This window comes from Ixodes scapularis, unplaced genomic scaffold, assembly GCF_016920785.2.
Source record: "Ixodes scapularis isolate PalLabHiFi unplaced genomic scaffold, ASM1692078v2 PGA_scaffold5__190_contigs__length_132052651, whole genome shotgun sequence".
Classification (NCBI taxonomy): domain Eukaryota; kingdom Metazoa; phylum Arthropoda; class Arachnida; order Ixodida; family Ixodidae; genus Ixodes; species Ixodes scapularis.
The window spans coordinates 114,342,733-114,469,474 of record NW_024609880.1 but is presented as its reverse complement, the minus strand read 5'-3'; the positions used below and the strand labels follow the sequence as shown (position 1 = coordinate 114,469,474).

At 45.5% G+C, this 126,742-nt stretch overlaps 4 protein-coding genes across 5 annotated transcripts; 2 read left to right on the top strand and 2 right to left on the bottom strand.

Moving 5' to 3' along the window:
• The first annotated feature begins 5,694 nt into the window (after positions 1-5,694).
• LOC121838216 lies at positions 5,695-17,944 on the top strand. Its single transcript, XM_042294313.1, has 5 exons — positions 5,695-5,852; positions 7,198-7,277; positions 9,451-9,549; positions 9,643-9,777; positions 17,643-17,944. Exons 1-5 carry the CDS (start codon positions 5,728-5,730, stop codon positions 17,942-17,944), a joined length of 741 nt encoding a protein of 246 aa, XP_042150247.1. The 5' UTR covers positions 5,695-5,727.
• Positions 17,945-29,626: 11,682 nt separating this feature from the next.
• Positions 29,627-63,908, top strand: LOC121838215. Its single transcript, XM_042294312.1, has 6 exons — positions 29,627-29,764; positions 45,626-45,780; positions 52,936-53,015; positions 55,548-55,649; positions 55,743-55,877; positions 63,589-63,908. Exons 1-6 carry the CDS (start codon positions 29,627-29,629, stop codon positions 63,906-63,908), a joined length of 930 nt encoding a protein of 309 aa, XP_042150246.1.
• An 11,068-nt stretch (positions 63,909-74,976) lies between these two features.
• LOC121048705 (putative nuclease HARBI1) lies at positions 74,977-80,635 on the bottom strand. 2 transcript variants are annotated; one of them, XM_042293874.1, is made up of 4 exons: positions 80,081-80,635; positions 78,960-79,379; positions 77,830-78,069; positions 74,977-75,830 (listed from the first exon to the last, which is right to left on the bottom strand). In XM_042293874.1, exons 1-3 carry the CDS (start codon positions 80,464-80,466, stop codon positions 77,832-77,834), a joined length of 1,044 nt encoding a protein of 347 aa, XP_042149808.1. In that variant the 5' UTR covers positions 80,467-80,635; the 3' UTR covers positions 74,977-75,830; positions 77,830-77,831. The 2 variants fall into 2 exon arrangements, with proteins under 2 accessions (XP_042149808.1, XP_042149807.1); XM_042293873.1 differs by having other exon boundaries at positions 74,977-75,889; positions 80,081-80,612.
• A 12,513-nt stretch (positions 80,636-93,148) lies between these two features.
• LOC121838214 lies at positions 93,149-94,106 on the bottom strand. Its single transcript, XM_042294311.1, has 2 exons — positions 93,413-94,106; positions 93,149-93,315 (listed from the first exon to the last, which is right to left on the bottom strand). The coding sequence occupies exons 1-2, from the start codon at positions 94,104-94,106 to the stop codon at positions 93,149-93,151; spliced, it is 861 nt and encodes a 286-aa protein (XP_042150245.1).
• Between the last annotated feature and the right edge of the window lie 32,636 nt (positions 94,107-126,742).

Sequence of the window (126,742 nt, the reverse complement as noted above, 5' to 3'; positions counted from 1 at the left end):
AAGGGATACCACCAGGTTGTGAAGCTCCGGACGAGCTTGCAAGGTGTTGTTGACTAAACGGCGACAACGTCGAAGCGTCTCTTCGGAGCCGTACCTCTCCAACTCGCTCGTTCCGACGTGGAAGATGAGGGTCGTTACGGATCGTGGAATATTGGCCAGCTCCTTCTCGACATCGAAGGTCCCCACCCAGGAAGTTCCTGCGATACGGTTCAGAGCCACGAAGCACAACACTCCACAACCGATGGCAGAGTCTTCGACCTTGACTGCAATGATTTCCCGACGCTCGCTGACAGTACGACGCAAAGAGCCGACGTCTCGACTCCTCGGGGCTCAAGACCTCCCACAACACAACGCTACAACCTTCGGAGGACCGGCTCGCAAACCCCTCACCCAAAAGAAGACTGACTTGTTCCCGGTGAGTCCAATTCCTTTCCAACGAACTACAGTACCACCTTCCTTAAAGTACGAAAATTAACTGACAAGCGAATTAGACATGAACTCCACAAATCAACTCTGCAAGTGTACCTGAACGCGGGGGTCACCCCGAAGGGCATCTCACTGTCTCTCCCTCCGGCTATCACAAACCTCGATCGATGCGACCGATCGGAATGGGATTCCGTCCTTTTAGAGGCGTCACTTAAACTGGTGAAAATCGCAATCAGTCATAGCGAAAAACAAGTAAAAAAATGTAACACCTCAATAACCACTATTATCCGATCGAATAACCCGTTTTCGGCGCATGAAACAACCTCCTTACAAGAATTTGAAAGAAAGAAACGCCGCGAGCTTGAAACAATCAAGTCACGGAAACTGGAGCGGGACAAAGTACCAAACCCCATACTACCTCCATCCGCACCAAACCAAAATGATGCCGGTATTCAGCCAAACACTAGAATTAGAGATAACATACACCGAGACCAAGATAACCCTTCAAATATTAACGAGGCGAGTGGTACATGCACTATCGTTAATTTGTCTGGAATGACTCTATCAGCCGAAGAAGAAAAAGTTATCTCTAAGGGACTAAACTTTTGCCCTGCCACTGGTTACATTGATGAGTTCCAAGTTCTCCGAGACCTAGATAGCTTTGCCAGAAATTTAAGGTTGCGGGAATACTTTGTAGATAAACCGTCCAACTCCAAAAACACACAGCCACGTCCAACTAGTGATTGGACTCCAAAGACCCGTCGCGACAACGGCCTCGACTTGTACATATCCGCTGTACAAAGGGATATCATGCGAGAATACCACAGGTACAAAGGGAGACGGAACAACCTAACTAAATCTGAGAGAACCTCTTTGAAATCACTAAGCACGAGAAAAGACATCACAATAAAACCTGCAGACAAGGGAGGGGCAATTGTGATTCTCAGTACTGACGATTATGTTCGGGAAGGGTATCGCCAACTAAACGATCCGAAATTTTATGAGCGTCTTCCAGGCGACCCTACGAAACGCTACACTCAGATCGTAACGTCAGAGCTGAAACAACTTGTACAACGAGGTAAGATAACCGTTAATGAATATAATATATTGAAGCCAAAACAACCATCCCCAGGTAGATTTTACATGCTTCCGAAAATTCACAAAAGTGGTAATCCAGGCCGTCCAATCATATCCGGAATAGGAACAATAACGGAACCTCTATCGGGCTATGTGGACGATCTAATTGGGCACATACCTACAACTCTCGATTCGCATGTCAAGGACACTACGCACTTTCTCAGGGACATATTAAATTTACATATACCGAAAGGATCATATCTTGTAACCCTGGACGTGTCTTCATTGTATACGAACATTCCACACGACGACGGAATAGCTTCGTTAAGAGAGATGTACGAGACCCAAAGAAAACCAGAGAGCCCAGATGGTCACGTCATTGCGACCCTAACAAGGCTTGTTTTAGAACTAAATGTATTTGAATTTAATAATGAATATTTCAGACAGGTTAGTGGTACCGCAATGGGCACCAAGATGGCACCCAGTTACGCTAACATTTTGATGGGGAAGTTGGAGTCAAAATTTTTGTGCGATTACCCATTAAAACCACTACTCTACAAGAGATTCATAGATGATATATTTTTCATCTGGACACACGGCGAGGCGGACCTGCAAGATTTCATAGTTAATTACAACGCTGTCCACCCACAGATCCGTTTCACTCACACTTACTCCCAAACCGACATTAACTTCTTAGACGTAACCCTTACAGTAGAGGATGGGAAAATAACAACAAAGCTTTATCGCAAGCCAACAGATCGGCAACACTACCTTCATTACAAAAGCGACCACCCACGTCACTGCAAGAACAGCATACCCTATAGCCAGGCCCACCGTTTCAAACGCATCTGTTCAAACGAAAATGATTTTGACGCGAGCGCTCAGAACCTTAAGAACGTGTTGACACATCAAAATTATCCCCCACGTGTAATTGATAATGCGATCGATAAAGCCAGAATGTTGAACCGCAGCGACCTCCTGGAGGACCGTCCCCCGCAGAGCAACACGCAACGTACAAATCTGTGTCTCACCTATAGCACTAACTATCCTAACGTAAATAATATTTTAAGACGGCACTACAATATGCTCGAGCAGAGTGACCGCCTAAAACGCGCATTTCCTTCCCCACCGGGGGTGATCTATAGACGATCACGCAACATTAGAGACGTGCTGGTAAATTCTCGGTTACACTCTGCACCGCGACACAATGAGTGCAGGCCTTGTAATACACCACAGTGTTTAATCTGCCTACAAATTCAACAAACAGACACAGCCAAAAGCACGCATTCGCAATACTCTATGAAAATTAAAGGGGAACTGACATGCAACTCTTCAAATGTAGTGTACTTGCTAGAGTGTAGAGTATGCAAAATGCAATACGTAGGACAGACCGAGACAGCGTTTAGACTACGCTTTAACAATCACAAATTTCACTCTAAAACTAATCCAGGCCTTCCTCTTTCAAAACATCTCCGTCTCCCAAAGCATTCTTTCGACGAACTATCCGTGACATTACTGGAAACAGGATTTAGATCAAACCGGGAGCGCGAACAGCGAGAGTCATACCTCATATACAAATTTAATACTATAGAAAAAGGAATAAACGAGAGTCCAGGAACACTTGCATCAATAAGAGCATTAACCTAGACTACCCTTTCATGGTGGTACTGTATTTTCGACTGGAATTGGACCACGTGATTATTCTATTGAGACCCCTATATTGTGAATGTTATTTTCTACGGTACCGTGCTGTTCCCGTGCTTTTCTCTTACATGCGCGCTTCATGTCTCACTAATCACAGCTGAGAAACGTACCCTCATTCATCGCCCCCCCCCCCCCCCCCCCCAAATACCACACCCTCTCTTTTTTTTTTTTTTAAGTTGGAAGACAGGGCAAACATGTTTTTTCGATTCTTTGAATTTTCGGTTTTCTTGACACGCGCGGCGCCCCAGGGGTGACCGTCGCGGGGATGCATTGGCGCGTTGGGGGCCATCAGCCAAGAAGACGTCGCCGTCCACGACCTATTGTGGCCACTGCTGTGAGCGTTCAAGCGCACTTTGTATTTCGCCGCCCTGAAGGAGGAGCGGGCTCAGCTCAAGTTATTTACTATTTAGAAACGCGTACTTAGCCTACACCCTTTTCCTTTTTTTTTTTTTTTTTTTCGCCCCTTAGCTCTGACTTTTTTTTGCCGCAGCGATATGCCCGCACTTGAATGTCATCTCCTGACGAAGCCGAGTCTCTCGGCGAAACTGTCGATTAAACTTCCTCTGTTTGTTGTTTTTCACCGTGAGTTCTCCATTTCGTTATATATACGCCTTCGGCCCCTTGGCTCCTATGCCACCATGCCCACTATATATATATACATATATATATTTTTTTTTTTTATTTATTAATTTGAAAGACATCTAAATTCCGCACACACCCTAAAAAAGTTTGTGCGACAACTTTCACGCACAACACTCGGAGAGCCAATCACCGCAACTTACGGAGGCAGCTCAGCGAATGACATTGATGAAACATAAGTTTAGACCAAAAAACGCATTCTGAGTTGTGACATTAGCAATGCAAAACGTCACGCTTCCATTGCTTAATGTTACATCTCAGACTGCGTTTTTTCGTCTAAGCATATGTTTCGGCATTGTCATTCGCTGAGCTGCATCCGTGAGTTGTGGTGATTGGCTCTCCGAGCGTTGTGCGGGAAAGCAGACGCACGGCCTTTTTTTTAGAGTACCACTGAGAAGCTCATTTTCACAAAAAATGCGTAATAAAATTGTATACACTATACAGCCTAGATGTGTGTATAACAGTTAAACATGTAGCAAGGAGTTTAATTCATTCATTAATTTATTATTCCTTGAGGGCCCGTTAGGGCATTATACAAGGGGGTCGATAACACACTAATAATCATAGTTTCAAATAAATTAACACTCATAGAGAGGAAGTCAGCAATACAGACGAATCAAAGAACAACAAAATACAAGTAGTTATCAACATTACACAATATTATTATTATTTTAACGGTATGCACTGTGAACAGTAGAAAGGAAGAAACAAATTAGCAGATAGACATGTTTGTAAGTACAAGGTAATTGATCAGTTCTTCGGCAAATCTATCAGAGACACAGGCAAAGTGTTAGAAATAATATTTGGTGGAATGTATTTAAAATACGGTTTGATAAAAAAAAAACAAGCTCCTACGTTCCTTGCTAGAAATATTAAGGAATGATCTAAATTAATAAAATATAATTTAATTTCGCAAATATGGATTAAGTGTATATAGAGTTTCCACTTCTTCAAAGAAGTAGCCTATAATGCAGTCACACCTTTGAAGTGGTCGAGCCAAAACAATATCAGACATCCTCTCATACCAATTGTACACATTTGGTCTCGGCCTCAGCAACTTCTTCTTCATGAGCAGGCACGTCGCCATAAATGGCGTTATTACTGGACACTAAACACTCAAGCTCAAAAGAGTAGACGGCGCAGTTATAGCAGCAGCCAATGTCTCCTTTTTATTTATTTTTATCAGTTATTACAGAAAGAAAGAAAGGAGCAGGCAAACGAAGAACGCAACGATAGATGAACTAGATTGCAATATCAAAGATTGGATTTCAGGGGTATTTCTGAGAGCTCTACACCCCCTTGAGCATGCAGGTTACTATCAAATAAAATGTTTATATGTATTTAAAAAAATAAGGTGTTCTGGGAGTCATTTATTTTTTAAGCGAACTTGAAGTTAATAAAATAATTCTTTTAGTTTGTGGTTCCAAACGTGGTTGTGCAGTGCGTTATTACATAAGACGGTGTTAAAAGAAGCGTTAGAAACATAAATTTATGTCTGTTGTATTGCTTACTTTGGGCATACATCGTTTGCGCAAACGATTGGTCTTTTTCTCATCAAATTATAGCCCACGGCACGCATCAGTTGAAAGTAAAGACAAGCTCCAACGCCGCTGTTCTTGCCACAAAAACATTTAAATATAACATTTGAGTTGATTTAGCTAGCCTTACATGGTGCAGCGAAATACAAAATGCTGTAGGGCAGGTTTAGGGAGCACTTGAATATATTGATGTGTAATTGCGTAATAATGTTTCCGCATGCATTTATAGACAATGAAAGCTGAAACACCATTCTCAGGCGATATGTAGTACTCTGATAACAAGAAATGTATTTTTTTATATCTTCAGGCTATTAATAAATCAGAAGATGATCCATTTGTCCTAATGTTTCGTTCAAAAAATCACGAACCAGATATCACTTGTGTCGTAGTAACAGCAAGTCTTCACAATGAGACATTAAAAATTGTCAATTTTACGAGGACATATTTTAACAAGACTGATGAACAAAAGTGAGTATTGGCAATCAGCATATGTTTGATAAGGATACAAATGTTAAAAAAAAAGTTTCACTGAAACATCTGATCTTCAGTCGAACAAGATTCTGGCGCAAAAATGTTTGTTTTTGGAAGACGATGAATGATGACAGAGTAAATAAACAGTCCAATTCATGACAGCTGTTTGGTTGAGAAAAACCGATTAAATTCTTAACTGTAACTTGACATTAACTGTATTATAGGGACAACAATTATACTGAATAAAATAATTAGCCAATTCTCACGTGTCGTGGTCATGATATATTCTTCCATACTAGAAAAAAAACGCGAGATTTGCCATCTATTAGTCGCTCACGCGTCTTTAACTGGTGAGTTTTTGATGTTAAAATGAAATGCATGTTTCTTAGAAAACGCTATTCATTAATTTTGACCCGAGGACACTATCGCGGAAGATATAATTTTGAGGACGGATTGGCTAGGAAAGCGGCTGTATTTCAGTGTGTTTCGAGAGTTTTGCCACTACATTTAAGATATAAAACAACCTAATTTTCATACAAAAATACTATAAAAGCATAATCCTAATATTTTCCGATAGGATTGTGCACATACTCCAGGGGAAGCAAAAATAAAATTGCGCTATTTCTTGGCACAATGTGTTACAGTTGTCAAAAGGTAGTTGCATCAAAACGTACTTGACGGAACGGACGATGACTATGGTGTTGAACGGATTCTTCCATTGATGATGAATGCCTTGTAGATTTGATACATTGAAATGTTCTTAACAATACCTTAATTTTGTCCATAAGGACAAAAATATTAAATCGTGACAATATCAATTAGGGATTCCTATCGCCATTATTTTTGTTGTAGGTGAAAGAATAGCGGAAAAGAGAGAGTGAATTGATGTGTACCGTTAAAATAAAGAAAAACAAAAATATGATAAGAGCGGGGGTAGGGGAGGGATTCCTCGGCAGAAATATAATTATTGTTTAAAGAAACTGTATTTGCAATTCGTCTGCGGTTTGTTCCGTTCCAAGTTTCGTTCGAAATTCAGCTCGTTTTCTTGAAAATGTATTTAGCCTGCTTAGAAGCATGACGTACCAACGTCGTTACGTTAAAGCCTGTGATACGTGCCTGAGTTTCTCTCGATTGGTCGACTGCTGGGCAAGCTACAGCTGCACAGGCGGCCTCCCGGTGTAGCGTGTCTATCAATCGAAATATAGAGGCATTCAGTGACGTTGCAGGAAGAAATTAAGCAAATATATATATATTTTTTTTAATTTGTGACTAAACAACATTTTGTTTTTTCAACAATTATTTATGTCGAGAATCAAAATATAATATGTTTTTCACGTTTCAGCCACACTTTAAGGTACCAAGTGAGAGCCTTAAGTCAATTCAACTACAAGATAGAAAATGTTATACGTGCAGGCTTGGACGGTATGTACCCCTGGAATTTAGGATTCAACATTATTTTACCAGCAGTAATGTTTTCATTCTAATATTTCTACGCAATTATAAAACAACGCCCCCAACAGATTTCTAATGAATGAACAGGAATGTACTCAGGGGGTTGTCCATCTGTGTGGGGATTGGAAACAGTGCATTCTGAATCAGATACCTTGGCAAAGGTCTATAAAACACTTTTCCTGGTTTTCGCCTAATTTGACCGAAATATCAACAATGACCCATTCAGAGTTATCAAGGAGCGCACTAAAACGAACTATTTACTCTGAAAGTATTTAAGAGTTTCGCATTCAGATAATTGTTTCCTGCGCTTATTGTACGGAATTTTAAACCTGGAAATGATAAAAGCCCTGAAACACTCGAAACAAAATAAAATAGGCAGAATTAAAAGAGTGATAACAAAATGATTTTTACAAGCCAGTGGCGTGGAACAAGGACACGATCAGTCAAAGTTAATTTTGTCATCTCAAAAGAAAATATCCCAGAAAGGTAGGAAACACCCTAAAAGTACCTGAAGCAGAGGGCGGGCTTCGAATTAAAACCGATGAATGACATCGGTGCCCAGGGAGCATACGAAGTTAGTTTAATGGTTTCTTGGAGTGCTTCCGTTACCCGTACTCTTTATGGTAGCACCTACTTTTTGGTAGGAGAGCTGCATACAGTGGTGTAGCTCTAGCTATGGTTATTTTGATATATTAGAGGCTAGACATCATATTAAATATTGGCGAAAAGAAAGCAAAAGAGCATCTTACCTATACTCGCAGGCAATGATTGAAATTAAATAAAAATCAAGGCTTCCAGTTTAATACAACGCATATTTCAAGCCAAAGGACCCTGTATGCTGATGGATTTTACAAGCGTATTCAATAAGACAAATTATTTTGGAGACATATATATGAGCAAAGTGCAAGGTTGGAGCAAACCACTCGGGCCTATGTACTCGCGCAAAAAAAAAATGTTGCAAATTTACCATATTAGATTAATTGTGTTGAAGGAGCGTTGTATTATACAGTGATATAAATCCGAGACTACAGGTGTGTCAGTGGCTAGACAGCATAAGCCAGATTGCATCAATTCGTTCATGGCAGTTCCATAATGCTAACCACACGACATTATCGTCTACGCAGTTCCTCCTCCATTTCAACAGGGAAGAGCTTGGGGATAACTTGTAAACGTAATAAAAAAAAGAAACGTTTTGCAAAAGATATTGTATCGGCATTCCACAGCCAAGTTCTTCCGGCTATTGCAAAGGAAGGAAGAAAACAGCATTCTGCGAGCTTCAGATCTTATTTTTGATGTTTGACATATTTCTCATATTCTCTAGAGAAAACACTTCGTTTATTCAGAGAAACAACATATTGATTGTTAATTTAGAAAAATCGCCATTTACTGTACCAGGATTTGTTGCGAAAGTTAAATTCGTTTTCTTTTTCTGACGGGCATAAACCAACTTTGCATTGCAGAGAGCTTAAACTGTCAGAATATGGCTCTAGTGGTTGGGATAGGATGCGAAAGTTTTGAATCATGACTTTATATAGAACCAACAATAAAAAAAAAATATTCTCAGTAAGCAGACGTCCGACTAAGCCCAATTCCGTCAAAACAAGAAATAAAATTGTGGGCGGCTGTGGTATTTTATTTCTGTAAAAAAAAAATTGTAAAAAAATGCAATATTGTTTTTTTTTTCTTGCTGAGAAGATTGTTTTACTAAAATAAATACCACAAGCACCCAAAATACTATTTTTTTTTTGCTTTGACAAAATTAGGTTCAGATGGACGTGGGCTTATAGTTCAATCTTGACCTTCCCTTTTATCTCTTGATTCAGCTAATGTCATATTTAGAACATTCCCACCCTAACCCCGCTGCTTGCTTGATATTCTGACGGAGTTTCAGATTTCTTTAAGGCGCAGTTTTTGTATAAGGCCAAAAAAAAAAAAACGGGTTTCATTTCTTGATGGATCCTGGCATGTCGTTCTTTACGTTTGTTTGGAAGCCACATTTATCTGAACATACACGTTAGTATTTTTCTTAAGCTTCGAATATAACCGTTATTTTTTCCTAACCAAACTAGATTATTCAACATGTCAAAACTACTCTTGCATACAAAAGCGATACAGATATACACTGTGTGTGCCCTGTAACTAGGCACTCCAAGTGATAAACCAGAGCCTATGGGAAGCAACATGTATATAGAATATGGTGATTATTCATTCAACTCCTCAAGCAAACCGTTGTCGGATATGTGTAAGTTCTGTTTTCATTCGCTACCCCTACTGTGAATAATTCTGCATTCTGAAAGTGTATAGCGGTCCGCTGTAATGTTGTCTTAGCACGCAGTGAAGGCCGTAAACGATGCTAAAGGCGGTGAAGCTGTATCCGCTGAACCAGTCGAAGGAGTAAATTACCTTGACTTCTACGTGGTGTTCAACCAGCCACAGTGCAATATCCTAAGGTCTCCTGTTCTGAGAGGAGGTAAGCCGGTTAATTCAATAGTTAATGCGAAAGTATTTACACATTTAGTAAAATAAAAATAAAATAAACACAGGCGACATCCAGTAATCGGAAACCAATACAAGCCATGATGTATAAAAGTGTGACCGGTATCTGAGAACACACACCTATGTGACGCAAAAACTAATTTACTTCCTATAAAAGCCAATATATCTGGGAAAACTATGACACACATTCCTCTAAACCCATGCTCTTAAAGCTGAAGTGAAAGAACCAGCATTAACAGTAAAGATAGTATCAATAGGCTTAGGAAGCGTCTGCAAGACTTGACAAAGTGTTCTTGATTGATGTGGGCCATAACATCAAGAATGATAGCCTTCATTGACTCTTTCGTATCACGAGTCTGCTTGTTGACCTCCTTTTCAACAGCTCCGAAGGTATAATAGTTCAGCAGGTTCGTGTCCGGGGAGTCTGGGGGCCTCATGGTAGCTGCGATGTGGTCCTACGATGTTTAAGCCAGCCACTCTTGTGACACAAAAGCGTTGTCTGCAGGAGCAGTCTTGCTGGAAGAAGTACGGCAGTTAATGCTCGACATCATCAATTCAAGGCTTTACGAGTGTGTCTAAATAAGCGGGTTGTATGTGCTGAATGAGATTGGCGTGAAATGCACGAGAACAGTTAGAAGCGCTCTCAATTTAACACTAAAGCAGGCAAAACAATTTTATTTGTTGCATGACAGCCGACAGAGATACCCCAAAGCAGCGCCTCCTGCGATGTCTTCTGTTTAACAAGGACATCAAATCTCCACTCCTATACGATACGTTACATGATATAATGCTGCCATGTACTACTTCCTGAAAAATCGCATTTGATTTCAACGCCGACGTACATTACGCATGTGCAAGACATAGGTGGCAAATGAACCCCTGTCCGGAAATTTGACGCCGGATTATGCCACCATAATCGTGTGTTCAATCGAACCTCTACTTTAGAAGCAGACAGATATAGGGTAGTAGGTACCTCCGATTGCGTCGAAAGTGCCGCTTGGAGTACGATGGTGACTAACAAAGATTAAGGCTCATGGTCTCTATATACATTCTTATGAAGGACGGTGCAATCTATAAAATAATAAGCAAATGTGTACTGCAATATAATATAAATTTAACTTCTTAAAAACTCAAATATTGTAAGTCCTCTTTGAGGTATAGGCTCTTAATCACGCTTCATTCACAATCAACATTAAACACAAGTGCCCTGTCACCTTTATGCTCAGTTTCTTGTTTAATATGACTGCAAGACGAAGCTAGGTGCTGTTTATTGATTTATAATTTTTGGTGTTGTGGCATTGCATCGATCTGCTTCTATAAATGTGTACCGGATCAGCCAAATAACGCATTAGAGGCCCGGGAATATTTCGGACGGCCTATGAGCTGAGGCCTCCAGTGATAGGGAAGGCTGAACTGAATATTAATATAGAGGAAATAAACATACTTGTTTCGCCTCATTCGCAATGGTCGCCTCAAAAGTGACAGACGTTCCCAGGCAGCACACCAATGTCGGTCCGACATTGGCCTAACATTGGCAAAGACCGGCCTCAATATTGGACAATATTGGAAGCGCTACCCTTTCCAATGTTGGCCCAGTGATCGGTGCCAATGTTGGGCCAATGTTCAGTCATCGTTCCAGCCGATGTCGGCCCCATCATTGGTGCCAATGTTGGGCCATCGTTAAACCATGGTTCCAGCCAAGGTGCTCCCACATTGGCGAAGACCGGCGTAATATTGGACAACACTGGAAGCGCGACCCGATCCAATGTTGGCCGTCATGCTGATTTTTGGCCATCGTCGCACTCGCCCAGCTCTTTGCAAGTGCCCTCGCCAAGTTGTTTGCAAAAAGGAAGGTAAACAGACACAAGGGATTGTTTTGAAATCTCCTAACAGTTTATTACGCACAGCTTATTCTGTAGACAAGCACAATCTCAGCAATTCGTAATATGTGAAGAGGTTCTACTCAGCTGTGATACAATTAAAAAGACTGCAAAGCAAGCAACAACCGGGGTAATTCTTGGGTAGTGTCCAGTCTCCCGGCAGCTGACAGAATTGTTTCGCCAAACTTCTACCACTAGTCGCCCCTCATTGGCGGTGCAATCAGTTCATCGAACTACATTTCATAGACAGATCGTTTCATCAACACGCGATGTTTCATAAAAAAACTCAAAATATGGTTTCGTTTCTTCTTTTTTTGTTGCAATAAACCGCTTCAGATTAGCATGAAGCGGCGTGAAAGGGTGGGCTGGTTCGGTGAGCACGCGCCTCAGGAATACACGCGCGACGAAATGCCCCTACAGCGCGCAATTCGCGTAACGAATGCCGATGAAACGTAAATGTCGACCAGAAATGCAACGAAACGTGTTTTTGCGAAACGCAGGTAGAATAGGGCCGGTCAAGCTGCAAATAGCAGCTTTTTTCCTTTGGTTTTCCCCCATCGTTGATGGAAATAAAGAAATGTTTCAATGTTTCAATGTTCAATAAAAAAGTCAGTATTCTACCTGCGGTTGTGACATTATTTCAGACAGATAATGGCAGGCGACTGTCGGTAAGATTGCGGGAAAATTATTCTCCCAGCTGCCAGGAGATAGGCAATGCCCAATTCTAGAGGTTATCCGGAAGGTTGCCCATACAAGAACGGACAATGATCATCAAGTAGGTTGCAGCACACTTACGTTGAAAATACTGAACTTGAAAGATGTAATCCGACTTATATGTCAACACGGGCACTGCAGAACAACCACTCAAACACAAAAACTACAAGGAAGTGATCCGTGAAGATTCAACACAATGTAGCACACGCTGCCATTTGCCGAACCGGACACTAAACTGTTCACAAGAATGTCTTGGGCCTCTTTGAAGAAATCGACACGGGTAGGACTTTTCGAACGAGATACCATTTACCACAGAAGCGAAATCCGCAGCGGGCCTGCACCCCGCAGGCCGCATCACGCGCGAAACTAGGTCCGGTCCTTGCGACCCAGTCATTCCGAGTTTGTCAACGGGTAATGTGTCATCCGTCAAACCACATGATCACACTTCTGCCGTTACCCGCGCACAGAGAGCGGATTCAAGTCCGGCGAGTACGCACAGCAACCGCGCCTTCAGCTTAGGGAGAGAGAGAAAAAAGAGAGAAGGAGTACAAAGCAAGCAGGCCAGAACGGAGGTGGGGTGCGCTTACAAAGGCTTATCTTCAGGGGCATCTCAACAATGAACGGAGCGAGAGAATTTGTCACTTCTACCCAAGGTTGATAGTGCAGTAGAAGTTATGCGTGACCTTGTGCTTTAGGCAGGTTCCGTGCTCTGCCTTATCGCCAGCTTTGAGACAGTAGTCACGTGACCCTAACCGGAGACAGGATTGGCCTTAAACACGCATAGCGTCTACCTTGCTGTCATTACCGATTTAACAGGACAGCTCTTTGAAGGTCAGCTTTCGAACTTCTAAAGAAACGGTCCAGTCCAAAAGTGGTTCTAAACGGGGCAAGTGTGACGACAGTATGTTTTGCGTCGTATAACTTACATTATAAATTAGAATGAAGAACTAAGCGCGACTATTTTTTGCGCACGATGTACACAAATATATCTATAAATATATAAATACATTTTTTATCAATAAATTTAAAACTGTTTGTACACTGTTAGGTTCGCGTTTTTAAACTTCAAATTTTTTTACGAAAGAGTTGCACATAAAAGACACCTCGAACAGCACATCGTCCGACTTTCAACACACGATGAATCACCGACGCTCGCAGTAAGAAGGTTGCGATGCTGCGCGAACGGTTTCTGAAATATGCTGCGTAGGGTACGCCGGGCGCAACGGCTTCGCGACCGTTCGAAGGGCAAATGATTCGCGACAACAAAGTAGCGTCTTGCAGCATCAGTAAGCTAACGGGGCTCGAGAGTCCCACGCTCACATTTCCGCAGAGCGAGCGCGGCCGGCCAGATCGAGGCGCAGTATGCTCTCGCGTCGCGATTGCTACGTCGTTGCTCTGCCTACACTGATGACATGTGCACTGGCAGTCGAAGCAACCCTCTTGAGACTTCACTCGAGTTTAATATCTGACTTTATAGCGCGATAGACTCTCGTAAAACTAAAAGTAGCTCATGAAAAGAGTTTTTTTCTGCTCCCAAAATTTCTCCAAAGCTGCTTTGCCCAGTTTCATCCCTGTATTTCCAATACTGGAAATTGTGGCTTTAACACTCCAATATTGAACAGCATATGACAGCATACATTCAATATTAGAAAGCCCTTGGCCTTGGCAGTGCAATATGACCTGCACAAGTCAGCATACTTCCAAAATTGGAAATCCAAATTGGCTTTTACAGTCCACTATTGGACCAGCTTATGCCAGCATGAGTTGATCTTGGAAAGCTGTTGGCTTTGACAGTTGAATATTGACCAGCTTACGCCAGCATGCATCCGATATTGGAAAGCCATTGGCTCTAACAGTCCAATATTGGACAGCTAATGCTGGCATGTATCCAATATTGGAAAGCCATTGGCTCTGACAGTCCAATATTGTACAGTTTATGCCAGCATATATCCAATATCGGAAACCTATCGGCTTTGACAGTCCAATATTGGATAACTTATGCCGGCATATATCCAATATTGGAAAACCATTGACTTTGACAGTCCAATATTGGACAGGTTATGCCAGTATATATCCAATATTGGAAAGCCATTGGCTTTGGCAGTCCAATATTGGACAGCTTATTCCAGTGCATCACCAATATTGGAAAAACATTGGCTATGATAGTCCATTATTGGCCCAGGTAATTCCAATATTGGTAAACACATGGCTCAGTTGGGCCATTGTTGGGCCATTCTTTGTCCCATCAATTCCAATGTTGGCCCAATATCGTGTGCTGCCTGGGTTAATACTGAAGTTCTGAACATGCAGGGTCTTCTTTTCGCTTTACGTGCAGAATAACTATAACTATATGTATATGCATGAAACAAAAGTAGTGTTTAGAACGGGTCAATCTGGAAAAATGGCAGGGTCAAACATCTGGCAGCCAAGAATATCCGCATATCTGCTTTAGTGAAAATAATAGTTATCAAGCTCGAACAATATTAACAATATTAAAACAACAATGAGCTTAAATCATGATATGTGCTTTCTATGATAATTTGTTTCCACCTATTTCTCATTTGTATCTTTTTTTAAGTAATATACAAACCGCTAAACTATGACGTTACAAAATGAACACAAGTTCAGAAAAGTGTGGCGTGTAGCCCCATTGCTGCCGTGTTTGTGCAGGCTTAACAACAAATTAATGTGCGTCATTGTTTTTTGTTACGGCGCGAGGGGTAATCTGGATATATTTCCTTGGTTTTTCTCTTCAACGTGTTTACTGCTTATGGGTTTTCATGTTTGATATGTCATGATCAAGTAGCTTGTCTTCTGTCAAAAATTCATTTCGTCTGGGCATGCTGGATGGTCTGGCCGTGAAGGGAAAGGGGGGAGGGGCTGTCTCCTTGTCAAGCATGTTGATGCCTTGTATAACGGCCCCCCCAGACAACTGTATCCCTCGAAGGTTCTCTTAATAAACTTTGACTTTGATTTATATAGGTGAATCAGGAAAGACCGATTGCACCTACAATATTACATTGCCACGGATGAGGGCGACGAGACGATGAATGAGGAATGGAAATAAACGTTTAATCGGGAGAACTTGTGCCCAAAATAAACGAAAAACCAAACGGAAATAAGTACAAAGCGTCGCGGGCGTCCGAGTCGGCCGAAATGCAGAGTTAAGCGCTGGCGAAAGGCTGCATAGTCGTCGGGAGTGTCTGAGTAATTCGGCAAGACCGCGCTCGGCTACTTATCTACTAAACTTTGTATCTCGAATTTTCGACCTAGAATGTTCGGGAGTGAGCTAGGGTGAGATTAATTCCGTAAAGCAATTCTCGCCTGCTTACTTTTTACACCTAAAGTAAGAGTAAATTAAGATCCTGTAGATGTACGAAGCAGCGTTCTGCACGCGGCAATATGTGGCTATATACTTTATGATACAGTGATGTCTCATTAATATGGACACCTCCGTTCCCCTAAAACATCGTCCGTAAAGCGAGTTGTCCGTAATAACGAGACAAAAATGACTGAATTTCCCCCGCTTTTTGCCGAAAGTGGTGTCTATATAATGGTGTATTCATAATAAAGGGGTCTGTATTGACGAGACATGACTGGACAAGTATGGCAGAGGTAGTTTCAACTCTGTGCAATAGCGCAGCGTATTAAAATCTTATCAAACAAAATAAAAATCATCGTAAGATCACCCTACTACCCATTTAAAGAGAATTTGTTTTCACACGTTTGCGAACTGGAATAATGTCGCGGATAGAAATTAATCTACAATTCTAAAACTGAAAATAAAAGTTTAATCGGCAAACTTGTACCAGAAAAAAAAAAAAAAGAAAGAACGAGTGTCGAGAAAAAAGTAGAGCAAGTAGAGGTGTCAGCGTGACACCTGGCTAGCGCGAGAGTGCGTCGGCGAGAAAATGGCTGGTCTCCTTATCCCCCGTCATCTTGAACATCCAGAATGTTCGAGTGTCAAACATTTGGGGCAAGAGTAAACGCGAATCTTCAAGATGTATGGAATAGCCTTCCCTCTTGGCCATGCACGCGGCGATATAACAGGTGTTAAACGAAACGCTTGGGAAATCGATTCGCGAACAACACACGTGTCAGATAGAACTTGTTAATGTCACTTATTTCTACCATACGAACAATTAAAAAAAATAACACGCAGTTTAATTAAATCAATAAGTAATTTTGATTACTTATATATACATTTAAAAAAAATACGAATGTATAGTTTTAATTAGAAACGTTCTGGGCATCGTCGAATTCAGCCATTAGCCACTTCACAAAAATATAAGGCAGGCGCAGCATTTTAAGGTAGTAGAAAAACACACTCAATTTCTACGCCCTTTTAAGTTTTGATGTGCTACCAAAGCGAATCTCTGCGCCAGTTGACCCGCTGCCCGTGGCCATTGAGCTCAATTACCGTGCCTCACTACGTAGCCTTCATATGATGGAGGTGAACTTAAGAATCAAGATGTGTTCTTGCGATGTTATTTGAACAGCACAGCGTTTCATTTGCCAGCCTGCACCATACTTCCTGCCGTGCGCCTTGGGGGTGCAGAATCGCTGCCGCAGAGAATCATTTTGGTTCGAAACCTCAACTGTAAAAAGTCAAATTTGGGGGTTTTACGTGCCAAACCTACGACGGGCATCTGGCACACCTCAACTGTAAACTCATTCATACCGAACCCCGTTCTAACCCCCTAGAAGGCTGCTCACGCCTTACAGTTATGTGAAGTGCGTTGATTTACTTATTTTCGGTGATGTGTAAAAACTGTAATTGAAATTATGGTTTGAAATTTACTCATTATACTCGGCGACAACTTTTCTTGGCAATGCCGAGGAAGTTGACGATAGCCCACGCACAGCCTTATCCAGCGTTCAAAATTGGATAGAAAACACGAGCCTGTACACTCCACTGCATTGCCAAGAAAAGTTGTCGCCGAGTATAGTAAGATAATTTTTAAATAATTCAAAGGCTATCCGTACTGAGCAATATTGGTTCTAGATATTCCTTCTGGCAGAGACTAATATAACATTATATTTTTTTTTGTAATGTCAGGTGCGTACCTTTCGCAGGAGCGATTACACCAGCATTCCTTGACGCACGGTGTACATTCTCCTTAATAAAGCCGTTATGTTACTTTTGCTCATTATTTTATTGCCCATTAAGGGTCCTGTTAGGACCATTACATTAATGTCAGTAAAATGTTTGAAATGATTGGTATTTTTATTGCTTCTTTTCCAGGATGCGACTTTTGGCTGAGGAAATCCGAGTTTCCAGGGGTGCTGGAACGCGCAGAGAATTTCACAAAAAGCATTCCATCAAATGTAGAAGACAGGCAGGCTGAGGAAAAATCAGAAACTGCAGCAGGAAGTGAAGATATACAGAAAGAAAAAACGCATAAATTTCAAGAAGCTCTATTTAGAAGCCTCCCCACCGCTTGCCGCTATGCCTTCATATCCGCCTGTGGATATCCAAACGATATGATGTACGAAAAGAAGATATGCGAAAATACCCAAGCAGATAAGGCTCCTTTGAGTCTTTAATAGGGATGCATTTGCGTGTCCCAATTGGTGCCGGACATTTTCGTATGCGTACAAAAATTAAGAGAAAAAATAGGCCATTGTCTCCACTGTGCGTTCCGTGTGCGTAGATTGAAATAAAATATTAGTCGAAGAAACTACCCATCGCGCCAAGTCTTTATAAAGTGAGAGTGATGCAAAAACTATGAATATTCTACCTTGCCATTATTATGCTACAAATACAATCACTCGTGCTTGTACGGCTTTGGAAGGTTCATTCGTATTTATGCCAGCACTCAAATGAACAGTGTTGGTGCTCAACCTGATAACAGCTGGTGTGCTTAGCACGAACTAAAGCGATACTGAAGCGACTACATCTTTAATTTGGTTTTTTTATTTTAACAAGAAGTTGTTCAGTGTGTTCCTAAGTTCATAACTGGAAGTGAAACCATCGTAAGAAATCTTGAAATTAATCGAATATATAATAGAATGTTTTTAATGTTTTATCGTTTCTACTGTACTCGTTTTCACCTCAAGAAAAAGGAAGTTTTGGGCATTCTTCATGCGCAGTGGGAAGTTGTTCTTACAAGATTTGGTCGTAGGAGGAAGTGGTGCTTTTGGCGTTTGGAAGGTATACATCGTGATTAGATAACACATATCTAATTTAAAATGAACCTACATATATCTTAAATATATATCTTAAAATATGTACCTACATAAAGGGTTAAATTAGTTATTCTTCGCGAGGAGCGGTTCTTTTTAACTGTGGATCTTGAGGTTAAAACGAGTATAGGTGTGAAATAAAGATGTATCAAAGCCATCGCGTGCTCGGTGCTCAGGCAGTAACAAGTTACTTTAGAAATCTGATTGTGTTGGAGCAACTAATCTTAAAAATTCAACCGGATAGATATTCTCATGGTGTTAGTGATATTGGCTTATAGTTGCTCACATTATTTTTTTGTGCCATTCTTGTGTATTGGAACTACATTTTCGCTTTTCCAGTCATCAAGAAGAGAGCCACTTTGCAACGATTTTGTTGTATACTATCATTAGATATGACGCGACGATAACAGCACATGATTTTAAAACAATGTTGAGGATTCCGTCCGGTCCGGTGGCCTTTCCCAGTCTGATATTGCTTAATAATTTACGTATGCCGTTATGACCAAAGGTAAAATCGTCCATAGCATCAATAATTAAGTCAATAGTTGGCGGTAGAGACGCAGGTGTTGAAGTTGAAAAGACAGACCTGAAATACCCATTGAATGCAGTTGCTTTTAGGCTGTCGTCTGTTACAAGAGCGTCGTGAATCACGAGTGGAGGGATACCCACCACATCTTTATTCTTTTGACCAAACGCAAAGAAATAATCAAACTTTGCATTTTTTACTTTAGTTGTAAGTCTTCGTTGAAGTTCTTTAAGATGATTGCGTGTACATGAATCGAGTGTTTTCTTATACCACGTTAAAATACGCTTATTTCTATATATTGAACGTCTAATTTCCGGTTTCATCCAAGACTTATGTTGCTTGCGCTTTGCACTCACTATCTTAGCTGTTACGCATACGTCAAGCAGTTCTTTTACCTTTTCCTTAAATAATTTCCACAAAGCCCTTACATCGGTAGATACACCCCGAACTTCAAACCTAGGCCAAAAATCCACGAGATCTTAGATCATCATAGTCAGCTACGCCGAACATGTAAACATTTTTTGGTTGCGCTTCGTATCGTGGTACATTTGAGCATTTTATTGTCGCTACAGCTGCTTTGTGGTCGCTTATGCCTGGTATTACAGAAAGAGGGGTGACAGTTGACGGCCTATCACACAAGAATAAGTCCAAGACAGTTAATCAGCTGACACCGGTTGTAGTGGGTTCGGTGACAAACTGATACAAATAAGTCATTTACAATATCCAGAAACGCTGAATAGACGCACGATAAATGAGTAGTCACGGGACGATAATCTACCCATGATACATCTGGAAGGTTGAAATCCCTACCCAAAACTAGATTACCTGGTGCAACAACGGACATGGACTTGGACAGCGACGTAAGATACGGCGCCGTGCTCGACGAAGGCCTATAGAACGCGCCTACTCACTAAAACCGATCTCTCGTAAAGAACACTGTCCCTTTGATTTTAGAGGGGACAACGATGTTTTCAGGGGGACAGTTCTTTTTAAGAGGGAAATGAAAGAATAAAATAGCAACATCTAACGCGAAAGCAACATGTTAAGAGAAACCAAGGAAACCGTTTCCTTGGTCCCTCTCAGTAGGAAAGTCCGACAGAAAAATTGAGGCGTGTTCTTCTATATTAAAAGGGGACTGGTCCCTCTTAACCGGGCCAATGTAGTTCGGTCAAGAGGAGACGTAAAAGCGTACTAATACACGGCAAAAAGTTCAGACGAAGCTAAGTCTTCGCGCCAATTCACGGAGAGCTGGAAACTGTCGTGGCCGGAGAGTCGCAAGCGTCACGGTGCTCGTTTCTCTTCCTTCGGCTGAGTAATTTTGTTTTTCTTGCTATAGACGGCTGGACTCTGTGTCACCCCTTTATAAAAGGGCAAATCTAACCCCTTCTTCAAGTGCGGAGGAAGCAGAAGTGGCTTCACCTTTTTTATAACATAATGAATAACCTGGTTCTAGTAAATAAGCAAGAAACTTCTTAGAATGGATGCTTGGGCGAGTTGTATATACATGTTGCAGGAGAAGCGCTAAAGTAGACTCACTCACCCTCACATTCATACTCACACTCACGCGAGAAAAATTTAACACGGGTAAAAGAAAATCGAAAGAAGACGAAAATACAATTTGAGTTGAAAGCGCGACGTGCGTGACCGTTTTTCTGGTGTGAGTGTGAGTGTGAATGTGAGGGTGAGTGAGTCTACTTTAGCGCTTCTCCTGCAACAAATAAGCAAGAGTATATTAATGAGAACATGTCGCGTATTACCCGCAACAAGCGGGCTCGGTATGTAAAAGGGCGGAGGTTTTCCAAGGACTGCTTTAGGTATTCGTTCTTGTTGCAAACAGCGCGAAAATGGAACAAGCTAACGGGGCATATCGTGACCTCTGGAACTCGAGATGAGTTCAGTTCCCTCGTTTCAGAGATTTCTGACAGCAGTACCTAGAGTTATCAATTCATCGTTGCGTTGAATACGTCTTATTAAACTGTGCATTTTGAGCGCGAGTATTTTTTTTTTTTTTGTGTTGTGCAAATTCATTCCTATCTTGGTCCTGTGTAGGACCAATAGTACTCGAATAAATAAATAAATAAATAAATAATCCTGCTGTACTGACGCTTTTGTTTTTGGTAGATTGGTGGTGGGAATAACGAGCCATCAATATTTTCATGCTGGCTGTGCGATGCACGAGCTTTGCATCTAGAATGACAGTTTTCAACTGACAACAGCTCCCCGCGGTCGTTTCCTGGATCTGCTGGTTCAGCTAGGACAGAGCGTCGCTAATCGTTTGCCCTGCCGTGAGCCGCCATGGCTGTCTTTCGTACAAAACACTTGTAGCGGTAATGTTCAGGCTTGTGTGTCCCAATCTGTACGCGTCTGTCTTAAACTGATAATATCAAATCATTAAAAAAAGAAAAAAATGTCTTTTTTTTTTGGACGTTTTCGTTGCGTCTCAATTAAGCGTCTAGTCCAATACGACCCAGCCGTCTGCGGTGAGAGGGGAAGGGGAAAGTGGTGGCCTGGGAGTGTATGTTTCTCTTATTTTGTTTTCTCTGACGTACATTATTGTTCTTTATATTTTGACGGTCGCGCTGGCAAAGTTATCGGCCATTTTCTTTTTCGGCGACGATTATCTGTGTCTTTTTTTGGAGATTTTATGCATGTATTTATTTTAATCTGTTTTCTGTGGCTCGTTGATTTCTTTTTCATGTGTCGCATATGCGCGAAAGTCGATGGACGGACGTTAGCTTTTTTTTTTAATTTTGTAATCCCAGACGCTGTAGGGTTGAATACGAGAGTTAGACGACCGTAAAAAATCTTGTGTTGAGAGTGAGGCAATGGGTACGAATGTTGACATGAGGGCAACCAGTTGGTGTTTCTGCGCGGATTGCTCCTGTGAAGGGTTATGTTGTGTTGTGCCCATCTAACAAATGGCGCCACCGTTCCACACGGCGGTATTATTGTTTTCTTCCCGGGGGCGGTGGGGAAATAACTTTTTATTGAGCGGTCACTGCACACTAAACAACAAAAAACATAAAAAAATACCTAGATGGGAATAAATCGCTTGTCCTATAGCGCATTCCCATATTTGAGTTTTTTATACTCCTCCGGAATAAAGTTCATAGTTTACTCCCATGCAGGCCAGAGCTTTTTTTTTTTTTGGGGGGGGGGGGGGGGGGGGAGGGGGGGGGAGGGGGGGGGGGAGGGGGGGGAGGGGGCGGGTGCAAGGGATAAGTCCAGAACAAGAGTGTGTACATGGATCATCGAGAGTATTTATTTACTTCTATCAAAGTATTCTTAGGTAGACCCAGGGCAGTATTCTTTCACATCCATATGGGAAGTTCTTACTTGAACCCACAGGAGTATTATTCCACATACAACTGAAAGCTTTTACGTGAACCTATGGGACTATTCTATCGCGTCCATCTGGGAATTGCTACCTGGGCCTAAGGAAGTGTTTTTTCACATCCATTTGGGAGCTATTACGTGGACCCACGGGAGTATTCTTTCGTATCCATCTGGGAGTTCTTACCTGGACCCAAAGGAGCATTATTTCACATCTACCTAGGAGTTTCAATGGATATTTCTGAGAGTATTTTCTTGCTACCTTTAAGGGGCTTCAAAATCAGGAAGTGTGAAAGGAAAAACATAAGCAGGTAGCATCATGCAGAAAATAAATTTATTGCAAGCATCCTGTACACTTCTTGTACAAGTCTTGGGTGGGAAGAGCCCATGTTGCTTTGGTCGGAAACTGGCTTCATCAGACGACCGTTTAAACGGCCTTCGGAGAAAACACCTTAAAAAAAATCTGCAAACAAGCACACGCAAAAGGGCAGGTGCAGAGCCGAGGTCGTGGGTTGATACGCCAATTCCTTGAAGGAGTCCATTCTGAAGGCCATCTAAATGCCCGTCTGACAGGGGTATTACACTGTAGGGCACACAGGCTAACTGTGCTGCCAAAAACCATGATCGCTTCGTAGAAAATGATCAATTTCAGTGCCTTCACCTGCGGTTTCATGTGGCACAGTCCCCAAAGCACATGCTCAGTGAAAGCCAACATCTTGTGTGCTTTCTTCACCTTATTCAACTTCATCAACTTATTTACGCTAAACAGTCCGCCTGCTCTTTCTTGACGTCGCAGCTCGCTCGTTATCTCTGAGGTAGCAGCAAATCCAATTACACTTCCAGCCCTGAATAGATCTGGAAGGGGCCTGTAACCCAAAACAAAAAACACAAGCGTAAGTTAATAAGTGCTGACCTTCAACAGAACAGATGTTGCCGATGTCATCATATATGCCTTACAAACCACGTGGGAAGTGGACTTTCCTCGAAAAGTGAATTGCAGACAGTTTCTTCAAAGCAATGCCAACACTTGATATTGCAAATATGGTAAAAGGGCAGAATGTTTTTAAAAGAACCCTGAAACGAAATTGTAGTGCCTATTTCATTGTCTTAGTGTCAACCACGTTCTGGCCAAACCACGAGGACACCAATTTTGACCCCAAAAAGATTTCAAAACATTATTTAAAACGAATTTGTCTTTGAAGATCCCCCAAGACGCATCGCCTTTACAGTGAAGGCTGCATGGGGGCTGGCGTAGTTGTGAGCTTCGCCACTTACATCAATGCATTACATCTTGACCGTTCGAGCTGTGCCTCCCCGCTCTCAACAGGAGTTGTATAGGCGTGGGAAAGAAGAAATCCGGTTCAGCTAAGTTAGGCAGGGCTCGTGCACAGACAGCTGGCCGCCATCTTTCCGTGGAGCGGTGCTGCTTTTATGTGGAGTTTGATCTAACGGTATTCATGAGTCTTTGTAGTTTCAAAAAACAACATGTCCTCTATCCTCCGTTTCACTAGTTGCATGCGGTACAGACGAAGGGAGAAAGCGCAAGTAGTAGAAACGCAGGAAAGGAAAAGAGAAGCCCCCTCTATTCTATAACGTTTCTAGTGCTCTCCCTTTCTCCCCTCGCCCTCCATTGCCCTCTTCTCCTGTGCCGCCTTCCTAACGCCAGTGTGCTTCAAGACGACTTAAAATCGCTCAAGACTGGTGTGACTGTTGCGAAATGAGTTTAAATATTGCCAAGTGTAAATACATGTGTTTTTCTCGCTGTACATCTTCCCCGACCGAATATAAACTGAAAAAAAATGTGTTACCTGACCATGCAGAAACTTATAACTACCCGGGAGCTCCTTTGTCGTTCAGTTTGAAGTGCAATGATCATGTGGATAACACTGTTGCTAAGGCGGGTAAAATGTTATACTTTATTTTCAGGAATTTCAAAAATACATCTCGCAGTGTAAAACAAACATTTTTTTCTTTAATTTGACCTATTTTAGAAAACGCTTCTGTCATTCGGGACGCACCAGAAAGTTACTTTGAATAATAGTTGGAACGGGTTCAAAACCAGGCATTGCGGTTCGTTAAAGGTGACTACCGCGGACCGATCTGTCGCCACTACCCGCGGAGACCGCCTCGAATTTCAAGGAGCGCCTCGAGGAAGCGCAGGAGATACCTTGAGATTCTCGACGAAAGAGTCGATTGTGATTGCCTGGAGCTGTGGAACGCTTGTGAGAGATCTCACAAGCATGTCACATGAAAGAGTCGAGTATTTGCTCGATCCGAGGAGCGTTGGGGTGGAGGTCGGTTTATGAAGCGAATAACCGACAAGAGCAGAGTTTCGAGTTGAGTTTGATTCGAGTTTGATTCGAGGCCCGTTTATGAAAGATTTCATGGCAAGGGGAAAACAAATACTAGGTGCATTGCATTGTGAGAGTATAGTACGCCATGCAGTTAATACGGAATGCATGCCATCCTAGCATCTACCAGGTAAGGATAATAATTTCTGCAGTCTCTACGTCCATCGATGTAAGCGCATGTAGCCGTTTGCAGGCAGCCGCATTCATTCTAAGGTCAATCTGGCCTTCGTCAGGCGCCAGCTTTCGTTCCTCAGTACAAAGCCACTGTCGCTGGGCTTCGAGGCTTCTCGCATCTTCTCCTCCACAGGCAGCAGGCGGGGCGACCCTGGTTTGAAATCATGAAACATTAATATGGCAGGTATTACTTGAAAACACTTTTAATGTGTTGGCTATGTCAAAAAAAATCTGCCTTCCATTTTCCAAGACATCAATTGTGAAACAACAAAGTCAGTTAGAAGTTAGAACGGCCTGAGTATTTACTGATTGAAAGACAGAGGGCTTAGCCTGAACTAATATTCCAGCAGCCTTAATACAAGTGAAGGTTGATGGCGTAAGGGGAGGGAAGGCTTAATTTTTATATATGTCTTCAAATGATCCTTTAATCACTCAACTACAATGTCTGCGGCTCTTGCAATTAGACGCTCTTAACTTCTTCCAGCCTGTATCTGCGCTGTTGATAACCATGTTCCGTCTGGATATTTTTCACATGCCCCTTGTCCAATCCAAACAGCATGAGGGGTTCATATTACATGAGCGAATGACGGCTTAGCAAATAACGAGAACACGTGTCAACCCCCCCCCCCCCCCCCGTCTCCTTCGCTGCGTTCACGCTGCTTCGCTGTGGCAGTCTGCGGCGGCTCATTACAAAAATATTGACGCACTTGGCCCACCCGTAAAGGCCGGTTCGAGGCGGCCGACCATTCGCTAAAGTGTCATTCCATGAAAAGTCGGCGTTCGCTAAAACGTCGTTCGACCAACTGAGTGCCACCCCATCCCAACATGTACTAAAGCAAAGGCTAGAGCACGAGCTCATAACTTCGCTAGACGGCCCCACTGCACGAACCCTGGTGCAGCTTGAATATCTAGCAAAGCTGTGAGCTCGTACCGTCACGCACGCCAAGCCTTCGATCTAGTACATCTCAGAATGCGACGGAACGTATCATAATAGAACCTACGCGGTCTCATCATTTTGATGCGAAATGGTTTGATAACCTGTATGCTCTTTTCGTGGTCGCTTGCACGTAAACAACCGAGAAACCTGTTCACAACGCTCGCATTCATCTGGCTTAAAAACAACTTAAGCATTGGCTTGGATTGGATGTCAGCTGCCCATTTTGTTTACTTGAACTTCACGAAATCTGCCAAATTGAGCGGACAACCTCCTGACTTCTGGTGTCGGAGCGTATGTCCGAAATTTGGTGGTTTCCGATTTTGACGACTTCAAAATCATGAGTTTACCACCGCAACACCTTTTAGACACGATTTCGGTAACCGCAGGGTGTAAAAGGGATGTACGAAGAGGTGTGGATCTTTCCGTACACACTTGAATGTTAAAGCAATTGTGTAATAAGCTCGGAAAAACACATTTTTGCCACGAGCATGGGTGTTGAAAGTTTTGGTGTGCATCAGCTTTGATCCATATGCCTGGTGAATTTTGAGGACCCCAAGTATTGTGTAATATCAAAATGGCCTAGGTATTGTACTTCAATATAAAGTACAAGGTGTTCCCCAAAATATTCAGTTTCGTTTTTTTTTGTTGTTTTTTTTTACAGCAAAATTAAACTATGAGTCACCTAAAGCTTATTTTCCGCCCAAATGTAGCTTTAGCGATTCGAACCAGATGCCAATGTTTCAGAACTAACGCTGTCTCAATAAAAAGTTGTAGGTAATTTTATGAACATTTCAATGCGAAAAAGGGGGCCGTTTTCGCCCGTTTTCAGCAACTGCCGCCATTCAGCGGCCCATCGGCCATCATCTTCCCATTGAAAATCACAGGAAACTGGTTATAACTTTTGAATAAGATAACGGTTCGTTCTTTCTTAGTTCTTACTATGCCTTTCTAGTTTGTTTCTAAATTCTTATCTAGGATTTCTTTTTCCTCATTTATATTAACTTATACACTTTCCAGCTCTCGAGGCAGCAAACGATCCCTTTTCTGCCCATCATCCAGACAGTTTGGAAACCCCTGGCGTAGAGTGAGATCCAAAAAACGAAATACAAAAACTCTGTAATAAAAATTACAAAACAATCGCTACAGCAACTTTAAGTTACAGATAGAGCTAAGCTCATCTGTGTGTGGAAAGAAGGAAACATATTCATTATCTCCACGCTATGTTTGTTAAACTGTTTCTTGTGTATTGAGCGCCTTCAATATGAATAATATATGGGGAAGGAACTTTTTACAAGCGTGAACCTTTTTTAGCAGGGACAATAGACAGATTTTTGCTACCTCTGGCAGCAAAACAAAGTGTGGAGAAATATTTGGGAGCCACAAAAAGTGGAATTCGCTCTCACAAATTCTAAATTCCAAAAAGAGAATACTCCTGTCACTGCGTGCTGTTCCGCAATATTAAAAAAAAATAATAAGGTTGGTATGCCACACTTAACGTTAACGTTTCGACTGCCCAATAAAAAAAGAAAGAAAAAGCACGAGAACAGAGCTTATTATGGCACTGAAGACCTTCGTTTTGTCTCAGCGTTGCCCCGACATTCGGCATAAAAGTTTCATTTTGAACGAGGAAACGTAGGATAACAATCCTGATCTGAACAGGCAAGACGGTAGGCAGGTATGATTCTAATTTGTCCACGTTTGCAAGAAGCAGTCGAGAAAGATCGAGCGAAGCGCATGCATTTATATACGTAACACATGTTCTGAGCCATCGGCCGGTTCTACTAGTGTGGAATGTTAGCATTGAAATGTGTTTGTGAACATATTCAACGACAGAATGACGACCAATGCGATCGCAGAAACTTTGACATTTAAAGCGGCTGCTGCCGGAAAAAGAAAAGTTCGATGAGTAGCTTTGTAATTTTAATTCAGACGTTACGATCTAAAAACATATTTTAGTGCATCGCGTGGGCTATATTTTAGAGGCCTCTGAGCAGTCGGCGTTGCGTAGTTAATATTTCCGGTGGCGAAAACAAACAGAAATCATTGTGCTTGGATGGCAGCCCGAAAAAACGTTCGGTTTTTAGTGCCGAAAATGTTTCAAAAGATAATAAATAAAACAAAATGGTATTTATCATGAAAGAGAAACGCGTCCGAGGAACGGTCAGTATGAATCCGAGCTAGGAAGAGTGCAACTTTTGCACATATAGTTATTACAAATTTTGGCCGTTTAGTACTTTACATTTTTCCTTTTCTGGTCACGCTTTTGGGCCATTGTCCATTACCATTATTTCAGAGGCCTTATCCTGTAGCCCTATGTGCTCCTTATATCAGTCAATCAATTAATCCATCAATATTGTATTAATGAGTTATTTAATCAATCAACCAATCAATCATTCAACTAACCAATCCCACAGTCAATGGTTTTTGTTACCATGAATGGAAGTTACAAGTTATAGAACGTGTTCGTAACTACAGTTTATTACGCTACTGCTGATGTGCTGACTCTAAACTCATTAGATCCGATGCAAACACACGTATTTTTACAAGGTTAATGCGCTAAATGCAAGCTTGGTATACGTTCGCTTCGTAAATAGCTTACTCTAGGCTCACATTTTAGTAGGATTGGTTTCAAAAGAAAATTAAAGATCAATTGGTTGCACTAAAAAAGTAGAAACATTGGGAGGCAAAATATGAGATACCCAGGGCATAATAATGCCTCTATTTTTTCTTCAGGTCATTAAGGCTACTAAGATTGATGCATAATATATGATGTATCTTAATGAGGAAGATTATATCTACAACGATAAGAGATGCGCACACTTAAAGACAAGTGACGTGAATGAAACATCGAAGACGCTGTCCATGCCATGCGCCTTGCTTTGGCCGAGCGCGAGCGCTCGAGGTGCACTGGACGACGAAGCGTTGTCGTATGTAGGGAGCTCGCTCTGGAGGCGGTTCAACTGAGGCTTCTCCCGGCCGTGTTTGCCCTATCAGTAACTATAGTTAACTGCTAAACTATTCACTCTGTAATAATTTTATGATTATGGGAGACGCATATCAATATGAATTCCACAAAAGCCTGTTCAGTTTCGCACTTATTTAAGTTTGTTGTTTTTTAAATGTTTTTTCAAATGCAAATATTTCTACAGAATAGCGCATAGTCAGAATGGTGCATAGCAGGCCTTTATGCTACGTTTTACCTCACGGCAAACCGCAGCGGACACCACAAGTCATTCCAACCAATCGAGCACGGCGAAAGTACCGCGTGGCTATTCGCACCCACTGCTCTTCACTGATACCTTCCCCGAAAGTCACTGGACAACCAAGCGGCATTTGGTTAGATTAAATGGCTCGTTGTCGTCGTTCGTGGTCCAGTCGACGTTCCGAATAAGCACAAGCATTAATGTACACGCGTTGAAGGCGTGGCTATAATCCCAACAGCATTCGATTTATTGCAAGCGGCATTATAGTCACTATAAAAAAAAACGAGAAAACACACACATGTGCGTGCAAGGTTTCGCAGAAATGAACGGCGAAATCGGGCAACAAAAAATAAGCAGCAAAATATAGAATGTTTCTTAGAAAATACGTGCCGCACCCACGGCTTTGGAATTCTTGGAAGTGGATTATGAAATGATAAGCACGCCTACGCATCTTTTAAGTATAAAAGTGCTTCGAAAGGGATCACGGCACGGTGGAAAATGGGAGTCGCATCAGTTCCAATGGGTCTGAAGTACGCAGCTTTGTTAGCTTGTATCGCTACCACTAGTGCCTGGAAGGCACAAATGACCGTAAGATATCTGGAAAACAACGTCTGGCTTAACGAAGATAGATGTGGAAATCTCCAAAACGCCTGGAAGGTATGTTATCTTTAAATATAAAAAGAAAAAAAGAAATAGGGGTGGGTGGAAAAATGTATTTATCAACTTCATAGTGTGCCTAATCATATCGTAATCTGCAAAAGTTTTAGGGAAATCTTATTTTAACTTGGAAGATGTTGAATTCGCGTTGTATGTAGCTTCCGGTGACCGCTGTTGTTTGATACGATAGAAGTTAAAAAAGGTATTCGGGAAGCCTGCATAATTAGATATTTTCCCCTGAAGCCCCTTCAAGTGAAAGGGTCCCTCGCCAGAACACCAGGAGCAAGAAAAGACTGTGGTGGCAATAATACATTCCGGAACATTTGCACCAACGTCACTGAGTGTACCGATTAGGTTCTTACTTTTAAGATTATTTCTGCTCGAAAACCGTTACCGGAGAGTGCGCTTTCCAGTGTGATGAGACGCGTAACTGTCTTCCTTCAACACTGCAGAAAATGTGAATGAGAAGGACATAAATAGCGCCGCCTTCTTAGATTCGAACCACTCTTTGCGCGCCCCTATAATATCTATCATTTCAAGGCAGGTTTTATGCGTTCAATGACCGGGTATGTACGGCAACGTACTTGCTATCGGCGAGGAATAAAGCGCGAACAGGTGGTTGCGAAGGTGTGCACAGATAATTCACTAGTACATTTCACTGAGGTCAGTCGCATTAGGCAGCGCGCCTACTACACAAAATCTTCCCTTAGCGGTGTGGGCATTTCACGTTGGAGATAATTTATGTACACCGCGCTCTTCAAGTTGTCGCGTACTCATGCGGTGCAGAAAGAGAGGGCTGCCGCCGGCGCACCATAATTCCCAAACCCCAAGCATGCGCCATCTATGGTCGAGACACTGTCTCAACCATAGATGGCGCATGCTAAGGTTCTATATACTGAGAGAGTTTGACCGATGGGCGGAGCCTGTCGCCCGCTAAAACGAGTGGACTTTACGATAACAAAAAATTGAAGTTTTTGCTTTTGGCCACTCTACTTACGTGCGCTAGTCGAAATTTTCGGTTAGTAGTTGTTTCATAAACACACTTTCTTGTACTTTGACATTTTGTTATGCCTCCAACTGGTCACTATATTCAAGCACTGGCCACCATTTATTGATCTCCAAAAACATAACTTACAAGTAAGCTTTATTTATTTAGTTTTAAAACCAAATTAGGCGTTATCAATCAAAAATTAATCTGGCGATTGATCGCGGGGGTCTGCAGTGCCTCTCATATATAACGCTCGTCACTGCACTGAATTTTTTCAAAATTCATATTTAAAAAAAAGAGGAATACGTTTAAGCTCATATACATTTAAGAGATCGTAGCAGATAAGTAAATTTGAGCTTCTGACTACGAGTGCAGCGCCAAACACATTTACATTAGCGATAACACTTTTATTACAATGGTGGGTCACAGCATACCTTGCGTGCCTAATCCAGAGTGGGTTCAAAATTCGATTAAACGAACAGGCGGAGGCAAGTTGCCACCTCCTGGTTGCCTAACGTCCAGCTGTGGTTGCTGGATTGTCGGCATCTTCAAAAAACTGCCAAATGTTCCCAGTATAAAGGGCTTTAGCGCGTGACACCCCTCCCAATTCAGAGGAAAAGCCATGAGAGCGCACGGATGCGACCGTTCCAACTGTACGAACTTTGTTGTTTTTAATGCCATTGGATTTTGTTGGAGCGAAATGTATTCTCCTAGTAAATTATTTAGTGTTTGCATCGGAGTAAGCCCATAGAGTAATATAGTAAACGTAAAGAGAGGATACAGGAGCCGATTCGCGGCCCAGATAGTGCGTTGTATACCCTCCGCTACGTGGCGCTTTTCTGCAATTTGGTTAAAATTAATTTAAACTATTTCTGTGAAAAGTATTTATTTTTTAAATGGCAATGCTTTAAAATTCTTTAAAGTACTTAAAAGGACTAAATAGATTAAATCAAATACGTCACAAAAACCACGTGATGAATGGCGCCTGCCATGGCCTGCCTGCCTGCACGCCGTCGCCTCTGCATCATTCTGCATGGCCTCTGGTCGCCCCTGCGTCGTTCGTCTGTGCCGTGCGTGCCGTCCATCTGTGCTTTCTGCTGCATCATGTTCGGTCGACTTTGCATCAATCAAGTTGACGCATGACCGCCCGCGTTCTCGCATGCTCGGCGTGAATTCGTGGAGCCGATCGGTTCGAGCTTTTCGCGCTGTTGTTTCTGCCGGGCTGGCTGGCTGCACTTGAACGTGTGTGCATGTTGATTTTCGATGAGATTGTTTTAAAAAAAGAACTTAACTTACGACCTTGCACATGACATTGTCCATGGGTTTACAGATGACGGTGTTGAACGAACCTCTAACACTGCAGATAGAGCCTTGGTTGATATGCTGTCTGAAATTTCCAGGAGGTGCGTTTGCACACACTGTTGTGCACACTCCAACAACGTCTTTTGTTTAAAGCAGTCTCCTCTTTCTCTCATTCGGGAGCTTAAAGGGGCGGTGCAATGATATTCAATTGGAATGTTTTTCACTTTACACGAGCTTACTGGCACTAGTGGGACTCAAGGATAATCGCACGCAACGCCACTGACCAAGAAACTCCTCTGTTGCGCTGTAATTTTGAGGACAAAACCCAGTGTTTTTATTCAATCTCTCCTTCGAAAAACCTGATGACATAGCTGGACGGTAGCAGTACCGCCCAGTGACGATATTTGAATACGGCTCATAGATTGGACCCGAGCATGGCGTGGACACTCGATTTCGGCTCGTGATAATCGATAGCTCGAGAAACATTCGGGTAGTGTCCTGTGTCAAATCGCTGCAATGACGACAACAGCCGAACCATAACAATGTCTGGAACTCAGCGCGTGTCCTGTGCCTTGCCAACCCCAGCATGGCTATGATCAACATTGGCGGCATATAATCGGCTCCAGATCACGGGGCCGCTTGTTCTGGCTGCGAGTTGAGGGGGTGAACTCTGCTCGTTTTTCTTTATTTTTTTCTGTGACTTCGACTGCGTGTGGTGAAGACAAACGGGTATATTTTACGGATCACTAATGTCAGGGATTCGTTCTAAGCGGTATTTGCGCAAAAAACAAATATCAGTGCATCGCCCCTTTAAAACTGTTGGCTTCACAGTAAATGCTGTGGTCTGTGGTTAGGGGGCTTCAAACCTAAGCTTGGTGTGTGTGGTGATAAGCCATTTTTTGAAGCTGACAACGAACACGTTTACTTTGTCTTTGATATTCCGCACCTTCCCAAAACAACCAAGAGCAATCTCCAAGCCCACAAACTTTGCATTGGAAATGAGGTCATTGAGCGGTCTTCTATTGTTGAACTTCATTGTTCCATCCATGAGATTAGCTTGCAATTGACTCCGAAACTTACTGAGAGACAGATTTATTCAAAAACCTTTCTGTAACATGGAAGAAAATTGTGCCCCACAGGTACCGAGTGCCTCAATCTTTCTTGTAATCATATCTCTTGTTTATGCAAAGGAACTTCCTGAGGCAGCCATGGCTCCAGCCTATTTCTGTGATAGGATGTGCATACTTTTTGATTGTCTAAATAGCTAAAAAATTCAAGAAGACAGGGCAGAAGTTGCGTCATGCCATTCTGAAGGGAGAATCTCAAATACTTGATTTTCTCCACCAGTAACTCGGATGGATTTCAGCATGGCAGTTCCAAAGTAGAAGGCAGCCATAAGCCATCATGGGGTGGCAAGTTACTATAAAAAGTGTCCTCATGCTCTGGGATGAGGTTTCAAGCAGCCATGACTTTAAGTTCTTACTTACACGACGCCTGCAGCAAGACGCACTTGAGAACGTTTTTGGAGCTATATACGACAAATGCTGGGCCGCAACACAAACCCAAATGTGCATCAGTTCACCTCAGGACTAAAACACCTCTGGATAAAGAAACTTCAAACTGTCGGACAATGAAAACGTAGAAGATGACAAGGCTGACCTCCTAAAAGAGTTGCAAATATCTTCGCACCATGAAAGTTTAATTTCAGACATGGTGGAATGTCTTCCAATTGATAACTTCCCGCCACTAGAGGATATTTCTGAGCTGGCATCAGACATCAGGTCTAACATAATTGATGACTCGTCCACGTTTTTATTACGTTTGGGGATATTTGATCAAGCTTTTGCTTGAACAGACAACTTACAGCTGTGGCTGTTCTCAGCTGCTATCGGAGGAGTCTAATAACCTGACCAGGCCTCACCAGTACTGTCTTGTTCCCGAAGCATACCACGTGCCTGGAAAATTCTTCGGGAACTTAGTAGTACCATCACAGGCTGCCTTTCATTTCATTCAGCAACTAGAAAATCACTCTTTTCCCATAATAGAGAGTGGGACACATGTTCGAGGAGTGTGTGCCGCCTTGTATAGCACACTTTGAGGTCTGGGAGGTTTTCGCCTTTGCCCATAGGAGTACCACAAAGGGTTTTTAAAATTGTTTTGCAGAATACGCTTGTGTTGACATGTTTGATTTTTTAACCGGAATTCGGACAAAGTTCGGTTGCACTCTTCACTGGCTAGTAAGAACGAGACAGGTTTAACTGTTAATAGCGTATTAACAGAGGCGGTTGCCAAACCAAAAAAAAAAAGTGGTTAAGTGGGCGGTGCAGCTTGCTCTCCAAATATTTGTTTCCCCTTTTTCCATCGAATGTGTATCACGGCTCCCTAACAAAAATATTTGTCCACTTTCTAAAAAAAATCGATAGAAAATAGTGTATAGAGGCTAACAATATCTGAAAGAAAACGTATCCACTTTTGTATCCATTATCCATAGTTTTTTAGCCGCTTTTTTCTGAAGCCATATTTCTTTTCTGAACAATTTCGGGGAATATTTAGGGACGCTAAATCTTGTCAGATTTCGATTGGAGTTCTCATTGTTTGGTAATGGCTCACCCGCAGTGAGTTTGAGGCTATGCAAATTGGTGTTTTTTTATATTTGCCGGAAATCGGGAATTTGTACTATCCGGCGTGTGCTTCGCACTGTTATTATACCCTTATGACTGGTAATGATAGCGATGTCTTATTTATTTTTGCACTTACTTCCCGTACCCGAGTCGGCGTGAAAGTGAATGTATCATATTGCATGTTCTCCGTTTAAGGGTTTTGTTAACTTGGTTCCGCTAAGAATCTATTACGAAGTGTACGAATGCCGAAGTCCTTCATATTCATTTATTTTGTGAGTATCGATCTCTTTCGTATAAAACATACAGAGCTTCTGAAGTAAATCATGTGTACATGAATGTGGTCCAATAAAATGTGTTCGAACCACTTACTGTTGCTGACCCCAAAATGCTCCACCAGCCAGGAGTCAATGCGGTGATTGTGTAACTTCAATGCTTTACAATATAAAAAGAACAAAAAATATATATACTTCTGCATTGTGAAGTAAGTTGAAATATTGTTTGACACATTTTGCACGGACTCTATCGTAAAAAATAAAGCAAAAATGTGTCAGTATTAACAAAAAAAAAAAAAAATCAGCGGCTTCGAGAGCCAAGGAGCTCCCGGGAGTTGAGCGAAGCGAGGATGAAAGAAAGAGAGAAGGGTACCGGAGAACCGGAGCAAAAACGCCCAAACCGAAACCGAAACTAACTTGACCGGAAACGGAATCAGATTATACTTAATACCGCCCGCTAGGAGCGCTACCTGTGACTGGTCTATCTGGGCCGCTGGGGCCTGTGGCAGTGTACGCTCTTTACCTTGTGTATATTACTCTATGGTAAGCCAGGATAAGCGGATACCATTGCACCGCCCTTTCGAGTTGTCGGATTCATCAGCCTTCACGTATCACAGCATGCATCAGCGGCCACGCGTTCCCCCGTTTGTAGTCCATTCATAGTCGACAGTACAGCAGAATCGCAAGTGATTCTGCACTTATATAGTGATAACACCCCCCCCCCCCCTTCCCAGTAGTCTCGGTCTAAACACATAATGCAGTCGCTGGTAGCTACCTATTCCCGCGGAAAATAGGAACTGAAGCACCCGATCCGGCCTTTTCAAGTGTCTGCTTTTCCCACAAGCTTTATTATTTCTCAATTTGTGATATAGTCCGAAGTATGGAACTTATGTTCGCATTTTATGATTAGTTAGAACCACAACGTCCTAGTATAGTGGCAGGTACGGCAAAGAAGTATAAACGACTGTTTCAGCTCATATTGGCCGCAATAGTACATCCCTCAATAATAATTAAAAAAAAACTTGAATGCAAAAAAAAAATAATAATAATTCGTTTAGCGGTCGTTATGCTTGTCCGTATTTTTCACCCTAAAAGGTTTGGTTAAGCTCCACCTAAAAGTGTTTTTCGTTAAAAACCTTGCGAATCAGTCCTTCGCTGCCTAGTTGCCTTTCTAATGCGCCAGGGGGCGATTGTGCTTGAAGCGAAGCCGTTCTTCACGAACTGAAAGAGCTTTTGGGGCATCGAAGAAGCTCTCAAGAGCGTGTTTTTTTTTTTAAGCGCAGTCTTGTGAGCAAGGCTCTGGGTACGGCCTTTATGGAGCGGCGCTTTAAACATTTGCGTTAGATTTGCGCAATTTTACCAAAGCCTCGCCACATAATAAAACAGGGCAGTGGCAAGAACAACCTCTCATCTTAGAGAGCCTTTAAATCGCACAAGAGGGTCGGCAAAGGCAGGTAAAAGATTGTATACGAAGAACGTAGAAGGGTACCTGCGACTGCTCATCCACAGCTCTTTCCATGTTTCATCCTTCCTCGCAAAAAAAAAAGAAAAAAAAGAACCACTGCTGTATTTTCACACCCTCCGAACACACCCGACTTTGCCTCGTGCGGATTCTCATTGTTTCCTTAGCTGGCATGCCGGCTTCAGCGTTGTCAGTTTGTGAGCGCACACGGGAAGAGCACGATATTGCTTGAACTGAGGAATCGCGAAGAATGGGTTCTAGAGAAGTGAATCGACAAGCTCTAAACCAAACATGTGCACGTTACTGAAAAAAAGTCACCAAATGCAGTTACTAATTACTCGCTCTAAAATAACTAAGCACGTTACTCGTTACCGGGATTCAAAAATAAAGCATTAGTTCGACACGAAAATAACGCATTACTATCGCGTTAATATCAATGCGTCCTTTTTTCTGAAGCAATGGCCGCCTTTTAATACTTCGTGTCGTCAGTAATGCCTATAGCTTTTTAACGCATTCAATTTTTTTAATTTATTGTTGAATGTTTTCTTACCGTGAAAGTCACAGGCGCGAACTGGAGTGAAAACCAAATACGGTAACTTGCGTTTTAGACGTTCCTTTCCAGAAATAACTAAATACCGTCACTTGTTACTCAGTCAGCAGGTAGCGAAAATACGCAACTCGGTTCTTTTCTAAAGAAGTAACGAAGTCGTTACTTTGTTACGAGAATTAACTATATATGAGTAACGCGTTACTTGCAAAGCGTTGGTACGAGTTTGCTCTGAGCGACATGGCCCAAGCGGAGCTTCTTTTGAGAAGGATACATGCTCAAGTCTTAGAACTTCCGCAATCTCTGGACATTTAAAATCTGCCACGGAGTTTCTAGATTCTACCGCGTATTTCTTTATTATTTGAACTAGGCCCTGTTTTGCTTGTTATGTAAACAGTGTTTGAGGAATCACTAACTTGTTTACATAATTTTAAGTCTAGTGAATACCATCTTTTGTTTGCATTCCTAAAACAAATTTGCTGTGAACTGCGTCGTTGCACCGGACGACGTTCTCATAGTACAGTTTACACGATTTTTTACCTAGATTTTCACCGCCCTTGGCATTGCTCACTTCATGTATACGTGATTTTCAGAAATTATTGTCCAGAATCTAAATCATGCATTAGCTTGGAGAACGGACGACCCACCGCTGATGTAATTTTGGGAGGAAGATCACGTATGGGTTATTTCGTTTCAAATCGTGCAAAAAAACATGATGGAATCTCAGAAAATTCGGAAAAAAATATATTTTGGTGGAACGTATGTGACTAGAACAAAGTTTCAAATTAGAGCTACAGAAAATGTTTTGTTCTTGAGTTTTTGGCTTCGTAAGAACAGAGGTAGGTTTTGCGATTCTTGCAGTTTTCACGAGTGACACATTTTGGAGTCTCGCAACGCTTAGATTCTTTTTTTTTTTTCGCCACCATGCTAACTTTTGTTACTTTGAGTCTTTGTATAGAAGGGTTAAATTTCATTTTATTTTATTAAATACAAATGATTGAATCGTGCACCTTTGAAAATATTGAGCGAACTTTCAACCGAGTTATCTTTTTATGTATAATTATTAAAGGCATAAGAAACATGTCAAATAAACGCTTGTATTTACGCCTATTTAAAAATCATAATATTGTTAATTTAAATGTGGTTTATATAAAATAAACAACAATATAAACTTGAAAAGAAAATCTGAAAACCCAAATCATATCGTCATTTAACAATAGGTATTCTTTATTAATTTAATGTTTTACATCAAAAAAATTTTATGCATTTTTAAATTTACAAAAAGTAATTTATTTTTACTTAATGGTTCGTCATAATGAGAAGTGCGTTTGGAAAGAAGACATATTTGTTCCCCATTTAAAATGAAAAGGTATGGGGCGTTGCCGAACATTTTACATCATTGTTATATGCCTAGGAAGTGAGCATTTTTATAATATTTGAGATCATGTACCATTTAGTAAAAAGGACGTGTGACTGGTATGCTATGATAATTAAGAAGCTCATACACACGTCCAGTTTTATTACAAAATTTATGAATTCACAAAACTGTTTTTAAACAAACATTTTCAAAAGTGTTGTTTTATTTAGCAAGTATAAAAACTAACTTTCACAAACTTTTTACGTCAGACGATGACACACAGGGGTCCTAGATCAATTGTTTTAAAAACACAGCGGGCCAAGTGCGGAGCTTTTTTCCTTCATGCGGCCGTATTTTCACGTATACTGGAAAGAAACTAGGATGGTTCAAAGCATCTTGACTTCTTTATATTGCGCGCAGGGCTGAGAAAGCAACGCTCGATCCGGAACCTCCAGAAAGTTCTCGTTTATTCATGTGCCGCACGTAACTTCTATCATTTATTCCTGCTTTTGCTATCTAGAAAGTGCGTGTTCATTCTCGCCCCGATCACGCGACGCTCGAGCCGCTTTCGCCGAATCTTCGAGATAGCGACGCACTCTATATAAGAGGCCGCCCGCGAGCTTGCCCAGTCAGTTTCGCCTCAGTGTTCGAACTTGCTTCTTCGCCGCCTTCGACGCCCGCCACGCTCTGTTGTTATCTTTCTTTCTCCTTTTACTCTTTGGGCACAAGTTCGCCCGATTAAACGTTCAGTTTACTCCGTTATTCGCCGCCTCATCACTTGTCCTTCGTGACATTTTGGTGGAGGTGCGGGGTACCGCATGTCCGTGCAGCGCAGCCCTCCAAGTTCCCGCGGTACAAGTCCGAACCCAAGCTCCGGAGGACCCGACGAAGACCAGATCGAGACCCGGTCAAGTCGCCGCATCCGAGGTCTACCCCGGAACACGGACCTCTGCCACCCACGACCAAGCCGAAGACGACGATGGCCAACCAGCCCCAGACCCCGGCCGCTTCTGCCGTTGTGTACCTGCCAATCGCACCCAGGACTCCAACACCTTTCCACGGAGACGTCCACGAGGACGTTGAAGACTGGCTGCAACACTATGAACGTGTAGCCCGCCACAACAGATGGACGACTGAACAATGCCTCCACAATCTCTACTTCGCGCTTGAAGGAACTGCGAGGCATTGGTTTGAAAACCACGAAGCGTCCTTCACTACGTGGGAGTCCTGCGCCGCGGAAATGAAGCGAACGTTCCTCAACCACCACCGTCGGCAGCGAGCGGAGGACCTCCTTCAAACAAGGGTGCAGGGCCCCAACGAAAGCGTGACCAGCTTCGTAAAGGATGTCATGCGCCTATGTGCCCGAGCCGATCCGGAGGCAGCCGATGAGAAGAAGCTTCGCGTCCTCATGCGTGGCGTGAAGGCTGAAATTTTTGGGGGCCTTGTCCGCCATCCCCCGACAACCGTCGACGGTTTTGTGGCTGAAGCCACTAACATCGAGCGAGCGCTGTCGGCCCGAGCAAGCCATTACCATCGACTCGCCGGCGTGCCTGCTCCTCGAACCGCGGCATCTTGCCGACTAGACCTGAACGCCACCGGTGTCGACGGCCTTCGGGAAATCGTCCGCGACATCGTACGGGAGGAGCTCCAGAAGCTGCTGCCTGCTGCCAACCAGCCGGCTGAGCTGTCGATAGCCGAAGTGGTGCGCGAAGAAGTCCAGCGGGCAATTCAACCGGAGGCTCCTGCCTGCGTAGCACCACCCGAAGAGCCCGCCCTGACCTACGCCGCAGTGGCCCGACGGCCACCGCCTCCTCCTCCAGCCTATGTTGCGCCGCCCCGACGTCGTCCTCCTGCGCCGCAGCACGACCACCGCCGCGACGACCAGGTGCGGTACGCCGCCCAAGAGCCCCGCGCACCTCGGAAGACCGACGTGTGGCGAACGCCCGACCGACGCTCACTGTGTTTCCACTGCGGAGAGGCAAACCACACCTACCGCCAATGCCCATACCGACGACTCGGGCTGCGGGGCTTCCACCCAAACGACCCGCGCCCCCGGTATGGTGAACGCCCTCTGGAGATCGACGAGTACCTGCGACGACCCCAGTCCCCCGAGCCTGCGTCCCGCCGAGTGTTCCGGTCGCCGTCGCCGCGACGTACAGCTTCGCCGATGCACCGACCCCGACGTGAAAGCCTGTCGCCCCTCGCTCCTCGCCGGGGAAACTAGGCGCGGCAACCCCTGGAGGTGGAGTTGCCGAAGACGACCGACGTAAAGAACCTCCAAGAACGACAGAGCACTCCCACTCTCCGGACGCTACGCATCACAACGACGCTCCTGCTTCGGTGTCCAACAACCTAAACGTTGTTATTGACGGCCTCGACTCATCGGCACTCGTGGACACCGGAGCAGACTACTCAGTCTTGAGTGGGAGGCTGTCCCACCGCCTTCGAAAAGTCATGACGCCGTGGGATGAAGCACAAATAAGAACCGCCGGAGGACACCTGATTACACCAGTCGGGAGATGCACCGCTGGCGTCGAGATTCACAGCGAAACATGCCCTGTGCAGTTCGTCGTTCTGCAAGACTGTTCGAGGGACGTCATTCTCGGAATGGACTTCCTGTGTGAATACGGCGCCATCATCGACCTTGCGGAGAACAAGCTGACGCTTCGGAAGCCTGTCCCATCGGTAGAAAACACCAAACCGACGTTAGCTGCAGTGCGAGTCCTCGCCAGCCACGTAAACCTGCCGCCGCTGTCGAGTGTCTTCGTGCCCGTCGGGACCGAAGGAGCCACCTGCGGTGTAGCGCTGCTGGAAGGAAGCGTCCAACTTCTCCGCGGACGAGGGATTGGCATTGCAAGAGGCGTAACCGAGCTCCAGGACGGGCGTACCGTAGCCCTTGTCACCAACTTCCGGCAAGAGTCGCAGCACCTTAAAAAGGGTACAGCTGTGGGCTACGTCGAGGAAATTCAAGACTCAGCCGCGATCGCCGTGATCTCAGAAGACGCCTCTCCGACGCAGAACAAGACAATCACGTCCTCAGAGCTTGACATCGACCCATCCCTCTCAGCCCCACAACGGCGACAACTGCGTGACCTTCTCACCAAGTCCAGTGAGTGCTTCTCCGCGTCGTCGAAGGTGCGCCAAACGACGGTTGCGAAACATCGGATAATTACTGATGACGACGCACTCCCTGTGCATCGGCCGCCGTACAGGGTCTCCGTGAAAGAAAGGGAAGCCATCCAGCAGCAGGTACAAGAAATGCTTGACGACGACATTGTCCAGCCCTCAAGCAGTCCGTGGGCTTCACCAGTAGTCCTGGTAAAAGAGAAAGACGGGACTCCGGTTCTGCGTGGACTATCGCCGACTGAACGCCGTAACAAAAAAGTGAAAGCTGCTTACAACTCCCTGTAACGCCGAATTAGAGCGCAACTCTTGAGGAGGAGGAGGGAAGGGCACTGGGGGGGGGGGATTAAACTAACCAAGTTGGGGTCACGTGACCTTGGGGGGTCACGTGACCTTGGGGGTCACGTGACCCCCAATGCCGATGATGTCGTCGCTGACGTCACTGATGACATCATCAGTGACGATGACGATGCGGGTACCGATGACGTCATTAGTGACGTCACTGATGACTTCACCAGTGATGATGACGATGACGATGCGAATGTCGGTGACGTCATCAGTGATGATGATGCGGATGTCGGTAACGTCATCAGTGATGATGACGATGACGATGCGGATGCCGGTGACGTCATCAGTGATGATGACGATGACGATGCGGATGCCGGTGACGTCATCAGTGACGATGACGATGACGATGTGGATGCCGGTGACGACATCCGTGACGTCACTGATGACGTCATCAGTGATTATGACGATGACGATGCGGATGTCGGTAACGTCATCAGTGATGATGACGATGACGATGCGGATGCCGGTGACGTCATCAGTGATGATGACGATGACGATGTGAATGCCGGTGACGTCATCAGTGATGATGACGATGACGATGTGGATGTCGGTGACGTCATCAGTGATGTTGACGTCATCAGTGATGATGACGATGACGATGTGGATGCCGGTGACGTCATCAGTGACGATGACGTCATTGGGGGGTCACGCGACATCGGCGGGGGTCACGTGACCTCAGGGGAGTCACGTGACTTCGGGGGGTCACGTGACCTCGGGGGGGTCACGTGCCCCCCACGAGGTCACGTGACCCCGGTGGGGGGCTCGCGCGGTGCATTATGGGACATTTCCCATGATGCACCGGGGTCACGTGACCTCGGGGGGTCACGTGCCCCCCACGAGGTCACGTGACCCCGGGGGGGGGGGGGCTCGCGCGGTGCATTATGGGACATTTCCCATGATGCACCGCGCGGTTACGCCGACGCCGCTCAAGCCGGAAACGGGCCCCTAAGAGCTGGGCTCTAAAACGGACGTCTACCCGCTGCCACGCATCGACGACACCCTGGAGCGGCTACGCCACGCCCGATACTTTTCGTCGATGGACTTGAAGAGCGGGTACTGGCAGATTGAGGTCGACGAACGAGATCGTGAGAAGACGGCCTTCGTCACGCCGGACGGACTGTATGAGTTTAAAGTAATGCCGTTCGGGCTGTGCACAGCGCCGGCAACCTTCCAGCGCGTTATGGACACCGTCCTTGCCGGCTTGAAATGGCAAAGCTGTCTCGTCTACCTCGACGATGTTGTGGTATTCGCAAGCGAATTCGATGAACACCTGAGAAGACTGCGAGCCGTGCTACAGGCCTTCAAAGCTGCTGGGCTGACCCTCAAGCCTTCTAAGTGTCGGTTTGCCTATGGTGAGCTGAAATTCTTGGGCCACGTCGTGAGTGCTCAGGGTGTAAGCCCTGATCCCGCCAAGACGTCCGCTGTCGTCGGGTTCCCGAAGCCATCAGACAAGAAGACCGTTCGAAGATTCCTTGGGCTATGCGCCTATTACAGACGTTTCGTTCGTGACTTTGCGCAAATTGCTGCACCGCTGACGCATCTGACGAAAGACGATGTGCAGTTCCATTGGGGAGAGGAGCAAGAGCAAGCGTTCGACGAACTCAAGCGAAGGCTCCAGTCGCCCCCTATCCTCGGACATTTTGACCAGTCGGCGGAAACTGAAATCCACACGGACGCCAGCAATACCGGTCTCGGTGCGGTACTCGTTCAGCGACGAGAACGGGCAGAGAGGGTAATCGCTTACGCAAGCCGGGCGCTGTCCAAGGCAGAACAAAATTATTCAACGATCGACAAAGAATGTCTTGCTGTCGTCTGGGCGATAACCAAATTCCGTCCGTACTTGTACGGGATCCCGTTTCGCGGGGTCTCTTTTTTGTTTTCCGTTTTTTGGGCTGCATCGGGACGATGCACTTTTAAAGAGGGGGATAATGCCGCGCGCAGGGCTGAGAAAGCAACGCTCGATCCGGAACCTCCAGAAAGTTCTCGTTTATTCATGTACCGCACGTAACTTATATCATTTATTCCTGCTTTTGTTTTGTAGAAAGTGCGTGTTCATTCTCGCCCCGATCACGCAACACTCGAGCCGCTTTCGCCGAATCTTCGAGATAGCGACGCACTCTAGATAAGAGGCCGCCCGCGACCTTGTCGAGTCAGTTTCGCCTCAGCGTTCGAACTTGCTGCTTCGCCGCCTTCGACGCCCGCCACGCTCTGTTGTTATCTTTCTTTCCCCTTTTACTTTTTGGGCACAAGTTCGCCCGATTAAACGTTCAGTTTACTCCGTTAAGCCGGGAACACATTTGCGAAAAAACGAACCGAAAATCGGAGAGAAATCGGAGGCTGCGAAAATCGTAGCTTGCGATTTTCGGAAGACGAGCCAGATGAGGTGAAACGCGCGGCGCGGAAATCGCAATGCACTGCGGTGTTTGTGCTCCGACTTCAGGAGGCTGTTCCTGTTCGGTAGTCTGGCGAACTGGATTCCCATATTTCGCGCCTCTTAAGAACTTCAGCTGTTAAAACCTCGTTGAATGCCACGCGAGCATTTGTACCACCACCCTTTGAGACAGAGACTGAACTGGTTTCCTCATAATAATAATAATAATAATAATCTTTATTTGCAAGAGTAATGTTGAGATAAGAACGCAGGGATGGCATACGATGTTGCCTGCGCTGCTTCTGAAGCTGCGTGAGCCACCATGTTGCGAGCCGATCGTATCTTTTCGTTCCGTCCTGTTCCGGGCTTTCGCTCACCGAGCTCCTCCGCCCCGAATTCGGAGGCGCCGTGCGAAAATATCTGGCACTGCAGATCTTTCGAACCGCTCCCGATTTTCGGAAAAGGGGAGGAGCCTAGCTGGCCGTGCGATTTTCTTGTGCGGTTTTCGCACAAAATTCGACTCTTTTTCGCAAATGTGTTCCCGGCTTTATTCGCCGCCTCATCACTTGTCCTTCGTGACAATATTAACGCGAAAGCATTGACTGTCCCATGGAGCGAGCAGACGTCATCAGCCGCGCCAAACGGCAGATAAATTCCCAAAGCCACGATCTGAGGCATCCGAGCTTTGAAACCACGCAAAAATCCGCGCAAAACAGTTGTGATATGAAGCCGCCGCGCGTCAGTTTCAATTAGCACCACCCCATGGCGCTGCGTGCCCGCGGCAGAGCACAAACAGCCGAGGACCCCACTGATCCTCTCGGCGCCTCGGACGTTTCTGCTTCGGCGTTGGCACGCAGCGCTCAGAGGATCCTCTCGGAAGACCTACCTTCTGCCTTTTCGAAGCCCAAAACTCAAGAACACAAATTTCCCGTAGTTCAATATTGTTGTTTTCTTCTATTCACACAATTTCCACCAACATATTTTTTTTTTTCAGAAATTTTTGAGGACCCATGGTCTTTTTCTTGCACGATTTGAAATGAAATTACCTATATATTGTTTAGCTTAATTTATATATAAATATCATTGCTTTTAGGCAGTGCAGAGAAATACCTAACGGTTTAGTGTAGGGGTAACAAATATGTGAAAAATTTTGTAGCATCAGTGGGTGCTGAGATTTCTGCCTGCATCCCTGGATATTTATATATTTCGCTTCAAAATTCTTAAAAAAAGCGAGCGGTAAGGTTGTTTTTTTATGTAATCAGAGAAACACAGCGAAGGGCGTCACAGACGTCACAGCAGATGTGCTCTCCGACAATACGTTCTCACGTGCTTTATTCCAAAGCACTGATTGGCTCATTGGTTCCATGGCCTTCACCGTTTTTCAAGTTTCGGTCAAATAAAGGGTAACTGAAACCTAATAAAAATTGTGTGTGTTCTTTAATATTGAGCGCTACAAATTTTGTTTTTCAGGCTCTTGAACGAAATGATACATATGTACTGCTGTTTCGTTCAAAGGATTACGAACCAAATATCACTTGTGTGAAAGTAAAATCAACTGTATATAACGAAACGCTAAAAATTGCCAATTACACGAGAACATATATCAACATGACTTCAGGCAATCAGTAAGTAGTCGAAATATACATGTTATTAAACGAACATTTTAAAGGCTTCATTAAATTATTTTACTTTAAGGACATTCATATTACTTTGGAAAATGGTTGTTTCTATAGATTATAATAGTCGGTGGCAGGGATGGGCAGTATTTCAAGTACAAGTATTTGAAATACGTATTTCAAATACTTTGTGTATTTTGTATTTGTATTTGATTACAAATTGGGTAAAGTATTTGACGTGTGTATTTAAATACTAAAACGTGGGTATTTCAAATACAATTGTAATTAAATACAATTTTGTGGGCGAAAATACATCTTGTATTTTTACATGTGGTTATAAGATATAGTCTCCATCCTTTATTCGGCCATGGGGCTTCTTTTCTCTTTCTCCTCCGGCTTTACTTTAAAGGCACTGTCCAGAGCAGGAAGAAAGCTACGTCCTGCACCGAATGCAGTGTCTCTCGATTAAGCACAAGCGTTTAGTGACTTTGTGATTACGGTGCTAGTCCAGGGCAAGAATAGTGACGAAATCGACGTTCACAGGCAGACTGGCTAAATAAGTGCCTGTGACAACTTGTGATGCTTTCCAGCTTGATTTCCATCCATATTTTTGCCTGGAACATTCTAAATGCGCGGGTCGTCCAGATTTTCGTAACTGGTGCGAGTTGCAACAATAAAAAATTCTCTACTTAGTGCTGCGCGTCTTGGTCGTCTCGGTTCTTTGTTGGTCTATACCAAAATGTAATCGACAAAAAAAGCTGCTTGAAGCTCTGTACTTTTTTCACCTATTACGTCTAAGCTGATTACATTTTTTTTAATTCTATTTTTATTACGTCACTAGAGCCTCGCACACTAACTCCCGAGTGTGCGATGCAAAATTAAAATGAGATACCCAGAAACCCGTTGCAGGTGCCCTGAAGTCGCTGACGCAAATTTTGAGGAAGTATTTGGAAAAGTATTTGGAGGAGACCAAATACATATGGTTGTATTTGTATCTTGTACTTAAATGTTTTTTTGGAAAAGTAATTAGATTTGTAATTAAATACATTTTTGACGAAGTATTTTGTATTTGCATTTCGATACATATTTGCATGTATTTTGCCCATTGCTGGTCGGTGGCAAGATGAAAAAACTATTTCATGACGGTTGTGTGAAGGGGCAGAATCTACTGAATTCTAAACTGTGGCCGTTCAAGGTACTAAACTTCTAAATAGTGTACTTAAAAAAAAAAAGAAACTCAGCACAATTTAATAAAAAATGTGGGGCAATTTTTAATATTTTATCGCGAACTAGTAATGAACGGCATAGCGCAATTTATTTGGTGCTTTGCATTCTCCCCCCCCCCCCCCCCCCCATGTTGTGATTTTCATTTAAAATAATCTTCAACGGACACCGAAACGTTACCTGCTTTACAAGGTATAATTTTTTTTTTTTTTTTTGATATTGCGTGTAGTTTTATATTATGACTCAAACTTTGGTTTCGGGTGTCTATGGCGAAACCGAAACTATCTGCCACAGGGATGGCAACACTGATCATCAGCGGTACGGCCGTGACGTTACGTCACCATGGTGCTAGGTACACGGTACACCGTGTGGAATCAACCACAGCTCCGACTCCACGTGACATTACGGTGGAGCTGCATCAGTGTTCCTTGACTAAAAGCTAACCCGCTCGTGCCTACTAAAGAGCAGCTGGTCGTATCTTTAAAATCAGTTTTAGTGGAGTGCGCGGCTTTACTTTGAAGTAATATTTCGGCTGTGACCAGTCATTTATTTTGGTTTCAATTTGGACCCAGGTTTTCCTTTAACAAGTTCCGTCTACTTCGCTCTTCAGTCCCTGCTAGATCGGATGACACCTGTTGGACAGTGTCTTGGTAACCACTGTCTGAGCAATGTTTTCCAACCGCTTGCAAATACCGCAAGATTGTTCATTGACCGAAACTTGGTGTTTACTTGATGTTTGGCTTTGCAAGCGATGAATAGCATTGCGAAGCTTTCAGACAGGTATTGTCCGGTCGAAACCGGAAGTACTTAAGCTTTTGCGCTCATTACGCCGATTTAGCCTTCATGTAGACAAACATCAGTTTTATTTTGGTACATGATCTCCCGTTATTAATTAAACCTTTCATGAGCGTATGTACGAGACTGCACCCTGAATTTCGCCAGTGCCAAAGGCTGACATCAGTACCTGCTGCGTGACATCACAAAACGCAAAGATTTGTCAGATGGTCGGAAAAAACAAGCGTTTGTCGATGGATGTCTTGTATTTTGTTTCGAATTATATAGTCTGCTAGGCTGTGCCCTACTGAAATACTGTTCCTTTATTGTCATTTCCAAGCATGTGCAAAAAAAAATCACGTCTTTTAGCAGGATATTACTCGAAAACAGTAATAAGCTTTAACCAAACGTATGCCGTTTCGTGCAACTGAGACGACCACCGAACGAACTAGGAGCGCTTGCAAAGCAAAGGATGCAGATTTCGCCTCTGAAGCGGCACCGAGGTACACAAAGTGACATCTGAATACACGTATCGGCGGACCCACTGGATCGGTGATGAGGCTACGGGTCGCTCCTCAGAGGCGATGTTCGCGGGTCGAAGGCAAACGGCGAACCGTTCAAATGCATATCGTCACTTGACTTGGACGAGCTTGGTGAATCGTAGCCACGCTCTATTTTCACATGCGGGTCAAACAAAATTTGGCTGCACGCGTGCTAAATATAACTTCTGGTATCGTTTCCAGACGGCCTAGCTGTTGGTTTCGGTTTCGCTGCATAATCAAATTGATTGATCCGGTTTGGGCGAGGAGTGGACGGACGTAGTTTAGTATCGTTGGCACAGAATCACATCTCAGCTGACGAGCCTTCTGTCCGCTTAGAGCTCAGCTCGTAGCTCTTTTCTGTGAGATGATTGCTGCATAAGCGGGATCTCGATCTTGACGGGAACCTAGACCGTATACGCACGGCGACGATCCATTTTGCTCGTCACTTCACGTCTCGCTGAAAAGTGTGGAACGTCATGTCTTGGGTCGCATGTGCTGCCCGGTGGTTGTGGCACCCAACCGCGCTACAAAAATCTCACTCAACCACGAAACAAGTCGAGCACAACGACCAAAAACGAAGCACGCTGAGGCGTTCACTCGCAGGCAAACGACGAGACAGAAATGCTCGCTTTGTGTTGTGTGACGTCAGAGCCTCAATGTTGCCAACGAAAGCATCGTTTACGCTAGAACGCGATTGGAGCAGTATAAATTCAATTACTCACGCAGAAGGGCACATAAAATTCAGATAGTGCACGTACGATGCGTCTCGAGGCAATAACAATGATATTCAGTTGTTTTCTCGAATACAAAATTTGACCGGACAATCCCTTTAAGCTTGACCCTCGTTGATGTTTCTACCACCGTCCGACCGCAATGAAAGAGCAGATTCAAACAATAAATTCTGCACACCGCATAATGGGGAGGCGATACATACGGCGGTAGTTTTAGCTCTACATCAAGCGAAACAGTAGATCGAATCTACTAGAATGTCACCGAAGATGTGATTTTGCGAGGAGGACGTTCACCATTACCGCCCTGCACTTTAAAAACAACCAGTGGACATAAAACAAATACTGACCTTTTAAGCCGCTGTTCGACATCAGGTTTCAGGTTATTGATACGAAACGGATAGTCCACTTCAAACAAAATAGAACAAAACAAAAATCATGAACCATTCCACTATGTCAAGGTGGATTACCAGCGAAGCTGTTTAGCACACGACACAGACGTGACAAAAATATTGCACGAAGGTACGAACATATTTATTGTTTTGATCGATGGTCATCGTGACGAAAGGTGCGCACACACTAGCAGGGGCGGATGCAGAAATTTCCTGAGGGGGGGTCAGGTGATGGTCAGCGTGCCATATGTTTAGGAAGCCCCTCCCCCTCTCCCTTGTTTTACGCCCTTAATTTTACACATGTAAAAATCAAGAAGGGAGCCAGGACATCCGGACCCCCCCTCTAAATCCGCCCCTGCACACTAGTCAGGGTTTATCGCCACCCCGAGGAGCCAGAGGAAACTAGACACGAGGGACGGGACGACCACTCGGCGGAAGGAAACTAGGCACGCAAGCGCTTGAAACGACGACAAACAGAGGGCGGTGCAAGCCCTCTTTAGTTTTTATTGACGCACATTAAAAATTACGGAACCCTAGTAATAAACAGCTTCGCTGTAAAAACGGAGCTGTTTCTGTGGTTTCCTTCGTTCCTTCTTAAGTTGGGGATGCAGCCGAAGCCAGAAGCATGAGGGCTCGAGGTCGCTGCTTTGGAGCGCTCTTCCGCAGAACGAGCGCTAACGCTAGAAATGTCTGTCTTAAAGCCAGGAGCGTGGGCTAGCTCGCTCTTGTAGCTTTGGCTGCAGTCTCAGTTTAAAGGCGAACGGAGTATAGTATACTCAGTCAACACTTAAGCTGAGACTACAGCCAAAGTTAGGAGCGCGAGCTATACTCCGTTTACCCTTGAGCTGAGACTATACTCCGTTCCCCTTTGAGCTGAGACTAGAAGCTCCGCGTTCAGCGCGAGCTTTCTGCCCTGGTTAACACAAGTGTGAACGCGCAGGCACACGCAACCAAACCCCTGCGGAAGCCGATGAGGTCGCGCTGAAGCGGGAGCTTCTAGTCTCAATTCAAGTGTGAACGGATTATAAAAGCTCAGCCTTCAGCGCGAGCTCGCTGGCTTCCGCAGTGCTTCGGTTGCGCGTGCCCGCCCGTTCACACTTCTGCTAGTAAGGGAAGAAAGCTTGTGCTAAAGGAGAAGCTTCGAGTCTCAGGTTAAAGGTGAAGGGCGTACACCCCGTATACTCCTGACTTTGAGAAGCGCCCTACTGGCGCGGGCACTCGTTCTGCGAAAGAACGTTTTAAAGTCACAACCTTGTGCTTTCGTGTTTTCTTCATTGGCTGCAATGTCAGCTTGAAGGGGTACGGAAACAAAATGACGTGAGCGCGAGCTCTCTACCCCTCGCTTCAAAGTCGGCCAGCGAGAAGCGCAATGCCTATCGCGCTCCTGACGTCAATGATTGATGCACGGTCAAAGACGCTGTTGTTGCGCGCCTTGCTGCTTGGTAGCGTCAACGCGTGACAAACTCGCCTAATTGTAGCATCTGAGGGCGATAGCACAAGGTCACTGGTTTGAAGCGTTCCTCCGCAGAACGAGCGCTCGCGCTAAAAATGCCTGTCTCAAAGCCAGGAGGGCGGGCTAGCTCGTGCTTGCAGCTTTGGCTGCTGTCTCATCTTATGAGTGAACGGAGTGTAGTAAACGCCGTTAGTGTTCTCCGCCAACTCACATTCAGACTAACTAACTCCACGTGCGAACTGACGCTGCTTCTTAGGAACTCATGTCGTCGCGGCATTCCAACGGAGCTTCACAAACCGCAACCAGACGCAATTTCCAAATCTGTTCATTCGTTTTAATATAAGTTCTCCTGACTTATGCGCCTGCAGCCCTGGAACACTCGTCTAGGCTAGTGTTTCTGGGCTGCCGACACAACATAGACCACATCCAGACAAAAAAGTAAGTGAAAAACATTTCCTTTCGGCACCACTTAAAGGTTCGACGAATTAGAGTAGGCTGAATCCCACATCGGGCAGCCGTCGGTGACCACACCTGAGGTAATTCCTAGACATCAGGCGATACACAAAAGCTTTCGAAATAACTCACACGAATGTAAAGATATCAAAGCTTGTACTCGGTGCTTGACGTTCAATATTTTATGACGTTCTGCTGCTAAATTGATATTGATGTTTTATGATGTTAGAAGCTTTCAACGGTGTCTGTTCCGCTGCTAAACTGCTTTGAAATATGGCTGCATTTTGGTATGCTTAGAAGTTTTGGTCGCGGTATTTAAAAAATTAAGTGACAAATTGTTTGTAGAATAATAATGTGTTCAACAATAAGGTGATTGGTAATTAAGGTGATTATAATGTGTGAAACAATAAGGTGAACACGCCAAGCCCGCTTTCGGCCAATGGCGCCTCTTCATTTGTCTCCTACAGTTCCCGATAAATGGCCAAACTATACATATACGGCTCTGAGGTCGAGCATCTACAGACCTATTGCTAACTTTACCCAAGTGTCAAGGATAATGCCGTGAATGGTGTTCCACGCGCCGCACGCGCACACCTTCCACGTATAAAAGATTCGAAGTAAATAGCCACAATAAAGCATTGGTAAACGCGCGTTCTAGATGCCTTTTGTTTTAGGCTTTTGCTTTAGAACAGTTACTGCTGCAGACCCCGGCACGTGCGGCGCGTGGAACACCATGCCCTGCATTCTTCTTGATGCTAGGGTAATTTAGCAGTAGGTCTGGTCTGTTCTATAACTACGTTGTGCCTCCAAACTGCAAAAATGGAAAAAAAACGTTATTCACTACTTTCTAGGGAATTAGATATCTATTATTACCAAATTTTTCTTAAAACACACAGATCTTGCATGTTTTCAAAGATAACCAGACAATGCTACTAACAGTAAAAAAAACAAAAAAAAACAACCAGATATAAAACATTTGGTTTCTATCGATCGAGTATTAAATGTTTGAATAAATTAATTTCAATTTATTTAAAGTGTGGTCTCATATACATTTTGATTGCAACATGAGCATATGCGGCGTGCGCATAAAGTCGTCACTGTATAAAAAAAAGGTTCAATTTCTTTTGTGCTTTTTTCCCCATTTTGCTTGTCAATTTTCTCTACGTCACATTACTATTGTTCAACATATTTTTCACGTGCTTAATTTCGTGGTTCGTATTATTTGTGGTGAAAGTTCAGAGTATTATTTAGGTACATAGAGTAATCTGAGGACTTTTACCTACTCGGGTGCCGTAGCAGTAACGAGTGTCGGAATATGGTTACCCAACGACAAATATATATTAATTTGAACAGGTTACAAATGTTTTTTTTTCAAAGGCATTCAGTGCAGTCGCAGAACTATATTATTATTAATTTCTATGGAGAGCGTGTATTACGCATTTAGAAATTGTAAGATGAAAAGTAAGCAACGAACGCTGAAAGGTTCTCAGACAATGAGAATATGTAATTATGAAAGCTATCGCATTTTAGAAAAGGTATAATGTGCTGTGAGACTCGGTAATAATTGCGAACTCTGACCAATTTACATTCTTTTTCAGGACGACTTTAGAATACCAAGTCAGAGCATTAAAGCAATTCGACTACGGCAAAGAAAATGTAATACGTGCAGGCTTGAAGGGTATGTAACCCATGATTGAGTTCTGCAAAATATTAGTTAAAGATGTAATGTACTTATATTTGTACCAAATCTAGGCAAAAAAATGAAAGATGTTTGCAATCCCCTGTAAAGCCGAATTAGAGCGCAGCTCTTTAGGAGGAGGAGGAGAAGGTACAGAGAGGAGGCTATGACCCTCCTCCTTTCCTGCTTGCTTGCCATTTAGGAGAAATATTTCCGCTAAATTTAGCGGGGAATTTTGTTCAGCTAAATTTAGCGGGACAAAGTTTCCGCTAAATTTAGCGGGGAAAATTTTCCGCTAAATTTAGCGTGGAAATTTAGCCATTATGCACCGCGCGGGTACGCCGACGGCGCTCAAGCCGGAAGCGGGCGCTATAAAAGAGCTGCGCTCTAAAACAAAACAAAAAACCGGAGCCCCTAAAATGTTTATAATGAAGAAATACCAATGCGCTCAGAAAGAATATAATTTTCCTCGGTGATAGGAACGAATATATCTGGGAGCATGCATCTTGGCAGAGGTCTCTAAAACATGTGTTCTGGATTGTTTATAATTTGGCCAAAATATCAGGAATGATCCCCATTTATTAAATAGCGCAGGGCAAAGCGCAATAATATTTACTGCAGATATTGTTGTTGCACATGAGGTAGGCGTTTATATCGTTGAGTTTCGCATAAAACATAATGTTGGCCTGGTATATCATTAAAATAATTTTATTTTTATCAGGTAATGGAACTGCTTCAGTAATAAAATTAAAAGTTGAATCCAGTAACTTATCACAAAGCGTTTAATATAAGCCGTTCTTTAGGGAACCGATATTTCATATGCACGTAACAAACACATAGTGCGACAGATGATTGTTTATGGCCGTATAAAATCTTGCGTGAAATGGTTTGACGGTGGCCAATTTCTAGCACAGATAAAAATCCCGCGGTGAAGGCTGAATTTTGGCGAAAAATGTAGATCAAAATAATGATAGTTATGATCGCTAGCTCAGATGAGATTACTTCACAAAAGTTGAAGTTAAAATATTTAGAAGATATTTCGTAGTTTCTTATATCGAGAAATAAAAACAATAGTTCCTCTCAATAAAGTAAGAGGTGGAACAGTGAAGAGAATATTTTTAATTTTGGTAGTTATCTGTTTATTGATTGTTACAGTAATAAAGTAAAAAAAAAAATATTATTCCAAGCATTTTCAGGTGGTACATAAAATGTACTCAAAGGCGGCGTTACTACGTGTTCATAGAGTTCTTAATGGGTCTGAAATACATCAGCGCATGTACGGTAAATGCGAGGGACTCGTACAGTACCTGGTAGAGTCGGCTGCCCAGAATAAAAACAAGCGAATGACACCGATTCCAACCAAGATTTATTTGTTAGTTTAATGGTTACTTGAAGGGCTTCAATCAACAGTTCTCTCAGCGGCAGTGTGAACGTTTTGCTACAGAAGGTTCACACTGAAATTTATTTTTAGTAAAAAAATATTCCCACTTTTAAAAGGGGAGGAAGCATAACAGTGGTATGACGCACATCACACGGTATTTCACTAACCCATGAGCCCAGTGATTACAGTTTAGAAAGGCCTTTAGGATAGTCACTTGGATGACATGAGGTTTACGAAATGAAGACATCTGAAAGATATATTTTAGCGGAATAAATATAAGGAGAAACATATTTCTGGAAACCTACTTTGGGGGAGTATCTGATTGGAGAGAATTCCCCGGTTCATATAGCTATCGCGAACCTTAATTCAAGAAATCTTGGGCATTAAATTAATTCTAGTGAAATGAACGTTGATGATGTACGTTAAAAAGGTAAATCCTCTTCACCAACTTGTGACAGCGGTTGCACAGCACACTCCGCCATTCATAGCTTTGTTAATGGCAACGCCATACTATAAATATAAATATTAGTACGAGGAAGGACACGACGGGCTGTCTCGGCGCCATGGGTACGAGCCACCGGCTCTTGGCGGTGGCGCTCAGTTTCCAATTAAAAGCGGAACCGCAAGCGGACGTCTCCTTCCTTGGTCCCAGAACAACGTGACAATATAAACGTTCACATAATCTTAATCAGGTGACTTTGCCGCCTATGTGGTTAATTTCTTCTTTTTCAATCTGGAAGAGCGTTTGTATGACTCATGGTCGTTAACAAAGATATGTGGAAAACATAGGGCGTCGCGTGAATAACTAAGATCTTTGCAAAATTAAAAAAAAAAGAAAGTCAATTTTATGAGCTTTAGCTTTGATTCATTTTATACGGAGTATTCTACATACTGTCTACGAGAGGAAGTACGCGTATGGTCTCAGAGTAACAAAGTATTTACTGTTTTAAATGTGTAGTTACTTACCTTGGACATGACTTAACGTCTCTTAGTCTTAAAAATACCATTTCCCGAACAAAAACCTCATTAATTTAACCACGTTTCAAATATAAACGTCGTTTTTCTTTCTCTAGGTTAGGATATTTTACAGCGCAGAATAATATTTGAGTATAAATATTATAAGGAAACATTGCTTTAATAAATCTTCACAGGAAGCGCTCCAAGTGCGACCCCTAGACCTTTGGGGAGTAACATGTACATACAGTATGGCGACTACTCCTGTAACACATCAAGCAAACCCATCTGGCAAATGTGTAAGTCCAGGTTTTATGCTCGACGAATGTTGAAAATGTTTCTGCCTAAAGAGGGTGCATATCTGTATGCTTTGATGTTATATTTGTACACAGTGAGTGACGGAACTTCTGAGGATAAAGATAAACCGAAAACCACCACACCAGTGGAAGGACAAGATTATCTTGACTTCTACGAGGTGTACAACCAACCAATTTGCAACATTCTCAGGTCTCCCCATCTTCAAGGAGGTAAGCTGGTTAAAAACATATGGTGAAAAGTATCATGGTGGGATCTTGCACACATTTAAACACCTAGGGGAACAAGAGCGAATTACTGTTAAACAAAACACGAAACAGTAAAATTATGATAACCCATTGCCTGTAATCCGAAATGAAACGAGCTGTATGGTATATTTGCAAGTTGCGATTGTGCCGTGCTCTTATGCTATTTTTGACGTATTAATCACTTTATTCCTTTAGAGTAGGCTCAATCTTGTTCCGATTGTTTATTTTCTTAGACGTCGCTCACTATAATTGTAGCTTGCTTTTCATTTCTCGAATCATGGCATCCACTCGTTGTTAAATATGCATACACAGGGCAAATGTTTTGAGCAGCCAACATAAATAGTGTTAGTTGCAAAAAATAATGTTTATTGCACACAATTTTCTTTTTGAATAGGACAGTAATTTCTTGATGTCGCTGAAGTAAGGTTACCTGATTTATCAAATAGAATAAAACCCATTTGGTTGTAGCTGAAAGCCACCCTCTGTCCATTTTTAAAACGATTTTAAATTTGGGTTAAAACGAAGCTCAGTAAACGGAGGAAACATTTCTTTCTTGAAATTTGCTTTATGTAAAAAGTTATTAGCAATTCGAATTTGCAAAATATAAAGAAAAGCAAGCACGAAAATTTGGCCTTGTGACGCAAGTGGCTAGCGTTCAGGGATCTGAGCGAGGAGCCTCCAATCGGCTGCGAGTAGGGTAATGGCCGCTTCTGCGAGGCTGTGGCCGCGCTTGTAGTTACCCGGCCCGGTCGGGGTTTGTCGTTACCGATGAATTCAACGGGGCTATCGGCGGTGGAGCTCCGAATTTTGTAGAGGAGAGTCAAAAATGAAGGCGTCGTGCAATATGAGGACACTCCACGAGAGAGCAGAACGCGTCTCAGTCCGCCTCGTATGCCAAGGAAAACGACACTCTTTGTTCGTCTCCCTCAACTCCACCACCGGAGCTGCCGGAACCGCCTTGGCGAGTAGGATGCACAGTGTGGTGCCCGGTGGCCCGGCTGCTCGAGAGCGCACAACAGAGCACACAATACGCTCCGTCTGTGCGTGTCATTTGTCGGCTGCCAGCGTAAAATACGCCGTTGCCGCCTGCTACGCCTCTCGACTCTAAAAAAGCCCGTGCGTCTACTTTCCCGCGCAACACTTGGAGAGCCAATCCCCGCCACTTACGGAGGCAGCTCAGTGAATGACGACGTCGAAAGCCATGTCTACACCAAAAAACGCAGTCTGAGTTGTGAGATAAAGCAATGCAAAACGTCACGCTTGCATTGCTTGATGTAACAACTCGGACTGCGTTTTTAGGTCTAAACATATGTTTCGGCATCGCTATTCGCTGAGCTGCCTCCGCAAGTTGCGGCGATTGACTCTCTGAGCGGTGTGCGTGAAAGTAGACGCACAAACATTTTTTAGAGTGTGAGTTGTGATATTAAGCAATGCAAAACGTGAAGCTTGCATTGCCTAATGTCACAACTCCGACTGGGTTTTTGTCCTAAACATATGTTTCGGCATCGTCATTCGCTAAGCGGCCTACAAAAGTGGCGGTGATTGGCTGCCCGAGTGTTGTGCGAAAAAGTATAAACACGGTCTTTTTTTTTTCTTCTTTTCTGTTCTTAGAGTGTTAGAGGCCTCCACGTCGAAGAAGCGTTGTTTTTGTTGGTTTCCGATATTATAAGACTTTTTATCTTTCTTTTCCAGCTTCGAACCCTATAGACATGATTCCTATAACATGATTCCTATAACATGAATCCTATAGACATGATTTCTGGGAAGGATAACGAAGGTTTACTAAATCACATGCTTTTTTTCACTTTCAAAAATATTTCAGCGGCTCTCGCCCATCGGAAAACTCTTGGCCTATGACGCCACGAGCCGCGCGCGTTCAACACTGCTTGGCGCCACCGTACAGTTAGAGTTTTTTTTAGTCTGGGCGAAGTAAAATAGGAAAAATTAATATCTCGCGGTTCGTACCAGTTCTCTTAGTTCTCCCAAACCACAAAGGACGTAAATAACCGAAAGGGAGCAAACGCTCGAAAATCGTTAAGGGATCCCTTTTATTAACTTTCAAGAATTTACACTTCCGTGTAAAACAAGAACGAAAGCTAGATTCCCGCTCGTTCTGAATCTTGGAACGAGTTCCCTTTACAAGATCCAATGGACCAAAAGGAACGCGTTCCAATTACGTTTCTTCTGGAACAGGTAATTACATTTACGTTACACTTGCGTATTTTATGGAAATATTCTGCTGGATAATTCGTAAATCGAACAGGCCATTGCATTATTTTTATATTGAATATTATACAATTAGCAAAAATTTACATTATACAATTCGCAAAAAGAATACAACAAGCAAGTGAAAATATCCAGATCGAACTACTTCTCGAGTCTTCAGAATCACATTTGTTCCAGTTCTATGCTTTGGAATATCTCTCGGACACTTCTCCATCCATCGAAGTTTACGGGTTGAAATAGCCGCTAATCAAAAACCTGTATGCTTACTGCATTATTTTCTTACTGCATTCAGAAGTTACCCCGGATTGCCCGAAGGTGCTACTGCAAAAAAACTACAAAAGTGAAAAAAAAAGCTTCGGTTGCAGAGTTTATTTGTTCCTCCGACACCTTGCTCCATTGTTGGATGGTCTTGGCAAGAAATAAATTGGCCTACATGCTCGATCTGGCCCGGTATTTTGTTACTTCAAAACAATGATAGGTTCATCTGCAAATATTGTACGGTTTTTTAAATAAGCTTTTTTTAATGCCATATGTGCCATTTAATATTGATACTAAAAATGCAAGTCTTCAATTTCTATGTCGTAAAAATATTAGCACGAAGAACAAAGGACAAGAGAGGACAAGACAGGACAAGTGCTACTTTATTTTGTTAAAATGTTTTCCGTCGGACTGAAAGCAATTCCCAATTAGATTTTTTTTATGTCAGTTCAACCCTCCTTTTGTGCGTATCATTCCAGAACAAACTTTGCTGCAGTATCTGCGATTTTTTTTTTTCTAGTTTTTCGATTAGGTAAATTTGTGCGGGATGAAACTGCAAAAGGAATGCCGTTCCTTCTTCCGTTCCCTCGAAAACGTAACAAGTTTCCGTTCCAGCTCCGCCAACGGAAACTGCAACCGCAGTGTTCCTACGTTCCTCCTAAACGAAACGCGTTCCTGTTCTGTACAACACCGCTCTCGAGCACGGGCGGTATTTCCCCGATATATTGAGTGTTGAAACTAAATTTGTGTAAAGGTCACTTCACGTCAGGTAACGTGACCTAAATTTTACGCTATATTTAGCGAAGAAACTGAATTGATGTATAGACCATTTCATCCTCCCCCGCATGGGCGCTGCCATCTTCAAATCACGTGACGCGGCGGCCATTAGGTTGCTTCAACTTGCTGCTCCGCTCTCCCCTCCGCGCCTTGGCGGACGCGTTGTATTCGTGCTTTTCGTCGCGTTTCACCGCGCTTTTTTGCCTTACTTCGGAAACTGTAGTCTGATACGTCTACTCGACGACTAAGACGTCGCAAGGGTTGAAAGGTCCTTATGACAACTGAAGTTTGTTTACTAATAGTGGCGGAACATTCTCAGTAAAAAGCGCGTATATTTATATCGCACATCTAGGATCGGAAGGCGTCAAGCATAGTCAGCGCAAGGAGACTATCTGTATTTCCTGAAAGTATCGTTCTTTGTATTCATAATATATAGAAAACAGTCTCTTTTGATTATGGGACAAAACGCGCGGAAGAGATAGACAACGAACGTTTAGCTTGCATTTTATCTGAGGCTAGAAATAATAGTACATCAACATCAGGCAATTTGTTCGTTCATAACATCACACCTACATGAGTATGAGGTTCTCAATCTTTTTTGCTACGTAAACATTCGGTTGGTCGGTTACTTATGAAGTTTAAGAAATTGTATACCATGCTCGCTCCCATTTCGACAGTAATTTAAGCGATTTATTGATTATATTCAGATAACCAGTGCCACCCACTTTGTTTATTTTACGCAAAGGGTGGGAGTTTCCGCGTAAGAAACTGCCACACTCAACTTAACAGTAACGAGTTTTAGAATAGCGTGCACGAAGAAATAACGTCATTTATATTTGCAAATCTAAAACGCGGTTTGGGTTCGGCGCATGCGCTATAATGCTGTTTTACCTTTCGCCAGTATCTGAAATCCGCAATATGTAACTCTGAAAAAAACAAAAAAACATTGGTTGTCTGCATAACAATTACTTGAGTCCAGGATTGTCGATGGCGAATAGAGATTTACTTTTGGTGGCTGGCGACGCCGAAATTTACAAACCGAATATGTACAAACAAATAAATGTTTGTTCACGCAGGTCCGTGAAGTGGTGCCTAGCGCTAGGATTCAGGCAAACTTTCCGAGGTATTTCTTCTCCTGCGCCCTTTAATTTTATATGGCAAATTTTACGGAAGATAAATGCTAGGTTTAATTTGACGGGCCTGTCACTTATATCATATCTTGAGTAAGCAAATTTTCATATAAAAATAATGTATTTTCTAGGGCCAATATCGCGAAATGCTGCTTATGAATACTTTATCAGGGTTGATAATTTAAGAAAGTCCCTACTCGGCCTGTCAAACCATGCTCGAGTACTGAATAATAATAATAATAAAGGAGGTCGAGACGATACTACTTGTTTATATCAATTATCCGCCTCATTACACGATACGTTTTTAGTCTGCGAATTGCATTAAAGGTTGGGTGCCCACGAAAGCCAAACAGTGTGTAGTAAACTCGCGAGTTCATCTGTTCTGGCCGATTCAGCACATTGCTAATCAAACTGTCGATATGTTTCTTTACGTTCACGTGTTAGTTTCTTCAATAGTTTGTTCTTCTAGAAATTGGTGTCATCGGGTACGGCCGTAGATGATGCTAATCTCTCCTGTACATCAGTCAGGCGTTTCGCAACCGACCATAATCAGATGCATCAAAGGAGTTGGTAAAAAAAAAAAGAAGCCCGAAATTTAGGCTAAAATACACCTCGTAGTCTTCAAAGTGGTTCAATACCGCTGTTTCATTGGTTGTGTGCTACAAGGAAAATATTCGTATCACAAAATTAAGCAAAAACAACGTAAAACAGCAACATAGGCGCGTTCACGTTGAAACCGAAACCAATCAAAGTGAAGCAACCTAATGCCGCCGAGTACGTCAGCGCCCTCTATCCGCCGGTGAGGCAACTACTAAAATGAAAAGGTCTATAGGTGACATCGATTTACGCCACGTGACTTAAACACCAAATCAGTGACCCTACCGAATTTAGGGTGAAACGCACGCATGGACGGAGGGACAAAATTATGGGATTGGGGCAGCGTTAAACAGCATTTCATGCTTTCGTAATAACGATTCCGATAGTCTAAATAGCCAAAAAGTCAAACCCCAAGCAGTTTAGAGCATAAAAACATTATATAATACAAATTTTTGTAAAAACAAAAAAAAAAAAAATGTTAAAAAGGTTATCGACTTTTCAGGGCGACGAGACTTTCCGGGTCTCCTCATCTCATTGATCACCAAAAAATTCGGCGTTCGAATCCCGGCTCCACCATATACTGTTCTCTGTCGCTCTCCTGCCCTTATATTATTGAACCAGTACGATTTATTTATGGGTTTTTTTATACCAGGAGGCAGCCGTCATTGTTAAGCTACTTTGTTTCGAGTTTATTCTATAGAACCCAGGGTGTCGAACCGGAACCGAACCGAACCGGTATTTTTTCCGGAACTGAACCCGAACCCGAACCGTTATACTGTTATCGCAATGAACCCGAACCGGAACTCAACCGGAAAAAAATAACGGTTACCGGCTCATGTCAAAACGGTTCGGCCACGCGCTGTTGACAATGAATGTGCTATCAATGCCATTTGTTTTTTAAGTGCCGTCAACTGACACACACCTCGCTTACATATTTTTCTTCTCCACTCAGTCTTAGGAATATAAACGCTGCATCCATGAATCTTGACAAACGCTGCATCCATGAATCTTGGCATAGGAACCAGTATTGCGCTGGTCGCGGCTTGCACGGAGGAAAAAAAATTAAAATGCTGTGCAAGAAAAAAAAAAATCGCGTCACGTAATTTTATTTTTCTACAATCTTGTAAATCCTAAATGCTGCTGTGTGCTCATTTCATAACACATTTCTAGAACGTGCGAGTTCTTGAAGCTTGCTTCCATCGGAATGAGAAAAGAAAAGGCTGTGGAGTTTGATAATAATGCATCCGGTTTCGTATAGGCACTTAGAAGCTAACATATTTGTGAGACAGCGAACTCTTCTATTTTAATATTTATCCTATTACGTCCTTCTGGCGTTGCGTTCGGTGAAGTGTTTTTCATATTCCGTATCTTGTTTAATGAAAACTTCTTTAAGGGTCTAATTTGAGTTACCGAAGGCTAGTTCAAATAAAGAAAGCTGTATATTCTCCCCACTGTTCCTTCAATTGCTTACACGCCGAGGTTGCGAGATAGTTAGCGAGTTCTACTTGTAAGTGGGTTTGTAATGAGGTCGCGGATTTTACAGCTACTGCGTCCGACCCAATTAGATGAAGTCCGAATGCGTAAACGTCGGTGAGGTAACCTTTGAGTGCACATAAAGAAACCAGTTCTGGTAGAAATCCCTGAGCCTTACACTACGATGTATCCCGTTTCGGATGTGCTGATTTCAGATGTTTTATTCGTAATTTATTTTGATGTTGCAATTTGTCATTTATAATTTCTGAACCGGTTCGCGAACCGGTTCAACGCCCCGAACCGGTTCGCGAACCGGTTCGCGGATCGAATTAATCGAACCGGAACTGAACCGGAACAAAATAAATTTACCTGAACCTGAACCATAACCGAACCCGTATTTTTTTCGGTTCGACACACTGATAGAACCTTAACTACTTCTTAAATAAGGAAGTAGAATGTGTTCAACTACATTGTCCCGAAGCAAACAAGAGCAGTAAAAAGTGTTCTAAACCTCGAACGACAACAGGCAAGACAGTTTTTATTGTTGTTGTGTAACGGTAGAAAAGGGGTACAAAGAAGCGGTGCTTGCTGGGCTGCACCTGTGCACCACTGCCATTAAAGTTGAGCTCACAATTCAGGAGGTACCGACTGCAGGAATACTCTGCTTTGTAATGAAATGTTGAACATCTACGTGTCGATTTGTTCGGCGTGCGTTGAAAATATATCTGGCAGAAAGAGCCGTGCTGACTATAGGCTGACTCAGACCTGCCCATCACAGCCCGAAGAAACTCGGGGTAGTACAGGAAGCTCTATTTCCTTCAGAAGTGCCCGGAGGAGCACGGAGACTAGCAGGGTCTAGGAATACCGGGTTTTTGTGAGAAATCCCTACACAACTTTTCGCAACTCAGAAATAAACTAGACATTGCGGGGAGCTCAACTCCGTCAAAACGTAGCCCCAGCCGTTCGAGCAAGATGAAAGAATGTCAACCACTTACCATTACCGGAATACTAACTAAGAAGTAAAAACTGTTTTCGCCCATGAGAGGACGCCGTCCGTGAGAAACAGCACACGAAATGCCTCTGTTTCTGACCGCAAGGTGGCAAAACAGGACATAGGGCAGATGATATATGCGGATCGGAAATGTTTTTATATGTACATCCAAAATAAGAATTTGAAGAATTACAATGAAAAATCCCCGCACTTTTTTTTTCAGGATGCGACCTCTGGCTAAACCAATCAGTGTTGGCAGATGTTCTGCAAAGCGCCGACAATTTAACACAGTATATTGATGCAACAGCACCGAAAGAAAGAAATGCTGAAGGACGTAATGGCAATGAAAGTAAAGGCAATAAGGAGATTAACAACGATGAGGAAAAAAGAAATAAGGCAAAAAAGTTTGCAGCAGCAGTATTTAAAAGCCTCCCCAGAGCCTGCCGCTTAGCCTTCATAGCAGCATGTGGAGATCCACAGTTTATGATGTACGATAAGGACGCATGTAAAGCACAAATTGAGGAGCCTACACCGAGTCAATAATTGTGTGCTCATGAATGTCTCAGGTGTGGTGGGCACGTTCGTGCCCGTGCTGACTCCAGAGTAATTATGTCATTGTTTCATGCGGTTCTTTCTATGCGTAGGATGAAATGAAATAAAAGCAGCAGAAAGCATCAACTTCGTTTTGTCCTTATTTAAAAAAATAGCAGGAGAAATATTTACAGTAGGAAGGTGTGAATATTCTAGTTTTGAATACGAGTCGAATAATGCGCCACAATTATTCAATTTCAATTTCACATTTCTAATACTTGAGCTCTTGAATAATTCGTTATATCAAATGTTAGTACTCTTGACAATAATTCTGGTTTATTCAGGAGCGCTCTTCATGTGGTAAAATATAGTCATCACCCACAGCAGTGTTGGATCTAAATCAAGCCTGGATTCATCACCTTTTGATGGCAAACAATTTCTGTAGAAATTACTTCGCTTTCGTGTTTAGTAATCAAAGCTGTAATGATCTTAGCTTCTCGGGTGCGCTCGACAAAACTCCGAAAACCGCGTGCGTCTATATTCTGAATTCAGGGATGCTGCGTCACCTGCATCTAACGTTACTAGATTACCTCAGTTGTGGAACCCCGCGGAGGGGGGGGGGGGGGGGTACCTCCCCTTCACTCACTTCAATCCGCCAACCGTCGTTTGAAACGCCATCTATATTTTCGTTTCATAACTGTGTGTTCCAAAGAGCACAGCTGAAGCGACAAATGGCGATCACAACACCGCCATTTCTCCCGCAGCGGTCACTCGAAGAACTGCACGTAACAACCATGTTGGCTTCAATCGGCCATTTCGGAGCCAAAACAGATACGGTGGAAAGGGTTACAGGGGTGTCACCCTCGACTTCCCAGCGGACGCGCCGCGGTATACCACCGAAGTTAAGATGCGCCTAGGTCGGGACGCGCTACCTGAAATCACCGCTGAGGCATGGTTGTATAAAAACAATATTAATTGTACTGCAAAACCTTGCAAACTAAAGGTTTTAGAAAACATTACGCGCCCCTCATTTTGTACTAAACTCCAATAAAAGTTACTACAAAAAAAAAGAGTTTTTTTCCGTTGATCTTTACGTTTCTATTAACGTTGAAACGTACGTATCCCGATTCAGTTACCGAAGCAGCCGTTCGGCGGCGCGTCGAGCGACACCGGGCGAGTCGTGGTGAGTGAGGGGGGGGGGGGGGGGTACTGCTCGTGCATGCAGCGTCTAGGAGCAGTTCCGTAACTGAGCTAATCTAATAATGTTGCCTGCATCCAGCTCTGTTTGCTATAGACAACCTTCTCGGTTATTATGCCCATAATATAAGAAACCAGCATAAAAACACTGATAACAACAATAATCGAACTGGCTTCTTCCGCTAACAATTTCTTATCGCGGCTTCGAGCGAAATGCCAGGGCTAGGTACGAAGAGATGTCGCTCTATTGAAACGGTTCAGCCACGTTCGTCCATTCATCCAATTGGCTAGCTTTCGTCAACGTCGTTTTTATTCGTGCTGGCCTGTGTTCAATCCGCGTGCCCTGCGGGAGAATAAACAGGTAGATTTTTTTTTTTCTGAAATATGCGGTTTTTTGTTTAGTCTACGAAATATTTAGAATAAAATTACTGGTATTAATATTCAATTTTACATTCCAGAGTATGGCCATTCTTCAACATTATACGATTCAAACACAGTTGGAGTTAAAATTTAACTATTAGGACACCATTAATTTACAGGACTCAAGCTCAGTTTGAATAATTATTACAGATCAGGTCACTCCTGTATGTTCGGCGTTAGTGCGTCGATTTCTATGCATTAAAAGAATAGATGCACATTTTATCTGCTCCATATATTACTAGTGAGTGTGCCTGGATATAAATGAACACAGTAAGTGAAGTAACTGCAGATTTCATTTGTTTTTGTTGTTTTAAAGGAGTGCCCAAGAAGCTTTACCATAACTAATTTAAAAAAAGGTCGTTCAAAAATATTTTAAATTTTAATTTAATATGTTGAAGGAACACTTTCAGTTAATGCAATGCTTGGTAGCTAAAATCTACCTGCGATCGCTTTACGCAGTGAGTGCATGAGTGAATTTCTTGTTTTGCGTGTTTTGTATTTTTCCCCTTTTGTGTAGACCGAAAGCTCCACAGGATAGAAATTACGTCCCAAAGTCCACGATAATTTTCGTGAACCGTCGGTTAGGTATAATAAATTAAAAAGCTAACAACAAACTGTACATTGAAACTATATTTCAGAATAACAAAACAATGTTTAAAATGACATTACTTCATCCTGCAATAAAACGAATTCTTTTAAACTAATAGAAATTTCGAGACACTAAAGTACGAAGCATCCTTCGATATTGCATTTTAGACAATTTCGATATCGATGTGAATCGTGAATTTAGTAATACACCTCAAGTTACCCCCCCCCCCCCCCCCACCCCCGCCCCGACGCCAGGCCTTTTAAATTGTCCGCAAAATTTGATTTCTTAACCTATCGCGCTACGACTTTGTGCAGTGTTGCCCACAGATGGTGCATTTTTTTTTTTTTTTTTGTAAAAATTGCAACGAGCGAATTTACCTGAGGAAAAAATAAAGAAAGAAAAAGGCTTAGCTTCTATGGAAATGCAGCGACGCCACCGGTCTTCAAACAACACGGCGCCGTTTCGCAAGGGAGACAAGAGATGGCGCAACGAACGCCGCCAACGATTGCGCACACGGCGCCGAGAGCCGGCGTCTTTAGCAGACGATCTTTTCGACTCAAAAGCGGCGCGCGTACCGCAGGCGGCGACAGTTGCAGAAACAACATCAGGCGCGGTAACAACAAGGAACTGCATTCTTAGAATGAATGCTTGGGCGAGTTGGATATTCATTGTAGGAGAAGCGCTAAAGTAGACTCACTCACCATCACACTCACACTCACACCAGAAAAACGGTCACTCACGTCGCGCTGACTTTCAACTCAAATTGTATTTTCGTCTTCTTTCGTTTTTTTTTTTTTTACCCGTGTTAAATTTGTCTTCTCACTTCGTTCTCTTCTGTACAAAACTATTAGCAATGTCTATCGCACATTACCTACGAGAATCAAGATATAACAATTATTTTTCCGTCAGCGTTATGGATGGACTACTAACACAGGTGTCACTCCTTTTTATGATGTTGGCGGCCTCTATTACCTCACGTGTTAACTGATGATGGTTCTTTCGGATTATGGTGCTATTCTTGAAGTCTGCGGCGCACCTACAGTCACGGCAGTGAATGCCCAAAAGTCCTGAGTTTGCTAATCGGGTGTTGCTGTTGTGTTCCCTTAATCTGTCGTTAATACATCTTCCAGTTTGTCGTATGTACTGTTTGCCACATGAGAGGGCGAAGGAATAAATCACTCCTTCTGAGCAAGGTATGTAGGGGTTCTATGCTGTTTTGTGCAGACGGTATTAGTTTTTGGTATGGCGTTAACTTTTTTACATAGGCCTGATAGTTTGATGGAGGCGGAAAAGACTACATCGATATTTGCGCGATTCCCAATCTTCTTCAGGTAATGAGAAATGTTATGAATCTAGGGGATGACTACCGGTCTCTGGTTACTTAATCTTTCGCTGGCTTGCGAAAGCTTAAAACATGCTTAAACCCTTTGGCGATTACTCACGAGCTTCCAGAGCTAGGATCCTTAAGATTTCTGGACCTAAGATTCTCTTTTCAGCCCCGTCATGTCTGTTGGTCGTATGAGCCAAGAGGGAAAAAACCACTCCTCAATTATAATTCGGTGCATTCTAAATTGGTAAAGAGAGGCATAGTTAATCAGTGCTTCAAAAACTCTATTTTCAAGTCCTGCCCGCATTCAGGCCTAACAAGCTTCACAGGACAAGTATCTAGGATACTAAAAGCGGGATTAAACAGATTAAAAAAGGTCAAATCACATCCCGCAAGCCATGCGAAAGATTCAGTAACCAGAGACCGGTAGTCATCCCGTACATTCATAACGTTTCTCGTAACCTGAAGAAGATTGGGAATCGCGCAAATATCGATGTAGTCTTTTCCGCCCCCATCAAACTATCAGGCCTATGTAAAAAAGTTAACGCCATACCAAAAACTAATACCGTCTGCACAAACCAGCATAGAACCCCATACATACCTTGCTCAGAAGGAGTGATTTATTCCTTCGCCCTCTCATGCGGCAAACAGTAAATAGGAGAAACTGGAAGATGTATTAACGACAGATTAAGGGAACACAACAACAACACCCAATTAGCAAACTCAGGACTTTTGGGCATTCACTGCCGTGACTGTGGGTGCGCCGCGGACTTCAAAAATAGCACCATAATCGGAAAGAACCATCATCAGTTAACACGTGAGATAATAGAGGCCGCCAACATCATAAAAAGAAGTGACACCTGTGTTAGTTGTCTATCCATAACGCTGACGGAAAAAGAATTGTTATATCTTGATTCTCGTAGGTAATGTGCGATAGACATTGCTAATTGTTTTGTACAGAAGAGAGCGAAGTGAGAAGACAAATTTAATACGGGTAAAAGCAAAACGAAAGAAGACGAAAATACAATTTGAGTTGAACGTCAGCGCGACGTGAGTGACCGTTTTTATGGAGTGAGTGTGAGTGTGAGTGTGAGGGTGAGTGAGTCTACTTTAGCGCTTCTCCTACAAGGAACTGCAGTTCCTTGTCTGCTAAAGACGCCGGTGCGCCATTTCTTGTCTCCCGCGCGAAACGGTGCCGTGCTGTTTGAAGACCGGTGGCGCCGCTGCGTTTCCATAGGAGCTAAGCCTTTTTCCTTGTTTACGTTTTCCTCAAGTAAATTCGCTCTTTGCTAATTTTACAAAAAAAAAAAAACATCTGTTGGCAACGCTGCACAAAGTCGTAGCGCTATAGGTTGAGAAACCGAATTTTGCGGTCAATTTAAAGAGCCCGGGCGCATGCGCCTCCTTGAACCACCCTGTACAAAGGTTTACCGCAGGCGCAGGGTAAGAAAATCTACCTCGCCATCCTCCCCATTTCTCCCTTTCCCACTGCTCTCTTGACCCCGAGGGGGGCGGGGGGGGGGGGGGGTTCTTTTTCAGCCCTAAAGTTGTTTTATTTGTTGTTTTCTTGGGTCGCCACGAAGAGAAATATCTCGCTCCCGTATCGCTGTTTGCACGTATTATGTGCGCGCACTTGCCTAGTGACTAGAACGCAGAGTGAAAGGATTTTTGAAGGTACGGGCATTAGAGATATAGCACAGAGCACGTTTGATTACTTTATAGGTTTCGCAGACGACTATCGGGCACTACTGATACCGCCCACGACCGCCCAGCGTTCTGCCGTGCTTGGCATCGACGCGAGTCGTGCTCGTTGCGCCGTTTGCAGAAAGAGACGCAGGCGGCGCAGGGCCGACGCGTAGGGAAAACGCGGCTGAACGCTGTCCGTTAAACGGCAGAGAAGCTCGATCGTGGTGTTTAAAAAACTCCATTATGTGCTGAGCAACTGAGGGAGATGAGAACACAATAGCTCGCTGCCTATGTCTCCGGTGTACTCGTCGAACGCGGTAGAACGTGAGAGCTAAACACCGGACGCCGGCGTCCCGCGTCCTAATGGTCTTATGTGCCTTGACAAAAAAACATTCTGCCCACCACCACCACACCCTTTAACTATCGAGTAAGAATGCGCAAGCTTTCTCCTGCTCCTGATGCCGATATTTGTCGTTACACATCATGCTGCGTGTTTGCCTGAACACGATTTTGCCAACAACAGAACTTCTTTTACATCCCTTCTTGCTGTGGTCGTTATTTCCTGGGTTGGTGTACACACCTTCTCCCAACAAGGCACATAAACACTCATGCATTCGTGTTGTGAAAGTTGAATAAATTCTTCTTTAGAACTGAAACTGTGTTTTTTATTGGAAAAGAAAAACAATTGTTGGAAATAACAGCCCTTGTACTCATTTTTGGTAAATAGAGCGTGTTCGTAGAAAAACAGCGTTCTACCAAAAAAACAAAAAGAAATGCGACTGCGCTAAACCTTAAAAGGCCGTCATCAGTCTTAAAGGGTGCCTTCAAAATAACAGAAAGTAAACGGATAAATGTCTAAAAAAAAGAAAGCTCGCAAGCGAAATTAAGCAAGTGCTGAAAATAGGGTCCGAAACTAACATTAATCAAAAACCGAAACTAAATTAGCGTCTCTGCCGATTGCTACGTGTCCTTCGTGCTTTTCACTATCTCGACCACTGGGGCCTATCTCTGGTGCCTATAGGGAGTGTCCACTCTTTGCGTTTACTACTTTACTCTATGGGTGTATGGCACCGCGACAACCCTAAACTAAAGCAGATAGGCAGCTTCGCTCTATGGGTGTGATGGTTATCTGCGGTTGGACGCACCCAGGGAAAACTAAACGCGCAACCACCACATTCCCGAGATTTCGAGGTCTTGCTGCGATTACGAAATGATATCAGAAGGGAAGTTAATGAAGTACAACAACAGCATTACCTCTTTATTTGCGTTAGAAATATCTAAACATTTAGATTACAAGGTTAAGTTGTCACTGAGTACTTTGCTTGATAGCTTTCAATATTCGCGCTTACCATGGCGTCTGTTGTTCTACAGTTGACAACATTAGTTTCCTTCCTTCGTATTCTGTCGCGCTCTTTCGTCATCTTTCACTCGAGACTCCAGATGTCAGCGCACACTATTTGAAAACTCCTCCTCACTAACATTTATCCACCTGACGACAACGGAACAAATAACCGTCATTGACGTAGAAAAAGAAAGGAAAATTGAAGACGAGAGGAGCTGAGTCTGGGACGGCCAACCAAAAATCTTTGACGTATCTCCTCTTTTAGCGAGGACCGAAGGTTTCCGTAAAGATACCCGGCAAGTACTCTAGGACACCTTAGGTCGAAGCGCTGCCAAAGCCTGAAAAAAAAAAAAAGCATTAAAAAAGAAAAAGCACGACGTCGCGGAGCATTTTTTGCTTTGATTGAGTAAGCTGGCAGATCAGTGGGCGCAGAAAGACAGAGAACGTCATGGCCTCGCGTTTGGTGCTGCTTGATGGGCCCCTTGGCCCTTAGCGTTGACCGCACTGTAACGAAATTTTGGATGATCGCTGATTTGCTTCAAAATTTGTTTAATACATTATTATTAGACACGGCTCAACTATTCACCCAAACTATAAAATCAACTCTTTTTTTTTTGCGATGTGATATAGTTCTTTTTAAATTTGGTCATCATCGCTTCTTCGAACCACACAGCTCAACTGGCCACACCGAACGCGTGACGACAGTAGTTATAATTTTGGCAGAGCACTCCTTCCCCAATTAATTACATGAAGTTTGATGGTGGACAACGAATGCTTTCGAAAATACACTAGCAGAGCGAAAAAAGTCAACGAAAACACAAATGAGCTACATGTTAGGTTGATTAGACAGCCTTCTCGACCTGAAACTAATACAGCACGTGACGTGACGCCCGTGGCCCCCACAACGGTGGATTTTCGCAAACACGTAAACACACAAGACGCCACAAAATGCTCCCAAGAAGACATCTATCTTAATTTTCCGAGAGACAGCCCACCTAAAATCGAGAGAAAATCGAATGAAAATAAGGTGTAAGCTAACTTCCGGTGTGTCATAAAAAAAAGTTGAAAACATGCTAGTTTTTTATTTTGTTACCCTCAAAACTTCTGATCACAAGAAGGGGCGATAAGCCAAAGACGACTGTCCCTCCCATTTAGACATTTTCGCTTATCCCCCGCCGTGGGTAAGTAACACCGTTTTTGCCGCGGTCACCGTTGGCCAGGGCCTTGCAGTTTCTGGGAGTGGGCTATCTTTCGGTGTATCTGAAAAAGAAAGCAAATCATGCCAAAACTTGAGGTCGGCTATTTTTCGGGGTAAGGCATCACGCGGTGTATTACGATACGCTCAGCATAGCATAACGCCACTTCGTACCATTTTGGGAGTAGATATACGAAAGCTTTCGATAACGTGGCACATAAAGTCATTCTCAGCAACTTAGAAGACACACAACATGGCGTTCAAATGTTCAACGACATCAAGAACATTCTAACGAACCGCACAATGACCATTTTGTGCTCAGATGGTTAACCATCTCCACCATATCCTATGGGCAGAGGAACACCACAAGGTTCCCTTATCTCACCCACCTTTTTCAACCTGGTCACGAAAGACTTACCCACTGAACTCAAAATCATCGCACATTTACAACACGCCATATACACAGCCGACATCACATTCTGGTGCACCACTGGCATGTCCTGGTGAACAATAAGGCACCTTACAAGAAGGCCTCGGCGTCATCAGTCAACACGGCTGCAGCATGGGGTGTTCTTCCACGGAATACAAGGCAGTCACCAACGACAGCACGATCAAAGTAGAGCAGTATTGTAGCCGCATCTCCCTATTTATCGCTGCTCCCACACCAAACTCCTGGGCCCGTTTTCTCGAACGCAAACCGTGGTTTAAAGTTAACTATTGTCCCTAGAACGGGGAATTTTAGGTCACGTGACTGGGCGAGCAGGGGCGCCGAGGGAGAAGCAGTACCTACAAGCAAAATGGCCGCGACGTCGCTTAATGAGGGCTAATAGTTCTGCTTGGTTCTGCCGAACATTCATTTCGATCCGGCTGTTATATTAATGACGCACCATCAACCTATTAGCACGTCAAGCAAAGCGGTAGTTCAGAGGGACAACTAAGCTAACCGACGGCATCATTCCGCGAACGCATCACTCTTCACCAGTCCGGGACCCAGGACATATGACGGTACATCAGCCTTGCAAGTGTTTTTATGGTGAGTAAAAAATGTTTTGCGAACAAGCGTTGGTATACGAACAGGTTTAATTTGTTACACTATGCACGCCAACTCGCGAGCAGCGATTACTTTGCGGATAAAGGGGGTTATCTTCGATAAAGTCTTCGTTCCGAGTAAACAGCTGGGACATTGTACCGTTTTTTTTTTTTTTTTTTTTGTTCGCAGTGCGCCGACAGTATGCCGACAGCATCGAGGTTTCTACATATCCCCGGTGGCCAGCAATTCAACGGTGACGAGAACCTTAGCTTTACGCTGAAGCAGTGCCGCTGCGTCTGGTTCTGACCGCGACGGTCGGTCGATGCATCCACCAATGGAAAAGATAGTACAAGCGCGGTATACGAATCAACCTTGCCGATGTCATCTGCAGAAGTCCCAGAAACGAGAAATAAACAAACACTTACCACAAAGAAAGTGGACGAGATCATCCTTTCGCTTTTTTTTCGTTTTTAAAAGTGATATTAGGATTATCTTTCGTCTTATTGCGATATATAGCAAAACGCAGGTGTGCGGGTAGAGAAACCAAGGTAGCAGACGATAGTGTCCTGTCCGCAAACGTCGGTTGAAAATGAACCAAGCGTCAGTATCGAGTGCTTGCGAACAGAGGCAAAAAATTATGACATTAGACGAGAGATTGAAGTTAATTCGGGAAGTTGGGGCAAGAAGGGAACAAATTATGGGGAAATTCGGTCCTGCAGTAACTGCACACACGAGACAGCAGGCGTGGCTCGACATTGCCGATGCAATGAATGAGCAGGGAGCTCAGAGGACCGCAAAGCAGCTGAAGGAGGCGTGGCAAAACCTCCTGAAAAAATGCAGAAAGGTCTACAGCGCCTACAAGAAGCATGAAGGGCGCACAGGTGAGTCGGAGGAATTTTGCATATTTCGAAAAACAAACTAGTTTTCAATTGTTCGCTTTAAAGATGAGTGGGGGGGGGGGGGGGGGGGCAGGGCAGGTACACAAAAAATAAACAGAACCTTTTCTGCCATGGATTATGATGCCGTGTTAACATTTAATTTTTTTATGGCATGACTGATGACAGATATAAAAGTGAGTGTTGGCGTGTAACTTTCCACTACATTCCTGTCCCTGTTCGAAAACAGTAATAAAATCAAGAGGCAACATCTCAAAACAATTTATTGAAATTTCCTTTACATGAAACAGCAGAAAGTGTGGTAGACCTGAGACAGAGGAGATCAAAATGTTGAAAGCACACCACCTAAACTGTGCCTTTCTGTTGTTTTTAAGAAAACAGTCCTAAAACTTGGGGCATAGTTGTTCATCGAACACGTCGCTGAATACCCTACACTACTGCATCCTCAAGGCACACAGAAAGCACTATGTACAAAGTTTACTGCAGCACAATTGCACGCAGCGATGAGCATGTTGGAAGGTCACTGCTGCGAGATCACTCCACTGCAATGTTAAGAAGTTACATTTCTGCCACACAGTATAAATTACTATGCTTTCATTTGATGCTTCATAATGCCGTTGGATTTCTGCTGTTTATATTCTAGCTTGGTAGTTGGTTATTGATCCCCCTCCACTCTGCAATGCCTCTGGGGCCCGGGTGACTACGGAATGAAAATTATGTGCATTCATTTGGTAGGTGCCGGCCCGAACCCCCATGAACTGACGCCCCTAATTCAGGCAGTTCTCGACGTGATCGGCGTCGACTCGCCGAACCTGTGTGGGCTCGATGTCATTGAGGGTGACACGGAAGAGTGAGTGGATTACTCTTACATCAGTCTGTATGACAAGTCAACAGCACTGGGTGCCGGGCATGCAGAACAGCTCTGTTATTAATGGTGGGACCGTAAGAAACTGGTGTGAGAACAGGGAGATTGTAAAAATTGTCATAGTGCCATACACACAATATCTAATTGGAAATCAGCGCACTTTCATGTATCACTACTGCGTGATGCAGGTTAGGGATAGGGAGCCCAGGCTAGCGGACATACTGCACTGCCTTTGGGTCACTTATGACAAGCATGTAATCATGAATTTCTCTTCATTTTACTCATACGGCTGCATAATTGCTCTACAAACAACCTGCAAAAAAACACACACAGAAGGATAAGCAGCAAAATCTGCTCATTACTAACATAGCTAACAACCAGACAACAGAACTACCGATGTACCAAAGCCAGATATCCGAACAAAGAAGAGTTGTAGTACACTTTTTGATGGTTGAAGGAGTGCAAGGTGGTGATATTTAGTTCTAACCGCTTAACAAACAGATGCAACATGTAAGACAATATGCTTCCTTTTGAAAAAAAAAAATAGAGGTGCACCCCTGTTGTTACGCATGAGTGAACAAACTCATTGTTTATGCTGTGACGAACTAGTGCAGAACGCAAAAAGGAAAGAGGTAGCGTTGATGGCATCAGTTATCGGTTTAACAGGAGGGTCGAAAGCCATAGCGAGATTGACTGTATACATAGCCAAGCGAAGACTTTCTTGTAGCATCGTGGATTTCGTGAACAACGAGACTTGAATGTTTGGTTTCACAACATCCTTAGGTGAAATAAACGGCAAGGTTAAGAAATTTATAAGAAAGCTAAAGGTAATGAAATACTGAAAGTTGCAACCGGTACAAGGAATATTACCGTAATATCCCGAGAGACGATTCATCCCCAACAGATAGCCCATCCTGATTTGTAGCAGGACTTTCTATTTTTCAATGGCTCAAGTTGAGCTACCTTGTGAACACCGAATGTTAGCCTACCCCTTATTTTTACCTAATGTGCTCTCAGTTTTGGGTGGGCGATTTCTCGGGATATTATGAGCATTATGTGTGTGGCCCACTCGGAGATGCTTGAAGCGTCAGAGAGTTTCTATTCTACAGTTAAGTACACTGTGGCAAAATTCAAGCAACATGTCGGGGTTACAGACACTGTATGTTATACAGTGTCTGTAACTGTAAATATGTTATACGTAGGTTGCCTGCACACTTCTAATAACTACAGCAAATGACTTCCTGCATATCCATTTGTCACAGCGATAGCTTGAGGCAAACGGCAGCGCCGCAGCCTCGGGCGTCAGGAAGCGGCCAAAGGGTGGCAGCAGCAGAAGAGTGGGCAGCAGCTCCCCGTGTCTTGCAGACGAGACGTTGGTGCCGGGAAGCTGCGCAGAGATATCAGCAGCAAGCTGAGGACCAGCAGCGGATGGAGGCGGAGAACCTCCTGTTGGATAGGGAGGCAACAAAAAGAGCAATAGATGCCTCCAATGCGCAAATCGCTGCAGCAGATGCTGCTAAACAGTATTACACTGAAATGCTAAGGCTACAAACCTTGCAGGCTGAACTTCAAATTGAGCTTTTGAAAAAACAATTGGGAAAGGAGTAATCAGAACAGACCAAGGGGGGGGGGGGGGGGGGGCATTAAGTTCTACTATTTTTTTTTTTTTTTTTTTTAGATTGACGAAGCAAGGGCGGATGTGAAATAATAAAGTACATTTTGAAATGCAAGGATTTGTGAAAACCTCAGTATGTTATGGGGTAGTCGTCCCTGGAGAAAAACACTCGACCCTATGCGACAGCCAGTAAGATGGTGCAAGTAATTTTAACCAATAATTAAATATTTTTATCACCTCCTCAGTATTCCAGAGTACCACATTGGTATCCGACACCAGCGACAATCTAACCAGCTGAAGCCTGTCGACACGTCAAAAACATCATTGTTGGGCACTAAGGAAAGAAGCTTAACAATTCGACCCTGCACAAAACAAAACAGCAAGTAAGCAAATAACCTAGGAAGTGCCTGCACGGCGCAAACAGTGATTATGTGTTTAAATGCATGGTTACTGGTGTGACCACTCGGTGTGCCTGATTTGTTCGAGGAGAGTGTGTCGCGGAATTTACACCGTTCAGGAACTCTGTACTCTCTTTGTTCACTTCCCGAAGTAAACAGGCATTACCATAATTCAACATTGTTCGACAGCGATTTTATACACCCTTTACTCTTTTACTAAGTGAAATAACCAATGACAGAATTATTCCTCTTATGTACATGACCCATTAGTGGCTGTTATAATCAGGCCACTACTGTGACGCATACAGGTTGACTCCTCTCACCTGTAGAATACTTTTAAATATGGTAATAATGGTACAAACTTATAGGACAGAGGCGCAATAAAATTAAATGGTATTATTTTTCAGGCTATTATTTCGCTCACCCCTCTAATTACTCGCACTGAGGACATTTATGTTCGCGTAGCCTGTAGTACGAAGACAAGCACGATGACCAACACACAGAAGTGGGCCGAAGCTTTTCGCACAAAAGCCGCACGCACTGTTGACCGAGGCACGCAACAGCAATATATTGCAGGACTTTTGCGTATGTGGTTCCATGGGTCATGCAGCAATTTCACTGTTAAACGCAGTTGCAATTATGCTGCTTGACCAACTCTAACCTTTTACAATGAGGTACGCTGCAAGCGAAACTGGATGAGGCGAGAATGATTCTGATCCGTGCCTGCAATGCTGTTCAGAAGAGTTACCTTGTTTGGGCACCGCCACATTACATCTTAAGTGCATGTCATTGTTGCAACCAACAAAAAACATGCTGCAATGAAGAGGGTTTGCGAGACAATATGGTTTGCAATGCTTGAGGCACTCTTTCTGCTATAATGTTCAGAATCAGGAAAGGGTACAGACGTCTTCAATATGAGGGTGGACGCCTGAGCGGCATAGGACGGGCGCTGCATCGTCTCCAAGCGACGCTTTTTGCAAGGATAGCAGTCGCAGCACAAATCTGCTTGCTCTAATATCTGCCAACACTTCCATTCTTTTGCAACGAGTGAATTCCCCAAAGCCTGTTTACCCTCGTATTGAAACCATACATGAAGAGTGCTTAATAAAGATTTAAAATATCTATGTTCTCCAAGGAATATGTTGGGGTTGGTCCAGCCCCTTATATCAGCTGCTGGTAAAACCACAGCCAAAAGATGCCACGAAGCATTCAAGAAAATTTATTATATGAAATCGCGTGCCACATTCAACTTGTTATTATGGTTATCCATTTACGGAGCCTGGTAAACACACAGAGAGGACAATATCTCTGTATGTTTCTCGCATTCAAGAAAACCAGTTTGAATTGAAAAGACCACATACCCACATACTTACGCTCAACAGAAGAACTGGTCGACAAGGGCACGCCGGGCCTCGTTGCTTTCTCCACGGTCGGCTGCCATGGGCTCCACAGGAACCTCAGGCGGGATGGCAGTCCCTGGCATCGCACAGGGGTATCTCTTGGCGAGATTGTGGAGCACGCAGCATGCCACGATGATGTCGCAGCATCTGCTTGGCTCCATGCGCAGCTCGGCGTGCAGGCAGTGGAACCTGCGCTTCAGCTGGCCTATTGTCCTGCGTGCATCATATGGACAGGATGAGTATTATTTATTTAAATTACAATAATATATTAGGGCTGAGACTATTTCATGCTTTCTGAATGCTGTAGCCTACCGAAAACCCGGCAATCATTTCTTATCATTGCCAAGATATATAACAGTATGTTTACATGTAGACCATATTAAACTTCCCTCGACAAATGTTCCTCATAGCTGAGTGTAAGCGAAACACAGTTTCATACAAACAGTCGTTAACATTAGCAGTCCGAAGATGTCTGTCAACGACTTCCCTATAGCAACCCGAGCCCGGTGCAATTTGTCACATTTTTACGGCGAGTCCCAGCAGTGTGGAGTATTTTAGAATGTATGGCAAGTAGGCGTGTAATTTCTGTAAAGGTGGGGCCGGAAAAAAAAACACGGCTTTGCATTTGTATCTTTTTGCTCTTCTGAATCCAGGTTGAACCAAAATATTGCCTTTCACACGTATGTAACAAATCCTGCCCCTAACGAAAGAAACAATGTGATATGTTCTCCAAAAAATATGTTGGAGAATATTTCACGTTTTTGTTTTTTGATACGATGCATGCGTTTTGCATGTCTGCTTTTTATGCAAAACTGCATATATGTGTCTATGTTGCACCCTTATGCAGGCCCTCCGGCTGTATAGGGGCACTGGAAAGTACAATAAATAAATATATATTCTTGGGATAGTATTTTCTTTCTTCTCTCTTTAGGTTCCGTGCAATTACTGTTTTCTGCTGGGTCTAGAGAACACAAAACTGCATGTAGGGGCGTTACAATTAACAGTGTCTTCTGTGCTATGACAACAAAATGTTACGTTGTCTAGTGGCATTCTTTTCAATATAGCAGCCCAGTAACCCACCACGATGCGTGACTTTGTCTTACCTTTCAACAATACTCCTTGTCGTGGTGTGTGCCGTGTTGTACCTCACTTCTGCTGCTGATGATGGCGACAGGAATGGCGTCATCAGCCACGGCTGGCAGGTGTAGCCGCTGTCGCCGAGCAATAGGCCATCGTAGATGCCATCGGCCAGCTTGACTGATAGTGTGCTCTCGGTGAAAATCCGGGAGTCGTGCGTGCTTCCTGGCCATCTCGCAACCACATTGCGTATGCGGCAGGACGCGTCAACTACCACCTGTACGTTGATGGAATGGTACAGGTGGCGGTTCACGTACACCTCCTCGTGCACGCGCGGTCCCTGGATTCGAATGTGGGTGCCATCAACAGCACCCACGACACAAGGGAACCCGGCTACGTCAAAGAACTGCTCCTGCAAGGCAGCACTCTCTGCGACGTCAGGCCACCTGCATTGCCAATACATTCACAAGTTAATTTACAGCACAATACCCTAGCATGCACATTTATGCAAAGTTTAGCAGACAACATTCATTTTTTTTTCTGCTTCAGTGTTCATCGTAAAAAAGAAATGTCGTAAATATCGCCAAATGCCTCGACAAAACAAAATGTTCGAGAAAAAAAAAAGTGGGCCCACACCGCGGATCGAACCCGTGTCCACTTATGTATGAAGCAGACACCTTACCCCCCTATGCACGGTGTATGCCCCTATGCTATGCCATCTTTTCTTTTTTTTAACCCTATGCTATGTTACCGCTTATAAAACACGTAGTAACCATTCGTGTTATAGGCTCCCTGCACTGACGTCACATCGCATACTTTTGAACACCAAGTAAAAGGAGGAGAGGGAAACTGCCTTTGTAAGAATGTTGAGTGACAGGTTAATCTTCTCTAATCATCTGGCAGAAGAATAGCAACGCCTGTGCAAACCCGGGAGGCACAAAGGAGGATCCTGATAAGAGGGTAGCTCCTTCTTTCCCTCTTCTCTGGAGGGCAGTTTCGCGTTGCGCGTATAGCCCTTTCCGGCCGAGGTGCACGACGGAGTGCGTATAGCTTTACTCATAAACAAACTCAACAAAAATCCGACTTTTTTTTTTTTTTTTTTTTTGATTCGGAACGCTCAGGAACTCTTTACCGTATGAAGTCTTACCGTATGAAGTCCCTTGCTCGACGTGCCAAAGCTACGGTGACCTGCCTCACGGACCGTGAAGCACTAGAGACTTGCACGTGGACGTAGTCGCCTGCAGTGATGAGGAAGTTGCCTGTGGCGTAGAATTGCAGAGCGACGATCACCTGCTGCTCTGCGGACAAGGCGCAGCTGCGACGCGTCGACCGCTCCAAGTCCGGGCGCAGCGTCTCCGCGAGAAACATAATTCCCGCGCGACCAAACCGGAATCGTTGCTGCAGCGCATCCTCGTCGAATTCTTCCAGCGGATCGAGGCGGTCCCGGAACACACGTTGTCGTCCCAGCATGACGACAGCGTACTGCGCGTACGCGCGGTCTCGTCGACGTCGACGCCTCGTCCCGTTCGACATCGTTTCCGTTATCAAAGTACAAATAGGTCCGCAAATCAGTTGTTAGTAAGTCCGCAGTCGGTCGGTGGGCTAATCGGTGGATCGGTTGGGCAAACGGAAGAGAGGGCAAACAGTTGAGATCAGCAGGAATCGTAGAAACGTGCGTCGCAGGGAACAAAAACGAGACTACAGCAGCGGCGTTGCCAGACTGGAAGGCACACGGGAAAGTTATGCGTTGTTTATGGCGAAACATATTGAAGGAAATGTTTCTTACGTTTTCAAATATTCGTCGACAAACTCTACCATGGTAGCTAAAATTTCTTCATAGCATCTGAAGCAAATAAATTGGTCTTCAAGTACAACATTACTATATTTTGACTTAAAATACCATACTAGAGCGATAACAAGCAGCGGAAAGAGAGAATAAACAAAATGACTGGTTTGTTTCACCGATAGATGACGCATCTTACTGCCCAATCAAAAATAATTATTGTGGTTTTATATCCAGCCGTTTATTACAGTACCTAGGTACTTTTTCCTTCCTAGGTACCGTGGTTTACTAAAATGGGTTTACCATCGCTTCGAGAAAACCGGCCCTGGTATTCATTTGACAAGACGAGACAACCACGACATGGGTCAACGCCATCCTACAACAAAGCCTATGTAGGGTGCAACGCCACCCACACATCCATTCTTCTCATCAAAATAAAAGAGGTGGCTCGAGGCGTAGCACGCGCACGCACCTCGGAGAGCTCGTGCAAGAGAATGCTCTGAAGCCGCCATCACAGGTAGACACGTCGTACCGTTGTCTCGTTCTATGTCCCCACATTAAATAAGGTGGTAGGACCTCGCGGCCCTCACACTATCAAAACCTCAGTCGAACCGAAAGTTAACTTGCACCACCCGGACTCTGTATCTGGAAGTTAATCGAAAACTGTATATTTAATTTCTTTCTTGATTAATTTTGCCATGCCACTCTCCTTGATTCCCGGTCCTTCCGTGTAACTCAATATGAAGGTGGTACTATATCGGAACTATCTATTTCGGGATGAAGCCATGTTTCGGTTATTATCAACAGATGAGGGTCATTAGAATATAGTACATGTTCTAGTTTTCCAATTTTATTCACAGTACTTCGGGCGTTAAGATTCATAGGCTTCAGTTCTTCGGTTATGTTGTTGTCAAGTTGTCACGCGCTAGTACTGGCATCTTGCTCATCTGGTCGTGAAGTGTGAACCGTGACCACATTTAGCAAGTTTATTCTCTGCTTCATTCCAAACATACCACTCATGGTTGATTTTTAGCTTGTTGTACACGAGTGACACCTTATCTTTGTTGATTCTGTTTTGTTTAGCACTCTCCCACAAACATGTCCTGATTTGGTGGGTACTCTAGGAAAAATCTTCCGATATTGAAAGGCTGCTATCCTTCAGCTGACCGCAATTGCCCAAACTTTTTTTTTTCGTTGAAGTCATAAAACTTTACAATGACAGGGCGATTTTCTTCTTTATTTTTTATGCACAATCGGATGCATTCGTTTGATTGTGCTAACAGCAACGCCAAGGCTGCAAAGAAAACCTTTCTGACAAGACTTTGATTAAGATATTTAGTGTTCTCATTAGCTTCCTCATGTACACCAAAAATGACAAAGTTGTTCCTCGTGCCTCTATCTTTCAAGCTTTCAATTCTTTGTTCCAGCCTTTGCACATAATTTTACAAATCCTTAACCTTGCGGTCACCAGCCTCAACCTTTTCAGCCACGGCGTTTATTTTAGCCACACCCCCTTCAATGTTTGCTAGTCTAGCGTGACTTTCACTCACAGTAGTATCCGTACGGGATTGGCTGCTCATGATTTTTTGGAGGTGACGAATAAAATAATATTTATCTGTGGAAATTATGTATTGGTACTCTTAAAGACCTTCCAACAGGCAGAAGGAAGGAAACTCCCTCCATTCCTCCTTGCCATTCGGGAAAGAGGGAGACCCTCTACCGTTCTGCGGCCAGTCGCTCAGAGACCCGGTGGGCAAAAAAGGAGAGAAGGAGTCTGAGGCCACGGAGTGGAGGAAACGGGGAACCTGGGTCTTCCCGGGAGAGGACGATCCTGTCAGTCGGCCTTTTAAAGGGGCCCTGCAATCTTATTTAAGCTTCGATCTTTCTTGCGGTTTCCACGTCTCTTGGGGTTTGGGCAAGCCAGCGGGCACGGAGAGAGTGACTAAATTTCAGTGCGCCACATTTTAACCGGACTACGCGAAAACCTCTTCCACCTACGGGGGCAACCCGCGGTGCCGAAAGAGTGCGATATATCAAGTCTTTGGTCCTCGGCTTACTACTGGTCAGAGCCGCAATCAGGTTATTTTTAGTCGAAATGCAAAATATAAGTGGCGCGAGCCGTTTCAATTATTTGTAAAAGTAGTTTTTGTTCAGTATTTTAGATCAGAAAAGAAGCAAATGCAGTTTATAAAGTACGGAAACAAGAAATGACCAGTCGACATACCCGACTCTGCTCCTACATCGATCGCAGTAAAAATCTGAGTCTAGAATTATTTTTCAGCGCCAAAACTCACAAAGCGGATTGCCCCCTCCGGGTTATCGTTTCTGAAAGGGGGACATGGCAAAAAATCTGTTGTCTTATTTCTGCAAACACGGCTAAACCTACTTAACATTGATGATCCATACCTGATCCGCAGCTCCTCTGAAGTTTTCAACTTTTTAGAAGAGCATCGTGACCAAGACCTAAAGGTGTTCTCCATCGACATTAAGGATCTGTACTATTCCTTGCCCCACGACCGCCTCCTAAGGTACATAGAGGACAGCATAGACACCTTCGGTGCTATTGCCTTTCAAAATGAGTCGGGCTTATCCGAAAGCAAGTTTTTGACCTTGATTAACATCTACCTCAGGTCGACCTTTGCCACCTGGGATTACCAACCATACCTACAGAAGAGAGGTGTCTGCACCGGGTCCTGCATTGCCCCTATCCTTAGCGATCTCTATCTAGCGCACAACGACAGGAAGATAAAAGAATCATTAGACAGCTCCAAAATTATAAGAGTGTTCCGGTACGTCGACGATTATTTAAATGTTCTAGCTTCAGACGATCGCAACTTCACCAGCATGGTTGCTGACGTCCTCGACAGTTTTAAAATCTGCATGAGCCCTTTGGAAATTACCCATGACTTCCAAACGAGCGCTCCTTAAGTTTCCTAGATCTCAGACTCTTCATGTTACCCTACCATTTATGCTGGTCGTATCAGCCCAGGGGGAAAAAACCGCTCTTACCATTCAATTCGGCCCATTCAAAACTAGTTAAAAGAAGCATCGTGCGGTTATGCCTCAAAAACTCACTTAAAAAATCCTGCTCGCATTCCATTCCAGCGAGCTTTGACGAGCAAGTCTCAAGACTAAAGCGCGCAGGATACCCAAACTCGTTATTAACATCAGTGGCCGAAAAGGTCATCAACGAAAGCAGGCGAGACCTATGCACACAACAAAAGCAAAGAGTCAAAACAAAGAAGCCCATCATTGTGGCATATATTCATAATTTTTCTCATGGACTGAAGAAAATAGCTAACCGAGTAAACTTGGAAGTCATCTTCTCAGCTCCTAACAAACTTCACAGCTTATCCAAGAAGGTAAATACTCCACCAATAACAACAGTTGGCTGCAAAAAGAAGCACAAGAATACCTTTGTCCCTTGTGCAGAAAAGGTGGTCTACTCCTTTCCGCTCTCTTGTGGAAAACTGTACATAGGTCAAACCGGAAGGTGTCTGAACGATCGCCTTCGAGAGCATAACAACACATTCACCAACAAAAGCTCCGGTCATCTAGGGATTCACTGCCGTGACTGTGGGTGCTCAGTGCAGCTGAGTAACTGCGGCGTGCTTGGAAAGCATCATAACAAGCTCACAAGAGAAATCATCGAGGCAGAGAACATTGCGAAACATAACGGCACATGCATTAGTACTCCGTCTTTAACCTTGTCACAAAAAGAATTAGACTACCTAGCTTTACATTAATTTCAATTTAGTTCACTATTTAGCATCATATCGAAAGAAAAGAAAAAAAGACCAGTTATTCTCCCTGGCCCTTGCATATAGCACAAATAGAAGAAGAAAAAGTGTAAATATAGAGAGTTGTCAGTCAGCGCTGAGTAAGTGTTTCTTTCTTTGTGTGTATGTTGATTTGAATGACTGTTCTGTGGGTGCGCTGCTCCCCCTGTAGATCTGAAACCATATTTTTCGGATTATCAAAGCAGGAACCAACATTGCCTTATTAACAAGATAGAGAGGCACTGCAGGTGGGGTCTTCAGAGAGAGGGTTTCACGTGAGAGTGAGGGAACGGTTTTTCAATCCAGATGCATGCACGCTAGAAACTTAGTTTGATGTTAGTCGCCATATTGTAATGCCCATAAAACCAATCTGAAATAGATCTGAAACCATATTTTTAGGATTATCAAAGCAGGAACCAACATTGCCTTATTAACAAGACAGAGAGACACTGCAGGTGGGGTCTTCAGAGAGAGGGCTTCACGTGAGAGTGAGTGAACGGTTTTTCAATCCAAACGCATCCACGCTAGAAACTTAGTTTGATGTTAGTCGCCATATTGTAATGCCCATAAAACCAATCTGAAATAGATCTGAAACCATATTTTTCGGATTATCAAAGCAGGAACTAACGTTGCCTTATTAACAAGATAGAGAGGCACTGCAGGTGAGGTCTTCAGAAAGAGGCCTTCACGTGAGAGTGAGTGAACGGTTTTTCAATCCAAACGCATCCACGCTAGAAACTTAGTTTGATGTTAGTCGCCATATTGTAATGCCCATAAAACCAATCTGAAATAGATCTGAAACCATATTTTTCGGATTATCAAAGCAGGAACCAACTTTGCCTTATTAACAAGATAGAGAGGAACTGCAGGTGGGGTCTTCAGAGACAGGGCTTCACGTGAAAGTGAGTGAACGGTTTTTCAATCCAAACGCATCCACGCTAGAAACTTAGTTTGATGTTAGTCGCCATATTGTAATGCCCATAAAACCAATCTGAATTAGATCTGAAACCATACTTTTCGGATTATCAAAGCACGAACCAACATTGCCTTATTAGCAAGATAGAGAGGAACTGCAGGTGGGGTTTTCAGAGAGAGGGCTTCACGTGAGAGTGAGTGAACGGTTTTTCAATCCAAACGCATCCACGCTAGAAACTTAGTTTGATGTTAGTCGCCATATTGTAATGCCCATAAAACCAATCTGAAATAGATCTGAAACCATATTTTTAGGATTATCAAAGCAGGAACCAACATTGCCTTATTAGCAAGATAGAGAGGCACTGCAGGTGGGGTCTTCAGAGAGAGGGCTTCACGTGAGAGTGAGTGAACGGTTTTTCAATCCAAACGCATCCACGCTAGAAACTTAGTTTGATGTTAGTCGCCATATTGTAATGCCCATAAAACCAATCTGAAATAGATCTGAAACCATATTTTTAGGATTATCAAAGCAGGAACCAACATTGCCTTATTAGCAAGATAGAGAGGCACTGCAGGTGGGGTCTTCAGAGAGAGGGCTTCACGTGAGAGTGAGTGAACGGTTTTTCAATCCAAACGCATCCACGCTAGAAACTTAGTTTGATGTTAGTCGCCATATTGTAATGCCCATAAAACCAATCTGAAATAGATCTGAAACCATATTTTTCGGATTATCAAAGCAGGAACTAACGTTGCCTTATTAACAAGATAGAGAGGCACTGCAGGTGAGGTCTTCAGAAAGAGGGCTTCACGTGAGAGTGAGTGAACGGTTTTTCAATCCAAACGCATCCACGCTAGAAACTTAGTTTGATGTTAGTCGCCATATTGTAATGCCCATAAAACCAATCTGAAATAGATCTGAAACCATATTTTTCGGATTATCAAAGCAGGAACCAACTTTGCCTTATTAACAAGATAGAGAGGAACTGCAGGTGGGGTCCTCAGAGACAGGGCTTCACGTGAAAGTGAGTGAACGGTTTTTCAATCCAAACGCATCCACGCTAGAAACTTAGTTTGATGTTAGTCGCCATATTGTAATGCCCATAAAACCAATCTGAAATAGATCTGAAACCATATTTTTCGGATTATCAAAGCAGGAACTATTGTTGCCTTATTAACAAGATAGAGAGGTACTGCAGGTGAGGTCTTCAGAAAGAGGGCTTCACGTGAGAGTGAGTGAACGGTTTTTCAATCCAAACGCATCCACGCTAGAAACTTAGTTTGATGTTAGTCGCCATATTGTAATGCCCATAAAACCAATCTGAAATAGATCTGAAACCATAATTTTCGGATTATGAAAGCAGGAACCAACATTCCCTTATTAACAAGATAGAGAGGAACTGCAGGTGGGGTCTTCAGAGAGAGGGCTTCACGTGAGAGTGAGTGAACGGTTTTTCAATCCAAACGCATCCACGCTAGAAGCTTAGTTTGATGTTAGTCGCCATATTGTATTGCTCATAAAACCAATCTAAAATTGATCTGCAACCATATTTTTCGGATTATCAAAGCAGGAACTAACGTTGCCTTATTAACAAGATAGAGAGGAACTGCAGGTGAGGTCTTCAGAAAGAGGGCTTCACGTGAGAGTGAGTGAACGGTTTTTCAATCCAAACGCATCCACGCTAGAAACTTAGTTTGATGTTAGTCGCCATATTGTAATGCCCATAAAACCAATCTGAAATAGATCTGAAACCATATTTTTCGGATTATCAAAGCAGGAACCAACTTTGCCTTATTAACAAGATAGAGAGGAACTGGAGGTGGGGTCTTCAGAGACAGGGCTTCACGTGAAAGTGAGTGAACGGTTTTTCAATCCAAACGCATCCACGCTAGAAACTTAGTTTGATGTTAGTCGCCATATTGTAATGCCCATAAAACCAATCTGAAATAGATCTGAAACCATATTTTTCGGATTATCAAAGCAGGAACCAACATTGCCTTATTAACAAGATAGAGAGGCACTGCAGGTGGGGTCTTCAGAGAGAGGGCTTCACGTGAAAGTGAGTGAACGGTTTTTCAATCCAAACGCATCCACGCTAGAAACTTAGTTTGATGTTAGTCGCCATATTGTAATGCCCATAAAACCAATCTGAATTAGATCTGAAACCATACTTTTCGGATTATCAAAGCACGAACCAACATTGCCTTATTAGCAAGATAGAGAGGCACTGCAGGTGGGGTCTTCAGAGAGAGGCCTTCACGTGAGAGTGAGTGAACGGTTTTTCAATCCAAACGCATCCACGCTAGAAACTTAGTTTGATGTTAGTCGCCATATTGTAATGCCCATAAAACCAACCTGAAATAGATCTGAAACCATATTTTTCGGATTATCAAAGCAGGAACCAACATTGCCTTATTAACAAGATAGAGAGGAACTGCAGGTGGGGTCTTCAGAGGGAGGGCTTCAAGTGAGAGTGAGTGAACGGTTTTTCAATCCAAACGCATCCACGCTAGAAGCTTAGTTTGATGTTAGTCGCCGTATTGTATTGCTCATAAAACCAATCTGAAATAGATCTGAAACCATATTTTTCGGATTATCAAAGCAGGAACTAACGTTGCCTTATTAACAAGATAGAGAGGCACTGCAGGTGAGGTCTTCAGAAAGAGGGCTTCACGTGAGAGTGAGTGAACGTGTTATGTTTTAGGGGGGGTACACGCGACGATCCCCCCTGGTCCAGCTACATGTCAAGGACGAGGGTGGCCGGCAAGGGCGCAACTCACCGGGCTGCCCAACGGGGCCCCATGACGCGAGCCGGGCCGGTGGTCGGATCGTCGGATCAAAGAGACATGTCGTCGGGTCAACGTTCGGGCCAAATCTCTGAGCGAGCTCCTCGAGCCGCCCCAAGCAAGCTCCTCGAGCCGCCCCATTTATTTACACACTCCCGTAGATGTCGCTATTTTGCAACACTACATTTCTCCTCCCCATAAAATGACAGAGGAAAACGTGCTACCGCTCGTGAAGCCAACTGAAACGCTGTACATGGAAGATACGCTGACACTACATTTCTCCCTTCCATGAATTGAAAATGTTAGGAGAACACTGCTTAGAAAGTTGAACTTTTCACTTCCTGATCGTTTCCTCCTTTCCTTCAAACAATTCTCAACGTAGTCGTTCTTAAGTTATGCTCAGAACAATGGTTAGTTGTGAGTTACGTTAGCTTACCCAGAGCATGACGTAGACACTCTTTGCTTAACTGACTGGACAGTATTCTGGACGAACATTAGGCTATACACTGTAACACTAACAGTGCCGTAATATTTCGAGAAACTACAAGAACTCTTCGCAACACATGTCCGTTTTACACTGCATGTCCGTTGGAAAAAAAAAGATTTAACAAAAGAACTTATTTGCGGTATCACATTGAGAATCAAATTCTGAAAACGCCTGTAACGGCACGTTATGCTCTTTCCAGAATACAATCTTTGACTTGCGTTACAGTCTTCCGAAGGGAAAAACAGTCCTCGACAGTTTCTGAAAACGTTCACATTTGCGTTAGGCACTTTTATCTAATTATGTTTATAAGTCCTAATTAAACATCAAAAATCTCGCTAGACGTACTATGTGACGTATCATGAACAAAGGAAAGTACATAGTCTTTAAGTTTCTCGGGCAAGCGTCTTTGCCTTGTGGAACGTCTTGTTGTGGAGCTTGTTACTTGATTGTCCGTTTGTGATCGGTCATCAGGTACATAAGTCTCTTTTTCCGTAACCGATAGAGAAGGCACTGTGGTCGCTACAGGGAACTCTGTGATTCCGACGGACTCTGTCACTGCTGAGGGATCTACAAGCACCATTGACTCACTCACTTCACCGTCAGGTGGCTCTAGAAGAGGTGTCGATTCTGGCGTCGCTGGACGCGTTGCAACCGGCGTGCTTGCATCCGGTGGCTGAAAGCACTGGGCTGATGAAGTCACGACGGGCTCCGGCTGGGCAGCGTGAGGGACCGTTGGCTCCTTTGTAGTCGTAGTCGCTGGACTCTCACGGACAGCGTCCTTGCAAGGCGATGCTGTGAAAACTTTAGACTTCATACGCATAAAAGGCACAGTTATCTTGTCAGTAACTGAATCGTTATCATCGTCATCAAAATATTCTTGTGGCAAACGACTTGTATTTGTGGTTGCGCTTGCTTGCAACGAACTCCTCTGCAACTGTGAAGGTACCGCCGTAAGTTTCTTCGCATTCCATTTTCGGCCATCTTGCATACGGTACGTTGCTGGACCAACTTGCTTTTCAATAACTTGCGGTTCTGTATACGTGCTATGGAGCTTAGTCTGATGCAACGGACGAAAAATTCGGACTGACTGTCCAACTGAAAATCTCGGTGCTTTAGCCGCTCTTCTAGTGTCTGCATATCGCTTCATCTTGAACTGATACTTCTCAACTCGCTCATGGAGTTGTGCTTGATTCCTATGCTTTTCTGTCACTTGTGGTGTCGGTACACCTTGGATATCCATTCTTGATCTATGTATTCTACCATGCAACAAAACTGAAGGGGCTCGCCCTGTAGCTGGATGTGTCGTGCGTCTGTATGCTTCTAAGTATTCTTGAACGGCTTCAGGAAGAGGTCGGTGTTGAACTGTAGCAAGTTGCAGACAAGACTTTAGAACTCTATTAAACCTTTCCACTTGGCCGTTTGACTGTGGATGGTACAATGACGACTTGAGATGTTTAATGCCATGCTGTTTTAGAAACTCTTCAAACTCTCTGGAGACAAACTGTACACCATTGTCAGTGACGATCTCACGAGGAAGTCCTTCTCGAGCGAAAATGTTTTTTAGAAACTCGATCACTGTTGCTGATGTGGCTGTCGAAGTATGCTGGACTTCTGGCCACTTAGAGTGGTAATCAACGAGGACTATGAAGAATCTCTGACTCTGCGGCGCTTTATCTATTGGTCCTACAATGTCCAACCCAATCTTATCCCACGGTTGATCTGGAAACTGGACTGGTTGGAGCGGAGCAGATGCTGCCTTGACTGGTCTGTCTGTCGCGTTACAGACTGCGCAATGCTGTACTTTATGCTTGATCTGTTCATCCATCCGTGGCCACCAATAACGATCACGGATGATGCTGGCGGTTCTTACGATTCCTTGATGTGTCTCATGTGCCATATCTACAATGTTTTCTCGGAGAGCTTGCGGGACAACTATCTTTTCGCCTTGCATCAACAACTCATTGTGCACTGATAGCTGATTTCTTACACTGTAGTACGGACGCAAATCTGGCACACTGGCACTATCCGGTGGCCATGTCGACATAGTATACCGTATCACACCAGGCAGAACTGGATCATTGGCTGTAGCTGTCTGAAAATCTGTGCGAGACAAGGGAGCAATGACTAGGGATACTACGTCCTCTTCGAAAAACATACCGTTCTCGGTATCAGGACTGGGAAGCCTAGACAGGGCGTCTGCTACTAAATTATCAACACCTTTCTGATACTCCATACGGAAGTTGTAGTTTAACAAACGAGATGCCCATCTGGTGATACGCAGCGGACGTACTCCTGAGCCTTTGTTAGAGAGTAACGTCACCAACGCCTGGTGATCTGTACGAATGGTGAATGGACGTCCCCATAGGTAAACGTGCCATTTTTCACACGCCCATAGGCAAGCTAGGGCTTCTTTTTCACCTGTGGAATATCTACGCTCAGCGTCGGTGAGCGACCTGGAAGCGAAAGCAACTGTTTGAAGATGCCTCCCGGCTCGTTGCTGAAGTACAGCGCCTAGACCGTAGTTAGAGGCATCAGTCGATACTACGACTGGCAAGGACGGATCGAACATGGATAAGATGGGAGCATTCTGGATGCTCGCCTTAACTCTCTCAAAACTCGCCTGAGCTTCAGGGGACCAGACAAAACGCACGCCTTTTCGCAGTAGGCGCCGCAGAGGCTCGACTATGGTTGAACAGTGCGGAATAAACTTGCTGTAATACTCGATGAGACCTAGGAATGCTTTAAGCTTGGCTGCATCTGAGGGAGCTTCAAAATTCTGAACGTGGTCTACCTTTAATGGAAGGGGTGCTAACCCGTCCATGGACAGACTATGGCCCAGAAATGAGAGCTCGCGTACATTGAACACACCTTTCTTGTTTAACTTCATTCCCGCTCGGGAGATAGCTGACAGCACCTCTCGCAAGTTATGATCATGCTCCTTCTGAGAGGATCCGTAAACTATAATGTCATCCAAGTAGAACTGCACTCCTTTACATTCTTTGAGGATTTTTGACATTATCTGCTGAAACGCTGCAGGAGCGGATGCCAAACCAAAACATACTCTCTTAAATCTAAAGAGTCCTTCATGAGTAATGAATGCAGTTAGATCTCGACTCACCGGGTCGAGTCGGATCTGGTGGTACGCGGATGCTAGGTCCAGCTTGGAAAAGTGTGATGCTCCTTGTAAAGAGTTGAGGAGCTCATCGATGTGTGGCAAAGGGAAAGAGTCTGTGACGACGGCCTGGTTGGGCGCACGCAGGTCGACACACATCCTGATGCTGCCGTCCTTTTTCTTAACTACTACGATTGGTGAGACCCATTCCGAGGCGTTGATTCTCTCGATGACTCCTTGACGTTCAAGTTTGAAAATTTCTTCGGAAACTGCATCACGTAGGGTGATCGGCAGACGACGTAGTCTTGACTGTACAGGAGGCACGTTCTGGCGTACTTTTACAGTATGCGTCTGGTTCCGTACCAGACCAAGTTCTGGCGTGAACAAGTGCTCGAACTCCGTGAACCCAGGAGGCAGCTTTGATGTGTCCCGTGCTGGCGGGTTTGAAGAAGACCTTGAACTGGTGACAACTGGTTGTTTCACCTCTGTAGACTCGATGTCCACGACGTCTGTGCCTGTAGATGAGAATCGTGGAGCGTTGATACTTGAAAGTACTGGTCGCGATGGTCCGTCGCCATGAACGGTTGGTACCCTTGAATTCTGCCAGCGGAAGTGGACACCCGGTTGTAGTGAAGACGATTCGTTGCCTGGGGCATACGGTTGACTTGATCCGAAACCACTGGACTGCTGTGACGACACGGTGAACGGAGTCCTCCGGGAGTCGTCGGCCGGTCTCACAGGGTGACTTGCTGCTGGTCCTTGGACAGCTGCATCAACGTAGGAACATTCAAATTCCGCGCCTGACATGGTCATCTTCAATTCTCGTACTCCATCAATGCCAAGTAGTGATCTCCCGCCCCGAATAACGTAGAACTCTAATGGCGCTTCTTTATTTCTGAACTTGACTTGAGCAAGGAAGCAACCTAATACTGGAATTGGCTGATGCATGTAGTGCATGAGACGTCTTCGTGGTCGCTGTAGACGTATGTTCCGAGCTCTGTTAATTTGCTGGAAGATCTTCTCATTTAAAATGGAGACATGCGATCCCGTGTCAATGAGGAGATTGAGAGGAACTCCATTTACCTTGACATCTGCGATGAACTGGTTGTACTGGCTGTGATCCTCAGCCTGCGGTTCCAGAGACCGAACTGGGATGTCGTCCGTGGTAACGTTGTAGTTGTACGCTGATGCTGCTGCTGACGAATCAGGCCTCCATGGACGTCTGGGGAGTTGTCGTCGTCCTAGGCTTGAGGCTGGATGACGACGGCGATCACCGTCCGCGGCAGGTGGTGGTGCACGGCTGCGACAAACTATCGCAAAGTGTCCCATCTTACCGCACATGAAACACTGTGCGCTCAATGCAGGACAATGTTCTCTTGAGTGGGTTCCCCGACCACAAAACCAGCAGGAGGCGTTTGGCTGTGGTCCGTACCTCGCGGGAGGCAGGTCACGACGTTGCATGTGACTCTGTCGTCCCGATGGGCGAGATGCATGAGCTGAAGCAGGATGTCCTCGATGGAACCTTGGTGCAGACGTGGTCGGCTCATATGACCATGCCGGAAAACCTGCACTCTGCATAGCTGAATGTTCGTCTCTCGGGAAAACCGGAGATTGCCGACTTTCGTGACTGGTCACTTGTGCGCGTTCGGTGTTGGGCACCGCAACATACTGCACCGGGGCAGTGGAATTAGGGGCGTCAGGCACCGCTCGACGAGACTGATGATACTGTTGAGATGTAAGCGCTAACTGCTCAAACTGGAGGGCCAACTGTACGGCACGATCTAGTGTTGGCACTTGTGTGTCCACACACTCTCTTAAGATCCGGTCTTGGACACGACGGGAGTCCAAACCATCGAGGAATAAGTCACACATACGTTCGTCTGACTGCTCTTGGAATGCACAAAGGTCATACTGACGGCGCAGTGCCGCGAGATACTCGGTGACACTTTCACCGGGCTGTTGTACGCGACTGCGTAACTTCTTACGTTCCAGCGCGAGCGAGCCGGAGAACACAAAATGCTTTTCTACCGCCATCATGAACGTGTCGAATTCATCATGAAGCTCTGCAGCAGGAAGATTTGTTAACCCAAAAGCAGCCACTACACGTTGCCCTTCGACTCCCAGCAACGAAAACAAGAGCTGTTTCTTTCTTCTGGGCTCTACTTGCTCAAGACCCGACGCTCCTAAGAATGACAGGAACGTTTCCTTCCATGCGGGCCATGCCTGCGGTGGCGATCCAGCGACTGCAAGGAATGGTGCAGGTGGAGGTAATGCCGCAGACTGTATGACTGTAATGTGCTGTGTGTTTTCCATTATGTAACTGCAGGTATAAGGAGTATTTCAAAGTCTGTTTCCGAAGATGACGAAAGAAACAAAAAAATTGCTCAAATGCCAGTGAGGAGCATGTATACTCAAGGCGAGTTTCAACCCAAGATGGAATCGTGTCCGGGACACCAAAAAGAATTATGACCTCGCGTGAGCTTTTGTGAGCAACGTACAGAGAGATTGTCACGTGCAGCACACTTTCGAATGACTGTTGACAACTTATTATCAACGACTTTGAACCTCACCAGGTTGACTGACGAAACCGATGGTGAGCAATAACACCGTTATGCAAAAGACATGTGTGACGTACGTCCCGCGTTCACAACGTGTGGACACGGTCACAACCGACAAGGTTGAATTTCAAAGAGACAAGACTACAAGTCCGTAAGTGAATGTAGGTAAACGGCTGTAAAAGACTCGGGTAGCCTTGTGCGGCGTACTGTATTAATACACCGAATCTTTTCAGGCGTAAACCTCTGTATGGTGTTTCAAGTCTACGTCAAAGTGCAAAAGCTGTAAATGGTACGCTTGCACCAGCGGGACACAACTGCCTCAAAACCCAACTAGGTGAACGAAATCCCGTCACGAAACACTATTTACGATAACAGGAACCTGCTCACACTAGTTCATAATGTAGAGACGTTCTCGAAAGAATGAAGTTTCGGGCTATAGTACAGTACTGCAGTGAAGACGAGAACACCGGTCGGAAATGCAAACCACAAAAACAGCTGGAACATAACAACCTAGGTGTTCGATCGAGTCGGATTCATAATCCTTCAAGCGAAAGATTTCGATTTGCAATGTTACAAATTCGAAAATCCGAAATTCAATACTTCGTCCTTTTCTTCCTTCAATACGAGGGGTTAACCGCCATGTTGCGAGAATCGGGAAGGCCGGCCGCCATGACTGCCATTTTGTTTTCGTTCGTTCGTTCGTTCGAACAAGGCTTCTTGGCGAGGGCCCAATCCCGGCAAACCGCGTCCGCGAACAACACTTGACAATCGTTGTGTTCACAGGGAACCAACCCACAAAAAGAAGAATCAGGACCACGATAGTCACCGGGCGCCTATGCCAGTAATTATCCTTCGGAACAGCGGCCTCAACCGAAACATAGAAAGATAACCTCGTCGCCAAAATTATGTTATGTTTTAGGGGGGGTACACGCGACGATCCCCCCTGGTCCAGCTACATGTCAAGGACGAGGGTGGCCGGCAAGGGCGCAACTCACCGGGCTGCCCAACGGGGCCCCATGACGCGAGCCGGGCCGGTGGTCGGATCGTCGGATCAAAGAGACATGTCGTCGGGTCAACGTTCGGGCCAAATCTCTGAGCGAGCTCCTCGAGCCGCCCCAAGCAAGCTCCTCGAGCCGCCCCATTTATTTACACACTCCCGTAGATGTCGCTATTTTGCAACACTACAGAACGGTTTTTCAATCCAAACGCATCCACGCTAGAAACTTAGTTTGATGTTAGTCGCCATATTGTAATGCCCATAAAACCAATCTGAAATAGATCTGAAACCATAATTTTCGGATTATGAAAGCAGGAACCAACATTGCCTTATTAACAAGATAGAGAGGCACTGCAGGTGGGGTCTTCAGAGAGAGGGCTTCACGTGAGAGTGAGTGAACGGTTTTTCAATCCAAACGCATCCACGCTAGAAGCTTAGTTTGATGTTAGTCGCCATATTGTATTGCTCATAAAACCAATCTAAAATTGATCTGCAACCATATTTTTCGGATTATCAAAGCAGGAACTAACGTTGCCTTATTAACAAGATAGAGAGGCACTGCAGGTGAGGTCTTCAGAAAGAGGGCTTCACGTGAGAGTGAGTGAACGGTTTTTCAATCCAAACGCATCCACGCTAGAAACTTAGTTTGATGTTAGTCGCCATATTGTAATGCCCATAAAACCAATCTGAAATAGATCTGAAACCATATTTTTCGGATTATCAAGGCAGGAACCAACGAGGTAGAGGGCCTTAGAGTGATAAACTAGTATACCGTTCTTCAGGCAAAAGTGACCCCCGATTGGCCGCCGCCATGTTGTACAATTTTGACCACTAGACACGTGACCAGGCCAAATCTATGACGTCACCAGACCAAATCTCTGGCGTCAACGAAAAGATGGCAGCGCCCAGTGCGTGTTGGAAGCGTTGTGGGCGTTGATCGGAGTGTGTGGATTTCGTGAGCGGAATTCGGTTTTTGAGGGTTTTGTATGCTCCCCGCATAGGAATAACGTAAAGTCGGAGGGAATGAGGCTTTTCTTTTTTATTTAATTCTGAGTAAGCCAGATTCGGTCCCGTGCTTCTCGTACGGGCTCGGATCACTACCTCGGACATCGCTCGGTCGTTCGAGTTTAATTAAAATATCCGCAATCGTTAACCACGGGAGCTCGTCCATAATCGCTGAGTCGAAGGATACGTCGAACCCATCCGGAACGCGGAGTCTAAAGGTATGTAGGACGTAACCAGAACGCGGAGTTCTAACGGTACGGCAGACGTGCCCGGGCAATTTTCTTAGCTCGACCGTCAAGATTCGCATTTGAAGCAGCGAGTGAAGTGTTGAAATCTCCGAACTGCTCGGTGCTGAGCTAACTACGGACCACTTCACTATGTGATCCGTAGTGACGTGAAAAAGACCGACGGCGGTCACTCCGGGGGGACGGCGGCTCCCGGCCGCCTGCCGGGTGCCTTCTGTGAAGGGGCCACAGTCGTGTAAGCAGTACTGTACCAGCTTCTCTTATAGTTATGTTGTTCTCAAGCAGCTTCCCGATCACTAAACCCCGCAAACGCGTGCCGAAATTTCAAAAGGTGTCTGCCAACCTGGAAAGCCTTGAACTCCCAGGGAATTTCGGATCATCTGGGAAAGTCAGGGAATCATTCAAAAAATGGGCTAAATAAGGGAAGACGACTAGTGAAAGCGGCATGGCGGTTGCTCGTCGGCACGGCCATGCTGAACGACATTGCCGAAATGTCATCCTTCGACTCAAAAACTCAAGGAATTTGATCAAAATAGTCGGAAAAACTTGAAAAAGTCGGGGAATTTGAAATCAGTAGTTTGTTAGACACAATGTTTGATTTTCTTGGCACTCCACGCGTTTTTACACACGACAGGCACACGCCCGTGTATCACACGGCAGCCAGGCCAAACGGCTGCCAGCCACTTGTGCAAGGTCGATAAGACGCAAGCGTGGAACGCTTTCGGACTGCTGTAAATACACCAGCGGGAGCGTCCGGCCGCAGTCCGACTGCCCACGCCAGGACACCCGACACAGACTCCGCGTCCTGGGTAGGTCTGACGTATCTTTAGATTTTGCATCCTAGGTACGTCAGACCTATCTTTAGACACAGCGCCTGATAATAGTAGTGAATAGGGTCACGTTCAGTGCGCAAGTCACTTTATTACACTCGGAGAGCGGAATTCCATTCCCGTTGCGCAGGTAGTTCCCGAGCTAGGCATGCACTTGAAGACTATGTTTCACTCTTTCATAAAGCAAGCTTTGTGGGACCCCTCCGCCCTTGTGCACCCATTCGCAGGTCGTGTCGCCTTTCCTCACGTAACTCCCGCAGGTTCAGTGAGTTGCCGAGCCACTGCAGCCCTGGCGTCGCTCGGTACATACAAGAGGCGGCTCACGTCGGTCGTCCAGCAGCGTACTGGAGGGACGCAAAGCTAGCAGCCTCCTTGGTGCACGCAAGACGAGACTGAGCAGAGCTCCAAGCTCTTCTGACGCACATGTTCACTCCAATGAGACCGGTGTCGCACCCCGATTCCTAGAGATGTGGTCGCACTGGCAGTCTTGTCGGTCCCTGGGGGCCGTCGAGGAGTGCCAGAAAGCAAAATTCCATCCTTCTTGCGCAGGTAGTTCCCCAGCTAGTCACTTCCTTGACGACGTCGCACCCTCTCTGGAAGCAAGCTTCGGGATGCTCTTGTGCACCCATTTGCAGGTCGTGTCGCCTTTGCTCACGTAACTCCCGCAGGTCCAGCGAGTTGCCGAGCCGCTGTAGCCCCGGCGTCGCTGGTCGTGCATCCTGGTCCTGGTCGTGCATCAACCACCGCTGCCCATTTCCGCTGAGTGCTTGGGTGTGGTAGCTTGACGTGCTTTCGCAGAAAGCTATATGTGTAGTATTCTGAGTTGAGCGGTCGTACGGCGCGAAATCTGAACCAGAGAAGCGCGTGCCCCACACGCAGTGTCGCGTGCTCAGCTCGTGCTTGCTAGTGTCGCTTTGGAACAGTTGACCCTGAGATTCGGAATAAACAAGTCGACAGTCACCGGTGTCCTTCCTCGCCCTCGGCGGGGCCCGCGAGGACGCGGGCCCCCGCCGTTACCGGGTCGCCTTAGCGGATGAGCCCGACTTCTACTCCCCGACCACAACAACGGCTGCAGCAGCGGCTGCCACTCCTTTCCTGACATTGACCAGGCAAAACATCGCCACCACCGGCATTCAAGGCCATCCACGTAGCCTTGCGCCGGTACTCGACAGCACCTCTTGAACCACCACCTCACTACCAACATCGGCCACCTCCGAAAATACAATATGGCGACGAGGATGGGATTCGAAAAGGGCAACGACAGTTTCATGGCAAGCACTGCGTCCCGGTCGCATAGTTGGCATGAACCGGCGCATCTTGGACGTTTTTTCTTCGCAGCCTTGCGGCGTTTCGTTATCACTATTTCGGGCCAGTCGAGCTAGCGTTTGGTTTTTCTACTTTTGTCTGTTTCTTTTCGTGCGGCCTACTTCGAGCCAGGTAGTACTCGTTTCTCCGAACCAGAGAGTCTCGGAACTCCTGTACGCCTACCGTTTCGAACGCCGAGTTCATTTTTTTGTAGCTTTACTGTTTTCTTTTTTGGACGCAGCGCGTTCCAGAATCAATGTTCCAGGCAAGAAATAAGCCCTGAGAGAGTTAGCTGGTCTTGCGAGACAGCATTTTGTTTTCGGTTCCGTCCGCCCTGCGATGACGTGAACATTGTTCCAGGCGAGAAATAAGCCCTGGCCGAGCAGCTGGCCTTCAGAGGCAGCAATTTCTTTTTCATCCCGTCCGCCCTGCGATGACGTGGACTTTCTTCAAATCGAGTTTTGTTTTTGTGTTTTACGTTCAGGCTAAGGTCCGGAGGGTTCAGAAGTGTAGCGTAGTTACGCTCAAGCTGTTTTTTTTTTTATCGTCGTGATGCTCCGACGCCGATCCAAGTCAGTACCCAAGATGGCCGCAAGCTCCTGCCTCCCGACATGACTGTTTGAAAGATGGCCACCCGTCTTTATTGACACTTCGCCGAGATGAAAGAGTGCAGCGCCTGGTTTTCACGTGAGGCCCGGTTTTCTGCTGCATCTCATGTTCCTGCAGCGCCTGGTTCCCCTGCAAAGCCTGGGTATTCTGCTGCATATGACTTTCACGACACAACTTAGAGAAAGAGAACGCCCGCACGCGCCAAGAGATTTCAGCTAAAGCCACCTTGCCTTGTGCTTCGCTTTTGCTGGTGAGCAGCTACGTTCCTTGGCACTGCCGTATGCGCACGAATTAGCACCTTTTGCGTTCAAGACTAGTGGTGCCAGGAATAGGCTTAATTTTTGAAAGGAGTTCTGATTTCGACTGTCAAAGTACCGAAGTTTTGAGAACAATAACGCCTGACGATTTTCAACGAACTTTTCACACACATGCATGAGTCGGCGTTTTCTCCGAATTTGACTGAACCTATCGAAATGATACTGACTTGTCACCGGACTTGACTCGTCCTCGAAGACTTTAGGCAGGCCACCTCCGAAAATACAATAATATGCCTTTGCCGAGTAAAAATGGAGCGTGAGGGCAAACTTGCGCACATCCTCTGTACATGCGTTTTTGTTGCGCCTGACTCTTTTTAAGACGAGGTTGCACATTGTGTTGGTGAATGCATTGTCAAGTATGTCAACTGCTGGCTTAGGAAGTCGTGTCCTCAGTTCACGGAGCAGCGTGTTCAGCTTCCTAATCCTGGCCGTTTTCCGATTGATCTTCTTCTTTGCCTGTTTTAACAGTTTCCTCGCCTTCTGCAGCTTTTGCCTACTCGTGGTCAGGACCCTGTGCAGTCGTGGTGACACAGCTGCGTACGAGTGGTCACCGAAGGAAGTGTTGCGTCGCTTGAACACAGCTTCAGGGGGAGTCTCTGACGTCGTAGCCTGAGAGGGGGAAGTAACCAGCTTTACATTGCTTCCAGAACCAGCAGCAGCTTGGGCCTCTCCTGGGGTTGGCTGATCAGTCGTCGATCCAGGCTGCCTCTCTGGAGGGTGAGACCTGTCAGCAGAACAACGAGCGGTGACATTGAAGACTGCCTGTATTCCACAAGACTGTGTGCCAGGGCATGCATTCTTGGCAGGTTATACTGTGCAGTGTGATATGTGACCACACCTTTTATGCGTTGGCCAGAACTGGCACTGACCCACAAAAAGGGGGTGCTGGGAGTTCTGGCTTATGAATAGGGTTCCATGTTTTGGGTGTTTTTTAATTTGTGAGTATTACCTGGCTCAGTGAGCAAAAGAAGAGCCGTGATCTAAGGGTGCAGCCAAAAGCTGTAACCAAAAGTTGTGTCCAAATGCCGTGACCAATGCGACGCAATCTAAGGAAAAAGAAAATAAGAGAAAAACAAACAGCTGTGCTCACGTTATCATTTTCGTCATGTGACTTAATTATTAATCACGTGATCGAACAAAAAATAAACCTAGAAATAAATTATCCCCTGCCCGGTTTCGAACCTAGGCTCTCATGATCGCAAAACTAGTGTGCTATTCATTGGGTCAACCTTGCTCATTGACGTCAATATAACTCGGCCAAAGGTAATGCTCACGCATTCTCACATCATGAAAGAAAGCTGAGGTGCTCTCGTAGTTTTATTTTTTTGAAAATGGGGGTGATTTTTTGGTGCTTATTTGTTCTCTCGAATTTTGAGCTTATCAGTGTCTACTAAAACTCGGAGTGTCACGGTACTTATGTGGTAAAAGCAAATGCATATCTGTGGCGTTTCTAGGAGACACAACATGATATGCACTACACAGCTGTGTTCAAGCGACGCAACACTTCCTTCGGTGACCACTCGTACGCAGCTGTGTCACCACGACTGCACAGGGTCCTGGCCACAAGTAGGCAAAAGCTGCAGAAGGCGAGGAAACTGTTAAAACAGGCAAAGAAGAAGATCAATCGGAAGACGGCCAGGATTAGGAAGCTGAACACGCTGCTCCGTGAACTGAGGACATGACTTCCTAAGCCAGCAGTTGACATACTTGACAATGCATTCACCAACACAATGTGCAACCTCGTCTTAAAAAGAGTCAGGCGCAACAAAAACGCATGTACAGAGGATGTGCGCAAGTTTGCCCTCACGCTCCATTTTTACTCGGCAAAGGCATATAGCTTTCTGCGAAAGCACGTCAAGCTACCACACCCAAGCACTCAGCGGAAATGGGCAGCGGTGGTTGATGCACGACCAGGACCAGGATGCACGACCAGCAATGCCGGGGCTACAGCGGCTCGGCAACTCGCTGGACCTGCGGGAGTTACGTGAGCAAAGGCGACACGACCTGCAAATGGGTGCACAAGAGCATCCCGAAGCTTGCTTCCAGAGAGGGTGCGACGTCGTCAAGGAAGTGACTAGCTGGGGAACTACCTGCGCAAGAAGCATGGAATTTTGCTTTCTGGCACTCCTCGACGGCCCCCAGGGACCGACAAGACTGCCAGTGCGACCACATCTCTAGGAATCGGGGTGCGACACCGGTCTCATTGGAGTGCACATGTGCGTCAGAAGAGCTTGGAGCTCTGCTCAGCCTCGTCTTGCGTGCACCAAGGAGGCTGCTAGCTTTGCGTCCCTCCAGTACGCTGCTGGACGACCGACGTGAGCCGCCTCTTGTATGTACCGAGCGACGCCAGGGCTGCAGTGGCTCGGCAACTCACTGAACCTGCGGGAGTTACGTGAGGAAAGGCGACACGACCTGCGAATGGGTGCACAAGGGTGGAGGGGTCCCGCAAAGCTTGCTTTGTGAAAGAGTGAAACATAGTCTTCAAGTGCATGCCTAGCTCGGGAACTACCTGCGCAACGGGAATGGAATTCCGCTCTCCGAGTGTAATAAAGTGACTTGCGCACTGAACGTGACCCTATTCACTACTATTATCAGGCGCTGTGTCTAAAGATAGGTCTGACGTACCTAGGATGCAAAATCTAAAGGTACGTCAGACCTACCCAGGACGCGGAGTCTGTGTCGGGTGTCCTGGCGTGGGCAGTCGGACTGCGGCCGGACGCTCCCGCTGGTGTATTTACAGCAGTCCGAAAGCGTTCCACGCTTGCGTCTTATCGACCTTGCACAAGTGGCTGGCAGCCGTTTGGCCTGGCTGCCGTGTGATACACGGGCGTGTGCCTGTCGTGTGTAAAAACGCGTGGAGTGCCAAGAAAATCAAACATTGTGTCTAACAAACTACTGATTTCAAATTCCCCGACTTTTTCAAGTTTTTCCCTGACTATTTTGATCAAATTCCTTGAGTTCTTGAGTCGAAGGATGACATTTCGGCAATGTCGTTCAGCATGGCCGTGCCGACGAGCAACCGCCATGCCGCTTTCACTAGTCGTCTTCCCTTATTTAGCCCACTTTTTGAATGATTCCCTGACTTTCCCAGATGATCCGAAATTCCCTGGGAGTTCAAGGCTTTCCAGGTTGGCAGACACCTTTTGAAATTTCGGCACGCGTTTGCGGGGTTTAGTGATCGGGAAGCTGCTTGAGAACAACATAACTATAAGAGAAGCTGGTACAGTACTGCTTACACGACTGTGGCCCCTTCACAGAAGGCACCCGGCAGGCGGCCGGGAGCCGCCGTCCCCCCGGAGTGACCGCCGTCGGTCTTTTTCACGTCACTACGGATCACATAGTGAAGTGGTCCGTAGTTAGCTCAGCACCGAGCAGTTCGGAGATTTCAACACTTCACTCGCTGCTTCAAATGCGAATCTTGACGGTCGAGCTAAGAAAATTGTCCGGGCACGTCCGCCGTACCGTTAGAACTCCGCGTTCTGGTTACGTCCTACATACCTTTAGACTCCGCGTTCCGGATGGGTTCGACGTATCCTTCGACTCAGCGATTATGGAGGAGCTCCCGTGGTTAACGATTGCGGATATTTTAATTAAACTCGTACGACCGAGCGATGTCCGAGGTAGTGATCCGAGCCCGTACGAGAAGCACGGGACCGAATCTGGCTTACTCTGAATTAAATAAAAAAGAAAAGCCTCATTCCCTCCTACTTTACGTTATTCCTACGCGGGGAGCATACAAAACCCTCGAAAACCGAATTCCGCTCACGAAATCCACACACTCCGATCAACGCCCACAACCCTTCCGACACGCACTGGGCGCTGCCATCTTATCGTTGACGCCAGAGATTTGGTCTGGTTACGTCATAGATTTGGCCTGGTCACGTGTATAGTGGTCAAAATTGTACAACATGGCGGCGGTCAATTGGGGGTCACTTTCAGCTGCCAGTTTATCACTCTAATGCCCTATACCTCGTTGGCAGGAACCAACATTGCCTTATTAACAAGATAGAGAGGAACTGCAGGTGGGGTCTTCAGAGAGAGGGCTTCACGTGAAAGTGAGTGAGCGGTTTTTCAATCCAAACGCATCCACGCTAGAAACTTAGTTTGATGTTAGTCGCCATATTGTAATGCCCATAAAACCAATCTGAATTAGATCTGAAACCATACTTTTCGGATTATCAAAGCACGAACCAACATTGCCTTATTAGCAAGATAGAGAGGAACTGCAGGTGGGGTGTTCAGAGAGAGGGCTTCACGTGAGAGTGAGTGAACGGTTTTTCAATCCAAACGCATCCACGCTAGAAACTTAGTTTGATGTTAGTCGCCATATTGTAATGCCCATAAAACCAACCTGAAATAGATCTGAAACCATATTTTTCCGATTATCAAAGCAGCAACTAACGTTGCCTTATTAACAAGATAGAGAGGCACTGTAGGTGGGGTCTTCAGAGAGAGGGCTTAGAGTGAGAGTGAGTGAACGGTTTTTCAATCCAAACGCATCCACGCTAGAAGCTTAGTTTGATGTTAGTCGCCATATTGTATTGCTCATAAAACCAATCTGAAATAGATCTGAAACCATATTTTTCGGATTATCAAAGCAGGAACTAACGTTGCCTTATTAACAAGATAGAGAGGCACTGCAGGTGAGGTCTTCAGAAAGAGGGCTTCACGTGAGAGTGAGTGAACGGTTTTTCAATCCAAACGCATCCACGCTAGAAACTTAGTTTGATGTTAGTCGCCATATTGTAATGCCCATAAAACCAATCTGAAATAGATCTGAAACCATATTTTTCGGATTATCAAAGCAGGAACCAACATTGCCTTATTAACAAGATAGAGAGGCACTGTAGGTGGGGTCTTCAGAGAGAGGCCTTCACGTGAAAGTGAGTGAACGGTTTTTCAATCCAAACGCATCCACGCTAGAAACTTAGTTTGATGTTAGTCGCCATATTGTAATGCCCATAAAACCAATCTGAATTAGATCTGAAACCATACTTTTCGGATTATCAAAGCACGAACCAACATTGCCTTATTAGCAAGATAGAGAGGCACTGCAGGTGGGGTCTTCAGAGAGAGGGCTTCACGTGAGAGTGAGTGAACGGTTTTTCAATCCAAACGCATCCACGCTAGAAACTTAGTTTGATGTTAGTCGCCATATTGTAATGCCCATAAAACCAACCTGAAATAGATCTGAAACCATATTTTTCGGATTATGAAAGCAGGAACCAACATTGCCTTATTAACAAGACAGAGAGGCACTGCAGGTGGGGTCTTCAGAGAGAGGGCTTCACGTGAGATTGAGTGAACGGTTTTTCAATCCAAACGCATCCACGCTAGAAACTTAGTTTGATGTTAGTCGCCATATTGTAATGCCCATAAAACCAATCTGAATTAGATCTGAAACCATACTTTTCGGATTATCAAAGCACGAACCAACATTGCCTTATTAGCAAGATAGAGAGGCACTGCAGGTGGGGTCTTCAGAGAGAGGGCTTCACGTGAGAGTGAGTGAACGGTTTTTCAATCCAAACGCATCCACGCTAGAAACTTAGTTTGATGTTAGTCGCCATATTGTAATGCCCATAAAACCAACCTGAAATAGATCTGAAACCAAATTTTTTCGGATTATGAAAGCAGGAACCAACATTGCCTTATTAGCAAGATAGAGAGGAACTGCAGGTGAGGTCTTCAGAAAGAGGGCTTCACGTGAGAGTGAGTGAACGGTTTTTCAATCCAAACGCATCCACGCTAGAAACTTAGTTTGATGTTAGTCGCCATATTGTAATGCCCATAAAACCAATCTGAAATAGATCTGAAACCATAATTTTCGGATTATGAAAGCAGGAACCAACATTCCCTTATTAACAAGATAGAGAGGCACTGCAGGTGGGGTCTTCAGAGAGAGGGCTTCACGTGAGAGTAAGTGAACGGGTTTTTAATCCAAACGCATCCACGCTAGAAGCTTAGTTTGATGTTAGTCGCCATATTGTATTGCTCATAAAACCAATCTGAAATAGATCTGAAACCATATTTTTCGGATTATCAAAGCAGGAACTAACGTTGCCTTATTAACAAGATAGAGAGGATCTGCAGGTGAGGTCTTCAGAGAGAGGGCTTAGAGTGAGAGTGAGTGAACGGTTTTTCAATCCAAACGCATCCACGCTAGAAGCTTAGTTTGATGTTAGTCGCCATATTGTATTGCTCATAAAACCAATCTGAAATAGATCTGAAACCATATTTTTCGGATTATGAAAGCAGGAACTAACGTTGCCTTATTAACAAGATAGAGAGGAACTGCAGGTGGGGTCTTCAGAGAGAGGGCTTCACGTGAGAGTAAGTGAACGGTTTTTCAATCCAAACGCATCCACGCTAGAAGCTTAGTTTGATGTTAGTCGCCATATTGTATTGCTCATAAAACCAATCTGAAATAGATCTGAAACCATATTTTTCGGATTATGAAAGCAGGAACTAACGTTGCCTTATTAACAAGATAGAGAGGAACTGCAGGTGAGGTCTTCAGAGAGAGGGCTTCACGTGAGAGTGAGTGAACGGTTTTTCAATCCAAACGCATCCACGCTAGAAGCTTAGTTTGATGTTAGTCGCCATATTGTAATGCCCATAAAACCAATCTGAAATAGATCTGAAACCATAATTTTCGGATTATCAAAGCAGGAACCAACATTGCCTTATGAACAAGATAGAGAGGCTCTGCAGGTGGGGTCTTCAGAGAGAGGGCTTCACGTGAGAGTGAGTGAACGGTTTTTCAATCCAAACGCATCCACGCTAGAAACTTAGTTTGATGTTAGTCGCCATATTATAATGCCCATAAAACCAATCTGAAATAGATCTGAAACCATATTTTTCGGATTATCAAAGCAGGAACCAACATTGCCTTATTAACAAGAGAGAGAGACACTGCAGGTGGGGTCTTCAGAGAGAGGGCTTCACGTGAGAGTGAGTGAACGGTTTTTCAATCCAAACGCATCCACGCTAGAAACTTAGTTTGATGTTAGTCGCCATATTGTAATGCCCATAAAACCAATCTGAAACCATACTTTTCGGATTATCAAAGCAGGAACCAACATTGCCTTATTAACAAGAGGGAGAGGCACTGCAGGTGGGGTCTTCAGAGAGAGGGCTTCACGTGGGAGTGAGTGAACTGTTTTTCAATCCAAACGCATCCACGCTAGAAACTTAGTTTGATGTTAGTCGCCATATTGTAATGCCCATAAAACCAATCTGAAATAGATCTGAAACCATACTTTTCGGATTATCAAAGCAGGAACCAACATTGCCTTATTAACAAGATAGAGAGGCACTGCAGGTGGGGTCTTCAGAGAGAGGGCTTCACGTGAGAGTGAGTGAACGGTTTTTCAATCCAAACGCATCCACGCTAGAAACTTAGTTTGATGTTAGTCGCCATTTTGTAATGCCCATAAAACCAACCTGAAATAGATCTGAAACCATATTTTTCGGATTATCAAAGCAGGAACCAACATTGCCTTATTAACAAGAGAGAGAGGCACTGCCGGTGGGGTCTTCAGAGAGAGGGCTTCACGTGAGAGTGAGTGAACGGTTTTTCAATCCAAACGCATCCACGCTAGAAGCTTAGTTTGATGTTAGTCGCCATATTGTATTGCTCATAAAACCAATCTGAAATAGATCTGAAACCATATTGTTCGGATTATCAAAGCAGGAACTAACGTTGCCTTATTAACAAGATAGAGAGGAACTGCAGGTGAGGTTTTCAGAGAGAGGCTTCACGTGAGTGTAAGTGAACGGTTTTTCAATCCAAACGCATCCACGCTAGAAGCTTAGTTTGATGTTAGTCGCCATATTGTATTGCTCATAAAACCAATCTGAAATAGATCTGAAACCATATTTTTCGGATTATGAAAGCAGGAACTAACGTTGCCTTATTAACAAGATAGAGAGGCACTGCAGGTGGGGTCTTCAGAGAGAGGGCTTCACGTGAGAGTAAGTGAACGGTTTTTCAATCCAAACGCATCCACGCTAGAAGCTTAGTTTGATGTTAGTCGCCATATTGTATTGCTCATAAAACCAATCTGAAATAGATCTGAAACCATATTTTTTCGGATTATGAAAGCAGGAACTAACGTTGCCTTATTAACAAGATAGAGAGGCACTGCAGGTGGGGTCTTCAGAGAGAGGGCTTCACGTGAGAGTAAGTGAACGGTTTTTCAATCCAAACGCATCCACGCTAGAAGCTTAGTTTGATGTTAGTCGCCATATTGTATTGCTCATAAAACCAATCTGAAATAGATCTGAAACCATATTTTTCGGATTATGAAAGCAGGAACTAACGTTGCCTTATTAACAAGATAGAGAGGCACTGCAGGTGAGGTCTTCAGAGAGAGGGCTTCACGTGAGAGTGAGTGAACGGTTTTTCAATCCAAACGCATCCACGCTAGAAGCTTAGTTTGATGTTAGTCGCCATATTGTATTGCTCATAAAACCAATCTAAAATTGATCTGCAACCATATTTTTCGGATTATCAAAGCAGGAACTAACGTTGCCTTATTAACAAGATAGAGAGGCACTGCAGGTGAGGTCTTCAGAAAGAGGGCTTCACGTGAGAGTGAGTGAACGGTTTTTCAATCCAAACGCATCCACGCTAGAAACTTAGTTTGATGTTAGTCGCCATATTGTAATGCCCATAAAACCAATCTGAAATAGATCTGAAACCATATTTTTCGGATTATCAAAGCAGGAACCAACATTGCCTTATTAACAAGATAGAGAGGCACTGCAGGTGGGGTCTTCAGAGAGAGGGCTTCACGTGAGAGTGAGTGAACGGTTTTTCAATCCAAACGCCTCCACCCTAGAAACTTAGTTTGATGTTAGTCGCCATATTGTAATGCCCATAAAACCAAACTGAAACCATATTTTTCGGATTATCAAAGCAGGAACCAACATTGCCTTATTAACAAGATAGAGAGGCACTGCAGGTGGGGTCTTCAGAGAGAGGGCTTCACGTGAGAGTGAGTGAACGGTTTTTCAATCCAAACGCATCCACGCTAGAAACTTAGTTTGATGTTAGTCGCCATATTGTGATGCCCATAAAACCAATCTGAAATAGATCTGAAACCATACTTTTCGGATTATCAAAGCAGGAACCAACATTGCCTTATTAACAAGATAGAGAGGCACTGCAGGTGGGGTCTTCAGAGAGAGGGCTTCACGTGAGAGTGAGTGAACGGTTTTTCAATCCAAACGCATCCACGCTAGAAACTTAGTTTGATGTTAGTCGCCATATTGTAATGCCCATAAAACCAACCTGAAATAGATCTGAAACCATATTTTTCGGATTATCAAAGCAGGAACCAACATTGCCTTATTAACAAGATAGAGAGGCACTGCAGGTGGGGTCTTCAGAGAGAGGGCTTCACGTGAGAGTAAGTGAACGGTTTTTCAATCCAAACGCATCCACGCTAGAAGCTTAGTTTGATGTTAGTCGCCATATTGTATTGCTCATAAAACCAATCTAAAATTGATCTGAAACCATATTTTTCGGATTATGAAAGCAGGAACTAACGTTGCCTTATTAACAAGATAGAGAGGCACTGCAGGTGGGGTCTTCAGAGAGAGGGCTTCACGTGAGAGTAGGTGAACGGTTTTTCAATCCAAACGCATCCACGCTAGAAGCTTAGTTTGATGTTAGTCGCCATATTGTATTGCTCATAAAACCAATCTGAAATAGATCTGAAACCATATTTTTCGGATTATGAAAGCAGGAACTAACGTTGCCTTATTAACAAGATAGAGAGGCACTGCAGGTGGGGTCTTCAGAGAGAGGGCTTCACGTGAGAGTAAGTGAACGGTTTTTCAATCCAAACGCATCCACGCTAGAAGCTTAGTTTGATGTTAGTCGCCATATTGTATTGCTCATAAAACCAATCTGAAATAGATCTGAAACCATATTTTTCGGATTATGAAAGCAGGAACTAACGTTGCCTTATTAACAAGATAGAGAGGAACTGCAGGTGAGGTCTTCAGAGAGAGGCCTTCACGTGAGAGTGAGTGAACGGTTTTTCAATCCAAACGCATCCACGCTAGAAGCTTAGTTTGATGTTAGTCGCCATATTGTAATGCCCATAAAACCAATCTGAAATAGATCTGAAACCATAATTTTCGGATTATCAAAGCAGGAACCAACATTGCCTTATGAACAAGATAGAGAGGCTCTGCAGGTGGGGTCTTCAGAGAGAGGGCTTCACGTGAGAGTGAGTGAACGGTTTTTCAATCCAAACGCATCCACGCTAGAAACTTAGTTTGATGTTAGTCGCCATATTATAATGCCCATAAAACCAATCTGAAATAGATCTGAAACCATATTTTTCGGATTATCAAAGCAGGAACCAACATTGCCTTATTAACAAGAGAGAGAGGCACTGCAGGTGGGGTCTTCAGAGAGAGGGCTTCACGTGAGAGTGAGTGAACGGTTTTTCAATCCAAACGCATCCACGCTAGAAGCTTAGTTTGATGTTAGTCGCCATATTGTATTGCTCATAAAACCAATCTGAAATAGATCTGAAACCATATTGTTCGGATTATCAAAGCAGGAACTAACGTTGCCTTATTAACAAGATAGAGAGGCACTGCAGGTGAGGTCTTCAGAGAGAGGGCTTCACGCACTGATCTCTATGTCTATTTGCTGGATCGCGTTTGACCAGCTCCTCCTATGGACCGGAATGCGGTCACTGGCGGCCATCTTTAGGTAGAGTTATATCATCTCTAGCCATCATAGTACTAATATGGCGGACAGCACAATGGCGGCAGGCTGCCATAAAAATAGCCGTGGGCAACGTTACTAAAACACTCAGTTGGGAAACTCCCATAGAGACAGCGCTAAAAATATGGCCCCAATCTGTCTCCGAGCACCGAGCTAATGACGAACACAACGCCACCATTTCTCCCGCAGCGGCCGCTCGAGAAACTGCACGTGACTTCTATTTTTGGCTTTGACAGGGGTGGACCCCGCCTCCCCGGCGGACGCGCCGCGTTGAACTACTGAAGTTAAAATGCACCTAGGTCGGGACGCGCTACCTGAAAGGCCCGCTGAGGCATGGTTTTATAAAAACAATATTAATTGTTCCGCAAACCCTTGCGAACTAAAGATGATAAAAACATCACGCGCCCATCATTTGGTACTAAACTCCAATAAATTTCATACAAAAATAGTATTTTCCGTTTGTTTTTACGCAAAAAACAGGCTTTCAAAGAGCTCGAGGTGACCATAGTACAGACAAACGAAAAAGAGTGGCGCTGTTGTTGCATTTAGCTCGGTCTCGGTGGACGCCAGCGGCCCAGGTTTCGACGGCGAGTTTCCCAACTGAGTGTTTTAGTAACGATGGCCGTGGGTCTAGTACAATGTAACTTTACTTTAGTACACAGGTAACGTTTGTATACAGAGCCGTGGTGCCGTGGGTGATTTTTTGTGCTTGATTGAAGTTGTTCGACGAAGCAGATTCTTGAAACCCGTCGTGAACGGTAGCCTCATCTTTGAGGACCCGGAGGAAGTTCTACGAAAGCGCAACACCGGGGTAAAGCAGCGCAGCTCGCATCGAAAGCAGACGCCGTACCGGGAATGGGAACCTCCAGTGGAACCTCCGCGGTTCGACGTCGTTGATCGGTGGTCGTGTGATTTCGTTGGTGGTGAAGTCTTGCGATCCCGAACGCTTGGATACGGGTCAAGAGACGCCCTGCATGTGCTCGCGATCATTTGGGGAATTCTCGCGAGTGTACGTATTTACCGGGGTCTCTCCACAAACTAGTGTGCCGATGTGCCCGTGAGTGATTGATATATTTGCCTGTGACGTTCTGAATAAAATGCATTTAAACGAAGTGAATTGATGTCTCTTCCCGATCAATACTGGTCAAAGCCAGAGGTCCAGAGCGTCCTCCGCTCGACCGAGAGAGCGCACACAGGGCGTCGTCAGTGTCGTGCGAAATCAGCTGTGTGTCAGCTGGTGTCGTGTGCAATTAGTTGGCCAATCGTAATCGTGCATTGCAAAACGCGGGAACTTCCGAGCAGTGTATTAGCTGGTGTCGTGTGCAACCAGCTGTCATCGTACAAATGAAAACGCGGGAATTGCCCTCGGAGCGCGGTCGACTATGCCGTCATGTTGTGCGGCGCACTGCTCCAATCGCCCCGACCGCGAAAAAGCGAGAACTTACCATCGGTAAGTATTCAGTGTTTTGTGGCTATCCTGGCGCGCAGCGATATTTCTGTAAATATATATATATATATAATAATGACTTTATTTACCATACAAGTATGGTGGGAGCTGAGGAAAAAAGCTGTGCAAGCAGCTTGACTGGTCCTCAGCCCCCCACAGGTACACAGCACTGGGGAAGTCATACACAAGAATTTATATAATACAAAATACTTAACAAAAAATTAACGAAACAAAAACAAAAGCAAAAATCTACTAGCTAATTAACAGCAGTAAGGATTGTTTAATTAGAAAGAAAATAATCCTTAAGCGCACACATATTGGAAGATTCGACATCAAAATTAGAGCCCATAAGAGTGTTCAGTAATGTTGGCAAATATATTTATTTGTTCCCAAGGTTTCCACGAAGTCACCCCGCGACCCTTCAGCTGTGGGTGGAAAACGTCGGCAGGTTGAACTGGGAGCCTTCAGAGACAAGCGTGGTCTGCTCTGACCACTTTGAAGAACAATGCTTCGATAGGACGGGGAAAATTGTGCGCCTAAGGGAAGGTGCAATACCCACCATCTTCAACCAGCCTACAGACCTCGTCAAGGTAATATAGTACCCCTGCTTCTAAAAATATAATCTTTAAATCCCAAAACGTTAATGTCAAGTACTTGTTTTGCTACGGTTGTTAAATAATGTTTGTTTTTTTACTTTGATTCATTACTAGTAACAACACTCATTATTAAAACATATATATTTATTTTATTTTTATTATTCTTTTTTTTTGGGGGGGGGGAGCAGAGGCGTCTATATCAACGAGACATGACTATGACGCTAAACCAAGCCATGTATACAGAGGCTATGGCAACACTCAAGTACTTCTAGCACAGCCAAAAGCGAAACATAAATTGAACAGCTTGGTAAGTGTGCAGTAGCTTAAAGCCACATACATACAACGTGACCATAGAGAGTAAAAAAACTATATATATCAGTAAGACACGAGATAAGGACAAGTTTGAATAATGACTATTGAAAATTTGTGAGTGCAGATGATATGAATGAATTAATCTGTGTCGCATTGGAGAGGAGTGACTGTGTGCTGACAAGACTTTTCTATGAAGTCTAGGTTAGCGAGCTCTGAAAAAAGCCTGTTTCACTCTGCGACTGTGGGTTGAAAGAAGCTACTCGCAGACCAGGGGCGTAGCCAATGGGCTTCACCCCCCCCCCCCTCCCCAAAATCCAGCTGACCCTATAATATATCCATGCATTTTGACACCCCCTCCCCCTCTCCACACCCCAAGTCATGGACATCCCAGCCGCCGCCACCCCGCCCTCCCCCCCAAAAAAGAAAAAAAAAATTTCCTGGCTATGCCACTGTCTCAGACATATCTTTTGCCAATGTCCACACTATTCATGCAATTGATTAGCAGGTAACACAATTTTAGTCTGTCCCTGGTACAACTTCATGATGGATGACCACCTGTCATATTGCCGCGCGCCAAGTAGGCAGCGCGGCCGTAGCCTAACGGTTATCGCGCTTGCCTCCCACGCGAAGGGCCAGGGTTCGATTCCTGGCCGCGGCTATGCATTTTTGTTAACACTGTAATGTGATGTTCTGGTGAAATCGAGAACCGTCTAGCTGATTCGAGGTCAGAATTTTCTACGCGTCGAACCTTCTACGTCGAATGCTCCAGAAGCCATTGTGTGTACAAAAGCGATTCCGCAGGCAAGCCGGAGTCAGTTTCGCTCCAGCGTTCGACTGTGCTGCTACGCCGACTTCGACGCCCGCGACGCTCTGTTATTATCTTTGTTCTCCCTTTATTTTTTTGGCACAAGTTCGCCACATTAAACGTTTATTTCTTCCCGTTTATTTCCTTTTATTTTGGTCACCACCCGTGACATTTTGGTGGAGGTGCGGGGTAGCGCATGCCCGTGCAGCGTTCCCCTCCCAGGGCCCGCAGTGCAAGCCCGATTCCGAGCCCGGTGAGAACACACTCGACGCGGAACCTGAAACTCGGACCAGTCGCCGCACCCAAGGTCTACACCCGGAATACGGACTTCTGCCACCCAGGACCAAGCAGCCGACGAAGCCGACGATGGACGGCCAGCAGTCACAGACCCCGGCCGCTCCTGCCTTCATGTACCTGCCAGTCGCACCCCGGACTCCGACGCCATTCCACGGGGACGCCCACGAAGACGTCGAGGACTGGCTTCAACAGTACGAGCGGGTGGCCCAGCACAACCGATGGACGGACGACCAGCGCCTGCAGAACCTTTACTTCGCGCTCGAAGGAACGGCCAGGCACTGGTTCGAGAATCGGGAGACATCATTGATCTCGTGGACCGCCTGCAAGAATGAATTGAGGCGAACTTTCACAAACCAGTATCGACGGGAGAGGGCCGAGGACCTTCTCCGAATGAGAACCCAGGGCGCAAACGAGACCATCACCAGTTTCGTCGAGGATGTCCTGCGCCTGGTCACTCGCGCCGACCCTCAAGCCACCGACGAAAAGAAGTTGCGAATCCTGATGCGAGGCGTACGAGATGACATTTTCGGAGGCCTCGTCCGCAACCCGCCGACCACCGTCGAAACGTTTGTAACAGAGGCGACCAACATTGAACGGGCCCTGCAAGCACGAGCCGCTCACTTCCACCGAGCTCCTGCCGTCGCTGCACCCACGCCGTCAAGCTGCGCCCTCAGCACCTATATTCCGGGGATCCGAGAAATAGTCCGGGACATCGTCCGTGAAGAACTGAAGAAGCTGATACCTGCCGCCGAACACCCAGCTTCACTCTCGATCGCCGAGATTGTTCCAGAAGAGGTCCAGCAAGCGCTCCAGCCAGACGTTCTCGCCGACGCCGCACCGAAACCACCAGCTGTGACCTATGCCGCCGTTGTTCGTCGTCCGCAGCCTCCTATTGCTCGGCAGTACCCAGCTGCACCCCAACGAGAAGTCTCTTCGCCGCAGTACGCGCCGCGCCAAGAGCAGCGTGGACTTCGAAAGACCGACGTGTGGCGCACGGATGACGGACGCCCGGTGTGCTTCCACTGCGGGGAGGCTGACCACGTTTACCGGAGGTGCCCCTACCGCCAGCTCGGCCTGCGAGGATTCGCTCCAAACGACCGTCGACCTCGTTTTGGAGAACGACCAAGGGACATCGAAGAATACCTCCGTCGCCCTCCGTCACCAGCGCCCACCGCACCACGAGGTTCCCGTTCTCCATCCCCCCGACGTTCCGCGTCGCCTTTCCGTCGGTCGCGCCGTGACAGCCTGTCCCCCCTATCCCGTCGGGAAAACTAAGTGCGGCAACGCCTGGAGGTGCCGTTGCCGAAGACGACCCGAGTAAAGAGCCTCCAAGAACGCCGGAGCGCTCCCACTCTCCCGACGTCACGCATCGCTACGACGCCCCTGCAACGGTGTCCAACAATTTAAACGTCGTCATCGACGGCCACGACGCATCGGCACTCGTGGACACCGGAGCAGACTACTCAGTCCTGAGTGGGAGGCTCTCCCGCCGCCTTCGAAAAGTCATGACGCCGTGGGAAGGACCCCAAATACGAACCGCCGGAGGACATCTCATCACACCAGTCGGGAGATGCACTGCCCGCGTCGAGATCCACGGTGAGACGTGCCCTGTCAAGTTCGTCGTTCTGCATGACTGTTCGAGGGACGTTATCCTCGGAATGGACTTTCTCTGCGAGTATGGCGCCGTCATCGACCTCGGAACAAACCGGCTGACGCTACGAAAACCTGCTCCACCAGCGGAGGAACCCCAAGCGACGCCACCCACGGTCCGAGTCCTCGCAAACCACGTAAACCTACCACCGCGGTCGAGTGTTTTCGTACTTGTCGGGATCGATGAAGCTTCCTCTGGCGAAGTTCTTCTCGAGGGAAGCCTCCAATTGCTCCTGGGAAAAGGCATAGGCGTCGCAAGGGGAGTAGCTGAACTTCAGGATGGGCGGACTGTGGCCCTCGTGACGAACTTCCGAAACGAAACGCAACACCTCACGAAAGGTGCAGCCGTGGGCCACGTCGAGAAACTCCGAAACCCCGCCGAAATCACCGCGATTACTGACGAATCCTCGTCGCCCCAGCAAGACAGTACGTCGCCAGCGCAGCTCGACATTGACCCTAAGCTTCCGGACCCTAAACGGCGTCAGCTGGTTAACCTCCTCGCCGAATACCGCGACTGCTTTGCGACGTCGTCGAAGGTGCGCCAGACCGCGGTTGCCAAGCACCGCATCGTTACCGAGGACGACGCGCGCCCTGTGCATCGATCGCCGTACAGAGTCTCCGCTAAGGAAAGGGAGGTGATCCATCAGCAAGTTCAGGAGATGCTGAATGACGACATCGTCCAAGCTTCAAGCAGTCCATGGGCCTCTCCAGTCGTGCTGGTTAAGAAGAAGGACGGAACGCTTAGGTTCTGCGTGGACTACCGGCAGCTGAACGCGGTGACGAAGAAAGACGTCTACCCACTTCCCCGCATCGACGACACGTTAGACCGGCTGCGCCACTCTCGATACTTCTCATCGATGGACCTGAAGAGTGGCTACTGGCAGGTCGAAGTCGACGCACGGGACCGAGAAAAGACGGCTTTCGTCACGCCGGATGGGCTGTACGAGTTCAAGGTGATGCCTTTCGGACTATGCACGGCGCCAGCAACTTTCCAGCGTGTCATGGACACCGTACTGGCAGGACTGAAGTGGCAGAGTTGTCTCGTCTACCTTGACGACGTCGTAGTATTTTCAGCTGACTTCGACGAACACTTGAGACGACTCCGAGCTGTTCTTCAAGCCATTCAGACCGCCGGACTCACACTCAAGCCGTCAAAGTGCCGGTTCGCCTATGACGAACTGAAGTTCCTTGGCCACGTGGTTAGTAACGAAGGCGTCCGCCCAGACCCCGAGAAGACTCGCGCCGTCGCGGCATTTCCAGCGCCGACAGATAAGAAGGCCGTGCGAAGATTCCTTGGACTTTGTGCCTATTATCGACGCTTCGTTCGGGATTTCGCAAAGATTTCCGCACCACTTACGAATCTCACGAAGGACGCCGAGAAGTTCGAATGGGCCGAGGAGCAACAGCAGGCATTCGACGAACTGAAACGACGACTCCAGACTCCTCCTGTGCTTGGACATTTCGACCAGGATGCGGAAACAGAAATTCACACGGACGCAAGTGTTGTATTCTCACTTCTTCTTTCATTGCCACTTCTTTGCCACATCTATAATTCTCGGCCACTAGATGCCACTTCGTCTTTCTCTCTTTCTCGAGCTGGGTCCTTGCGCCCTGAATAAACATCAATGGCCTGATGACGGTGGTTCAGTCACGACGTCCCTGCCGTTGTCCCTCGCTGGGACACGACATCCTTTTGGCGACGAGGATGCTTGACGGTCCCTGCTAGCCTCCAAGTTCGTCGGGGGACTGAGCGTCCTCGCCTACCTTGGTCCGCCGATCTGCGATCCTGCCGCAGCTCAATTCTGGACTCAGCGCAGTTAGGCCTTACCGCAGCGTTCGGACATAGGCCTCGCTCCGAGAACGTTGACGCAGCCTCCTGATAGATCGCACCAGGACGTCAGATTGCCGCAAGCTGATCCGCTCTTACCCGAAGATGGCTTTTTCAAACATCGCGCCACCAAAGCCATTTCTGGATGCGCCTGGACGACCTTTGGTACCTTGGGACGAATGGTTCAAGCGGTTCCAGCGCTACATGGATGCAGCTGGTGCTGCCGAGTTTTCTGCCGTTCGCCGTCAATCCATCCTCATCCACAACTTGGGTGATGAAGGTCAACGTATCTATGATGCCGTAATAGAGGAAGAAGAAGAAGGTTGCGGCGAGCGGACGCATGCTCATCAAGGCTCCGCGAAAAACCGATGTTTCGTGCTGAAATTCTTGATTTCCGAGCGAGAAGAAGTCTTGGATAGACAGCGTTAGTGACCCAGTTCACGTGGATACCTTCCTCAAGCTGGTGAGCGGAATATTTTGATTTTAGAGGCATTTTGTTTTGAACCCACGAGGAACCTCGCTAAGCCTCGTTGGGCCTTGCTCGACTAGGGCGATGAGCCGAGTTCGCTCGGTGCGGCCGCCCTACTGGCCCTAACCAGCTAAGCGTCACCACGTGGAACCGCCGCGGCGGCGGTGGAAAACGCAAGATGGAAGTAATATCGACGGAAGCTCTCGTGCTCAGCCCCAGGACCGGATACGATCCGGACAAGGTGGCTTTTGACTCCATAAATCCAGCGGCGCGGCCCCTTTATACGGATGGAATTCAGAAAACCGCCTCGGAGGAGCAAGTAGGCACGCTACCCGGCAATAGCTGGGTACAAGTTCTGCATAGAAAGAAGACCCAGAAGAAAGAAGTCCATGACCAGCGGAAGGAAGACCGAGGACCTACCGGTAGAGCAACGGAGGTCAAGAAGAAAGAGACGAAGAGACCGTTTCGGCTTCCCAGCCTCAAGGAATTCAAGCACAAGATCATTGTGAAGCCACGGAAGACGGCGGTCGACTTGAAAAGCTGCCGGGACCAGATCGGCGAAGCGGTGCAGAACTCGCTCCCGAGGTGTCTTGCGGAGAATTCAATCGTCCGGTTGCTAGAAGAGCAAAACACCATTATGATCTGCACGGACATATGGGACGAAGCCGAAGCGTTGGCGAAGCTTAGAAGTTTGATATTCCCGTCCGGACAACTCGACGTTGAGGCCTACCACGTCTCCCCGAGGGAAGAGGCATGCCGTGGCGTCATTCATGGGGTTCGGCCGGAGCTGTCCAATGCACAGATCAGAGAGAAAATCAGGGCCCCAGGACACGAAATACTCGACGCTAGGAGGCTCGGAAGGTCCAAATCGGCGCTCATCACTTTCGCCGGGACCAAAGTTCCGTTCACGGTCACTTTCAACTGGCTGGAAACGCCCTGCTTTCTATACAAGAAGACAAAGGCAGCCTGCCTTAACTGCGGAGAGGCCGGCCATCGGACGGATGTGTGCAGCAAACCGACGGGTTACGCGTGTGCGATGTGCGGGGCCCCGCAAGCGATGGAGGGACACCCATGTGTCCCGAAGTGCGCACTGTGCGGAGGGGCGCACAAAACATACGACAGTCACTGTCCTGAGAAGTTTTTCAAGGAGAAGAGACAAATTGAGAGAACCGGACGGAGCCGCTCGAGGCACCGCAACGGAGAACAGCAGGTGCGCTGGCTGTCGAAGGAGCGGAGTGGCTCAAGGCCGCGTGCTCGCTCTCGCAGCAGATCAGCAAGCTGCAAGAGAAACTCGTCACGCCCGGCGCCTCTTTCCGAAAAGAAAAGGAAGAGGAAAAGTCGTAAAGGCGGGAAGAAGCAAAATTGGAATCAAAGATCTATGTCGCGGGACGGGAAGAACTTGGACCTGGGGGACCAGGAGAAATGGCCCGAGCTGCAGAAAAATGATAACCATATCAATGTGACCAAGAATAACCCGCCACCGAGGTCAAGCGGGAGTAGCCAGCATACACAAGTCCTCAGGCAGGATGCCCCGAGTAAAGGAGTGGAAGATGTGGAAATGAAGAGCATTTGCTCTGGGACCCCCGGGATCACTACGGACCAATTTCGAGAAATCGTGGAGGCTGCGGTGAAACAGGCGGTGCAGTCTGCCACGCAGCTCTTAATGGAACAAATCACGCAGCTTTCCAACAAAGTGGTAGCGTTGGAGCGAAACCGGGAGTCCATGCTCAAGCAACTTGGGTCAAGCGGGAAAAAATCGACATTCTTGGAACGAAAAAGAAGTTCCCTGCTCCAGGAGCTAGGGGCGAAGAGAAGATCGCCGACTGATGCACGACGTGAAGTGGAATCAGTAGAAGACACGAATAACCATGTGTCGTCTAAAACAATCATATCTGAAAATATGGCAATGGAACTGCAGGGGGATAGGTCGGAAGCAGGCCAGTCTCAGCCTTCGGTTGTCGCTTGAAACCGATCCCCCTGCGGTAATACTTCTGCAGGAACCTGGAAAGAAGCCCGTAAAGATTAAGGACTACCGGACGGTCGGCGGAACCCAATACTTCTCGACCCTCGTCCACAGGACATTCGCGGCCACGGAGAGGCACCTGGACGGGGGCGGAGTGGAGTGTGGGTATGTGGTGATCGTCCCGGTGAAGAAGGGGGACCGGGGTGTCCACATAGTGAATCTGTACGGGAACCCCAAGCTTCACAAGGTTGACTACAGAACTCTCCTGAAAAACGCGGTGAGGGCGGCCGGCAAGGAACCTCTCGTCATCGCGGGGGACTTTAATGCCCCGCACCCGGGATGGGGTTACAAATACGTCACGCCGAAAGGACGCAAACTTTTCGAAGGAATCAACCAGGAACGCCTCACGCTCCTCACGGAACCTGACCAGCCTACCAGGACGGGGACTAGCACGTGCAGAGATACGTGCCCGGACCTCACGCTGGTGAAGAACGTGGGGAGCGCCGACTGGAAGAACCTGGCAGAACAACTTGGAAGCGACCACTGTATCCTTGAAACGACACTAAGAGAGGCAGGATACAAGAGAAAAACTGGAACCGCAAAGATCACGGACTGGGACAAATGGAGGAAGAAAAGAGAAAAGACAGAAGTGCACCTGGCGGACATTGAGGAGTGGGCTGCGGACGTGACCACGAGCCTGCGCCCTTTTGTCACGGAGGTTGAGCTTTCGGAGAAGACCCCGGCTGTGGATGCAAGACTCCTCCACCTTTGGGAGGCCCGGCGTGGTCTGACCAAGAGGTGGAAACGTCAGCGACACAACAAGAAGATTCGTACTAAGATCCAAGAACTAACTAAGGACGCGGAGGACCATGCGGTCGATCTCGCTAGGAACAACTGGTATGGGATTTGTGACTCTATACGCGGCAGCCTCGGTACGGCACGGTCCTGGCGTCTCCTTAGGGCACTCATAGATCCAACTAAGACTAAGTCGGTTACGGACAGTAGAATAGCTGAACTCATATACGAGTTACCCAACGATACAGAGCAAATCATGGACCAACTCGCGCGCAGATATTTGTGTCTTGAACGCGCGGAGGAAACTCTAGAATATCTAGGACGCGAAAACTCCGAACTGGATAGGCCGGTATCGGTGGCAGAATTCGAGTACGAGCTCGGGGCCATGAAAAAGGGCACCGCGCCGGGGCCCGACACCATCACGGCAAAACTCCTTTATAACTTGGAAGAAGGCGAACTCGGGAAGCTAGTTAATCATTTTAACGAGCACTACTGGGCTAGGGGGGTGACGCCAGCTTGCTGGAAAACCGCTGACATTCGCTTTATTCCCAAGCCCAAAAAGAACTTAAATCTAGAAAATCTTAGACCCATCTCACTTACCTCATGCGTGGGTAAAGCTTTTGAGAGGGTACTAAACACTAGGCTCATGAGGTACTTGGAGAAGGAAAATCTCATGCCCCATACTCAATTTGGGTTTAGACCTCGTACCTCAACACAGGACATCCTCCTGTGGATATACAAAGATCTTTTGGAGAACCCTTCCAGGGGACAAACACGGTGTATTCTCGCTCTTGATTTAAAGGGGGCTTTTGATAACGTTTCGCATGCCAGCGTACTCAGAGGCCTGAACGAGATCCACTGCGGACAGAGAACGTTCGAATACGTACGGAGTTTCTTAACGGACAGGAAGGCTACTCTAACCTTAGGGAGCATGAAATCCAATAGCTTCGAGCTCGGCTCAAAGGGGACGCCTCAAGGGGCTGTTTTATCTCCGCTTCTTTTCAATCTGACTCTGCGGGGTTTGCCGGAGGCGCTGGGGGTGGTTCCCGGTGTGGAACACGCCATCTACGCCGACGACATTACCCTGTGGTGTCGGGAGGGAAACGACGCGGAGATTGAAGAAAGACTACAGGCGGCTGCCAAAATTGTAGAAGACTACGCTGAGGAGTGCGGTCTAAAGTGTGCACCGGAGAAGTCCGAATTACTTGTCTTGAGGAACCCTTATGAACGTGTGTCGGAACAGATTGAGGTTTGGGTGAGCGGGAAACGGGTCTCTAAACCCACGGAGATTCGTATCCTCGGCCAGCTCATTCGACAAGGCAGGGGCAACAAGTCGACTATCGATAAACTTGACACCATGACCACCCAGGTCTGTGGCATGCTTCGAAGGATAAGAAATCGTAGGAGGGGCATAAAAGAGAAAGAAGCAATGCAACTCGTTCAGGCCTTTATTATCTCCAGAATCACTTACGCCACACCGTACTTGGTCTTGAGTAAAGCGGAACGGCAAAAAATTGATGTTTTGATAAGAAGAGCTTACAAAAGTGCGCTAGGGCTTCCCGAGAGGACAGCGACCGACAAATTACTAAAGTTAGGGGTCCACAACACGATAGATGAGCTTCACGAAGCACATCTCGTGGCTCAGCTAAAGAGGTTGGGGTCCACGAAGAACGGGGCGTGGCTCATGGACAAACTCGGGATGGCGGTTCCGGGAGGAACGCATACGGGTACTGTCCCCGACCACGAGCTGTCAGCAGAAATACGGAAGAAAATAGTGGTGAGTCGTATCCCGAGGAATATGCAACCAGAAAAGGACGACGGCAGAAGAAAGGCCAGATCTGAGGCCCTGTCTAAGACATGGGATCACAGAGAGGGAACGCTATATGTTGACTGTGGCGGCCCAGTAAACGGAGTTGCCACAATCGCAGTGGCTAACGCCCAGGGTCGGGTGTTAAGATTAGCTTCGGTCAGAGTAGAGTCGGCTGGGCAGGCTGAGGAAGCGGCGATTGCGTTGGCGGTTGTTTGCAACCCCAGGGCGACTGTCATCTCTGACTCCCAGAAAGCATGTGGAAATTTCGCTCGCGGGATGGTGTGCGCAGTCGCTGATAGAATACTACGTAAGACGGAAGTGCAGGGGGTGCATCTGATCTGGTCCCCTGGCCACGTGGGGAACACTGGGAATGAGGCAGCAAATGCTGCGGCCCGAGGCTGTATTCTCCGGGACTCGTCCCAGTCGGGTGGTCAAGTGGACACGGACCTCTCGTTTAACGAGGCACTCAAAATGAAGAAACTCGACAGGCGCGTATTCCCGAGCCCGTGCGGGGGGCTTGGAAAGGAAGAAGAATGGACTTGGAGAAGGCTCCAGACGGGCACTCTTGTGACCCCCGCCAAGTTGCACCAGTGGTACCCCGACCGGTACACTACGGGAGCCTGCCCCTTCTGTGGTGACCCCTGGGCGGACGTGCATCACATTACTTGGAAGTGTAAGAAGATCCCTGGACTGGCTCCACTGATGGAGCCTTCTACTCAAGAGTGGGAAGCGGGGCTGCAGAGTGAAGTCATCGATGTGCAAAAGCTGCTGGTGACCCGCGCGCTGCATGCCCAAACCGCAATTGGAGCCCTGGAATGAGGGCATACACTCACTCTCTATCTCTTTAACTCCCCCTTCCCTTCCCAATCTTTCCTGTTACGTCCAGTAAAGTTTTCAACAACAACAATGCCGTAATAGTGAGTCGTCTTCCACCACCCGCTACCGCTACGCTTCCGCCAGCAACGGGGCCAGCTGTAAACGCGGCTGGAGAAGCTACGACGTCAAGTCAGTCTGTCATTGTGGAAAGTCCCTCTCATGATTGCTACGTAAAAACGGTCGCAGCCTTAGCCAACCATTTCTCTGCAACCACGAGCGCCATTGTAGAGCGATATCGGTTTCGCCGCCGCTATCAACAAGCCAACGAGTCGCTCGCAGAGTATATCGCGGCTTTACGTCAATTAGCGACCACATGCGATTTTGGAACCCGGGTTGACGAAGACCTTCGCGAGCAGCTCATAGCGGGAATATCTTCGACTTCCCTTCGTGAACGACTGCTCTACGACAAAGCCTTAACGTTCGAGCGCGCCGTCGACGTCGCTCTTCACCTAGAGAAGGTCGCACAAGAAGCAAGCGCGTTGCGATCACAGCCATATGCCGACGAGCCTTCAATAGCATGCGAGGTCAATGCAGAACGTCGTAGACCCTCCCATCGACAGCAGCGAGGTAACAAAGGATGTTCTTCCTCGCGCCAGGTGTCATGGCGTCCGCCTACGTCGGAACGACCGACTACCTCCCATGCACCACAACACGACCAGCCTCTGCCTCGTCGAGCCTCAAATCGAAGTCTCTCCCGGACGTCCACTCATGACCAATCAGGATCAGTACCACGTAATAACCGGGAGTTGGTCCAGTACAAGAGGCTCACATCCGGGCCTTGGGCACCTAGATCGCATCAGGAGACCTTGCCAGAATGCCGAAACTGTGGTTTGCACAAATGTCTAACCGCCGCAGCCTGCCCAGCGAAAAATGCCACGTGCTATGGGTGCGGTAAGCGCGGACATTACGCGCGAGTCTGCAGGAGCTCCAACCGTCGACAGAACTCCGTTCATATCCAAGAGATATTTTCCGACGACGACGAAGACGATTATGGAGTTGTGATGAACGTTACTCCTGGTGGTCGTCGATCGGCCATTTACATAGACGTCATCGTCTTCCATCATGCTGTCAACTTTCTCGTGGACACCGGATCGTCCGTTTCCATCGTTTCGGATGCGGTTTTCAAGAGCCTCAAAGAGAAAAGGACCATCGAGCTTTTCTCACCACCAACGGCTCTCCTGAACTATTCACACGAGAAAATAACAGTCCTGGGAGCATTTTACGCAGATGTCTCCTACCAGGAAAAAACGGCGTTTATATTATTTTATGTTACAAACATTGGCACGTCTCTCTTGGGTCTTGATGCTATACAAGCCCTAGACCTTCGCATCCTAGGGACAGCGTTGCGCTGTCTTCACACTCAGGTCAAAGGCCTAGATTCCTCATCGGGGCAAGATTCATTGACCAACGAAGTACCGGATGGTGCCGGGGTAGCGCACAGCCCTCCAGAAAAATTCCAGCAACGGCCGTCGTCGTGGGAGGATCGTCTACGTGCTGCTGTAGGGGAACCAAGTTCCGCATCACGGCTGTCTCCGAAGAGTGGTCCTCCTCATATCGGAGATCGACAAGTTGCTGCTGGAATAGCGACACCTAAAACACCTACAGTGGGACGCCTTCCGAAATCACTGAGTGCTGGCTACAAGCATCTTTTTGTTTCCGAGCTTGGTCACGCCAAAGGCTATGTACACAAGGTAAAAGTCCGTCTCTCTGTTACACCAGTACAATGCAAATTGCGACGTCTTCCGTTTACGGTTCGCAAGCAAGTTTCAGACGAGCTTAAGCGCCTTGATTGAACGTATTGACGCGTCTGAATGGGTGTCGCCAATCGTCGTAGTCCAGAAGAAGGATGGAAAAATTAGGATGTGTGTAGATCTCAGGGAGCCAAACAAGGCAGTCGTTATTGACAGCTTCCCTCTACCACACACAGAGGAACTGCTTAATTCCCTGGTTGGTGCAACCCACTTCTCAAAACTAGATCTGGCTTCTGCATACCATCAGGTAGAACTACACCCAGATAGCAGAGACCTGACAGCCTTTGTAACACATGAAGGGCTGTTCCGATTTAAGAGAGTATGTTTTGGCCTGGCCTCTGCTCCTGCCACATTCCAACAAATGATGTCTAGAATCTTACATGGCTGTGAAGGTGTGCTATTCTACATAGACGACATCATTGTCTTTGGCAGATCCAGCGAGGAGCATCTTGCTAACCTCCGAGCCGTTCTTCAGCGCATCTCCAGTGCGGGGCTACGCTTGAATGACAAGTGCGTCTTTGATGTCAGAGAACTCTCTTTCTTGGGTCACCAAGTTAGCAGCCAGGGAATCGCTCCTCTCAAACAAAAAGTGGACACCATCAACCAGACACCAGTGCCAACGGACATTAGCCAGCTCAGGTCATTCCTGGGACTGGTGGAATACTATTCCAGATTTATTCCCAGACTTGCGACCGAAGTGGAACCACTTCGCCGGTTCCTGCGCAAAGACGTTCCATTCATTTGGGACCCAGAGGCCAACGAAAGTTTTAAACGGTTGAAATTTCTCTTGTCGTCCAGTCAAGTGCTTCAAATGTTCGACCCCGCCCTGCCGATAATCGTCGCAACAGATGCGTCCGCATATGGGCTTGGGGCTGTCCTCCAGCAACGAGCGGGGAAACAAGTCCATACTATTGCTTTTGCCTCTCGTACGCTCACTCCAACAGAACGAAAGTATTCTGTTGGGGAAAAAGAAGCCCTGGCATGTCTCTGGGCATGTGAGCGATGGCATAACTACCTATGGGGTCGCCACTTTACATTACGTACCGACCACCAGGCACTGATTGCCCTTCTGTCAACACGCGGTACAGGACATTGTCCGCTGCGCATCACGCGATGGTCCTCACGTCTGCTGATGTACCACTTCACGGTTGAGTATCAGCGAGGATCTGACAACCGTGTGGCGGATGCTCTGTCACGCTTGCCAGTAGCTGACACGGAAGGTGGGACATCATTTGAAGAGGAGATCGTGTCGTTCGTCACTCCTTGCGTGACAAAAGAACAGCTGCAGAAAGCCACGACAGATGACGTCATCCTAAGTCAAGTGATGGATTATGTAGTTTCATCCTGGCCGTCGCAGAAGTTTTTGTCCAACGACATTGTTCCTTTTTTTCATGTTCGTGACGAACTCTCAGTTGTAGATGACATGCTGATGAGAGGGGAAAATGTTGTAATTCCTACGACACTGAGAAATACACTGATTGAGGTTGCTCACGAAGGCCATCCAGGAATCGTCAGGACCAAGAGTCGGCTCCGAGACCTCTACTGGTGGCCTGCCATGGATCGTCAAACCGAAAGTGTGATCAGAAGCTGCCCGGTGTGCCAAGCGACAGACAAGCCTGCCAAAGCTTCACCAACACCCTTGCAGCCAGTTCCACTTCCGGAGCGGCCATGGGCCAAAGTCGCCATCGACATTGTCGGTCCATTTGAACGAGCAGAGCCAGCATGCCGGTA

What these genes read in the sequence shown, in the direction of transcription:
- LOC121048705 (XM_042293874.1), bottom strand. Translation starts at nt 80,466, where the DNA reads ATGTCGAACGGGACGAGGCGTCGACGTCGACGAGACCGCGCGTACGCG. An exon ending in CGAGCAAGGGACTTCATACG is followed by an intron (nt 79,380 to 80,080) that starts GTAAGACTTCAT and finishes TTGGCAATGCAG; the next exon opens with GTGGCCTGACGTCGCAGAGA. An exon ending in ACAAGGAGTATTGTTGAAAG is followed by an intron (nt 78,070 to 78,959) that starts GTAAGACAAAGT and finishes TGATGCACGCAG; the next exon opens with GACAATAGGCCAGCTGAAGC.
- LOC121838216 (XM_042294313.1), top strand. Translation starts at nt 5,728, where the DNA reads ATGTTTCGTTCAAAAAATCACGAACCAGATATCACTTGTGTCGTAGTA. An exon ending in TATACGTGCAGGCTTGGACG is followed by an intron (nt 7,278 to 9,450) that starts GTATGTACCCCT and finishes CCCTGTAACTAG; the next exon opens with GCACTCCAAGTGATAAACCA. An exon ending in GTCTCCTGTTCTGAGAGGAG is followed by an intron (nt 9,778 to 17,642) that starts GTAAGCCGGTTA and finishes CTTCTTTTCCAG; the next exon opens with GATGCGACTTTTGGCTGAGG.
- LOC121838214 (XM_042294311.1), bottom strand. Translation starts at nt 94,106, where the DNA reads ATGGAAAACACACAGCACATTACAGTCATACAGTCTGCGGCATTACCT. An exon ending in ACAAGTGACCAGTCACGAAA is followed by an intron (nt 93,316 to 93,412) that starts GTCGGCAATCTC and finishes GTCTGCACCAAG; the next exon opens with GTTCCATCGAGGACATCCTG.
- LOC121838215 (XM_042294312.1), top strand. Translation starts at nt 29,627, where the DNA reads ATGGGTCTGAAGTACGCAGCTTTGTTAGCTTGTATCGCTACCACTAGT. An exon ending in AACATGACTTCAGGCAATCA is followed by an intron (nt 45,781 to 52,935) that starts GTAAGTAGTCGA and finishes ATTCTTTTTCAG; the next exon opens with GACGACTTTAGAATACCAAG. An exon ending in CAAACCCATCTGGCAAATGT is followed by an intron (nt 55,650 to 55,742) that starts GTAAGTCCAGGT and finishes ATTTGTACACAG; the next exon opens with TGAGTGACGGAACTTCTGAG.